Source organism: Lissotriton helveticus, chromosome 5_1 (assembly GCF_964261635.1).
Source record: "Lissotriton helveticus chromosome 5_1, aLisHel1.1, whole genome shotgun sequence".
NCBI lineage: Eukaryota > Metazoa > Chordata > Amphibia > Caudata > Salamandridae > Lissotriton > Lissotriton helveticus.
The window spans coordinates 2,045,819,509-2,045,963,687 of NC_136065.1; the positions used below are offsets into that span (position 1 = coordinate 2,045,819,509).

Sequence of the window (144,179 nt, forward strand, 5' to 3'; positions counted from 1 at the left end):
ATTCCATGCACCGTAAAGCTCCTTTGGGAGGTCCTCGGTGCTCCTGTTGCCAGTCTTCCTGACCTAGACGGCAAGCCAGGGCTGCTGTTGGCCAGAGACATGTTTCTGCCCTCCTGCTGCTGAGCCAAGCATGGGCAATGGAAGGCAGAACACCAGGTATCCTGTCACAGCTCCCAGACAGAATTTAGTGTATTGGGGCAGGGTGAGAGCGCTTGCCACCGCCACATAGTCTGCGTGCAGGGCACACTTGGTGCCCTCCATGCATATTCCAGTTCAAACCACTTCAGGAAGCCGCTGTGTCCTGCTCTAGCACAAAACTGGACAAAAGACAATTGAGTACCCTCCCCCTTGTCCAGCCCCTCCTTTGGGAGGGACCCCTGAATTGTCTCAAACCTTTCCTTAGGGTATATAAGGGCTTACCTGTGGATGGGTCCCTAGTTTCAATGTGGGACGAGATTATTTTCAGACACCACTTCTTCTTCAACTGTCTGGGCACTCTCGACTTCACTCTGGGCATCAAGGCTGCAACTAGGAAGATTTCTGCTGGTCCTGATCTCATTGCCCTACTCGTCTGCTGGAACGTCCGTGCCTGTTCACCATACAGGAACCTTCCAAGGGCTGTCGGCATCCACGACACCTGAAAGAATCTCGCTTGAAGTGAAGGAGTCAATTCCCTGCATCTGCAGGCACCGCAACTAAGCTGACCAGTCTGCTGATCCAGAGCTCCCACAGACTCCAAAACGCTTAGCAACACAGGTGGTTGTTCTTCACACCCCTCGAGGCCTTCCCTGTCCTCTCACCAAATTGGAGGCCAGTAACTGTCGTAGGGGACGCAGGAACCGACCCCCTTGTGCACCGCATCAACTTGCAGTTCCAAAGGCTTGTTGGCTTCCTTCCATCAAGATCTTCGGGCTTCAAGTAGTCCCAACTTCAAGCATCTCCAGTGATCAAGATCTTCGTCCTCACTGCATCACTTGCATTGTGGGTTTGCATCTTTGAAGAGGTGCTCGAGGTCCTCTCGCGATTCCAGTGCCTCCGGCCTTGGGTCCTCTTGAGAGTCATCTTCATATCCTTTGGGCTAACCTGATTGCTCGGGGCCTGCCCTGACTCTCCTGCTTGTCCAGACATTGCACCTTCTTCGGTTTCCATGTTGTTTGCCGCTGCCAAGGCTTTTTGGTGCTCCTGATGTACACAGACTCCTCAACTCTCGACATCCGACGTGGGACAGCTCATGAACGGCTCCTGGTCTTCCGCAGCATCGGCAGGTCCTCACAGCTGCAGCTCCAAGGTCGCTGTCAACTCTCCTGCAGGACCCGACATCGGTAGGCATTTTTCTTCTGTGCCTCCTGGTCACTTCCAATTGGCATATACTCTGACCCCTCTCCTTTCAGGAACTCCACGACCGGACACTTTCTCCTTCTCCTTCTCCAGCAACGGCATCTCCTTGAAGTACTCCATTGGGTTCAACAGCGGTTTCCGACGCAACTTCACACGTCTGACCCGGCTTCCCTGGGGCAGGTATCCTGGTTCCTATGGTATCAATGGGTGGGGTGGCTCTCCAACCTCTGTCTTCCATGGGTTTCTCCAGGGTCCACTGGGAAGGGTCCTACTTTAAAATTGCAACTGCGACTTACCCATTGACTTGCATTGATTCTGCGGTCGTGTTCCTACTCTGCACACGGCTTCCGTGGGGCTCCTAGTTACTTACCTAGGGTGGTTCCTTGGGTCCCTGACACTTTTGCGTGTTCTGGGTATAGTCTTGACTTGAGTCTTGGTTGGCATACCACTATTTTAGTATATGGTTTGGTCCCCCCCTGATGACCACTGTGTATTACGTGCTATTTACCTGATTCAATTGAAAAGTATTGTGTGTATATCTCAGGCTAGGAGATACCTGTATGTGTTAGTGAGTGTTATATAATAAATACATCTATTTATATAAATACAGTGTGTGATTCTTTGTCACTTAATCTATATCAATAAGATTATGTTCTGGTTAACCAAGCTGCTTTACACTCCTTCTGGACTAAGCCTGAATGCTGCTCTCCACAGCTACCACTTAGAGAGCTTTCTAAGGTTGTCTAACACCACTAAAATCACCATAAGGGTTATCTGGATTGGTGCAGGGTGCCCACTTACATAAGTGTATACCAAGCAAGCTTCTCACAGATGCCTTCTAAACAGTGAACAGAAAAAAATGTATATCGGAATCTGTGGGAGTTAGGCGACGCTGGTTGCAGAAGTTATGGCTGCGGAGCGGACTTAAGGGATATCTAGACAAGTAATAGCCCAGGTCACCTGGACCTACAAAAAACGCTGCTTGATACCAAGGAGTATCTGGCAGAGCAGGTTGAGCGCACAGGTGTTATGACTACAAGGACTACATGGTCAGGGCCTAAGCAGAGTGGGACCGAACTGGCACGCTTTTGGCAGGCCAATCCTGCCAGGCGGGGCTCGGTCATAGTAGAACTTGAGACTGAACAGGGGACCATACTATATAGACAGGCTTACATCAACCAATACTTCAGGGCAAACTATGCTGGCCTCTATGCAAGCGCCTCTGAACACACAGGGGAGGCCATCTCTGAATTACTGGTCCTTTTATCTCTACCGGCTCTTACCCCTGGGGAAGCAGAGGGACTAGGGGGAGATATTGCACCACAGGAGATTGAGGGTGGGAGGCTCTAAAGGGAATGGCCAGGAGGCAAACACCCGTAACAGATGGATTCCCTGTTAAGTTCTACAACACATATGCTGTAAGACTTGGCTCTTTTTGCAGGATTATCCCAAAACTTTCTGCTTCTTCCTGACCTATGTTTGTTGGTTTTAGGACTCTGGGCACTTTACCACTGCTAATCAGTGCTAAAGTGCATATGCTCCCTGTGTAAATTGTAATGATGATTGGTTCTCCCTGATTGGCACATATGATTTACTGGTCAGTCCCTAGTACATTGCACTGAATGTGCCAGGGCTGGTAAATCAAATACTACTAGTGGGCCTGCAGCACTGATTGTGCCACCCACATGAGTAGCCCTGAAAAGATGTCTCAGGCCTGCTACTGCAGTGCATGTGCGCAGTTTGCTAACTGCCATGTCGACTTGGCAAGTGCACCCACTTGCCAGGCCCTAACCTTCCCTTTTCTTACATATCAGTCACCCCTAAGGTAGGCCCAAGGTACCCCTGTGGGCAGGGTGCGGTGTATATGAAAGGTAGGACATGTCCAGATGTGTGTTGCATGTCCTGATAGTGAAATATTGCCAATTTAGTTTTTCACAATTGTAAGGCTATCTGTCCCCATAGGAAAGCATGGGAGTTAATTTATAACATCTTATAAATTTAACTTAACATTGGGACCAGATAGGAAAATAACGTTCAGTATGCCTGAACTCAGAATCTAAAGATGCATCTTTTAGGCAAGGGGATTTTTACATTCTGTGTTTCAAAATACCACTTTTAGAAAGCAGGTATTTTCTTGCTTAGCCATCCTGTGTGCTTCTGCTAGGATGTGTATTGACTGTCTGGCTTTGGAGTGACAAGGGGCTGGGGATGTGCAGTGGCTCCAGAGAGTCTGGATGAGTCAGCGCCAGGCTGAATAGGCCTGATCTGCATTTGGAGTGGTGGGAGGAGTAGCACCTGCATCTGAATAGGGCTGCGTCTGCCTTCTAAAATGGTGGCTCCGCCCCCCTGTGGTGTGTCTGGATCCAGGGCTCACACTGACAATGGAGGATGTTGTGCACTTGCAAAGTGCCCCCCAGAACTGGTTTTGACTGGGCACAGGGCACAGGCACAAAGAGAACAAAGACATTTTTTGTATAAATATTAGACCTAAAACCTCTGAACTTTAGACTACTTCTGGAATCAATAGGAACCTTAGTCAATGAGAAGAGCTGGAGAAACGGAGGAGAAGTACTGCCCTTGCTGTGTGTCTGGGGTTGGCCTGCAGTTGCTGTTTCTGCCAAGGAAAGGAGAAGGACTTTGCTGTGTGCTGTGTCCCCTGCGTGAGGAAAGTCTCCAAGGGCTTGAGTAGAGTTTTCCTCCTGTTTTGAAGTCTCAGGAACACAAAGACTTCACCCCCAGCTCCCCTAAACTTCCTCGCTGGGAGTTCTGACCTGCCAGGAGTGCCTGTGGCTGTATGTAGCCTCAGGAGGTTGTTTCTACTACGGGGTTTTGGAAAACAACGCAACACCAAGAAAATCGACGCATCGCTCTTCTTGCGACAGTTTTTCTGATGCAACGCCGTCGTGCTAGAAGAATCTCCCCCACCGCCATGCCGCTGCTGAAACCGATGCAGCGCCTGTTGGGATAGGGCCCAAAGAAATTCACGCAGCGCCACTATACCCAGCCACATCATTCGCCGACGCATCCCGGATTTCCACGCATCGTCCCTGTGCGGCAAGTTTTCCCCGACGCATCACCCGCGGATCGGAGTAGTCTCAAAATTGATGCATCGCTTCCCCCTATAGACCGGACCCGATGCACTGCTTACCTGTGACCAGCGGAACTGTCGCATTGCATCCACGAAGGTCTCAGGAATCGACACATCTCTTTGTTTTTCGACGCTTCCCATCGTTGCTGCTGTTTGGCTTGGTGAATTTTGTTGCAACCACAGGTACTTTGCAAGAAATCATGCAGCCATAGTTTTCTATGGATTCAGTTGCTAAAACTTTTTGAAAGTGATTCTTCTTCCAACTTGTATGTTGGATTTTTGACATTTTGGTGTTAAAGTTTGGAAAAATATACTTTATTTTTTAAACCGGTGTGGTGTCCATTTGTGGTGTTATCACTGTGCTACTGTGAGTGTTGGTACAAATACTTTACACATTGCCTTTGGGTTAAGCCTGTCTGCTCGTGCCAAGCTACCAAGGGGGTGAGCTGGGGTTATCTGAAGTGTGTATCCCCCTTACCCTAACTAGAAGCAAGGATCCCTATTTGGACAAAGGTACCTACCTCTGCAAACTAGAGACCCTCATTTCTAACATATGCGCACATACTGACCCCATAATTGGTAGACCTGTATACGGCTGCTATGGGTTGTTTTGTAGTTTCCAAATTCGTAGCTTATTGCCTTGCGGCGCAGCTTCAGTGGCTCACTCAGTGGTTTGCACTTAGGTCGACCGCAGGGCGCGAGACGTTACAGCTTATCCCTGAGCTTCCACAACAATTTGGGAGCTCCTGAATATTGATGAGCCTCCTGCTGAGGACACTACCTAATTCCACGTACTGCGATGCTGATGGAACAGATGTTCACAGAAAACTTGTGCGCAGGTCCCATACTCGTCAGACATACCCATGGGAATGCTGCAAGTATTTCCATATAGGGGGGGAAATGGCAGGGCCTGGATGATTGGGTGGCCGCAGGCAGGACGCAATTGGGAGTCTTATTCAGAGCAGAGGAACTTTCCCCCTGTGAGGATTTTCGCTTGGATTTTGATTTTCTTCAGGGGCACTTCCTGCTCCAAAGAGCAGTGACAGCAGCGATTAAAAATATTGAGGGACGGACATGTCCGAACCTCCAAACTATAGGCGCTGCCAATATGTAGTCACATCCTCGGGCCCTTTTAAAGTAATCTAGTCTGTCATCACCATCACTGCACTGTCCAATCCGTGCGATAGTAATATCAGTGGTGTTTGTGCCTGAACTTCCACGCAGTTAACATTGAGCAGTTAGCTGATATGGACACAACACCGTGTTAACATCACCGCACAGGGAGCTGCACATTCTATTTTATTTGATTGTGTGTATTCACTGGCAATATGTCTGCCAAGGCATGCCTCACTAAGCATTCACACCGGTTTGCATGTGAATTCAAATACCATACTACGAGCCCATTTGAATCAGAGTGAGTGCCAGCATAAAATATGTTCCGCATTGGAATTTTATATCTTTGTATGTCTTTCTCTTTTTCCGAGCACTAGGTTGGGCGAAGGAACATGGAGTACACGTTCCTACCAGTGCTGAGACGCATCAACACCTGATTATAGGTAACACCGGTATACAGGGTTCCTGTTTTTTCCGTGATCACTCACTCCTCTATATATATTGTTTTCACCTTGTGGTCCTGACGAAGAGCTCCTGGTTCCCTTATGGACCATCACGATGCGCGAAACATATTGACCCCATTCCTTTCCACACACCCACACGGCTACTGAGAGCAACTGAAGTACATTTATCCCTCCCTCCACATTTATTTCCAAGAGGAGCTCCACATCCGACCCATTTTTTTAACCTTATCATCCGGACCCCCAAATAAAACTAGGTTCCGAGTACCGCGTGGTAATTTTAACTCACCCATTCACTCACTAGCCCAGGCCTACACACCCGCATGCACAACTGCGGTGTCTCCTAAAAAGATCTCCGATAAAGAGCCCTCTCACAGACCCATGGGGGACAGCAGCGCCACCCCTACGAGGAGCAACGCCCGATGATGAAGCATGACACTCGCAAGGGTGTGTGAGGGCACTGTATCCAAAAGGAGGAATTCCCCCTTACTCTAGACATCACAACTCTATTAGATATAGACAATTCTTACACCTATGTGCAAACCAGAATTGGTTGCCTTCCCCTCTTTTTTGTCTTCTGGAACAGCTACCCCTCAGTGTATATCACTTTTAAAGTAGTCACATGTTTATATATTGGGCGATAAGGGATTTAAAAAAAAAACATTTTATTGTTTTCTAGCGAAACCAGGTTCTTGATACAACAGTATACCACTTGACATTCAATCTGCCCAAAAAAAACAATTAACTGAGATCACGTACCCCATCCTGAGCAGGTCGCAGGAATACCGGGAAATATCCCATCATTCAATATGGACCCTGCAAGGCTAGAAGCATTTTTATCTCAAACATGGCATCTCCGCTCGCAACAAAGGTTCCCTGGTTAACATGCTGCTGTCCTCTTAAAAAGCAACAGAACCCCCCCACTTCCCCACCCCCCCACCACCGCACCCCTACCCACCACCTCACCCCTCCCCCTCCCCCCCATCCCAGGCGTGCCATGGCTGGGCCTGTTACCCACTGTAAGGGGGAGTTTTAATACTTTTCCCGTTGTGGGGTCAACAAAAGCCCCACAGTGATGTTGCCGCCCCGATCAGGAGGACATCCATGTGCCCTCATATTGGTGATTTTGACTTGCCTGCAGGGCTGGGATCATACCCACAGGTCTAAAGTGTTGCCCAGGAAATCAGGGTGTGTGTGGTGGCCCCTCAAGTGCAGGTGCATCTGGGTGTTTAAGCTCCTCCACTAATGCCTCCCATGCGCTGGCAGCTTTGAGGAATCCCCCAACCAAGTCTTGGAGTCTTCCAGTTCCTGGTGGTCTCCCTTTTGGCAAGGAGAAGCGCCAGGTCCTGGAAATTACTGTCTTGGCAGTATGCAGGAACCAATGGAGGAGACAGTATCCAGGTGTGCAGTGGACCGCTCGTATCACCTCGGTCAAAGTTCCGTCACCAACTTCCAGTAGCCACCCAGCACTGGGCAGCTCCAAAACACATGTAGGAACTCGCCTCCCGGTTCTTCACACCAAGAGCATTTAGCCTCCACCGTCGCAAACTAACAGTTTATCCATCCTAGTGTGAGGTATGCCCTATGAAGTACATAAACCTTGATCAGTTTAAATTGGGCATTGCAAGACATCCTGGGGATGCAAGACAACAGACCCTCCCATTGTTTCCCGTCTATGGGGGACCACAGGTCTTCTTCCCACCACAATCGCAAGCCATCCATTGGTGTCAACCCCTCACCCTGGAGCCACTGATCTAGACAAGTTACCGCCTTGTATGTGCCCGAGCAAAGTACTAGATTGTAGGAGGGTGGATACCTGACTATGGTTACCCCAGATGTTTTGCCTAGTATTTAGCTGGTTTTCGACTTAGTTGGCCTGGGATCCTGCTAATCAGGGTCCCAGGCTATCTGCTCTCTCTTTAAATGGATTCCATGTACCCTAGGTATATCACCAATTTGGTACTGGACACCTTATCAGCCCCTGTACCATGCACTATAGGTGCTCAGGGCATAGGTGCATCCAAGGCCTACCAGGGGCTGCAGCATATCTTTTGCCACCCCTGGCTGGTACCTAAATCGACACAACTGGCTGATCACTCAGCTGGGGCAAGGTGGTGTAATCCCCCCTTGCTTAGATATAGTATACCTATATCTGGACACATATATACCTATAAGTCACTCCTATGGCAGGCCTTAACAATCCCGGAGGCAGAGTGCTTGGTTTTATGTGAGATGGTGCTCTAGCATGAGCTGAGCCTGTCTGCAGAGGTCGGAACCATTTCCGTACTGCTGTTCCAGTGATACTGCCATACCATATACTCTTAAGTGCATTATAATCCTCGCGGTTATTGCTAACTTTGGTTTGGCTTTATCAAAACATGTCGTGTTTGGTGTCATACACTTTGGAATACTACCCCCTCGCCAGTACTGGCGACGGGGGTAGCATTCCACCCTTCTAGAGGGAGAAGACATGTTACTTTACTTAAAACGCGGTTAATCCTAACCAAAGCCTCAGCATCACAAAATGGATGCTGCTGCCCCGACTCAAGTCTGACCTCCTGCTGCTGACCGAAACTTGGCAGGGGAGGCCTGGACAAAGAGTTTCCTGTCACAGGGAGGTGCTACACCTCCCCAAACAGGAGATAGTGGATTGGAGCAGGGTGGGTTGAAAGAAACTAGACACTGCCTGGGGCACACAAGGTGTCCCAAGCAAATTCCAGTCAAACCGGTTCTGGGGCACTCCAGCCCCAGTCCTGGCGCGAAACTGGACAAAGGGAAAGGGGTGTAACCACCCCCTTCCTGGGTCCCACCCATAGGAGGGACCTAGCAGGTAATCCAGCCCCTTGATTTGGAATAAAAGGTAGGAGCTGTACAGATGCACATCAGATTATCCTGACTGAAACTTATGAAACGAAACTCTGGACCCTTCGACATCCTACTCGACATAGAAGACTGAAGAATCTCCCTTGTGGTCAAGGAGTGACCACCCTGTGCAAACAGGCACCATCCAGCACCTCGACGTTTGCTTTGTTGCAGTTCTCGCCGGAACTCGAGCGACAGAGATCGACAAGACCCAGTGTTCCTGCCTTCCAACAGCCCGAACCACAGTCTATGCAAAGCTGAGACCCGTGGAGGCGACCTGAAGCGTGGGGCCGGCCATCTTGGAAAAACTACGAAGCGCTGACCGTGCAGCTCCCGAGGCTCCCTCTAAGCTGTGCATTGGAGTTTGAGAAGCTCCAGCCCCCAGCAGCTTTTGCACCGAAGCTCACCCCTCCACACTCATCGAGTGCTGCATGGGGCCCTTGTGCATTTTCCTGCTCGACGCGTTGGTCCGGTCGCTTGCCCGTTGGCTGGTGGCCCCTGTACCGACGAACTCAAGAATTTACACTGCTGGTCTGGTTGCTCCAGACTGGCCCTCGCTCCCCTGAAAAGGAGCACCCGCTCTGACCTTGCTGGTCCGAGTAAGAAGCGATCTTCGAATCCTGCGTGGGTTGCCCTTGCCAAGGCTTGTTAACTCCGATCTGGAAGCTGACACCGCCGACAGCGAGAGCCTTCGTGGGACAACCCGTGATCCACTCCTGGACATCCTCGGTGCATTAGAGTCCACGTGGCAGCGGAGACAAGCTTCGCGACAAGCACCTGATTGTGCCCGACATCGCCTGGTTCCTTCCTGGTCACTGGCTAGTGACCCAGACTCTGTCCCCTCTGCTTTCAGATACTCTACATCTCCGATCCAACCTTGGATCACACCGGACACTTCTCTTCTGGACGCCTGCAGCATCTTCATCTCCAGGCACCATAGATCTTCGTGACGAAACCTGACACGCTTTTGCACCTGTGCACCCGCTTCCTGTGGGTGAGGTAATTCTTGAACGCCGGTGCTCCTGTAGTGGTTTACACCTCTAGTGTCTAAGTCTACAGTTTTGTCCTTCTAGTCCAGTCGGAAGACTCTTAAAACTGTAACTCGATAACTTTTACGCTCCATTGACTTTCGATTGGTGCATGCGTGTGCTTTTAGCGCTGCACCCGAATCCCGCGGGCTACTCCCGTCCTAACTGCTGTTAGTCCAGTGTAGTCCCAGCGATTCCCAAGGCCCTAGGCCTTACCACTGATCAATTAGTGATACTTATAACACTTTTTTGATATATGGTTTGAGTGGCCATCGGCCCTATCCATAATTGTGCAACTTTCATATGTTATATTGTGCTTTTGTTTAAACGCTTGTGCTTCTTTACTCATAAAGAGTATTGGGGGTTATTCTGAGAATTATTACATATATTTTTATAATATATAACTTGTGTGGTGTCCTTTCATTTGATATTACAGAATTGCATATGGTAAAACAGCTGGCTTCACATGCCCCCTTGAGTTAAGCCTTTAAGGCTGCTTAGTCCATGCTACCCCTAGGATAGCTTGTCTATAAGGTTGACTTACAACCACCACCATAAGGGATTGTTTGGAATGATACAAGGTGCCCACAGAACTGTGGACATCATATACCAGGCCAACTTCTCACATAGATATTGACACCTTTCTGCCAGTGGGGGTTCCGATAGCCCCGACCCCCAGTGTTCCTAAATCGCCACCACGGGCGCCCTATGTAACAGGAAGTAACCTTGCGGTAGATCGCCTCACTCTCTAAAGTCTTCCAATGGCAATTCTCATACAAAACCCCTATCATAGTCGTGCCAGCTGCCACCCAGTCCCTTATCCCATGCCAGTTACCTCCATGTGGAGTTCGAGCAGAAATTCCAGCGTGATATCTGAGGCATAGGGTCACTTAGTTTTTGACCTTTGTAAGCTCCGAGTCCAGCACTTGTTGAACACTCTACATTCAGAATGTTTTTCCAGAGGTTGGCAATCGCAGCACTAAGCGGGACAGCCGGCAAAGATCTGGCACACAGGAGCCCAAATTCTCTGTTTGTTGGACTTTTCCCAGCGCCCACTGCATCAGCCAGTGTAGTTGTGCTGCCAGGTAATAACACTCAGTCTGGAAGGGGTAGGCCACCCTTTGCAAAGGGTCTCAGCTTCGTGGACAGTGCCACTCTACGCCTGCCTGACTGCCCGATAAGGAAAATGCTACTTACCAGTATGCATCTGTTCTTGGCATGTAGAGCTGCAGAGTTGTACACTTAGCATTAGATCGCCACCTGGTGTTGGGCTCGGATGATTGCAGGTTGTTGTTGTCTTGGAAGAAGTCTTTGCAGTCACGAGATAGGTGATTCCTCCCTTGGACAATACTGCACATGGACATCGGCTCCATCCTTAGATTGTTTTTCGCCATGATGGGAAATGATGGAGTTAGTATAAGTAAAGAAAAAAGGATGTCCATGCGTATGCATCGAAGTAAGATGAAACTGGAACGGATACAAGTCCCGGGGAGGCAGGAGGGCGTGTACAACCCTGCAGCTCTACATGCCAAGAACAGATGCACACTGGTAAGTAGCATTTTCCATTCGAGGCATATGAGCTGCAGATTGTACACATAGCATTGATTGTACAGCAGTGTCTCCCCTAGCGGTGGTCGCTTGTATCCGTTGCAGTGGTTTGAAAGAGTTTTAAGGACAGCCTGGCCTACTGCAGCTTGCTGCTTGGCTTGCACATCAACACAATAGTGTTTAGTGAAGGTGTGTGGTGTAGACCATGTTGCTGCCTTGCATATGTCCTCTAGGGGTATGTTTCCTAAGAAGGCCATAGAGGCTACTAGCTTGCGAGTGGAGTGCGCTCTAGGAGGAACTGTTAATGTACGTTTAGCCTTTAGATAGCATATTTGTATACACTTTACAATCCAGCTTGCGATCCCACTTTTAGAGATGGGATTGCCTTTCTGTGGAGGAGAGAAAGATACAAACAGTTGTTTTGTTTTCTAAAAGATTTAGTTCTATCTATATAGTATAGGAGAGCTCTTTTAACATTTAGAGTGTGTAAAGCCCTTTCCACTACAGAGTCTGGGTTTTGGAAAAACACAGGTAACTCTACGGATTGATTCAAGTGAAAAGGAGTGATGACCTTTGGAAGAAATTTTGGATTAGATCTAAGAACCACTTTGTGAGGATGTATTTCAAAAAATGGTTCTTGTATAGTGAAAGCTTGTATCTCACTTACTCTTCTAAGAGAGGTAATAGCAACAGGGAAAGCTGTTTCCCATGTACGGAATTGCAGTTCACATTTATTTAAAGGCTCGAACGGGGGTCCCATGAGTCTTGTAAGGACAATGTTCAGGTTCCACACAGGAGAAAGTGGCAACCTGGGTGGGATTATTCGTTTTAATCCTTCCATGAATGCTTTGATTGCAGGTACTCTGAAGAGAGACAGATGTTGTCTGTTTTGTAAATACGCTGCAATTGCTGCAAGGTGCAGGCGTATGGAAGAATATGCTAAATTAGACCTTTGTAGATGTAAAAGGTAACAAATGATATTCTGGATGGAAGCATCCAGGAGATCAATTTGATTGTTTCTGCAATATATTGCAAATCTTTTCCATTTAGCGGCATAACACACTCTGGTAGTGGGTTTCCTAGCCTCTTTAATGATATTCATACAGTTTGGTGGTAGGTTTAGATAACCAAACTCTAAGACTTCAGGAGCCAGATCGCTCAATTCAGTTGTTTTGGGTCTGGGTGTCTGATTTCTCCATGGTTCTGTGTTAACAGGGAGGGTGTGAGCTGTAACTTTTGATGTGGAACCAGAGAGAGATCCAGCAGTGTGGTCAACCACGGTTGGCATGCCCATGTGGGAGCTACCAGGATCAGTTTGAGAGACTGTTGTCTGAGCTTGTGCACTACTAATGGAATCAGTGGGAGAGGCGGAAAAGCGTATGCAAATATGCCTGACCAGTTCATCCATATCGCATTGCCCTTGGACAATGGGTGTGGAAACCTGGCGGCGAAGATTGGGCATTTTGCATTTTCGTGGGTGTCAAACAGATGTATGTGTGGATGACCCCACCTCTGGAAGAATGGCTGAAGAACTTGTGGATGTAGTTCCCATTCGGAATCTGTTGTGACTGCCGACTTAACAGATCTGCTATCTGATTGTGAACTCCTGGAAGGTGTTCTGCCAGCAGATGTATATTTTGAGGAATGGCCCATCTCCAAATGTTCTGTGCGAGCTGGGACAGTTGAAGAGAGTGTGCCCCCCCCTGTTTTTGTATATAGTACATGGCTGTCATATTGTCCGTCCGGATTAAGACAGCTTTGTTTTGTATTTGTAGTTGAAAAGTTTTGAGTGCTAAGAATATGGCTAGCAACGCTAGATGGTTGATATGAAACAGTTTTTGTTGATTGTTCCATTGACCTTGAGTTGTATGATGTAAGAGATGGGCTCCCCATCCTGTGAGAGATGTGTCTGTTGCGAGCACTAACTGTGGAACAGGTTCGAGGAACGGCCGCCCCTTTGTCAAGTTTTTGGTGTCCCACCATTGCAGAGAGCGAAGCGTGCGGCTGTCCACCAACACCAGGTCTGTTAGTTGACCTTTAGCCTGGTTCCACTGTTGTGCTAGGCACTCTTGTAATGGGCGCATTTGCAATCTTGCGTGTGGTACTATAAAGATGCAAGATGCCATCATGCCTATTAGTCTCATGAACACTCTGGCTTGCAGAGATTGTTACTGTTGGAAGATTGTGACTAAGGCTTGAATGCTCTGTATCCTTGCTAGACTGGGATACACTAGAGCTGTAGATGTGTATATTGTAGCTCCTAGATACTGGTGTACATAAGAAGTCTGCAGGTGCGACTTTGTGTAGTTGATCGTGAACCCCAAGTTGTGCAACGTTTGAATTGTTTGATGTGTGTGTTGGACACATTGATTGAATGACTTGGCTTTTATGAGCCAATCTTCCAGATAAGGGAAGACATGTTCCTGCTGCCTTCTGAGATGTGCTGCTACTACTGCTAAGCACTTTGTGAACTCGCATAGTGCTGTTGTTATCCCAAATGGAAGGACTTTGAACTGATAGTGTTGTCCTTGTATTACAAACCTTAGGTACTTCCTGTGAGCAGGGTGTATAGGAATGTGAAAGTAGGCGTCCTTTAGGTCTAGTGTTGAAAGGAAATCACCTTGTTACAGTAGTGGGAGCACTTGTTGCAGAGTGATCAAATGAAAATGATTGGATTGTATGTACTGATTGAGGGGCCTGAGGTCGAGAATTGGTCTTAGTGTCCCGTCCTTTTTGGGAATGAGAAAATACAGCGAGTAAACCCCTGTTCTTCTAAAGGAACTAATTGAATGCATCCTTTTGTAAAAGTGACAGAACTTCTTGTTGGAGCAGTCAGGTGGTCTGTAGACATTGGACGCTGCCTGGGAGGAATGTGTGGAGGGGTTGCTGTAAGCTCTAGCCAGTAGCCATCTTGGATAATCTGTCTCACCCACTTGTCTGTTGTAATGGAGTTCCAGACAGGCAGGAACTGTGTTAATCTGCCCCCTACAGGAGTGGAATGCTGTTGGGGGAGCAGAGGGAAGTCACTGTTTTGTGGCAGAAGAGGATCGATTGCTGTTGTTACCGCGACCTTTTCCTTTGTTATTATTGCCTCTGTATCCTCCTCTAAAATATCCCTTGTTAGAGGATGCTTGTGTGTGAGATTTGAAAGATGTTGTAGTGTCTGCTCCAGTTTGTTTGGAGGCTCCTCTGTAGAAGGAGCGACAAAAGGAATCTCTAGCTGGTGTGGACTGTAAAGCCCCCATAGATTTGGTGGTGTCCGTATCATTCTTCATCTTTTCGAGTGCAGTGTCCACTTCTGGGCCAAATAATTGGTTCTGATTAAATGGTTGGTTTAAAATGGTAGTTTGCACTTCCTGTTTAAACCCGGAAATGCGCAGCCACGCATGTCTCCTAAGTATGACACTGGTATTCACAGCTCTAGATGCGGTGTCTGCCGCATCTAGTGCACATTTTATTGAGGCATTTGAAATTAACTTGCCTTCCTGTATGAGGTCAGTTGCCTGAGCTTTATACTGATCTGGTAGGTGCTCATGTAGTTTTTCTAATTGATCATAATGAGCCCTATCGTAACAAGAGAGGAGGGCTTGTGTATTAGCTATACGCCCTATGTTACTGGCTTGTGCAGCTATTCTTTTACCTGACGCATCTATTACTTTGGATTCTTTGTCAGGTGGGGGTGCTTCGCCAGAAGTTTGAGAACTTGTCGTTTTCCTAGCATTGGACACAACTAAAGAATCTAATGGTAGGTGTCCTTTAATGTAGACTGGGTCTGTGGGTGCAGGCCTATATTTTTTCTCAATTCTGGGGTTCAAAATGCTCATGCGTACAGGGTCTTTAAATACCTCTGGAGCATGTTTGATGACCCCTTTAATCATGGGAAGAATTTGAACAGACCGTCGAGACTGTTCAAAGGTATCTAAGAGAAAATCCTCCTCAGCCTCATCAGAATGCATAGTGACTTTGTGGTAAGCAGCAGCTCTGTTTAACAAATTACCAAAACCAATGTTATCCTCTGGAGGGGAAGGTTTTGAAGGGTATAACTGCGGGTCAGGAATATCAGGCGCATTTTGTGGGTTTGGCAAGTCCCATATAACGTCATCCACTTGGTATGGAAAAGGCTCATCTATATCATCCCCTCCACCCAGACTATATTCATCAGCATCATGTTGAGGTGAATGTGATGATAAAGGTGGATAATGTGCAGGAGAGATTTGAGGTGATATGTGACGGGGAACAGGAGGAGAAGGAGGAGGAGGTATAGGAAAGGAAAAGTGCATAGGGGATGTTGCACAGTCCTTTTTCTTGGCAGGGACCACAGGTGTGGGCGGTGCATCTGCTGGTCTCTTTTTGTGAGGTGTAGCTTCTACATGGCCTGTTTTTGGGTCGATGTAGATCTTCTTTTGTCGAGGATCTGGCAAGAAAAGTTCCTCCTCATGTACAACCATCTTGGGCGTCGATTTTTTCGGTTCCAGCCGAGGTTGTTTTGTCTCTTTAGCCTTGGGAGGTGTTGAAACCTCCTTTGGCGTAGTTTTCGGTGCCAAAGGTGTTGTTTTCGGCTTGGTAGGCAGGTTCGAGGGCCCGGGCACATCGGAATCAGGCCTTGTGGGCTTCGGCACTGAAGGTGTTTTCGGTGTGGGAGCTGGTGTCGTCGGCTCCGAGGCGTCGGACGATGGCTTCACACTTTTAGGTTTAGAAGTGGACGGCTTCGAAGCCGGTACTTCTTTAGGTTTCGGTGCCAATACTTCTTTAGGCTTTGGTGCCGAGAGGTCTTTCTGTTTCGGTGCAGAGCCATCCTTTGGTTTCGGTGCTAAGCTAGCTTTGAATTTTGGTGCCTATGGAAGAGGTGGAATTGGCACGTGCGGCTTGCTCGGTGCCGAGGCACTAGAAGGTTTATTTGTTTTCTTCGGAGCCGGGCTTTCGAAGCGGGTGTTCGGTCTCGACTGGGCCCAGTGGGTGGAGTGCCTACCTTTGCCTTCGGTTTGGGAACTGAATGTGGTGCAGGGGCAGTAGTACTCACGCGCTGACCCGATGGAATGGAGTCATCTGAGTCGTCTCCCTCTGATACGATCTGGAAATCAGGTGAATCTTCTTCGGAAAGGAGCGGGACCTCTTCATCGAAGATATCTTCTGGTTCCGGAGCTGATCTCCTCATTTCGTGTCGATGGGCCCTCCTATCCCGGATTTTTTTCTTTGATCGGAAGTATGCACAAGCTGTGCAGGTCGATTTGTCGTGTTCTGGCGATAGACAGAGGTTGCAGACCTCGTAGTGATCGCTATGTGGAAACTTTGCTCGACATACCGGGCATCTTTTGAACGGAGTTCTGTCCATGAGGTGTAGGACGCACGGCGTCGATAGGCCCAACGGCCCGCGTCGATGACCGGAATGAAACTGATGGGGTCAAAACTATTGTAGTCGATGTTGAAGGTAGTATTTACAAGTTTGAGGAAGTTTTGCGCTTCGAGGTGCTTGAAAGTGTTTTTCTAGCCGGAGCGGAGAAACTTTCATCCGAACCCAGTGGCAGAAAAAAACAATCTAAGGATGGAGCCGATGCCCATGCGCAGTATTGTCCAAGGGAGGAGTCACCTATCTCGTGACTACAAAGACTTCTTCCAAGACAACAATAACCTGCAATCATCCGAGCCCAACACCAGGTGGCGATCTAATGCTAAGTGCACAATCTGCAGCTCATATGCCTCGAACATACAATTATCAATGAGCCGAGGTCTTGGAATACACCCGCCGAGATCCATACCGGGATGACTAAAAAAAACATAAACCAGTTGTGGTAACACCACCGGTTTCAATAGGGCGACTCTACCGATCATGGGCAAGGGAACTGAAGTCCAAGCGTTCCTTCCTCCCCTTATAGCCATCCCAATATTGCCCTCAAGAAGGTCAGTGGCGCTGTGATACATTTTTACCCACAAATATGGTAGGCATCAGGACTCCCACACAGCGTCCCGTTCAATTACCGGTCTATCCCTGCCAGAGACAGCCAGAAACAAGCACAATTTTCTCCAGTTGACCAGTGAGCCCGAGACCCTCCTAAGATGCAGGTGCTCCTTTGCTCCTACGAAGTGCTCCCTCACAGTAGAGGAAAAGCAGATGATCGTCGGAGTATAATGCGATATGGTGCTGTTCGCCCGATACCGTCACGCCTCTGTAGGGGATTCCCGATCTAGCCTGACAGGCCAGCGGTTCAATGCCACAGCAAACAGGAGGGGGTGATAAAGGGCACCCCTATCTAGTACCCCTTCCGATCCTATAGCTGTCCGAGATCATGCCCCCAGTCTGCATTCTAGCCATCGGGTGCGTATAGAGCAGGCTAGTCCGGGGCACGAACCCAGGTCCCAGAGCAAACCTCCTCATTACCCTATAAAGATAGGGCCATTCCAGACTGCTGAAGGCCTTCTCGAGGTCTATTGCAAATATTGCGGCATCCCCCTTGTCACACGAGTCAGCCTCCAGGACTCGCAGAAGTCTCCAGGCATTAATGACTGTGTTGCGGGTAGGGATAAATCCTGCTTGGTTTCTATGGACAAGTGCCACCATACGTGGTAGGAGAGGCATATCCAGGATCTTACTCAAGATCTTATAATCCAAACTGAGCATTGAGGGAGGTCTATAGGCTGTTTCATCAGAAGCTGGTTTGCCGGGTTTTAAAACAGGCATGACTTGGGTCTTGCGCGCAGTCGCAGGGAGCTTACCTGCTCTTTTTGCAGAGTTGTATAGTTCCACTAACCTGGGGCCTATCTCCTCTACGTACATCAAGTAGAACTCCACTGGCAATTCGTCCATGCCTGGAGTCTTGTTCATGGACATAGATTTATTGGCCGCCCTGACCTCTGGAAGCTCAATATCCCCTCCTAGGGAGTCCGCCACCTGATGAGAAACAGTCGGCAAGCCTACCGGCTGCAAAAAGGTATCAATATCCGCATTTGTGCAGGTCACCCTGCTCTGATATAAATCAGCATAATAATCCTAGAATGCGGATCGATATCCTGTTGCTGATAGAGTGAGGGTGAGTGATCCTCCTTAAGCTCCAAAATTACAGAGCCTCTTTTGGCAGGATTCACCAACCACATCTGGAGCACCCCGGTACGATCTCTCTCCACATGCGCTCGGATCATACAATTCCTGTAATCAACGCATCTGTCTTTCGACCTTTTCGGCCACTTTTTCTTTGGCCTCTAATAGAATCTCCTGTGTCTCCCATTGTTCAGGTCTACGCTGCTCAATGTCCCGCAATAGTGTCCCACAGTAGTGTCTCCCGGATACTTACAGCTTCAGAGATGCATCTGCCCCTGATCACTGCCTTGAATATGTCCCATACTACTTCTGGGCTCGACGCCGTGCTGTCATGCTCCACGAAATACTGCTCAACAGCAGTTCGTATCGTGGCCTGAAAATCAGGGTCCTTGCGGGAATCCGGTTCGAGTCTCCATGTGGGGATTCAAGTGTGTATTTCGCGCACCTCACGCCCGACAACAGAGGATTGTGATCGGAGATTCTCCTGGCTAGATACTCACTGAGAACAACAAGCTTGTGCATATCAGGTGTACAGAGGTTGACATCTAAGCATACATGCAAGTCATGCAATTGTGAAAAGGAATAATCCCTATCGCCAGGGTGAAGTGTCCACCAGGAATCAAGCGCCATTGAGTCTGCCATTCCCTGAAGGCGGTGGTTCCCAAACTGTGCGCCGTGACACCCCGGTGTGCCATTAGGAGTAGCCAGGGGCGCCGCGCTCTATGTGGGAAAGATAGCATGTGGCCGTGTGCTGAGGAAGCTTGGAATCATGTTGGTGTGAGAATGTGGGCCCATAAAAAATTATTCATCTTTTGATCCTACCTTCCAGCCTGAAGGCTGCAAGTGAAGCTTATTCTAGCCGCAGCACTAAACAGGGGGGAGTTACAAATGCCTCCTGCATAATCTGGGAACACGGTTTGGCCGAAGAGCGCACTGCCGCCATACGCGCGTACGTGCTTTCACGTAGCCTCCGCATACGCAGCAATGATTGACGAGCGTTATTGTTGCCCAAGTTCTGCCATGCCTCTGGGGACCCTCTTCACTACAAGTAGGTGAGAGGGATAACACTGCTTGCTCATGGACTCATTTTTTGTCATGTCGAGTTTGAAAGGGACAAAAATAAACGTTTACTGTTTGACAATGTGCAGTGGTCCGCAGTCTCACCGATGAACAGGACACCATCCTTAAGTTAATGAACACGGCGGCTCGCAGAACAAATGACAGGTACATATGTTTGACATTTCTGGTGCAGTAAAGCTTCCTGGGGAACAAGAGTTATGTAGGGGGGGAAACACAGACTTGTGACATTTTTAATCAAGACAAAGATTTTATATACTGCTACATCTTCACACAACACGTTAGTTAAGCTCGTGAATTTATGCTGGCTGTTGTTCCCACACTTTGTTCCTGTGAAAAAAACACGCGCTGGACTTTTATAAACTAGAAATTCCAGTGGGCAAACTCGCTGTGGAAATGGGCCGCATTGCAGCCAGGATTAATTGCTCGGCCCCAGTCTGTCCCTCTGCCATGGCCGGACAGAAAGCATGTAATAAAACTGACATAACATGTTTCCTTTTCAGCCTTAGTAAAAGCCGTTTCTCATTCTTCCCTCTGTATATTTCTCCATGTTAGTGACAATAGGAGACTGTAGTCACAAGCTCCAAAACGAGACTGCTCCTCTGTGCAAATCTTCAGTTAAAGAAAATTATTTTCTATTCCCTTTTCATTGTTTAAGGAAGGCTGAACGTCAAAGCTGTTTACTCTGATTAGCTGCTAGCTGTTGTTCAATAAATTATTCAGAGAGATTGTGCTACTCATGTCAATATATACTTATGATCTTTCTTGTTAGCCAAGCAGCATAAAAAATTAACAAATTGCATTCACATTCATTTATATTAAAATAGTTGCAAAAAGTAGCAGTTCCCTTGTGACAGTCTTATATCTCAACACTTTCTTGGTGCGGGTATGGTGTCCAAGAGGCCTCCCAAATTAAATGAGTATCAGTAACTTATCTGGAACTGGTACTACCCTATTTCGTACACGAGCTGGCTCTTCCTTACTACCTCGGACGAGACATAGCAGCGCTGATATAAGTTCAGCTCAGACTGCAGCAACCTGGGCATCGGAGTGGCTGTTAAATCACCCCAGATCGGGCCACATGTGTTTTATTTCTGGGAAGAGGAGTGCAAAGAGGGATGAGAAATACAGGAAACTGAAAGTGACACCAAGACTTCCAGTCTGAGAAAACAAGGGCAAGCAGCAGGTGGAAGAAGGAATACGCGGGGGTAAAACAAAGTGTGAAAGAATCAAAGGGGAAGAGATGGAAAGCAGGACATAAAGGCACAGAGAGGGGAGCAGAAGAATGTCTGAAGAGGAAAGGCAGCAATAAGAGGTGGAGAAACGAAAAGGAGGAGGAAATCATTAGAAGATTCTTTTAACAGGCTTTTCCATAATTGAAAGTTTCACAAAGCGTCATCAACTGACCATAAAACAGATACAGCAGAGGTTGCAACAATGCAAGCTTCCTTTAATGCACAGAACAGACAAGCATATAGCTGCTCTTTGTTTTAGCTTTTAGTAGTGCATTCTTGGGCTTGTAGTTTCTTTTTTACATACCTTCATCGGCTTGATCCCAATTAATTTCAGGGAGAAAACTGGAAGTACTCCAGAGGTCGGGCTTACATCCCCCACCGGTAAAAAAATGGTGGGGAACCACGGCCAACTGCCAATTAGGTCAAGGGAGCCACAGGTCGAACAAGTTTGGGAACCACTGCCTCAAGGCCATAGCTGACTTCCGTCATGCAGTTATAGTCTCCCCCCAATATAACCGATCCCACCAGATGTGGTGCCATTGCCATTGAGAGGGTCGCTAGACAAGAAACTTGATCTACATTTCGCCCACATAGGCTCCCACGGTGACATCACAGCCATCTGGCCTGACAGAAACCACCACGTAGCACTAGGTGGCCCGTGTGCTGAAATGGTGCTCCAGGTGTAACCCACACCAATACCACTCTAGCAAAGGCAGAGTAATGCGTGTTGTATGCTTGCACGCTCGATCTGCGTTGTAAAGCAGCCCCCTCTTTGGACCTTAAATGTGCTTCCCTAATAGGGCCACTTGCACCCCTCTCCGACCAAGATAGGCATACACTTTGTGTCATTTAGACATGGACTTCATCCCTCTGACATTCCACAATAGGAATTTATATTCTACCGGGGGGGGTGGGTCCCTGTGCGTTTTGTAATATCAATCTCCACTCCCTAGTGGTCCTGGATACCCTACTCTCATGATATCCTCCATCCTCTGTGCCCGAGAGAGGCGGGATGGTTGCAACCAAATTTTTTCTTTTTCTCAGAATGCCCACACCTAATGTCCTACTGGAAGGAAGTCATGGCCATGGACATTACACAGAAAGAGCTCCTTGTCCCCTGCCTGTTAAGCTGGTTCCTGCATACCGCTTAAAAAAAGGTCACTAGTAGGTTCCAAGAATTGGCCTTCATCCCAGCAAAGAGGGAAATCACGAGGAATAGTAAGACTGCTAGAGAACCTTGGGTCACAATTTGGCGTAGGGAAATCCAGAGTTGGGCTAGCTACGAGGACGAAGTCTTGCTTAGAGGCGCCAGGCAAGTGAGTGCGAGGTTCAATGCATATGGCCAGGGCCTTGGAGGCGCTCGTTGATTGTTTGAAAGACCCGGACCCTCTGTCCCAGGTGACATCCCCCGGTGGCTTGAGGGGCCCTACCCTCCAATAGGAACATATGCTAGGACTGGGGGCCTGATTAATGAAAGATTCCCTCTCTTAGAGGGCTTCTTATCTTAGCGTGTCCTGCCGCTGACCCCTTCCTGTACTTTGATACATTGAACAATTTTTGCTGGGAAACCTAAACTTGTAATATCACGGGGAGAGCATGACTCAGTGGGGGGGGAGGGGGGAGGGGGTTGGAGAAAGCTTTGAGCGAGATCTACATGAGGTTGCACATGAATATGTCCTGATTATATCAGGAGGCCTGAAATGCATTGGGTTACAATAAAACTGCTTTTCACGGATTTTGGCTTCAGCACGTGTTTTTGCTAAGAGGTTCGGATGGCCCTGCATTTACATAAGAAACTTGGAAAAAATGCCGTTTCCTGGCATGTGGAAGTAAAGAGTGATGAAAGTGTAATAATGATGAACAGAAATGAATGTGAAATTAAGAAAAATGTGAAGAAGTGAAAAATTGGCTGCATATGCTTTTGAAATAAGCTGTGCCACTGGATGGAGCTTGAAGGTGTTCCATATAGATGCTGATTATATATGTGACAATGCTACTACATGCTTGCATAGACAATCTCAAGACGGGTGCTGCCGGCACCCCGCCCTTTTGTAGGCAGTCAAACTAGCAATCTTGTCTTGTCTCGAGGGAGGAGACCTTTAGCGATTATCTGAAGCATTGATATATGGATATCAAAATTTGATGTTGCTTACCTCTACTCGTCTTTCACTTTCTGTGGATCGTTTTGTGCTTGTACTTTTTTTTTTAATAATACAAGCTATATTGTAATGCTGCACCTAATATAAGTTTTTAAAATATCCCACTGAACCACGGAATTTAGTCTGATGCTTGTCATTTAAGGATGACATATCTAAGATGTTTTTCGACAGTGGTACAAGAGGAGGGCATATTGCTTTACAAAGATCTTATGTCGTGTTTTGTACTTTTACAGGGATTTCTATAGTGCAGCACTGCAAACAGTATAGCCTTTCAACATTATCCACATATTTATTTAGGACTTAATTTCCTTCAGTAGGACAGATCACAGTTAATATTTTCTAACTTCAAAAAGAGCATTTGCCTTTCTAAGCTATTCTTATATTATAATTAATCTGTGAGCCCTCTGCAGAGTGTAGACAAACTATTTAATGGGTTTCAGACCAACAGTAGAATATGGCATTATACCACACACACTGGTTAGAAAGCACACCGTGAAGTTTTCATTAAGCTGCAAGCAGAACTGCTGCCACAGTGGTAAACCTGTAGAAACATCCTGCAAAGGAAGAAATAGCAGCACTGACCAATGCAAAGTAAAAAACAAAAACCTTGCTAAAACGAAAACATTAAATAAAATAACTTTAAACGTCCTTGCTTTAAGGTAAAATGTTGGGGTGTCGATTATCGTATATACCAGCTCTCAAATGAAACGTGCCCTTAGTACTGGTCTAAAATGTTTTATTCACCTGGTTGTAAAAAAAAAAGACACTCATTAACAAATGTAAGTATGGCAGAAAATGGGTACAAAAACTACATTGCGTCCATCTTTGTTTAAGGAAAACAGCTGCCATCCCAAAGACAAATGATTTGAGTAGAAAATAAAACAACTATATTCTGTGTACATTACATGTACTCAAAGATTGGGCTGGTTCATCTCCACTCTATGTACATTACATGCACACGGAGATGGGCCCCCTTCACATACTAGCACCAGGGGATGTTTTGTCACTCTTATGATAAGACAGATGGAGAAAGGGGCAGCTACAGCTGCCCTCGGTATGCAAAACTGGCAGACAAGGAATTGCCTTTCACCAACTTCCGAAAACAAAGAAAAGGCTAGAAAATGGAGCACTGTAAACGATCGAAAAGGCAGTTTTTTGTTAAAAAATACATATTAAATATACATATCTGCACCATAATATTTTGAACTATTGTTAAATAGCAATGCATACTGTAGTCAACAGGCTTTGCAACTATATACAGTAGCGTGGTGAACCTGCGCATCTCAAAGGGGTAATATCATGACATTTCAGTGATGTATTAAAAAAAGCAAAAATTAATCACTTTTTGAAAAATAATTATAAATAATACTAAAAAATAAGCACAACTCATAGTATTTAGCTGAAGGAGTAGGGGGGTTGTAAGATGTAGGCTATCATTTTTTTAAGGATAAATGTTTAATCAACTGTAATTTATTTTGATTTAGTTTCCCCCCTGAACGCCAACATTCCCGTTTAAAAAAAAAAAATTATATTATTATTATTATATCAAAGTCCTGTCCGCAGCTGCACCAACTTAACTGAGAAGAGGAGGGGAATAAAACTTCCATCAAACAAGCACTGGCAAATCCAATTGGTTTCGAACATGCAATACATTGGTTTTGCCATATTTTTTTTTACACATGTTGAACAGCAGTGGGAGCAGCTGTGCAACATGGCTTAAAGGAAATAAAAGGGTTATTACACAGCCAGAGTTGACCACATAATAGTGCTCTTTTCCTCTTAAAGCCATGTTGCAGAGCAGCCAGCGCTGATGTGCAACCTGTGCAAAAACAGCACAGGTGGTGGGTATGAGCGGGACAACACGAGGGAGGAGTGCGGGGTGGGGAAACAATGGACAGTTGGAGGACAGCGGGGTGACACACACGCAGCGGGGGAGTTTAGTAGTGGGTTAAAAGCAAAGGACAGCAGGAGAGGAGTGTGTGGGAGGTTAAAACAAACAACGGATAGTGTGGGGTAAACAAACACCAGGAGGGCAAGCAACATGAGTGTGTTGTGGGGGAGGTGGGAGGGAGAAGTACAGTACAATGCCATGCATTCTTGTAGAGTATATGACCAAAGGTTTTTTAAAACAAGAGTACCTGAGGAGCATGCGCCCATTGAAAGGATACTGGCTGACTACAGGAAACTGTACTTGGTCCATGCTCCAAGGCAGTGACAAAAGTGCTGGGAAGAATGCAGGAGGAGGTGAGCAGCTGGAAGGCAGGAGTCATGACCAGTAAGATGCAAGGAAACAAGAGTGACATGGAAGCCAACCAATAGTAAGTACTGGGCAGGCTCTAACCCAATTTTTAAGCATTTTTTTTTAATTAACAAAAGCTTTCATTAACAGCACATGCACACTGCACTGTAAGCAAAACCTAAAAAGAATTTAAGGGATCCAATAAAACACCCTAAATCCTCTCCCACCGCCACCATCTTTATGCTACAGACTGCTGCTGAAAATGTGTTTGGTAGTGGCTATTCACTACGGAAATTATCACGATTAAGGGAACAAGGAAAATAAATATTTTGAGTTCTACCATTTTGTCTCAAATTTGTGGCGTAATTATAGGGGGCCGGAAGTGGGCCTTTACATAAATTACTTGCTAGAAATTGATTTTTTAAAATAAAATTAGAAACCAACATTATCTAACATAGTTCAGGTGGAATAAACCAACTACACTGGAAGCTTTTATAATCTACTTTACAATGTGTGACCTTTGAAATGCAAACATGTTGAAATCTTTTTGGTATTATAAAATATTTTACAGTGCAATAGCAGGAAACTTTTGCTTACATCAAAAAGTAACAATAAAGATTTGTTTTACTCAAAACTAAAAGTATACTGAAAATGTTTAGTGCTTCTTCGTCCTACCCATTTTACACAGCCCCTTTTTGCTACAAAGAAGTGCAGAAAGCACGCTTATGAAGTTAAGTGCATCCCCTTCTGTACTCCACACTGTCCATTTGACTGTCACAGTTTGGAAGAAACCCAGACACTGGTCATTCGAAACGGTGTGAACTGGTTGGACCATAGAAACCCAGAAGTAGTAAGGTGGTGAGAACAAACTCCGTAATATTGCTGGTGATTGGGTTTGAAAGCCTCTGGATTCTTCCCGATCAAATTGTCCTTTGGTCGAAGATTGCAATGCCACAAATTGGTAAACAGAAAAATAGAAAGCACCCCTCGAAGAGGAAAATAACCCTTCCAGGGGACAGAAGTGCTCAATTATCATGGTTAGCTGCCATTATCTCTTCTCACTGAAGAGTCTGGGATTGTTAAACAGTGGAACTTCTTATCACCATTTATCTTACCCAAAGTCGCACTGCCCAGCAGAGCCTCATTACGTGCCACACGTGGGAAGACAAGGACAAGGATGTATCTCTCATTTCCTGATATGGGTGGAGGCATTACCTGCAGGCTTAGTAGTGATCACATCTCTCCATTCTGTGGCATATAATGACCGTGTTGCAATTCTTTCCTGCAAACATACCTGAGAGCAACCCACCTCCCCATACCACACACAGCGAGTGTGCATACAACCTGGCCACCATACTCGTGAGCTTGTGGTTAGGACCCACCTTGCATTCAGCTGCAGAGAAGCATGCGCATTATTGTCATTTTGTGGCTTAGTATCTTTTCGACATTGAGGGATCTGTTACCAATGTGCTGCAGACCATTCCGAGTTGCTTGCTGGCTGCTGATCTTGGAGACCGTTACACTACGTCAAAGTCCAATGACTAAGCTAGGCACACTCCTTTGCAACTAAATCATCTATGCTGTTACCATTGTGTGAACATTTCAAGACTGGATTCGGCTCTTTTCATCTAATGAATGTCAGCTGTGCAACGTTCTTCATGGACATGCATGTTAGTTCTTAGATTCTTGGGCGCCTAAGTAATTATCCAGGAATGGAAAAATAGTTATGAGGGACATTTAAATAAATCTCTGTCCCTGTAGGTACTGTAAAAAACCGGACATGCCAAGTCAGAACTGGTTAGTCCAAGTAGGTGAATTTTGTGAGGCTTCTTCAGTAAGATGGAACAGGCGGTGAAAATGAAGATTCAGAAAGGCAATTTGACACTTGGGTGAATAGTAACATTGTGCTCTTTTCTGAGTTCGCGAAGAAGGAACGGCCATGATGTCCAATTATCCAACAACAATCCGACACAGAAGCAGTCTAACACACATTGTATGTGTGTTACAATTTACCATGGTTATCGTCAATGGCACCCAGGCAATTTAATCTTTATCAGGCGGACAAGGGCATAATCAACAGTGGTGAGGCAATAACCTCAGATCCTCTTGCTAGGCAAACCTAAAAAAGATAGGGTTATCACAAGCTCTCATTAGATATCAAGAACAAATCAGTGATTGGATAGAGCTGCTACCTTAGGCGATGTGAATCTTAAAATTGGGTTTCTTCACGCTTTAAACTAAAGTACCATGTCATACACAGATCATTTCACCCTACATAAAAGCTATAGCAAAAGCCTTCTATGTCCAGGTGGTTCACATTTACATGTGGAGCCATCACCCAGTCGCTCATACTAAGCTCTTCAGAACTGCCATCTAAAGCACCTCTTCAGGCTGACCAGGTCTTAAAACTTGGGTCTTCCCCCATCTGAGCACTGAACGTCCACACAGGTGCCTTTGCCCGCCTGAGTCCTGTTGCACAGGACCCTTAACTATTGTCTTTTACTGTCACACAACTTCATATGTTCTGTATGCAGTGCGCTTTTCATCCGAGCGAGCTCTAAAAAATGAATACGTAAAATTAATTTTTCAGCTATGGCAGATGTGACATCCAAGCTGCATTATCCTGGTCGGTCACAAAAATTGGGAAAAATATTTCTCGAGGCGCTAGCGAGCCATTGCTTGTCCAGAGCATCTATGTTCTCCAGCTCGTACTGTACAGCCTCGAAAACTGAGCAATGGCAACAGCCGAAGCACGTTCTTCCTCTCAGAGTCAATCTCAATGCTGTTCTTGTGATTGTGCTTATTTTTCTTGTTCGGTCAAGGCGCTCAGGTACCATGGTGGGAGGAAGACATGGTCTGGGTCCTTGTGAATAGTGTATGAGACGTCCCGGCGTGGTTCCCAGGAGAAAAGGTATACCACCCTAGAGGGAAAAAGAGGGCAATGAAAGCAGAATTAAGCTGTCAGGTAGGGTGAGTCCATCCATTACTTAAGCAAGCACTATAGGTTTAAGCATTTTGAGAACAGCATACATACATCTCAATATTTTCTATTGCTGATAAAAGAGGGTGGGTGGTGATGAAACGGTTACCCCTCTACAACATCGCTGAGTCACTACATAGATAGCAAATACAGAGATAACCTCTGAGGCGACTGCCATTACATCAAGTAGGGTAATAGAGTTTAAGAGGGAACAGTTTAATAAATATCCTTTAATAAATAAAAAGCATTACACATTTACTTTACATTAAAGCAAGAGTAATTTAGTTTGATGTACATTTAATGTAAATTATTTATAGGCTGGGTTTATTAGGGCTAGGCTTACTAGATTTAATTTAAGGTAAGTTAAGGGCCAATGTTACGGTTAGGTCAACGGTAATTTAATTAGTTTATTACAATATAAACTAAAGATTACGATTAGGGTTAGCATTAAGGCTAGGTAAAGGGTAATTCCTTAATTCATTTCATGCACATTATTTAAGAGTTTTTTTAGGTTTTGCTTTCATTTAAAATTAAGGATGAGGATTAGCATAGGTTATTAATGATTAATGCAATTTAAATTAATTTAACATGGATTAATATTAAGATTAGGTTTATGATAAATTATTTTTACATCAAAACCAATCTATGGGTTTGTATTAGGATTGTTATATTAAATTAATTTGAATTCTTTTAAATCACAATTAATAAAGGGTTCGTTTTAATGTTTGGATAACGACAATTATTTACAATAAATGTAATGTGATGTGATAAGGTGTCAGGATTAATAGCAGGGTTGCCTTAACAACAAATACATAATTAACAGGATTACCATTAACATTAGGAAAAAATGTGATCAGTTAAATATAACAATAAAACAATTAATGTTTTGGAAAGGACAGGGTAGCTGTAGGGTTACAGTAGAGATAAGATGCATTTTAATCTTACCATAGGAATTTAGTGGCCAGTAATGCAGTTGTACGCCAAGACAGTAGCATAAAATCATGAAGAAAGGATGGTGCGTTGTGTAAATAGTAGTTCCGTAAATAAAAATGCCAAAAAGCTCCAATTATGTATTTATCCACAAAGCAGGTGCATAGTGAATAATGCTGGGGCAGGGTTTTCTACACTTAAACACATCACCGTTGCCTCATAGGGTGCTTTCCCCATCCATCTGTGATGGTGTAAGAAGCTCAGCTTCAGAGTCTAGCAGGCCAGAACTACTCTGCCCAAGGTGCAAACAGACCTGTGAACTGTGCAGACGATCCACTCTGGTTCACAAAAACTTGCTGAGCAGGCCACAGATTAGAACAATCCGCATCAGACTCAAACTAGCCCTTCGCTAACGACAGTCTATCATTATCATAATCTATTCCGTACAGCATAAGCTCTCGTTGCATTAAGGTAGAGCCCACCCCCAGACACGGTCAATCAAGAAGTAATTGTGTAGGAATGTTAGACTGTATAGAAATTTATGAAAAAAATACGTGACTGTAAATACATGGCCAGTGATCGAAAGGAAATTAGTGTCATGCCCCAAAATGAACAGTTTAGAAATAGAGAGTGGGCCCAAAATAAGGGTAGCATTGGAGCCCTTTTGAATTGTAAACAGTGGAGGACTGGTTGCTGGCATTGCTTTCTGTTGGCTAGCTGTTTCATAGTCTCCCAGCCTCTACTTTCGGTAGTAGTAAGTTACAGAACGTGGCATCCATCTGAATGAGAACATGCCCAACATTTTTCTGTGATTAATGTTTTTCTAGCATTACTAAAAATAGATTGTATGCCCCCAAATGTGTTTGCCAATGCTGTTTTATCACTCCGTCATTATATTCTAGTTTATCACTTCATGGGCCTCTACAAGGAAGGTTGTACTTTTTGCTGGGACTTTTACAACCCAGTGAACAATACATTCAGTGGGGGGGGGGGGGAAGGGGGTGTAGGAGAGAGAACTTTTTTAATTTGTTATGAGATCTAGATGCAAGTGGTCCCAGAGGTGAGCTTTGTACGAATGGAATGACCATGAGCGACAGTCATTGTTGGGGCATGAAGGAGGTGCATGATTTTAGTACAGCCTTCTAAAAAATATTTGACTAAAACAGTTTTTGCAGCTTAGGAACTATTATCTTTGTAGCTGCTTGGGATGACAACGCGGAGGACTGAGAACCCACTGCAATGACCTGTGTGTACCCTTCAAGTTAAAGGTTGGAATCTGGGGAGGAGTGGGTGAACACTGTAAATAAATGACAATTCATTTTATAATGTATGTTATATTAACGATAAACATTAATAAACCTAGACTGAACTTAAATGCGCCCTCTAACTGTTGAAGGTTCCCTAGCATCTCAATGTAAGCACAACATAACTGGCCATGCATAGAGGAAACCTAGAAGTGTAGGTTGCAGCGTGGTGGAAAGAGAGAGAAGTGGGTAGACTCACTGTGGGTCATCCTGTGTCACCACCTTCTTCACAAAGGTCAGGAAGGCATTGCAGAAGTTCATGCAGACTGCAGGCTTCCAGCTATTCCACTCACCCTGCAGTGATAGATGGGAGAGAACGGTGAGAGGCAGGAATGGGAGAAACGGGTTACGCCTAAAGCAGCAGTGTCCAGCATAAGTTCACGGGAAAGAATTTGTGGCAGATTTTCAGGACAATCACAGACTATGTTAATAAGCACCATTTAGAATGATATCTAAATGCATTTAAAGTGAATAGTCAGAAACACTGACCAGGCTTCACAGACATAACCTGTGCACCCCTGATGTAGTGTGTGGGGCGAGGAGGCAGAGGGGGAGTGAGCAGAGTAGTTTGATCAAAGAGTGAGGCAGGGAAGACTTGGTTGGAGAGACAGGTAGAAGAGCTATGGGAAGTGGGGGGCACAGCAAAATGAAGCACACAGCTTGGTAAAGGGATAAACAGGTGAGAAGCAGGGTCTGGGGGTGTGACTGTTTAAACCCACGCCCTAAAGAGGGGTGGGAATGACAGACAAAGTAAGATGCAAGATATAGGGCCTGATGTGAGGAGTGTATGAGTGGGGAACAGGGGAGATGTTAAATGCTGAGTGGTGAGGTAATGGAAGACATAAGGTGAGAGAACTGTGTAAAGGGACAGCAGAGACAGGCGAGATACACGGTAACATGAAGAAAGAGACAGGCATAGAGACAGGAGTCATATACAGAAAGCGGGTATAACAGCACAGTGCAAAATCTGCACAAGAAAGGGGTGAGACAGGTGTGAAACCTTAAGAAAGGCCCATGCATAAGCACATGAAACACAAGAACTATAGAGAGCATTCAATAATGGAGCACAAATTAAAGCACAGCGTAGGGGAGTGGATTTAAAGAAGATCCAGAAGGATCCCTAACTTTCTGTGATGTAATGGGTTCAGCCAAGGGAAGGCCCTTCACAATGGATCCAGAGCACAGATACCTAAATATATCCCTAGAGGTCTACAAGACCCTGTGATCTACTTTTCTGGTCTGGTATTTAGTTACTCGCTGGACAGCAGCGCTTGCAATGTGTCTCGCACCACTCTTGCCCAAAGGACTGGCTTTCTGTTACCAGTCACCGCTGCTTCCACATGCACGGTTTGTAAAACCTCTGTACTGCAGTACTGCTTGACACGCCGTACAGAGGTCTATCCAAATATTTCAAAACAGCTACTGCTCTTCTTGGATTCTGATAATTATAAAAGTATTAATACCCTGTGCTCAATTATATTTCATATGTATTTGTCTAGTGTGTTTTCATCAAGTCAGTTCAAGCACACAAAAATGTGATGGAAGGAATGCTTGCAAAAAGCCTACATTTTTGGCAATCACTTTGGTAGCATTCCAATCCATAGCTTTTCACCAGAGGCCCGCAGGATGCGAAGCAGTACTGACCCTGGTCTTAATTAGGTAATCGCAGGCCTAAGAGTACTAAATCACACACCTCAAAGGTCCATGGTGGCATGCTTCTGTGCCTGGAGAACTGTTGATCCCAGGAGATAAACACCAGCGGGTCCAACTCTGAGTGCACAGAGCCCAACTACAAACCCAAGAATTCATTTACTGAGGGGAGGGGGGCCTGCGTGACACTGCAAACTCTTCAATTGCACTTGTGCCCAGTCTTTAGCCAACTCTTAGTGCTGTGATCTGCTTCATTCCCAGGAAGGGACTTCGATCAATGGATTATCCAGAGAACTCAGTTGAAGCGTATGGTTATAATGGGAGAGTAAAACACATAAAACACAATAATGAATCTTCAACATGTGTGTATATGTGCTGAACATCTGTACTTGAGTGCACTTTTAAACAAGCATTGAAAATGCAATAGGACTCGCAATAGAAGAGTTTGACATTTTTCGTTTTGCAAATGGATGAGTGACACCTATAGCATTTGGAATGCAACATGTTTTGTATTTACGTGACTTATATGGCAGCTCTGGTGGTTATGCTACATCTCTAGATAGTTTTATCTTTCGCAAATGTGACACCTATTGTAACACAATATGTGTTGTGAGGGTGAGGGGTTGAGGGTGAGGGGTTGAGGGTGAGTGAGGGTGAGGGGTTGAGTGGTTGAGGGTGAGTGAGGGTGAGGTGTTGAGGGTGAGTGAGGGTGAGGGGTTGAGGGTGAGTGAGGGTGAGTGAGTGTGAGGGGTTGAGTGAGGGTGAGGGTGAGTGAGGGTGAGGGTGAGGGTGAGTGAGGGTGAGGGTGAGTGAGGGTGAGTGAGGGTGAGGGTGAGGGGTTGAGGGTGAGGGGGTGAGGGTGAGGCTGAGGGGTTGAGGGTGAGTGAGGGTGAGTGAGAGTGAGGGTGAGTGAGGGGTTGAGGGTGAAGGGTTGAGGGTGGGTGAGGGGTTGAGGGTGAGTGAGGGGTTGAGGGTGAAGGGTTGAGGGTGGGTGAGGGTGAGGGGTTGAGGGTGAGGGTGAGTGAGGGTGAGTGAGGGTGAGGGTGAGTGTGAGTGAGGGTGGGTGAGGGTGGGTGAGGGTGGGTGAGGGTGAGTGAGGGTGAGTGAGGGTGAGTGAGGGTGAGTGAGGGTGAGTGAGGGTGAGTGAGGGTGAGTGAGGGTGAGTGAGGGTGAGTGAGGGTGAGTGAGGGTGAGGGGTTTAGGGTGAGTGAGGGTGAGTGAGGGTGAGTGAGGGGTTGAGGGTGAGTGAGGGTGAGTGAGGGTGAGTGAGGGGTTGAGGGTGAGTGAGGGTGAGGGTGAGGGGTTGAGGGTGAGGGTGGGTAAGGGGTTGAGGGTGGGTGAGGGGTTGAGGGTGAGTGAGTGAGTGTGAGGGGTTGAGGGTGAGTGAGGGTGAGGGTGAGTGAGGGTGAGGGGGTGAGGGGTTGAGGGAGGGTGAGGGTGGGTGGGGGTGGGTGAGGGTGAGGGGTTGAGGGTGAGTGAGGGTGAGTGAGGGGTTGAGGGTGAAGGGTTGAGGGTGGGTGAGGGTGAGGGGTTGAGGGTGAGTGAGGGTGAGTGTGGGTGAGTGAGTGATGGTGAGGGTGAGTGAGGGTGAGTGAGGGTGAGTGAGGGTGAGTGAGGGTGAGGGTGAGTGAGGGTGAGGGTGAGTGAGGGTGAGTGAGGGTGAGGGTGAGTGAGGGTGAGTGAGAGTGAGGGCGAGTGAGGGTGAGTGAGGGTGAGGGTGAGTGAGGGTGAGTGAGGGGTTTAGGGTGAGTGAGGGTGAGTGAGGGTGAGGGGTTGAGGGTGAGTGAGGGTGAGGGGTTGAGGGTGAGTGAGGGTGAGGGTGAGGGGTTGAGGGTGGGTGAGGGTGGGTGAGGGGTTGAGGGTGAGTGAGGGTGAGGGTGAGTGAGTGTGAGGGGTTGAGGGTGAGTGAGGTTGAGGGTGAGTGAGGGTGAGTGAGGGTGAGGGGTTGAGGGTGAGTGAGGGTGAGTGAGTGAGAGGGTGAGTGAGGGGTTGAGGGTGAAGGGTTGAGGGTGGGTGAGGGGTTGAGGGTGAGTGAGGGTGAGGGGTTGAGGGTGAGTGAGGGTGAGGCGTTGAGGGTGAGTGAGGGTGAGGGTGAGTGTGGGTGAGGGTGCGTTTTAGGGCATTTTTTTTCTACATTTGGTCACACATCGAGTCACTTGAGCAAGACTATTTGCCACAAAGCAAGGAGGAGGCACTTCGTTCATAAAGAATGAATCTGGTTTTGAACCAACTTCGAGGTTTGAACTGTTTTTAGCAATGGAAGTTGCTTGAAGAATGGACCGCAAATGAATTTAACTCATTCCTCTAACGCCCTACATGTATCATTTTAGTCTAAATTCATCGCCCAATCATGAAAAACACATTTGAACATTCTTACTGTTATCAGAATACTAATGCAAGATTTATTAATTTAGTGCACGGTTTAGCATACACTGCTGTGATCGGCCAAGGATTTAGTTAGATTAGGCGACACGGCGGGCAGGGGAGGGGGCGGAGCGGGTAAAAAAAAAAACAAGACGGAGGGAAAGGCAGATAAGGGGAGGGGGAGGAGAAATGCGACATGGCGGAATCTGTAAAGGGAGTTTCGCAAAGATCCACACCATGCTTTTACTGTGGCTTGATAAACGGGTGAATTTGAGAAAAGGCTTCAGGGAAAGGTGGTGTGCGCGCTGTGTAGAAGCATCGGGAACTTATCAGCTGTATTTACTGAATTGTTAACCCCTTCCAACCATTTTCCCATTTCATGCGAGCTATCGCTGTGGTTGTTTGCGGAGACACTGTGTGGAAAAAAAGACAATATTGGCTGTGAATTAAAGCCATTTCTGAGCGCTGTCGCAGCAGCTTCCAGCATGTGGAAAAAAAAGACAGGCGACTCACACGGTCATTTCAAATGTTATTGATTACAGCCTGTCGAAATGGCTGTAATTGGGAGGCTGGCAATGTCAGACAGCCCGGCAACCAAGCACTGAGACGAGCGCTTATAAAAAAGGCCTGCCTTCGCGCATGTATGCAGACTTGACATTTGTCACGGTTTTCACGATGATGACAAAAAGACCTGCAAAAGGAATGTACTCTAAACAGCAATACATTGATCAAATCGTGTGTTCGACTAGTGCATGGTTTATCCACAGGAAAACAGAGCAAATCTTTGTAAATTACCAATGTGATGCACTTCCTATCGGAACATGTTTTTAAGCTAAAGTAGAGTCGCGGGTAAAAAAAACAAGACGGAGGGCATTGCTGTGGGGAGGGGGTGGAGGAGAAATGCACACGGCGGGCAGGGGAGGGGGCGGAGCGGGGAGAGCGGCATGTGGGTGTGAAGAAGCCGGGCCTTTGAAGTGAAGCTAAGCTTCACTTCAAAAGGTGTCGGAGGAATGCGGCTGAGCGAACAGACGGCGATTGCGGCTGAGGGAACTGATGTGCACGCGCTTTTAAGCTCAATGCACATGCGCATTGAGCTTAAAAGTCACGGGCACTGCAAGGAATCGCCACGATTCCTTGCTTCTTAGTTAAAGGTTGTTTAAGCCGCAATAGGCTCGCAAGCTCGATGCGCATGCGCATCGACAGGCGAGACCTAAAAATCACAACAGGGCCGAAAATTAAAAATCTGTGTAATGGAAAATCTATGACAAGTATTGAAAAGAAAGTGTTTTAATGATTTGCAGCCATAGCCCGTCTTCTCTTTCATCCAGTCTATACTGATTTACATCCTAGACTCTGGCCTCTTAGACCTTGTTGACGGCTGTATGTCTGAACTGCTTCCTGAATGTTGTCGTCCTTCTGGAGAGCTTACCTCCATAACTTGACGAAGGTTGACAGACTTCTCCAAGTGCCGCCTTTAGCGCTGGTATCTACTCCAGCACATAGTACTGTAAACGCAGTATTAGGAACACTTCCATGAGAGCTTAAATGCATTACCTCCACATTTGAACCCAATACTCCAGGCTGAGGACTAGTACAGGTCTAGATTCACACCTCTGAGCTCCTCCAGAACCACAACTCTACTCTACATGTGACCTACAAACTGAGCACATTTACTACACAATAATACAGATGAGACCTTCGTAACCAGGCAGACTTCTTAAAGTGTGACATGCTTCCAGGCGTGGTCTTTCGAACTGCTCACAATACCATACAGCAGGTCTCTTCGGGTGTGGAATCTGCGCCTTACCATTTCCTTTTTTCTAAGATCTCTCCCAACACAGGTACAACCTACTGCTATTCCCTGGCACTCTGTGTTGGTTAACCCAGTGGTTCCCAAACTTTTTTGCCCCGTGGCTCCCTTGACCTACTTGGCAGTTGGCCGCGGCTCCCCACCATTTTTTACCGGTGCACGGGATGTAAGCCCGACCTCGGGAGTACTTTCTGTTGTCTTCCTTAAATCCTTAGTACATCTAGCCCTACACTTCAGCTTTAGGAATGGTATGTACTTAATTTGTGCATCTATGCAAAGTAAAGACAATGAAGGGTTCATTAAGTGTAAACTGGAGACAGATTAAAGCGGTTATCAATTCCCTCATTTAAACATTTTAACATTTTTACTGGCAACTTGTGAGAAATTGTTTGTGTTGGACGGTGACAGCGCCTAACTAAGCAAAAACACTCCCACGTAATGCCTGAAAGGCACTTCAGAATTGTATGAGTAACGCCCAAGGAGACGGCACCAAATATGGCAGCCAAATATAATGAAAGCACACAAATGTCCCTAGATGCCCTTTCAAAATATGCTCCGGTGGCAGATATAATACAGCCCCCCCAGAAACTAATCTGACAGTGTGCTCAGGTGCAGTGAACCATCCAAGTATCCTGCCTGAAGAGTCGGGGGTCTCTCAATTTTTTATTCCACGCCCCCCCCCCCCCCCCCCCCCCCGGCCGTCCTTTGTTTTACAAGTGTGAGTTCACACAGCGCTCTGCTCCCCCCCCCCTGCCCCCCCCCCCCCCCAGAGAGCCACACACTGCAGTCGGGACTGCTCCTCCGATGCAGGGCCCTTTTATTTTTGTGCTTGAGGAAACACACAAATAAAAGGCCCCTGCATCGGAGGAGCAGGCGCGCCAGTATAGGGGTGGTAAACAGATAGCAGGGCCGCCGAAGTGTGTATATTTTTAGGACTACACCTACATTCAGTGTTTTATTTTGGTCATTAATTAAACCGAGAAAACTAACACAGATGGGTCTTGGTTTACAACTTTGCAAACAGTTTAATACCCATGGGCCTTTAATGCCTGCAAGGCAAAGGACGGGGTGGTGGCTAAGAGATTTCTCGAGTCGAATTATAAACTTTGCATTCAAAATGCAATTACAATTTCAGTTTCCTGCTACGAACAGACAGGGAGGAGAGATCACAACATGCAGGCAGGGGAAAAGCAGTGATGGACAGGGAACAGATATAACAGCACGGAAACAAATCATCCCAGAAACTTTCACATTTACATGAAAGTGTGCATCGAGGGCACGGCACTACAAGGCTTACAAGCCCTTACTTACAGAGTTCGTTCTGAAGAGGGTTCAACGAGGCGAGGCACGGCACGGCGAGGCGGGCAGGAACAACACTACTGAAACTCCGAGCTGAGCAGAGTAATGGGAAGACTATGCATCAAAATGCACGTGGACGTGTGCGTACGTACGCACGTAAAGCAGTGCGCTCCTGGGCCACACTATTTGGCCAAACCATTTTTTAAGTGCCTTTTCAACCCCCAGACCCCCCTGCAAGTTTATGCAGCTCCAATTTCCCACATTGGTGCATGGTGGCGCGGCGCCCCGGGCTTCTCATCACGGCGCACCGGGGCGCCGCGGCGCACAGTTTGGGAAGCACTGGGTTAACCCCTCGGATTTCATGCAGGCTTCTTCCCTTTCTTTCTAGTTGGCCAAAACTTCTATGGCCCTGATACGGGGCTTTATTTAGCAACCCTGATCCATAGCTGCCATGCGCAATACTCTGCTGATGGAACAACAATATAATAACGTGTATTTGTAAAGCGCACATTCACCCAGAAGGGTATCTTGGCGCTGAATAACAAATGTTTATTGTTAGCCAACTCAAAAGTACTCATTTTTATCGATATCGGAAGGATGGAAGGTTCAGTGGACAAGCTGGGATCTGACCCTGTGACCATGATTTTTAAACAGGCCACTACAGTGGACCAATTAAGCCACCAGACCCAGCAATATCATATCATAATGAACCAACAGCTAACTTCTGCTACGGGTCTCCTAAGCAGGATACTGGTATCCTGGGCAGGAAAGCATGGCAAGTAGGACAACAATGAAGACTTTAGGAGCAGGAAGTATGAGGGTTAGTGGTCCAGGGACCACTGATCTTACAATGGCAGTTTCCTTCTGGATTCCGGCTTTCCTGTCCTTCCAGCAGCCTCCAGGGCTGCACTCAACCCACCTGGGATGTGCAGCCTGTCCTTTCCAACATACACTCCCTTGACAATTTGTTTTCTGCCCTCCCCGCTTGTGTATCAGCCAAGGAAAATAACCACGAAGGAGCACACTGCTTTAATTGGCTGCCCATCTTCTGATCCCATTAAAGTGTTATTACTGGCCACATGACCACACAGCAGCCATGCTTAGTCATGTTAATACTATTCCATTAAAAGTACAGTGGCCCATCTAAGAAGTCTTGATACTGTCCAATTAAAACGTACGTCATCTTGTTTACGTCCCACTGAATTTGAATGGAGAGAGACGATTCCCTGGTTTATTAGACACATCTTATGTTTATACTATAGCAATACGTCCAACTACGAGTTAATGTTACAAGAGAAAATAATATCCAAGACTTGGATCCTCTGCACGACACTGTTAACAAATAAATATTAAAAAATATATATTCCTACACCTGCGGAAAGAAAATTAGTCCCTGCATATGTCTATATTTCCCAAAGTCAATACGTTCATCTGTCAGTGGGATATACATGTGCCTCTGAGAGGTGCCTTATGAAGTCACATTATCACATATACCAACGGAGAGAAGACACACCTCGCAGGTGCCCTTCACCCACCGCCACGGCACACTATACCAACCCTGATCAGGTGAGAGATCTTCATGGTTTCAAAAGTCTGCATTGATACGACCTGGCCATCCTCGTCCCGATAGCCTGCAATGATCCGGGGAATGCCAGGCAGAAAAGACTGCGCCCACCACTTGATCAGTTTGTACCTAGAGCAGGAGCAAAGAGAAGGTGGAGAAAAACACAAATCAAACAGCATCTTTAATTATATCACACTGCAAGCAGGGGTGTGAGGTGGTAGTCTCTAAGCTGCGCATATATTTTACTTTTTATCAATCTACCACCACTACTTCAGTACTCAATCAGCATTCAAAGACACTGTAGAAAGAGCCCAGGGGCCACAACAGGCATGTGGGCTCATGTGTTGAACTCAAGAGCACTCAGGTGCTTTGGATCCATGTGCGGCCCCTACTGTAACACAGACAGAGCCAGAACTAAATGTGCACCACCATGATATCAATTGGTGTTCAATCCCTTGTGGGATTGTGGCCACAGACAAATGATGGAATCCCCTGTGCCTATGTGGAAGCAGAGGCAAAAAAGGCTGAAGGAGGTGCACTGACATTGCACCAAAAATAGGTGGGACACAATCAGTGTACCACAAAATTACAATGAGTAAAGGCACAAGTGAAGGACAGAGGCGGGACCTGTTGAAGCTGCGCTGCTGGTATGGGCTACGGATCTCCTTCGAGGTTTTCAACTCCACATAGCAGCCCGGTGCCTTCTGGTTGGGGTTGGCTGCGTCCTTGCAGTCCACCTCTCCGGAGAAGAGTAGCGAGTGACCATGTAGCTTGGTTTGCACCACCGAGCAAAATGCCTCATTCGTATTCACAACACCGCCAGTGTCAGGAGTGCCTCCAGGTTCGTCTTGACATGGAACAAAAAAATAAAACAGTACTTAAGAAAGCTAAATTAGCCAAACATAGGGAGTAAAAAAAGGCATCAACCATCTTGAACATTCAGGCAGAAACGGACTCCTTGGTGTTTTGTGCTGCCGTCAAGAATCTATGGTAAGGTGGCAATCTTTTCCTACAAAGGTAGCTCTACTCCTAGAGCAGATGTCTGTCTTTTAAGGTTTCAAAAATCAAAAGGGGGAGCTTAAAGGCGTTCCATTCAGCTTCCCTTGCAGTACAACACACAATCAATGAGTGTGGCAGAGAACAATATGAAACTGAGGACCTCCACCTGGGTTTCTTTCTTGTAGGACCCTCAACAGTGATGTTCAGTCAGTGGTAGGCTTTCCACGGAAGTACTTAAGACTCAAAGTGACATTATTTGCTCTTAATACCCAATGATGTCACTTTGAGTCACAAGTACGTCGGTGGGAAACCTACCACTGACTGAACATCACTGTTGAGGGTCTTACAAGAAACCCAGGTGGAGATCTTCCATTTCTTATTGTTCTCTTCCACTCTCCTTCGTTGCCTTTTAAGGCACTCACAAAGGGTCTCAAGAGTACTCCTGGAAATGTACGACAGAAGGCCTTTTTCCAAAGTTCTCTAAAGTATAAGTTACTGGTGGATTTTCCACCGGGCATACATTTCTGCATGCACATATGTGGTGCAACGGTACTTTGGCACATGTAACATTGTTATTAATTCACAATTTAAATGCTTCATTTACTCAGAAATACGTAACGTAAGGGGGCGTTTCGGCCTCACTGCTACCATGGAAACGTATTTACTCTTGCCTTTGTGTATCTAAGATAAGTAACTATCTGCAAGGGGTATATGAACACCCAGAATCAGTATATAGTGCCCGGTGATCTACCTTTCCAAGGTTCCTGACACAGGTGTGCCTACAATCCTGCGGTTTACCCTAAACTTGTAAATAAGGCAATTTTGCCACCAAGGAGAAATTTCAGTTGTTACCACACTCCAGGATGCAAAATTCCACCCATCTGAATTCTGAGGATTGCAATTTACATTTCAAAGTGCAGTTCTGCTTCAGGGCTTGCGCCCCATGGTAGTCCCCATATTCACATCCAGTCTCACCTGCGCAAAGGTACTGTTCAAATTTGTACCCCATGTACATCATCTCATCGTGGTCAGCGGTGCGCTCCTCACGCTGCCTCCGCGCCTGCTCCGTCTCCACCTCGCTGATGTAGAAGGTGCCCTTGAAGAGTGTGACGGCTAGCAGCCAGCCTTCCTGGTTTTCATAAGGAGTGGTCAGCAGCTTGGTCAAGTGTCCTCGCCAGGTGACAAAGTCTCGGTTCAAACAGCTGGAAGGGAAACATTGTCCAGTGTTACTTCTACTTAAAGAGGCTTTAATTTGTCACTCTGCTCTCTGTTTCTTTGGACAGACACTCCCACCAGGCCAACACCTTCTTCTCAATGTGGATCTCAAGTGACCTTAAGTCACTCGGACACATGAGAAATATCCCTGATACTGACTGGCTTGCTTCTGTTTCCTCCAAGAAAAGACCACCTCGTCCTCAAATGTTCCACATCTTGTATGCTGTGCCCTCAGCCTCCGAGCCCAGCTGTCACTGGGCCATGTCGCCAACGCCGGCAGCACGCAAACCTGTTCTCTATGTTATATCCACCCTATGAATATACCTTGGCATGAAAAGTGCCTACAGGCGGGGACACTGTGATTAGATGTTGGGTTGTTCCTGCACACCCATTTTAAGCAGAGTTTCCTATCTAACATTTTTTATATGGTATACTAGTTTCAAAAATCACAGGCGCTTTAGGAGTCAGGCACACAGTTCTTTTAAAGCGACGTTAGCACTTTTTATAGCACAATTAATTAACTGACTTTGCCCATACTCTGTTTTATTGCTCTCCTGTCAAACTGGAACATACAAAAAGGTAGAAAAAGCAGAATTACCAATAATGTGTAACCAATGTTACAACACAAATGGTGCAGTGTTAACATAAGAAAGACACTAAATCTCTTGAAAGCAGCAGCAGCAATGTCTCAAAACACGCTCTTATATCCCCATGTATATTTAGCCTCTAAAACTGTTTGCGAATCTGCGTCTGGCTGTAGCCAGCAACTGTGTGAATAACCAAGGTTTACTCATGGGTTCCTGTAAATGTACGATATGTGCCTGCACGTATGTTTTCCTGAGGGTAGGGGTGTCTGTATTGGTCTTTATGTGCATGGAGTCCTGGAGGGTGTTTCTCTGTATGTGAAAGTGTCCCTGATTCCATGCAACATACAAACCAAACCCACAGGCTGTTAATGCTTGCTCCGCTCTTGCGGATGGTTTGAATCACGTGCACCCGTCTAGAACACTGGGTACTTTTATATTAGTTTTGTGTGTTTACATTAGGAGTCCTGGAGCCTTCGCAATTGAAGCCAAGAATGGTTTTTGGACCGCACACATTAGGATGCCAATCTGCAGAACGAGTATAGGGTTCTTCATATTGTACGTTCTAGAAAAGCAAAGTACACCATAAGCTCATGCACTCCTCGGGGCTTCTTTTAGGGTATAGAGGCCAGATGTGTGCACTAACTGGTCTCAACAAGAGGACGCAGACAGTGCACCAACTGCGTATTTTATTTTGCAAACCAACCTATGTAATAGTTGAACAGTTCACAAAATAAGGCACCACTGGAGGGGACAGAACCTAGCTAATTAATATTCAATAGGCAGGTCGCAATCTGCGCCCCCTGCCGATTTGTTACAATGGTGGTGTGGCGTGCAGAGGACAGCAGAGCACATCTCTGTGACTAAATTCCAAAATGGATAACTCTGCTTTTACGCACAAGGGGCTTCTTTGAAGAGAAAAAAAAGTGTTTCATTTTTTAAAACTTTACTGCAATGAGGCAGCGGGTTCTCTGGACCACTGTACACTCCCCCTGTGGGCGCCAACCTGATTCCCAAGGAGATGCCTCCCCCTTTGCAAGTCGGTTACTACCCCAATTTGGGAGTAAATATCAGATCAATGACAGTCGAAAACCACCAATGCATATCATAGCGACTTGTAATCTAGAAAGAACGTCAATTACACTCCCCCCACCTTCCAAGGTGCCATTCGGTATGGGTCGCAGAATTTTACAAACCGGAAAAAGTTTTCGAAACTGTGAAATGGGTTTTGTACAAATAAATGATTTAACAACAGCAAAGCCTGTAATTTACTAAATCTCAGGGTGTGCACCTACTAAACTGCATAATACACGGTGACCTTCACCCCAATATTTAAGATAAAAAAAATACAAGCACAAATCGCATGCATGCAAATTCTCACAAGGAACCCTCACCTTGAAGCTATAGGTATTCCACGAGCATGTATTTGGCTATGTCACTTTACACATGACTTTGATCTTCAAACACCTCTCATATAGCTGCTAAGCAAACACAGACTTTGTTTGCCCTGCTTTGATATTGTTTGTTAACAAAGCTCGGGTAATGCTTGGGATCAAACAAAGGACAACATAAGAAGGAACACCCCTCATTTGTCACACCATCAATGCATAGATTCGGCACTACAAGCCTCACCTCGATGCCGCCACCTTGGCGTCCTTCCGGGACTGGAGGAGGTGCCGGTTGTGGGTGATCCACCTCAGCAGGTGGTCCAGCCGCTCCTTGACGCCCTCGTCGCGCCGCACATAGCGGTCGTGGTATCCGTCCCGTAGGTCGAAGCCGGGCTTCTTCTCGTTGGCGGGCGGCCGGTAGTAGCGCAGCCTCCGCCCGTCGTTGAAGAAGCGGCGCTCGCCGTCCAGCGAGAAGACCCCGATCTCCACCGGCTGCTGGTAGAAGGGGAAGTTGGCGTCGTACAGGTCTTGGCGGACGCGCAGCACCGGCAGAGACGGGGGCTCCTCGGGGCCGGGGCTCGCGTGAAGGCGCTTGGAGGGGTAGTCATCCAGCTCCCCCACTGCCCTCTTCAGGAAGGCCGGCTGCACGCTCACTTGCTCCTCCATCCTTCAGGAGATTCTAGAAGGAGGCCTGTGGAGAAAGCAAATGGGAACTTGAACCAGTGTTCCATGATCCATTTAATGTTGAAAGGACAAAGTTTCATTTACTTCCAGCCTATGTCTTAACACTTTTGAATCAATATACAATATGTTCTGTTTCGAGGAAGACTCAAGGGGCGTGCAGTCCTATTCTTGGCAGGGTGATTTATCGTCCTTTGTCTCTCTGGCTGGACGGGCGAATGCTCTCTATTCGTACTCCACCTGAGCAATGGATCCCTTCCGAGCTATCCTTCTGGCGGGGCTGCTGCTCCCTCCTCTATCCTGCTAGCAAGTTAATCAGTCACTGCTACTTTCCCTCTTTCTTCTGGGTATTCAATTGCTATCGATCAGTACTCATCAAAGTATGGTTGTTTTCTATTTATCCGTCTTAAATGGATGACTATGTTCCCCGTCTTTTTTTATTCTCCTGACTGTGCGATCCATCACCGCCCATTTATGCGAGTGGCCGGATAGCCAATCATTTCCTCTGACCCACTTTTCTGTATGATCAACTGCTTTATGCTAACCTCCGGAATTATTATTTGTTCCCTGTGCAATTTTCCTGGCATTGTGATCAACGCCACTGATCAGCCTGGATGCATCTATCCTTTCATTGTCATCCTACTGACTGACTGATCATCACTCACTGTTGTCTAAAATGCATGACTGATCAGTCCTTAAAGCAATCTGTTCATCTCTAGCCATGAGACTGATTTGTCCTTGTGTGGCCTCCTGCTTGTGTGATCAATTGTTCCCCTTTAACTGCTTGGTCAATTAAAGGATTACTTCCACTAACCATCTGGATGGGTGATCTATTAGTATTGATCCACCTAGATCAGTGCTTTCCTATTTAGCCTTTTAGCTGCAATCAACTTGGATTTGTGATTGTTTGCTCATTCAACTCTGGATAATTGCAAAAGGGATCCTTCACCCACAAAAGACCTCATAATTCTCCACTGTGTAATCAATAAGTCCTCGTTCATTCTCCTGGTGGTTTGATCAATCACAACCAACGTATCATTCCAGCTAACTGATGGATCTCTCCCTACACCTGATTTTCTCTGTGAAAAAAATCTCACTATTTACCCTACTAGATGGGTGATTCATTGCTCTCGGTTATCCTGGCCTAGTGATTGATCACTATTTATCCTTCTAGAAGGATGACTTTTATACCGTATCTAATCACTCACTTGTTATCTTCCTGTTCAGATATGTCATTATTCCCTACAAACCGTGGCTGGGTAACCCATCACTTCCTATTTACCCTCCTACATGGGTAACTGTTCACCCCATCTATCCTCCTGGGTGGATAACAGATAACTTATGATCCGCCATTTAGCTCTTGCACTACCCTTCATTCTGCAAAAGATTCCCAGATGCATGAAAAAAAGGCACTGACGAATTACGGCCCTAACCAGATGATCAATCACACTCTATAAATCCTCTTGTGTGGATAATCAGTCTTCACCTTATTTATCATTTCTAGACAGGCATCCCGTTTATCCTTCTAGCTGGATAATCAATTGCTCTTCAGCTACCCACATGACTGGATGATCACTTGCTTTTTACAAAGCCCAATCGTTCCTCTTGTATCCTTTATTCCTGCATGATTAATTAACCTCCACCCGGCGAGGTGACTGGTACATTTATTCCCCTGGGTGAGGAACAACGCCCCTTGCCAAGTCTTTAATCGCTCTCTAGAATTCTCCTGATGGGAGGCGCGGTCACCATTTACCTTCATTGCTGCATGAACAAATTGACCTCAATTTATCAACGTGGCTGGGTTATTACTCCTAGCACACTTCCTTCTCTGGAGGATCTATCACTTCCTGTTGAGTATTGCTAGCTCAGTAATTGGTCATTCTCTGTTCGGCAACATGGCTTAGTGACCGATCAAGCCCTATGACTTTTCAAGTTGAGTGATTGAGACCTTCTTGCTGGGAGACAAAGAGACCTCCCACTGGACCCTAAGGTTTCACCAGTTCCAATTGTTATTATCTATGTGTTCACAAAAGCATGCATATCTAATTAAAGCATTATTATGACACTCAGCAGTACATGCTACTAACAATCACTCTCCAAACATTAATTTAATGGGCAACAGGCACACCCACCAACTGACTAACCATGTAAACTATTTGGTACAACCCTAGAGTGTCACCCACAAGCCTCCTGACACACCCACCCTACATGAGACAATTACTTGTGCAAACTGAATCATGCTATGCTTTGCCCTAGAAACCTTGGCACCATTTGAAAGGTCATCCCTGGACTAACAACTGTTTTATATAGGCAGCGTGTGCTCTATACAAATGGCAGTGACATAACAGAATACAGCTGCAAGCTAGACTTTAGGATTAGGGTCCAACCACGACTTTAAACTGCAATATTACTTGAACTCAAGAGCTAAGACATGGGTCAACATATTCTGGAATTTGAAGGACCAGCCACAACCAGTGGAACAGAATTGCCATGTCACTGTTTGAAGCAAAGACCCTTGTTGCCACCTTGGCCTTAGGCTAGGACTGGGCTTATATGAGCCACCCTCGAGAGTCAGACAGTGCAGGTTCAATCAAGATGAAAACAGGGATGAGTCACAGCAGCTTCATACTCATGGCCATGTAGACCAGCTGTGCTGCAGTGATCTTGTGGCTTCATGCATGTCCACCAGTGAGCTGGGACTTGTGCTGATTTCCCAAAAAATCATAGGCACAGTCCAGCTGCTTTTCTTCCACACAGGATCTCAACCTGAGGGAGGACAACCACCAAGGGTTCTTCCCCTTCTAAATGTTTGCTCTACATTGTTTCGCAGAGCTCATTTTATGTCCAAACAAATAATCAACCACGTAACTGAGAGGACCAGTATGTATCCACACTCTGGGGACATAAAGAGGAAGCCTGGGACATCTAAAGTGATGCAGCCTCCAAGTTGGTGAGAACTACCAGATTTAAAAAAACCAGGATAAGTGGCAGAACATTCAGTTCTGCAGCTTCGCGGCTGTGGAACGAACTTCTGACTGATCTCAGACAGATTGAGAGACTTTGTTGGATTTCAGAAAAAAAGCTGAAAACGTGGCTTTTTCCCAGGGGCTAGTGTAACTTAGCTGCAGCTCTAACTACTTTCATCTGGCATGGGTGGACCTGTGCACAGGGGAATGTATGGTAATCACAGCGCCATTATCGAAAAGAAAGTAAGCTGGTCCTTTTGTCCCAGTTTCAGAGGCTGTGGGTGCTGGTAACCACCTCCTGTTGGGCGGACGGATTAAACGTGGGGGTGAACAAAGACCTGTAAAGGTCATGGGGAGAACAATGGCTCCCATGTATTTAGCTGCAAGGTCCTAATGGACTTAAGGCCAATGCTCTCCTCAGAGGCCCTCCAAAATGCTAAATGGCCGCCAGTCGTCACAAACAAACCAAATATGTTTAGATGTGGGGTGAAAGGGGCACTGAGGTAAACACTAAAAGGGAAACTGTCCTCATATTTTAGGCTTCCATCACCAAAATGTCAGTCTGGGGTCTTAGATGGCTTTCTCCACAGTCTCTTAGCCTATTACGAAACCTGACTCTTTGCTTTAATCTCCTAATGAGGTTACATCTCCACATCATGGGGGCACTGATCGCTTTCTCAACCAAGCCTCCTAGTATGGTTTGAGTTTTCTTGTTTTTAGTCAGCTGCAGTTTACTTTTAGCGCCATAGTTTCTCTAGTACCTGTGGAGCAGGCTGGGTTGCTCCAAGTTTCACCACAAAGTTACCCATCTCAAATGCTGCAGTCACCTTTTCCCAGCCACTTTCTTTTCATTTCCACTACACTGTTGGTTGGTGGGACCAGCTCTCTCTGCTGTACGTCCGGACTCTCCGTAAGTATCCTCATAACTTTGATATTATCACTTCTTCCTGCTACCTCCCTTCAAGGTTTCGTTAGTCCTAGATTTCAGCTACTACTCACTATTTCAGCGACTATTCACTAACAATGAGACTTTGTGGCTTTTTTAGACATACAGAAACAATCAGACAAGTTGAAAGCTTCATCTTCCAACTTCAGACCACACAGAACACTTCCGATACAGCGTGGGAAACACACATTCAGAGATCTTACATAGGCTTTCGGAGAAGATAAAGCACACAGCAGTACCTGCTATAGCCACCAAGGGAATCAATATGGACCATGATAATTTTTCAAACAGTCTCATAACTTATAAAACTTAGTGGAGCAGCCACGACCACAGCAGACTACCCTCTTGGCTGCTCTCAATAACATGACTAAACCTTATTTCTGAAACGTGTCTCCTTGCTACCACCAATGCCATAACGAATAGGATCTTCTTGTATTTAAAAGGATCGGGAATCACGTTGACCTCTTATGTACAATCAGCTGCCTCTGTTGCTTCCACCATCTTTGGTACATTTCCAAATGTTTTGACTGCACCACCTACAGTATATGACTTTTGAATGTTTATGCTTTCACAGCCTTCTGTGAGCCATTTTAGGTCTGCTTTGGTTTAAGCCACAAGGTGAGGCGGCGTTTGCTTCTACATCGCGGATTCACCCTCCCCCACGCAGTATGCCATCTAAAGGGAGTACCAAAAATGCCCCCTCCCCCACCCCCGGGTCCTAAGGAACAAATAGTTGTTCCACAGTCCTCATCACCTTAATATGAAATCAGCTGTCGGACCTCTTTAAATCGCATCCACCTTGTCAGTGACCTGGACGCAGCCCCACTGCCTTCATTTGTGAAATATGCTGAAGCGCTCACATGTACATCTTACACGAGGATAGGCAAGGAACCCCAGCAAAGGCAATGATGAAGCAGTCCCTTAACAAGGAGATGCAGAGGTTGGTATCCCCACAAGGAAGCATATGGAAAGCCCTGTACCTCCTTACTGTAATTCTGCTACAACCACCACCAGTAACTTCGTAGCATGGTCTGGGTGGCAGCAGCCTTGCTCACTTCGGTTGTGCTTTCTTTCAAAAGGAATCAAGTATTTTGAAGAATGACAACATTAAATTGTGGAGCAGAGCCCGCTGGTTTGTAGTTTGATGAGCCCACTGAAGGAACAACATAGGGCATATGGCAAGAAAGCTTTTCTAATCCATGCAAAGGACGTTTGTCCCAGTTTGCTCTACTGCACCTTCCTGGATCAAGGATCCATCAATTCCTGTTTGGGGAATCGATCAATTAAACTGGAAGGATAATAGTTCTGGATGGGTGATTATCTCTTCATTTTAACATTCAGCTGGGTGATCAGTGGCAGCAGATTTAACCTGCTGGCCGTGTCAATGCTTTTCTAGTGGGTGAGGGTATCCTAGTGCTAACCCCTCTTGGGTTAGTATCAGACAACTACCAAGCTATATTGCTGGATTGGCACTAGGTAGCTATCCAACTGGCGAAAATAATTGCCATTAATTAATCCTGCGTGATTGATATATCCTTATTTAACCTCATAACTCATAGATCATAAATTGCCCACTTAGCTAGATAATCCACCACTCCCTGTATTACCCTTGGGCTGTCTGACCCACATTACAAATTTTCGATTTTGCCCTATATCATCCTTTGGCCGGTTGACACGTTCCTAATTTTCTACACATTATCGTTTGGCTGGTTGACTCACGTTCTTAGTTCTCTATTTCAATGGCTCGTCGATTCATTAGTAATTAGCCACACACAAGCAGCGTGGAATTTTTTACTGGTTGTTTCTTAAACACTAGTCAGCAGTGGACTGCTAAAATGGCTTTAGGCAATCGCTGCACTTTGATTTCAAAATTGGTGAAAAGGGAAGTTGGATGTTTCAGTATCACACAAGTCTCTAGCCTCCAACATGCTCACTCGTGTCAGTGAAATCGTAAGAACCAACTGGGCATGATGATACTGCCTGCTGGTGTCCCAATAAAGCACCGGACCGGCTTGTAGACCTATGCATTTCCCTGTGCCAACGAATTGTAGTGATGATCAACAGTCGGCTCTCGGTATTACTCTGGTTTTCTGCATACATTGGATTGCAACCAGAAAACTGGCGTTCGTACTGATGTATATTACTTTGCAATTGCGGAACATGTTTTTATGTCACTCAACATGCCCATCTACGGGGCAAAACGTGTTGTATTGTGGGATTTGTGTTAATTGCCAGCGTACTACGCTGCACAATCTAGCGATAGGAACTTTAAACATGCCGTTTCCCAAAACCTCACTATGCAGAGGCAGGTGTTATTTGGAATTTGTAGAATATTCTCTTTTGCCAGCATGCTTCAGTATATAAGCCAGTAACACATCCAGTCCAGTTTTGATGCACCCTGGTACGTGCAGCGCTACATTGGTAAAGTGTTCATACCCAACATACCACGCCACACAAGCTAGCGATAGGAACTTTAATCCTGCGGTTTCCCCAAACCTCTCTATACAGGGACAGGTGTGGTATGGAAGTTATAGACTAGTCTCTTTGCCAGCATGACTCAGTGCAGAAGCCAGTAACTCATCCAGTACAGTTCTGGTAAATCCTGGTACGTGTAGTGCTACATTATTAAAGACATAATCAGGGCTACAAACATAAAAATAAAATACTAAAGACTGGGTGATAAACACTGTTAGTCTAGTTTCCAGCGCTTTGGAGAAGACTACGAATAACCGTTTAGTGAATGCAGGTCAAGTCTCTGCCCTTGTCCTTAGCTGAATTTCTGTGTGTGTGACTTATATAATTCTGGCTGGTAGTACACTGGCACGAATGACGCACCGTGGGGGTTTAATTGTGCCCGTTGTTTACAGTCAGGCATATTGAGCAGGGCCTAAAAATATATTTTAGCCCTGTCTGTTCGGTCCCCGTTGTCAGTGGCTTCGGAGGTGCATAGTGGGACTTGACACCCATGGTCCATTGTGTTCCGGGGCAAAGTCCTGCTTGTCACTTACCTGCATGCCCCTTTAGATCGCCCTCAGTACTCACAGCGGCACAGAGAGGTGCTGGCGCCGTGTTTACTTCAAGAAGCTGCTTCTTCTACGACACTTCCGTTGTGCCACGCCCACTTCCGGTTTGGGATTGCTGCGCTTCTCCTGAGAGTACAGTCAGCAGAACAGACTCGAATAAAGCGAAAACAACCCCCAATCCAACATGGCGGTGCGTTTACCTCGAGTCTTCAGCTCTAAGACCACCCTCGCCATTCTAAGATATTAGCCCCGCATTTTAGAACCGTCTCCTTCACTGAAGAGACTCTGCCGCTGTTTTACGGTCGCATGGTTTAGTTAGAAATTCACCCCGCGGAAAACGTACCGCGCTTATAATGTGCTTCATTAGAACTAAACAATAGGGACAACTAAATCGATCGTTTTGTTTTACTTATTGAGTACTACATGCCACTTTCCACCGCAGCAACCAACGCTGACGGCGTGCACTTGGCGTGCACTTTGCTGGATGGTCACTCACGCCAGGTTTACAGCCAATCACCCATCACGCAACTACACGCTGACGTCATATCCGCTTCGGAATGCTTTTGGTGTAATCACACCAACGTCCAGCCACGCTCAGTCACTCAGCTGGGTAGTAGGAGTCGGTTGACTGCAAACAGCTGCTCGAAGAAAGCCTGGTAGAATTGCCGTGAGGGTGGTCTGGCACTGAAATGCAGGTACTGGCTGAGTTCTCCTTATCGGCGTTTGTATGGAGGGATGAATGTGGAAAGTTTTGACTCAAAATGACTAAACATGAGGGTCAGACCCTTTAAATAGTGTATTTATTTGTGAAATATATGCATAACACCCTACGAGTGTTTACAATATGAAAATGCTTTCAGGTGTTGAACGAGTATAACATTATTCTTTGAAACAATACACGTTTGTGATCTCAGTAGTGGATTTACATTATTTAAACTTAACAGTTGATCCAGCGGGCTATAGAAAATATATCATAAACAACGCTACCCAACTTCATAACCTATAAACAAAATTCTATACTAATTATGGACCCATTTATAAACCTGATATATTTTGGGCCTACTGAATCAGGTGGTCAGAATAAATCTATATACACATTATCTACAAACTATATACATATTTATACATTTGCAAAAAGAATATTGTCATTAGAATAAAACCCAACCATTTAAACGACCACCATAGGCGACGTGATCTAGCTAAAGGTAACCTATACTTCTAAATAACCAAGACCAGCTTGTTTGTCAAAAGTAAGATTTTATTTTCTAAATTATGATATATATGTTGAAAGTTTTATAAATGAAATTTATTAGCAATACAGCAAGCATGATGGTAAGAAATATGAGAAATACAATTTAAGCAATTGAATAAATTTTAAAGAAATTATATAAAGTTTAGCATTTCTAAAACCTATTTCCCTAACTGAGCTAAATAGACAGAAATTAAAGTAAAGATCTTTGAGGATTCTTACGTGCTCCACGCAATGTCCAGCAGCACATCACCCTCATCGGAAAGTCAGAAAGCAGCAGCCAGCCCAACCCTAAGGGCATGACTTTTTATACCTTTCTACGCTAACTAAACTAGCAAAGGAAAGTTTTCAGAATTACTCGACGTCCCATTGGCTGAGAGTGACAAGTGACATGTCACCCGATTCTTAAAAAGTTCCACAAATTCATGTCTTACAAAGACCATTGTCTCTTCCACGTGAAGCCAGAGGCTTCCTGCGATTGCAACTTTGTTTTAAGTCATCCTCGCAGCTTCCATAGTTTTACAGCACGACTTCCGCGGATGCCAAGTTAAGGACTGACAAAAAGTTCACTTTCGACCTTGGCCATGTCCGACAGAATGATGTCAGCTCATCAGTTTTTGCTTTGTGAATGCAGCTTCAATAAACGTTTTAATTCAGAATGGGCGTCTCGTGACTTTCTGCAGAATTACAGATCAGCTTTTATTTTGCGGCTCAAATAGCTAGGCCTCAAAGCAGGCAACTTATGATTTCTAGTATAAAACAAACACAAGAAAAGTATTAATGTAAGAAATAAAGTATTTTCTGTATCCACCCCATGGTTTACTAAATAATTAACCCACCCGATTAATCAAAATGTTACCTAGCCATTGCAAACAAATAAAGCAGCGTTTATATTTACCAGTCTCCGTTTTTCAATGAGACCCATATGCACCTAGAATAGTAGAAATGACATCACACAGACAAGGAAAAGCAAAACAAGCACATGCTTATTTAAGTTTGCAGCAGTTAGTAATGACAAAAACGAAAACAATAAATTATTTTATTATTTTGCACGAATAAAAAGATGCAACAAATATGCACGTTTATGAGCACACATGTTAGTCCCCCCACGTGTAAAGTTTAATCTAGGTTGTATTAGCACGACATAACACAAATCATTAATATTTTTATTCATATTATGGAAATGTGACTTTGCGAGTTTAAACAAAATTTTGTTTTCTATCTCGCTCCATCAACTCCCTCATCTGGTGATTAACAAATCACCACACCAGCACTCAAAATTTTGGTAAATTAAATTTTAAAGAAATCGATTCAAATTCATTTGTATTAGTAAACCTAAAAGTCTGTTTCAGCATAATCTTTGCAATTATCATGACGCTCTCTATGTAACTCCTGCAACTCGATCTCCCTTTCCTCTTCTTTTCTGAGTTTATAGATTCTTTTCTTTTCTCTCAAATGCTTCTTTCTCTTATGCAACAAACAACCTACTTTAGTCAAAATAAAAATGAATATAATTATAATCAAAGGTGCCAGAATCTTGCCAAGAATTGAACTTCCAATATTATGAAACCAGTTTTTAATTGCTTGAAACCTTTTTGAAAGTTTCCCAGTAAATTCATCTTCTTCTAAAGGAATTATTTCTGAATGCATTTGTGTAATATTCTTAATATACATTTCAATATTTTTACTTTCATCCGGTATATATGTACAGCAATGTTGGACATGTAAAATGCCACAGACTCCTCCCTCTTTTGCTAGGAGTATGTCTAAAGCAAGACGATCTTGAATTACCATAGATCTAATTGCAATAACTTCAACATTCACTAATTGAAACCCATCAGCAGTGTCAGTTGATAATCTATCAACTATAGTAGACAATTTTCTGATTCTCCCTGCATTTAAGGTTATACCAACAAAAGGTATTACAGCTTGAAAAATATCTCCCAGAACTTCAGTAAAAGTTTCTCTTTTAGCTCTATTTACATAATTATGAATTTTAAATATTCCTTCTGAATCTCTGTCAACATGAAACACTTTAGGAAAAACAATTCCCACATAACAAGTTCCATACCAATGGTCTGGAAGGTTGTAGTAGGCTTTATCACCACAAACAAAATAAATTCCAGGAAAGATAGGATCTTTTCCACCTTTAAATCCCCAACCTCCCATTATCAGATAAGTATCTTCACAGTTGCTTGCACCTACAAAATAATTATCAAAAAGTGTGTTATCTCTTCTAATGCAAAGCTTTCCACTAACAGGTTTGTCTATGTGAATTGCAATATTTTCAAGCATTTTGCCATTTAGTTTCTCATCCTCTTTTTGCCAGAAGGATGACTTAGTCTGTTTGACTAATTCATTTCTCTTATAAATTGCTCTTCTCTCCTCAACCATATTCAGAAATTTTTTCCCTTCAGCACTTAATTTACATGTTAGATTATTCTTATAAGCATACTCATAAGTGAGTTCGTTAGTAACAAGGAAATATTCTCTTAATTGTTTAGCTTTCTTATGCTTATTTAAAGCATTATCAATCTTGACATTAGCAAAAATCTCATCATAATTTGAATAGTAATATTCTAAACGACCAGTTTGATAAAATAAACTAGTTAATACACTACATGTAACAGCATAAGTGAGAGGAAGCATATTATATGTTACTCCCTCAGAAACGGAAGCGGGTAACTTAACGCATACATAACAATCCTTTGCATCCATTACCTTTACATATTCACTCAAAAGCTTTGTGAATGTATTGCTTGAAAAATCACCTATTGATTTATCTTGATGAATGTTAGGCTGATGCTCAATTACTTTTGCAGATGCACTATGTTTAGTTTGGCTAACCAGAGCTTTGCTTGTTATGTTAACTTTGTGTAATTCTCTATTCATTTCTAAAGGTATAATCACAGCTAGTACCAACCAGAGCAGAACTAAAATGAGCAGACATACCAGAGTCATCTTACAGCATCTTTTAAAAACAGAACATTTTGAAGTGCTCTCCTTAACGTAAGGCATTTTTAGGTTAGTTTTAGCCTCAAAAATAAAAATAAATTTTAAAATTTATATACACCCCCCTTTTAAAATATATTTTTCTTTTATAACCCTAAACAAGATTTCTTCGACCTTATGTCATACATAAGTTTTCTTCTACTAAACAGTTCTTCTTCGACCTTGTGTCAACTAACAGGATTTCTTCAGCCTTTTGCCAATTTAATAATTTTGTACTTCAATCATTGTCACTAATTTCTTGGATTTCGTTTTCTTCTTCACTACTATCATATATGTCAATAACAGGTGGAATTACTAAGTAAGTCCACTCAGGAGACTTGTATTTCTGGTTTGGTCTAATTATTCTCTTCCCTTTTCTCGATATCACCTCTATTTTTCTTCCAACTCCAATTTCTTTTCCTGGACTCTTTTGACTACTGATTTCTTCAACTTGTTCTATTGGCTTTTTAATCAATCTGACTCTCAATCTTCCACCAGGCCAGTAGTCTGCTTTTCTCACGTACTTTTTCTTTGGTTCAGAATTATTTGATTCTGACTTCCAAGTCCTTTTCTTTCCGTTTTCACTTCCACCTTCCACGTCACTTTCTTTGACTCAGGAACTTCTCTATTCGGCAATTTCACTCCTTCAGGAACTTCACTTTGTCTTCCATCACTGGTACTCGGTAATTCGTTCTCCTCCTCTTCCTCAATTACCTCTAGCTTCCCAGATTTCGGATTTTTGTTCCTTACTTCAGAGCTTGTTCTCTGCCTTTCGATACTCTCCTGGTCTGAAACTTCTTTTGGTTCAGCTTCTCTGTCTTCAATATAGACAACCGAATCCTCAGTTATCTTTCCTTTTAGCAGATTCTCTTCACCTTCAGAATCTATTTCGATTATTTCTAAGTCTTTTCTTGTCAGATTTCCATTCACTGGCACAGTTTCCAGATGTCGACTTTCTTGTCGATCTTCAGAATCTGGAATTACTTCACCTTCTGTTCTGTCTTCTGCTTCAGAATCAGAGTCATCTGTGGTATCACTTTCAACATCAGAACTCTCAGGAGTTGGTATTGGAATAGTATGACTTGGATGAATCCAGCGCTTCAATCCTCTGCACTTTACAGCATTAGTAGTGATCAAGATTACCTGCCTAGGTTTCTGCCATCTAGGAGATAGACAATTCCTCCTCCGATGTACTTTCGTTCTGACCCAGTCTCCAGGTCTCAGATCATGTGTCAAAACTTTGTCATTTGATTGAGCTCCAGTTCCCACCTGATTAGACACAGAAGTTACCATATCAGATAACCTTTTACAGTAATCCAAAATTGCACTGTCATTAATGCTCAACAGTTTACCTACAGGTACAAAAGCTTGCCTCATAACTCTTCCCATTAAAATTTCATGAGGACTCAAACCTGTCTTTTTATCTGGTGTACTTCTTAATGACATCAAAACAAGTGGAAGAGCATCAGTCCACTTAACTCCTGTCTCTAGACACATTTTTCCAATTCTGTTTTTGATAGTTCCATTTATTTGTTCAACTACACCTGATGCCTCTGGTCTGTATGCACAGTGTATTTTCTGCTCAATGCTCATAGCTTCACAAATTAACTTCAACAGTTTGTTATCAAAATGGCTTCCTCCATCACTCTCAATAGTGACTGGAAAACCGTACCTTGGGATGATTTCTCTGAGCATTAGTTTTGCCACTGTAATTGAATCACAATGTCGTGTAGGGAAAGCCTCTACCCACCTTGAGAATAAGCATACAATTACAAGTACATATTTCAAACAGTTGTGTAAGGGCATTTCAATGAAATCTATTTGTAACCTGGTAAAGGGACCACCCTCTCGACCAATTATTCCTGTCCCCACCACTGATTTTCTGTTTGGATTCATTTGTTGGCATGACAAACACCTTTGGCAAAAAGATTCTGCAATTGTTCTGAATTTGGTATTGAACCATGTTTCTCTAAAAAGTCTGACCATAGAATCTCTTCCTAAATGTGCAGGACCATGATATAATCTGGCCATGTCAGAAATCAAACAATTTGGTAAAACTACTCTGCCATCTTTGTAAACCCACACTCCATCTTCATCACGTGGTCTACAATCTGATCTTAACCACAGGTCTTTTTCTTCATCATCTGCTTCGTTTTGTAAATCTCTAATTTCATTCCATGTTTCTACAACAGTTGTTAGCATTAATGAATTTGAATCAGTTTCTGTACTTCTATTCCGATTGTAAGAATAATTTTTCCTTGCGCAGTACTTTGCTGTCTCGTCTGCGAAGGCATTTCCCTTGGAAATATAATCAGTTCCTCTAGTGTGTGCTGCACACTTGACTATGGCAATTTCTTTTGGCAATTGTATTGCTTCAATTAATCTTCTAATGAAAACTGCATTTTTAATTGGTGATCCTGTTGATGTCATGTATCCTCTCTGTGACCAGAGTTGTCCATAATCATGCACAACTCCGTACCCATACTGGCTATCAGTAATGATGGTAACTCTTATATCTTTCGATATTTCACATGCACGAATTAAAGCAATCAATTCAGCCACTTGTGCTGAACGAACTCCTTCAAGACATGATGCTTCTTTAATATCTTCAACTGTACAAACTGAGTATGAAGCTTTCAAGACACCACCTTCGGATCTTAAGCATGAGCCATCTACAAAGTAGACAAAATCCGATTCAGGCAAAGGTCTGTCTTTGATGTCTTTTCTTGGTTTAGTGCAGAATTCCATGACATCTAAACATTCATGTTCTGTCTCAATGTCATTAACGATTTCTGAATCAGGCAGTAATGTAGAAGGATTCAGATTCAAACATCTTGAAATCGAAACATTATCTGCTCCCAGTATGATTTTCTCATACTTTGTCAATCTGCTACTTGTTAAATGTTGAGTCTTACCTCTTGTCAGTAATATTTCAACTGAATGAGGCACAAAAACTTTCACAGGAAATCCCATAATGATTCCTTCACTTTGTTCAAGGCTGATACTTGTAGCTGCAACTGCTTTTAAACAACCTGGTAATGCTTTTGCAATTGGATCAAGAACTGCAGAGAAGTATGCAATAGGTTTCTTTAGATTTCCATGTCTCTGTATTAATACAGATAATGCACATCCTTCTCTCTCACTGCAATACAGTTCAAAATCTTTTTCATAATTTGGCATACCCAAAGCAGGAGCTTGGCATAAGCTCTTTTTCAGGTTTTCAAAAGATTCCATCTCAACATCATTGAGAATAATTGGATCTTTTACATCTGATTTGGTCAGTCTTTGTAGTGGTTTCGCAATTACTGAAAATCCACTTATCCATTGTCGACAGTAACCTACCATTCCTAAGAACATTCTGACCTGTCTTTGTGTTCTTGGCGGTAACATTGCTTGAATCATTTTTATTCTCTCTATTGTAACTTGTCTTTTTCCTTTTGCAATTCTGTGACCAAGATATTTCACTTCTTGTTTGCAAAACTGTAGTTTTGCTGGGGACACTTTATGTCCTTCTTCTGCAAGGCGATTTAACAGAATTATTGTGTCTGTTACACAATTTTCTCTTGTCTTTGCAGCTATTAACAAATCATCAATATACTGCACCAGTGTAGACCTACCTGGTAAGTCTAAATCTTCTAATGATCTTTTTAACAGTTCGTTAAAGATTGAAGGACTTTCTGTATAGCCCTGAGGGATTCTTGTCCATCCAAGGGTCTTACCTTGGAATCTGAAAGCAAAGATTTCATAACTGTCTGGGTGTAGAGGAACAGTAAAGAATGCATTGCAAAGGTCAATGACTGTGTACCATTCAGCATCATGTGGAATCTGAAATAGAATTACTGCTGGATTTGGAACCACAGGACAACATGGAATAACAATTTGATTAACCTTTCTCAAATCTTGTACGATCCTAAACGTTCCGTTAGCCTTTTTAACTCCCATAATTGGTGAATTACAAGAGCTACTCTTCATTACTTTTAATACACCTTGCTTGATTAACCTTTCAATTACAGGTGTAACACCTTCAATTGTCTCTGTTTTCATTTTATACTGTGGAGTGTTTGGAAATTCTATTCCCTGTTTCAATGCAATTTTTACAGGATCTACGTTTTTCATCAGACCCATCTCATTCCCAGTAAAATCCCATATTTCAGATTTCACTGTTTCCTTTAGCTCTTCAGGTAAATCTTTTTCTTCAAATGCAGGAAACAATTTTGTTTCTTCTGCTTCCATCATCATCATTGTCATTCTGTACAAACCATCTTCCTCCATTGTTTGTAATTCAATTCCTTCAGGAGAACAATATATTCTGCAATTCATTTTACATAGGATGTCTCTGCCTAATAGATTTACTGGACTACTATTACAAACCACAAATCTGTGTTTGTCTCTGTAATTTCCAATTTCAACTGGTACTGGATCAGTTAAGTCTGTTTTAATTTGCTGATTACTTACTCCGACAACTTGGATGGTATCCCCAGAGAGAGGTAGGTTTTCAATTTCCACTGATCTAACAGTAGAACGGGTAGCACCAGTGTCCACTAGAAAAGTGATGTCTACATCATTAACTTTCCCGTTTACAAAAGGACCAGACTGGTCAACCTCAAGAGTGGCTCCAACAACACACTCTTCCTCCTCTCTCGGGCACCGTCAGCAATAATCATCAGAATCACTGTCTTGGCTTTCTGTTAATAAAAACTGTTGTGAAGCATTTTGCATTTGAACCTTTTGCTGCTTTTGCTGTTTTTGTGGTTTTATTACCTGTTCACATCCCTGAAATCCCACGTTTGGATTATATTTTTGAACTCCCCCACAATTCGGAAAAGGTGGTTGTGGCAATTGGTCTTGACGATTATTCACCTGTTGTTGTTGCTGTTGTTGTAACTGTCGCTGAATATTAAATTCATTTAACCCCTGTTGCATCTGTAGCTGTTGCTGCACGTTAACACCATTCTGCATCTGTGGATTCAATAAGGGATTCTTTAAGTTTCTAGGAGGATGAGGACACTCGTCCCTCCAATGTCCAATTTCGCCACAATTAAAACAAGGTAATCTTTGTTTCAGTTCTTCTATCTTTGGGCTAAATTTCTTTTGGAAATTATTACCTTTAAACTTTCCTTGTATCTGGTTCGTATTTCCAGTTTGAACAAAATTAGTGTTCTTATTTCCCATGCTGGCAATCTGTTGCTCAGCCACCTTTACCTGTGCCCACATGGCTTTCTCCTTCAGCTTCTTCTGTTTTACTTCTAATTCATCGCTACAATATTTTGCTTTTCTCAGAATATCATCTATAGATAGTGCTTGCCATCCGACAATACTAGTTCTGATCATTTCTCCAATTTCGGGTTTTAGTCCATAAACAAATCTATAGATAAAATGACTCATGTCTTTTTCATCTAATTTTTCATAACCACTGTATTGTTTAAAGATTAACAGTAGTCTTTCATAAAAAGAATGAACTGATTCTTTTGTTTCCTGCTCTGTTCTTTCTATTTTAACCCAATCAACTTCTTTGGGTGGAATTTTGTTTTTCATCCAAACAATTACTTTCTCATAAAAATCCATTACAAGTGGATTCGGGGCACCAGTTTCTTTAATTCGCTCAGGTTCTGCTTTTGGCCAACTAATAGATATTTTGCATTCTGTCCAAAGATCAGATGGAACAACAATGTCAAAAAATCCATCTAAATCAATCCACAGAACTTTTGACACTTTGATAAATCTATCGACTTGCCTGTACCACTCAACAGGTTTCTCTCTTAATTTAGGAAAATCATTTGTGAATAACAGAATGTCCTGTCTCGACCATGGGACATGAACATATCCTCCACCTGCAACTTCTCTCATTGGAAATTGTTTTGACAACTTTTCTAATCTTTCATCTTCCTTCTTTTTGGTCCATTTCACTCTCCATTTGTTCAGTTCTCCTAGCTTTTTGATATAGACAATCAAATCTTTAATGTGAACTATTCTTCCCATTGAGTTCAAACTCTCAATGTCGCTTTCTGAAAAATCTAATCTGTAATGCTTTGCAAAATTCTTTTGTTTACTTACATCGATTTCAAGTTCTGCAGCTAGATCCTCTAATTGATCATATTTATTTTTCGTTTTCCACTGAATACTTTTGCAAATGAATAGTAGTTCATCATCCCGATAGTAATTTAAACTATCTGGGCCAATTGTTCCAATTATTAATTCTTCTATATTCGCTTTTAATTTGGCCACATCAAGTTTTGGTGTGGTTACCCTGACTTCAGGACTCCCTACATCTGACATAGCACCCATTGGTGTTTTTGGAGATAAATCCTCATTAAAGGTTAAATCAGGCATTCTCGATCTAGAAGTGTTTAATTCAGTCAAGTCTGAATAAAATTTTTCAGCAGGCTTTTGAATTTCTGTATTTAAAGGAATAGTTAATCCATTTTTGTTTGTATTTCTTTGATCAAATACAGGCTGAACAGGACCTATTGTTACTGGAACTGTGACAGCTTCCATGCTTTTTGTCATTCTTTTAATTAATTCTTCTTTAGACCTTAAATATTCATTATAATCATCATCCTCAACATTTCTTGTTTCTCTTGCATAATCTTTTGGAGGTTCCCTTGCTCTTGGAGTCATTGAAAAATGTCTACCCTCATTTCGAGCATTCTCGAATTCTGGTCTTCTAGGAGTTTCAGTGATTTCACAATTATTTGGATAAAGTTTAGGAGCTTCACTAATTGGAGGTGCACTCGGTGAAGTTTCAGTAGAAACCACCGGAGTAGACCATGATCTAGGAGGTCTCAAAGGCTGATTAGGCTGTTTATTTCTAGCAGTTGTATATATTTCTTCCATAATTGCATCCTCAGATTCGCTTTCCATAGATTTTCCTGTAGGAGAACCCATTACCATTTCATGAATTAAATACAATCCTTCACTCATGTTTCCCTGTCTCCACATCCGCAATCTATCTTCATGAGTTTCTCTTTTCCATGATGGATTTTTAGAAGGTCTTTTAATTCCACTAGCTTCTCTTTGTAACTGATACATCTCATCTTCCCACTCAACTAAAGCTTCAAATTGAGTTGGTCTCGGTTTTGGAACTAGTGCATTCATTTTCTCTCGTAAGTTTCTTAAAACTCTTACATTAAATGAACCATCATCAGGCCAAGCCAAAACACCATCGTTTTTAGTATAGCGTTTCCAACTGTCGAACCATAAGACAGTATGATATCCGTATTCACCTTCCATGTACGCTGCAGGTGTTTTATACTTATGAAGTAGTTTACCACCTCGCGTTTCGATTTTCTTGTCAGGTGAAAATAAATTCTTAAATTTCTGAAATAATGTTGTCTTTTTCTCAGCATATTTAAAATGATAACTCATTTTTAAAAGTTAAATTTAATTCACAAAATCGTTCGTAAAATATTTTCCGGGATGTTCCGCAAAACAACCAATCCGTGCGCGAAACACACCAACAAACCAATGGCAGTTGAGCTACGTCAGTTTCCTGCTCAACCAATAAATTTGGAGAATTTCCTGAACTACCAATCAGCTCACAGGCCGTCAGAGATTCAAGAGCCAATCAGAATACAGCTTGTGACGTAGGTCACCCAATCCCAGCGCGGCTCTGTGACGTACACAGCAGCTGCGGTTTCTTGCTTCTCACTCCTGGCGCTTACCCCTCCTTCACAAAATCTTTTCACAGCGCCATTTTAAGAACACTTTTCAGTGTAAATTAATTCTTAACAATGACTTATAAAGACAACATCTGTTCGTTTCACTAATTAGGATAGTTTACATACATTCAAGTATCCACACTTCGGAATAGACGGCGCTATTCACACTAAGGATAATATTCAATTGTCAGTAGAGTAACCTTACCCCACCCTTCTAACACGTATAATTATGAACTCGCTTTGCTCTGAACCCACCGCGAAGTGAAAGTTCTAAGAGTTCCACTTGAACATAAAATACAATTCAAACTCGCACTTTTACACAGAAAATTCCCTAAATTCAAACACACATGAAATCCGTACAGGACTCTCACCTGTTTATAGAAAACATGCACCGTTAGCAAAATAACGACGTTATCCGTACAGGGCTCTCACCTGTTTATAGATATGAAACATGTACCCGTACAGGACTCTAACCTGTTTATAGATAATCATGCACCGACGTTAAATTTTACCCTTCACTCAAGCTCGGATATATCTAATACTCTCATCACAGTGAGTTTTATGGAAGGCGCTTTGTCCCTATTCTCATGCTGCTTTGATTTCTTAGAAAATCCTCACTATACAAGATTCAGACCTAGCCCTAAAACTGTGCTGCTCGGCGACAACACTATGGTACACGGCGATACCTCTTGTGATACTCGGCGATATCACTACAAACTGAACAGATGGCTTGCGTGACTAATTTCTCGCCACACAATCTATACCGGTATAGCTTACAGATAGGCACGAAAAACGAACTTAACAAGTGTTAAAACATTAATCCTATTTGCATACCATGACGCAATCCTTAGCAACCAACATGTTACCTTGGTTACCCCTTAGCAACCATCAATTTCTGCTACCAGAGAATTTATCCAGCGGGCTATAGAAAATATATCATAAACAACGCTACCCAACTTCATAACCTATAAACAAAATTCTATACTAATTATGGACCCATTTATAAACCTGATATATTTTGGGCCTACTGAATCAGGTGGTCAGAATAAATCTATATACACATTATCTACAAACTATATACATATTTATACATTTGCAAAAAGAATATTGTCATTAGAATAAAACCCAACCATTTAAACGACCACCATAGGCGACGTGATCTAGCTAAAGGTAACCTATACTTCTAAATAACCAAGACCAGCTTGTTTGTCAAAAGTAAGATTTTATTTTCTAAATTATGATATATATGTTGAAAGTTTTATAAATGAAATTTATTAGCAATACAGCAAGCATGATGGTAAGAAATATGAGAAATACAATTTAAGCAATTGAATAAATTTTAAAGAAATTATATAAAGTTTAGCATTTCTAAAACCTATTTCCCTAACTGAGCTAAATAGACAGAAATTAAAGTAAAGATCTTTGAGGATTCTTACGTGCTCCACGCAATGTCCAGCAGCACATCACCCTCATCGGAAAGTCAGAAAGCAGCAGCCAGCCCAACCCTAAGGGCATGACTTTTTATACCTTTCTACGCTAACTAAACTAGCAAAGGAAAGTTTTCAGAATTACTCGACGTCCCATTGGCTGAGAGTGACAAGTGACATGTCACCCGATTCTTAAAAAGTTCCACAAATTCATGTCTTACAAAGACCATTGTCTCTTCCACGTGAAGCCAGAGGCTTCCTGCGATTGCAACTTTGTTTTAAGTCATCCTCGCAGCTTCCATAGTTTTACAGCACGACTTCCGCGGATGCCAAGTTAAGGACTGACAAAAAGTTCACTTTCGACCTTGGCCATGTCCGACAGAATGATGTCAGCTCATCAGTTTTTGCTTTGTGAATGCAGCTTCAATAAACGTTTTAATTCAGAATGGGCGTCTCGTGACTTTCTGCAGAATTACAGATCAGCTTTTATTTTGCGGCTCAAATAGCTAGGCCTCAAAGCAGGCAACTTATGATTTCTAGTATAAAACAAACACAAGAAAAGTATTAATGTAAGAAATAAAGTATTTTCTGTATCCACCCCATGGTTTACTAAATAATTAACCCACCCGATTAATCAAAATGTTACCTAGCCATTGCAAACAAATAAAGCAGCGTTTATATTTACCAGTCTCCGTTTTTCAATGAGACCCATATGCACCTAGAATAGTAGAAATGACATCACACAGACAAGGAAAAGCAAAACAAGCACATGCTTATTTAAGTTTGCAGCAGTTAGTAATGACAAAAACGAAAACAATAAATTATTTTATTATTTTGCACGAATAAAAAGATGCAACAAATATGCACGTTTATGAGCACACATGTTAGTCCCCCCACGTGTAAAGTTTAATCTAGGTTGTATTAGCACGACATAACACAAATCATTAATATTTTTATTCATATTATGGAAATGTGACTTTGCGAGTTTAAACAAAATTTTGTTTTCTATCTCGCTCCATCACAGTGTACCAAAACAGTGTTTAAACACTAATGTACACGTGTCTATGGATAAGCATAACTACCCCGCTTTGTTCGTACTATTTAAGTAGTCAAATGTACTAGTGTATTCGACAGTGTATCGTTATTACAATATATCATAAAACAAAGATACACGGGATATTATTAATTAGTAACTTAAAATACAAATTAATGTTATGAGGCTGATGGACCCTTACGTACACAATCTACACACAGTTAATTACTACCAATGTACCAAAGCGGACACTTCTTGATTAGAAAGTAATTGAAGGGTTAAAAGATATACCGACACAACCATATGTATAGCATACATATTAAACATTGACTTTAAAAACATTTTCTTCATGTTATTAAGGCCAAATAGGCAGTGCTTTAAGGACTCTCGGCCCACCCCACAGATCGAACATATGGACTATTGCCCTGCCAAACTCCTATCACTTTTTCGTCTGTGTAATGGAGATAGTCTCATAGATTCTTATTGTGACCGTTCTACACCAGATGTCAGGTCGTATACCCACCCCCCTGGGCCAATTAAAAACGATATTCTTCAACGTGCAACCACTATGCCTATAATTGTCATATTTGGGTTGATGGGTTATTTACCCACTTGGATGCTAAGGCATGTTCCATGATTTACAGTAAATTTCCATTGAAATCAATGGAAACTCCATGACGAGTTACCCTTGTCATTAGCATCCAAGTGGTTAGAATAGCCTGGTCTTAAATTGCAGTTAGATATGTAATATGAAGCCCATCTGTTAGTTATTTTTGGACTTTCGCCTCACTTGGACTTGTGCAAAGTGCAATGGACTTGAACATGAGTCTCTATTTTACCGATGGTTGCTCTAGTGATTTTTATGGGGTGTTGACGTTGGTTTTGTCTCTACATGTGAACGCACATCATTTTTGCTTGGCCCCACTGTATTTTTTGTTTTGTTTTTGATTTAATGCCGTAGGTGAATCTTCCTAGTTAATTCAGAGCATGGGCACTATCCCAAAAAGTAGATTTTTCTCTTTGTAAAGACTTCGGACGAAACAAGGAAGTTGAAGAGGTAAGTCTTTATTGAAGAAATGCCCTGACACCAGAAGGGCTTGTAGTCTCAGTCGAAGAAGTAAGCCTCAACTGTCTCCCCAACCGTTGTCCATTCCCAAGGTTCCATTCAAGAACCAGTGGACATCATAGAACCTTGGGCATATGCATGCAGCAGGGAAGAGTGCGAGGCACAAAGTACAACACAACACATCTCCTTTTTATCAACAATAAAGTACAATGTACCAGTGCGACAGGTAGAAAATACAAGTAATTAAGCACGGTGAAAATGGTGGCAGGGGTATAATGAGGAGGGGAGAGTGCAGGAAGGGGAAAAACAGTGAAATAACAATATTGGAAATATACAAATAAATCAATGCAACACTTGCTTAAGGAAGAAGGAGAAAAGGCAAGAGGCTATTCACAATCAAAATCTCACAACTTAGCGGATAGTCTGACCTCCCTTCCTCGCCTACTCACAAGGGGCTCTCTCGTGTTTCCTTCCTCCCCGTGAGGGACATTGTCAAAGGAACAGTCTTGTTCAACAGTGTCATCATCCTATTTTTGCATATTTTTATCTCTCCAAGCAACTGGGTCATGCAGTATATATCATCCTCCGTCTCCTCAGTGATGCAGTTATCATAGTTATCGTTCTGTGCAGTGGCACCACTCTGCACTGCCATTCTACTTGAAGGTGCACCTACAGCACCTTCAAGGTAACTATCACTCCTGGTATCATCATCCAAAAGCCAATCATAGTTGAGGTTGGAGAGGGCCTATGGCACACAGAACCAGTTTGCTGTTGTATCACCTTTCCTTCCCCTCTACATAATGACAAGGATGAAAGATGCCAAATCTCGCAATCACTTAAGAGAGCCAAATTGCAGAATATTTTCTCAGGGCTGTGACAAATTACTCTGTCCTCCTTTCTTTCTTCTGTCCTCCTTTCTTCCTTTTTTTTTTTTTTTTACTCTGACATTGTCACCTATACGAATGCTAGGAGCTTTGCACCCATGTTTGGAATCTTAGTATTTCTTACTAGTGATGTGAGAGTGTAGGAGTTTCTTCTTAACCCCCTCTGGAGACCAAGATGCTATCTTAGATGCTAACAACCACCCCACATTATCCTTGGTGATAGGGGTCCTACCTCTCAATAACACGAAGGGGCTTAAACCAGTGGATTTGCCAGGTGTAACCCGGAAAGCCCACAGATTGTTTATCAATTTTTTCCTCCAAGAAAGATTATTGTGGTTGCTGACCTGGACAATACCTATATTGACTCAATTTAATCTTTCTACGGTACCATTACCAGCTGGGTGGTACAGGGAGGTGGTCATGTGAGTGATACCGTTATCCATTTTAAAATTCTTGAACTCATCGGAGACAAATTGGGGACTATTGTCGTTCACTATGCACTTAGGTAATCCTTCTCTCAAAATAGCTTTTGCAAAAAATTGATGATGGTCTTCATATCGGATTTATGTACAATTTTCACCTCTGGCCATTTGGAAAAGTGGTCCGCTAAAACTATCAGGTACAACTGTTCACCATTCTCCCAAATGGGGACAAAAACGTCCATACCCAATCTGGTTCAAGGCATATTGGGGCTGGAAAGAGGTTTCAAAGGTGGTCTAAAAGTGCGTTGGAACTTTTCACATGCAGAACAATCCCTTACCTTTCAATTTCAAGGTCTCACCCTGGCCACCAGTAGAAGTCTTTTTACTGACTTTTTGTCTTACCAATGCCTAAGTGTCCTTCATGGCAAATATCAATATTTTTTTGCCACAGGCAAACTTGGGGTATTACTTTTACGCTTCTTAAAATAGGACGACCTTCTCATGACAATTACTTTCTCAACTCCCAGAAAGTACACAAATGAGTTGGGACATATTTATTAGTGGGCCAACCATCCTTGACATACATTCTTATTTCGCACAAAACTGCAACAGCTTCTTGGGCTAATGACCATTCGGATTCAGAAATGCAGGGAATTTCTTCCAGAATGTTTGCCACACAGAATGACTCGATATCCAAAGCAGATTCACCCACATCAGGTAAGGGAAAACGACTCAAACAGTCAGCCACAATTTTTTTTTATGCCAGGAACAACCACATAATTGAAATCCATCATTCTGACAGGCATGCGTGCAAGACGAGGTGAGGCACTCTGTAGTCCCTTGGTGGTAAGAACTTTGACAAGGGGTTTGTGATCACTTCTAAGAGTGGGGAGCGAGCTTCTTTTATGGCTGACAGTAGCTCTCTTGAGTTTAATGCCATCCTCAAAAATCTCATGCCCTAAGTAAGTGACACTTGTCTCCGCAAATCTGCATTTGCTAATATCTGCAGTGAGACCTTTGTCTGCAAGTATTTCTAAGACTCTTGCTAAACTGGCATCGTGTTCATTTCTGATGGCACCAATGACCACAATGTCATCTTGGAAAATTAAAAGATTAGGTTCATCCTTAAAGATTACCTGCATTCATCTTTGGAACATAGCCACAGTGGAGGCTATCCCAAAGGGTACTCTCTTGAACCTAAAGCAACCGAAGGGTGTCACCAAGGCGGTGAGACACCTGCTGTCGGGGTGGAGTGCAACATGATGGTATGCTGCAGTGAGATATTGATTGTGGAAAACCATTTGATGCCATTGGTGTGTGAAAGCATCTAGCTGATTTTGGGTAAAGGAAACTGATCAATATGAATATTTTTATTAACCCCTCCGCTGCGCCGAACGTTCCGTGCTGGTGCCGAACATTCTATTGCGTGGGCTGGGCCGGAACGTTCAGCGGACGTGCGCAGCACTACAGAGGTAGTGCACACGACGTCCGCTGAACGTGCGCCGCACGGAAGGGGTTAAGGTCGCAGAGGTCCAAACATAGGCAGAGTTTGCCATTAGCTTTTTTAGCATCAACTAAGGGTGCAACCCATTCAGCTGACTCGAATGGTTCAATTATACCAGCTCTTTGTAATTTGCAGAGTTCTACTTCACCTTTAATGAAGAATAGAATGTTTCGGGACTTGTGAATACATGGAACAGCATTTTTTTAGTTGAATTTTGTGTTGGTAACCTTTTGATTTCCCTATGTTTTTCGAGAAAACTCTGGGATACCGTTTAACAATGATGTTGTGATACTCATCTTCAGATTGTAAGGACAGCACAGGATCCGGGCTATTGGGATCTAATATTATGCCCAATTTTCCCTGATCCATCCAACCAAGCATGGAAGGACCAACAGCAGAAACATACAATTTCCCCACGTTTCTCTGCCTTTGAATTGGAAGCACAGTTCCCCGTAACCTAATACATAAATGGGTTCACCAGTGAATGTCTTGGGAGAGATGTCAGGATTCCCTAAATGTTTTCTTACAACAGGTATAAATCTTTCTAACCATACTTTCTTGTTAATAATGGTATAATGTGAACCAGAGTCTTCTACAATGGAGACTTCAACAACGCCAATTTTTAAATCGCACATAGGTTTCCTGCTTTTACCTTGCACATTGAAAATTTGCTCATCGACATGTAAGACAAACAGATTCAGATCATCATCAGAAGAATAAAATTAAACATTTCAATCTTCTGGTTCTACAAATTTCACTTTGGCATTCCATTTCGATTTGCTCTGACACATTAAAAAAAAGACCCCATACTACCACATTTAGAACACTTTTGTTTAAGTGCGGGGCATTTCTTGTCATTCGCTAGGTGAAACTTGCTACCACACCCAAAACATTTTCTGCCCCCCTCTAATTTTAGTTTTGGGAATAAAATCCTTCTTCAGAGAACTAGTTTCAGATGGAAATTAATGAGTAGTGGTTTTAGAGTTTCTGACTTTAGCGACTGTGGAATGCTCCTTGTTGGACCTGCGATGGGCAAGCCCAGCACAAAGGGGGTAGCTTGGCTCAAGTGACAAGGCAAGTGAAGGCTGTAGTGTTAAGCCGGCTCTGACCCAATAATAACTCCTTGTACATCCACACCAAAAAGAAGGACACCACACCACTGCTGTAGAAAAATATGATTCCTTTATATAAAAGTTCCTTGTTGTAAATAGGGTTGTCTGGGAAAGCACATATACATTTCTTTTGGTCATACAGTTCTGGTAATAAATAGTATTAATAAATAGAAGAACTTCAGGAATGCGTATCACAATAAATATCACAATAAATGTCAGAATAAATATCAGAATAAATATTGGTTCATTTAAATAAACAACCACATGTTTCTTCTGGTATCGCTGCCACCAATTAAATACTTTCGAATAATTACATCTGCAATACGTTTCAAATGGGAAAGATAACTTACAGTTTATGCTGTTTTCAATGACCAGGTATACGGCTTCTCTGAGCACAAAATAAGGTTTGGGACTCTTTAATAATCACTCCAGGCGTATGCGCGTATATCTAGAAGGCAAGGAAACACAGTAAATACATCATTTGCACTCGGCGGTCACCGGGATAGGATCTTTGCTTTGCCGGTGAAGTCTATGCGCGCCTACGGGCTTTAGCACCACTTGAGCACAGGCGGCACCAGTTCAAAGTCATTAGACTGACGAACGGGCTGCCGGAGAGGTCACACAACCTTCGCGCACAGTCAAATAAATGCCGGTTCACAGTTCCTTCACAACGCTGCATTCACTATGAGGAAACGGGCCCACCTCACATCGGCTGCAGTCAAGATACGATTCAGTCGGGCACAGCACTCCTCTCGTTAGCGACGGGGCTCTCAGGGGCTCCACGGACCTCCCTCCGACTTCCGCATACAGGGGGGTTCCCGCCCACAGCTACAGCTCCCGGGTCACTGGGGAGTGGCAGAGACGCTAGTCCCGCCCAATGAAGGCCGGCCTTTCCCCGCCCCGGCGCACCACCTCACCTTCAATCTGCACAGGAAGCGCTCTACGCTGGTGGGGCTCGGAGACGTCCGAGCTCCCCTCTAGAGGCACCTGTCGCGAAGGGGGCACAGCTGACGATTGCGGTCGCGGCGAACTTGCTCTCGCCACGCGACTCGATAAATCGATCACAGTTCACCACCGGGGGGGGGGGGGGCGGGGAGGCACACGATTCTGGCCACAGACTTTGGGGGCAATGAGGCACTCGCTGGGCAGGCGCTGTAGGCGCTAGATCACTTCTCACGTAGCTGACTGGAACGCCAGTCAGACACAATGCCAGCAACCCTTTGCTGCTCTGCTGCCTGCGCTACCAGCCACCTCAGGGGTCAACAGGGCAGGTGTCAATCTGGTGTCAAGTCTGGAATCTCTTAATCTCCATCTCATCTCAAATCTCATCTCCATCCTAAAATGGCCGCCAGGGACTGGGCCTTATATAGCCAGTGCCCTGGGGTACTGGCACGAGCCAGAAGGTTCTGTCCTGTCAGAAATGCGCGCCAACCAAAGGGCGCCAAAACCTCAAAAGGCCAGGGTTCATGAAGGCTCCAATGGGAGTCACTTCACATGAGGAAAAAGGGTGTCCGCCATTTTAGGTTCATTTATACAGGTTGACAACCCCAGTTTGTAATGCCACAGGTTTGGGCCAGGCACCTTGTAAATAGGTGCCACAAACCTTGTGAGCAACTGGGCGTCAAGGAACATCTAACCCCATGAGACAACACATAAAAAGACCTGGTAGACAAATAAAAAGCGACAAATTTTGGGAGGTACAGGGGAACAAAAGAAATCATAGTGGTGAGGGGACTCTCAGAAGCAGACGGATCTAACACTCCTCAACACTAGATTTGTTTCTTTCTTATTACAAGACTGCTTTGGCGCATCTTCCAGTCAACTCTGCACTTTTTACAATGTCAATAACTTCTTGGAGGGAAGATTCTTTTTTGGCCCACAATTTCTCTTGTATATTACGATTTGCAGCTCTCATCACAATTTGGTTGCGGATAAACTCATCATGTAGCGTGCCAAAACGACAAGATAAAGCTACATTTTTTTAGTGCAGCTATGAAATCCTCGACGGATTCTTCCACTCCCTGTTTATGATGAAAACATTTAAATCTATGTACTGATACCCAAACAGTAGGTTTGAAATAGTTGGACAGGTCTTCGAGAGCATTGGTGTACACATCACCCTGGTCTGCAGGTCTGGGTTTCTTGTTGATGCAGTTGTACATTTTCATTTCTTGAGCTCTTTAACAATGTTGTAACATTCTTTTTTTCCTTTCTGCAGTTAGATCATCATCGTAGATGGTGGAAATGTAGTTTTCGAAATATTCTTCCCATTCTTCCCACTTGAGTGAGGAATTGCCAGAAGTGGGAATAAATGGTTGTGGAGGGGAGAGATTTCAAACATTCCCTGAGAAGTGTAACACTAATGCCAGTGGTCAAGTAGATTCAAACGTACTGGGGCAGCATAATTGAATGCTGCCCCAGTTTACAAAAGTTGGAGGTTTTTTGTGATCGCAAGCCTAAACGCGGTATCTGAGAATAGCAATACTGACAAGCTCTGAGCCGCTGACCTGGTTTTACGTAGATAATAAGATTGACAATACATTTGATACTGCTTGACCACTGGCATTAGTGCTACACTTCTTGGCCCATTGATTGCGGCATAATATCACGTTGATATACAGGATACATCGAATACTTGCCCTTTGGCCAAAATAAGGGGTCAACAGTTGTAATACTGTTCAGTCCTGAAGACGGTCTCATCTATGAAAAAGTAGAGACCGAAACGTCAACCTAGCTTTTTCTTCTATTATTCTGTTTTAATTTTTTATTAAGAAGAAAAGTGTTGACGACTGTTACATTGAAGGCGTTTAAATCTATACTGTTAGCTTTTTGTCACATTGTTTGTATATTTTAGTACCCTTTTCTGATTTGATAACATATAAAATGAATATTTTTCTATGTACACACCCATAGCTGCCCTAATTTATATGTAGGCTTCTTTCATTTATGATTTTTTGCTCTGCATGATAATTAATGTTCTCTCTTGTGAGTTTGACTCAATACATGAAGAAATTATACAGTGATATTAGTTATTGAAAGCTATTAACGAGAAGAGGCAATCATTTATTTGGCCTGAAAATTCAATTGTAAAAATAATTCAACTAGATTCTAAATTAAATCCCTTAACCGCATGCGTGCGGGCGGAATTCCGCTCGTACGCTGACTTTTTCAAAAGCGCACTTTACGTGACGAGCTCGGCTCGTCATGAGCGTGCGAGGAGGCTACCTCATGACGAGCCCAGCTCGTCATCAGCGTCGAAGGGGTTAAGGTACATTTACCCTATCATTTCATTTACCCGAGCCCTCAAGGGTAGATTGGGTTGGCCATTTCTGTACACTGACACCAGAAGGGCATGTAGTCTCTGTTGAAGAAGTCCGCTTCAATTGTCTCCCCAACCGTTGTCCATGTCCAAGGTTTCATTCCAGAACCAGTGGAAGTCATAGAACCTTGGGCATGTGCACGCGGCAGGGAAGAGCGCGAGGCACAAAGCACAACACTCTTAATGCACTTTTCTTATTCATTCACTAAACTAACCCAAGAAAGAAGGAAAGTTGAGTCCATTTTCAGATATGGTCTCGTCTAGTTCTTTGTAGCATCGACTGTTCATAATGTATTTCATTTTTGAATTGCTATAACAAAAACATCTTTCACGGACGCCCAGTCAAGTAGTACTTGTGGCATAGCTATCTTGCTGGCATTGTCCTTTGTGATAGAGAGATGGTTTTGAGTGCCACTGTATTATACTTCAAAGTGATTTGTGGCTTTAAATCATCTGTTCTGATTGAATTACGCATATATAAGTCTTGTTCTGAAAAGGATTGGTCAGAAAGTAGGGATGGATGAGATTTGCGTTAATTCCTTTTTTTTGTAATTGCAATTTATGTAATTTTTACTGCAATTTATTCTAAACTCAACATTTAGTGCTATATTTTAGTACGAAATGACACAAGAACACATTTTACAAAAAAAATTGCTCCAAAGGCACATGAAGTGAACGTCAGCTGCTCGCATACAGTTTGTTTGCAGTGCAATATGATTTTTACCCGCACATACTTGAAATTACGCAGAATGACAAAATGGTGGAATTCAGGAGTTTTGAGTAACACGTGTAACACAGAAAGCCAGAAATTACACAAAATGGCACTGGCATGAAGTCCAGACGTATCAGATAGTTGATGGCTGTGCAGATAGGACAGTGAACTGCCCGGGTGGTCAGCAACATCCTCATTTGAGTACAATTTTACTGTGTTAAATTTTAAGCAACTTGAGGGTTGCGGGTGGGACCTGTAGGCGAAGACAATAGGATGCCAGCTATATGCACCACATCTCTTCATGACCTGGATTATTTTCCTCTGTCATGATGTCCGTCTTAGTTTTGGTGGATTGATGATGGATCTCCGACAGTATAAGCATGTCCTGTGATAGTGGTGGACTGTTCCGAGCTTAGAAACATTTAATGTAGCCAGCCCTAATTATGGTCACCCGGTGTGATTCATGTGGTTTGACACCATCGTCTTACTGCTTGCCCAGGTTGCTGTCAGCAGATGTAGAGAGGAGTGACTTCTGTGACATTTTGGCACCCTTGTTATCCAGCTTGCACTGATTAAAGCCTGCTAGTACATGACTGATTAAGTTGCTCTATGTCATCCGGGCACTCTTGGGGACAATCCTCATTTAGCTCCACTGTTTACAGCGTGCTGTATTAGTATATGGTTGCTAGGATCCTGCTGCAATCAGTCAAACAGCCAGTCCTTAAGTCCCTGTCTGGGTCCCGTGAGAGAGGATGCTGTTCGGAGGTGGAGAGGAAGGTCGTTCCAGGGCTTGGCGGCGAGGTAGGAGAAGAGCGTCCTCCGCTATAGCTTCATCAAATGCAAGAAGTGAGTGCCACAGAGGGAAGTGTAGGTGTCTGGAGGGTTGTTAGTAGTTTAGATGGTGGTTGATGTATGCTGGTCCTTGGCTGTGGAAGAACTGGTAGGTGTGTATGAGGATCTTGAGTTGGCTTCTTTCCTGTACGGGGAGCCAGTGGAGGTTCTTGAGGTGGGGTGATTGATGTGGATCCGTTGAGGAAAAGTCTGGCAACTGAGTTCTGAATTGTCTGGAGTCTCTAGAATTGGTGATGATTCCTGTGTAGAGCGTGTTGGCTGTAGTCGTGTCAGCTGGTTACTAGGGCTTGATTGATGCTTTTCCTGCTGTTGACGGGAGTCATCTGAAAATCTTTCTGAGCATCTGATGGGTGAGGAAGCAGGAGGAGGAGACTGCGTTGATCTGGTGATTCAGAAGGTCAGCACTTCTGTGTTGAGCTTCAGGCAGTTGGTCTTCATCCAGTCGGCAACGCTCGTCATGCAGTTGTGGAAGTTGCTACTGGTGGTGAAGGGGTCTTCTGAAGTGATAGGATGCGATGGGTGTCTGTGTAGGGAATACTGTTGAGGACATGGGTTCTGATGATGTCGACCAGGGGCGTCATGTTGGTATTGAAAAGGGTTGTGCTGAGGTATGAACTTTTCAGGATGCTCTTGGGTTCCGATGGGAAGGGGGGAAGGCATATTCTCTGGGTTCACCCTGTAAAAACGGAGCAATCTATTTGAGGACGTCTCCTGGTGGAGTCTTTTGAGGAAGGTGTGGTGGGATATGGTGTTGAACGCTGCTTAGAGGTCGAAGTATTAGGGCAGCTGTGTCTTCCTGGTCGAGGAGGGTTCTGATGTCATCTGTGGCAGTGATCCGCGCAGTCTCAGTGCTGTGGTTGGCACAGAAGAAGGTCTGAGAGGTATCCAGCAGGTCGTTGTTCTCCAGGAGTTTGGTGAGTTGTCTCTTGATGGCCTTCTCAAGGACTTTGATGGGGAAGGGGAGCAGAGAGATGGGGCAGTAGTTTTTGAGTTTGCTGGGGTCAGCGGAACATTTCTGGAGGAGGGGTCTGACCTCTGTGGTCCGTTGTTCCAGGAAGGTGGCCGTGGGGATGGATGCTTTGAGGCTGAAGGTGAGTTTGATGCTGATTTTCTTGCTCCTAAGGTTGAAGAAGTTGTGGGGGTAGACGTTTATGGGTGCTCCACAGTGGATGGAGTTCATGATGGCTGTGGTGTTCTGTGTGGTGAGCGGTCACCATGTGGTGAGTTGAGGAGTGTGGGTGGCATCAATTTGCATGAGGAGGCTGTTGGGGTTCGAAGTTACTGTAGATGGTGGATGTCTTGTTGTGGGAGTAGTCCGCCAGGGTTTTGCATAGTTCTGGGATGAGAATACAGTGTTCTTGGTGGTTGTCAGGCAGGAGAACTCTCTGACAATGTTTAAGAGTTCATTGCTGTGGTTGGAGGAAGCTTTGATGCGGTCTGCCTTGTGTCTTTAAGGCGTTGATGGTAATTGTTGAGGGTTGATTTGAAGATAACTTGGTCTGGGGGATTTTTGCTGGTGTGCCATTGTCTTTCTACTCGTTTGTAGTTGTGATTCGTGATCCTGAGGTTAGGTGTGTACCAGTTGGCTTGTATGGTAGACCTGCGGTTTTGGAGACTTCGATAGGGGTGAGTGTCTGCACATTTGGTGATCGAGGCGGAAAATTTCTTGACGGCCTGCTCGATGGTGGTTGCGGGGTCGGGATGGGCGTTGTTGAGGGCATCTGGCCATTGGGCATCTCTCACTATGTTCTAGCTGAAGTGGGAGGAGACAGGGGTCTTGGTGGTGGATGGTGCTCCTGCGATGGTAAAGTGAACACTGGCAAGGTCAGTCCAGGTGAGTTCAGTGATGTGGCTGGATTTGACTCTGTCGCTGGCCGTGATGATTGGGTCGAGTGTGTGTCCTGCGCTGTGTGTGGGGATGGTCACCAGTTGGTTGAAGCTGGTGTTACTCTGACTTTCCAGGAGGCTGGTGGTGGTAGTGTCTTTGAGGTGGGAATCGAGGTCGCCGAGGAAGATTTAGGGATTGGAGTTGATGGCGAGTGGGGCGATGAATTCGGGAATTGCGTGCAGAAGCTGGGTCATGGGCCTTGGGGTCTATGTGCGAGGGTGCCTCTTATGATCGCTCGGCCCTCGGCTTGGAGTTGGAAGTTGAGGTGCACCATGATTGGTGTAGTGTCTTCGAGGTGGTGGTGCTGCAGATGGTTTCTCTGTGGATGATGGCGATATCGCCTAAGTGTTTGTTGATGCAGTTCCAGTGTATAATCTTGAATCCGTGCTGCAGATGGTTTCTCTGTGGATGATGGCGATGTCGCCTCAGTGTTTGTTGATGCAGTTCCAGTGTATAATCTTGTTTCCTTTAGGCGTTGTAGTGGTTTTGTCACGGGTGGGGGAGGGGTTGAGCCAGGTTTCTGTAATAAAGACCGCATCTGGGGCGAGGGTGATGATGGTGTCCCAGATTTGTGTGGCGTGTTAGCAGAGTGATCGGCCGTTGAGCAGGAGGAGGCAGGGGAGTGGTTCTGCACAGTCTGTGAGGAGGGTGTGATGAAGGTTGGGTTCAAAGGCTCAACACTTCTGCAGAGTATCTGTGGGTGGCAGGAGAACCAGTGTTCCTGGTGCTGGGCGCTGTCCAGGCGCGGACGGGTGCAGACAGGCTTGTCTTTGGCACACCAGTGACACGGCCATGCTGCGGCCTCCATTAAGTAGGTCCTGAGAGGGGGTCCTTCTGCTGGGAGGCAGGAAGGAGCAGGCTTTGGATCCAAAATTATGATTAATATAATTCAATTCTTAACACTTGGTGGGGGTTGTCTACAATTTTAGTTTGATTTACGTGAATGAACAACTTCTAAACTAAGCATGCGAAATGTATTTGGGTTCCCTATTTTATTTAACATTTATAATTTGTCAGATAAAGGTTGCACTATTTTTGTAACTAAATGTATTTCTAATTGCATTTGTGTTGGTATAGTTTACATTGGTTTTCAGTTCTTTGTACATAAACTCTACAAACATAGCTCTACAAATTAAGGTTAAACACAGTTAATTCAACCTGCACAATACAAATGTAACAAATAATCAAGGAAGACTTGCAGCGTGTTATTCTTTAGAAAACAAACCAGTGCAGTAGCAAACAACGGAAAATTAATTTCAAACAGCAGTTCAGCTGGTTGAGCCTTGGAATTATGTAATATGTCAGATTACTCATTGAGGATATTATTCCTTAATTAACTTAAATGTTTAGTAATATTATTAATGTTGGGAATCCCAGAGTGTTAATTTAGTTAAGATATAATATTGAATTAAATATGTATGATTGCTTAGGTTTAGTGTAAAGGTGATGGGGTCGAACCAAGGGATATTTTAACATTGGCGACCGTGAAGCACAGTAACAATCATTTTATCATTTGTGAAAGGTTTCTAAGGTCGAACAATGGTATCTGGAAGTAATAACTTATATCCTTACTGATTATATCTTGCATGTGAAAGCAAGTTTTACAGTTGAATATTATATATGTGTATTTTAAATGCCATTTTAGAATTTCAAGTTGCAAGGGCATTTGTTTTCGTACCACGAAAAGGGACAACGGTTAATTATTGGCTAAATAACATTTATTTTAATAACTAAAACTGAACAGTTTCAGTGCTCCAAGTAATGCAAATGAACATTGATTTTTTTTTTTTTTGTACTGTGCATCTTTTTCTAAGCCATGGACAGAAAGCGGCAATTAATCTGTGATACATTTAAAGTGAAGAAACGCAAGGCAGAGCCCATCAACGGCTGCCCAGGAGAAGAGAATGTGGCTCCCACGCTCTTTCCAGGTATACACCATCTTGAGTGCGAGTCGTTCACCCCCTTCCCCTCCCCTCTCAGGTGAGGTACTTTCATCATCCTTCATACTAAAGCCTGTCTCTTCTGTTTCAGCTGGCCTGCAGGATGCAAGGGCTGCCTTGCAGCACCTAGCATCGCTGTTTCCACGCAAGCTCTTTGAGGACTCTCTGCCCCCTGTGGTGATGAAGCACCAGATCTACAGCCTTGTGAAGGATCGCACAGCCGTGGATCGCCAGTTGGTATGGCATTGAGATTCAAAGAGCACTGGCTCAGCATTTTGATACGATAAATGAGTATTGTGTGCGATGGTCATATGTCATCTGGTCCATTTGTAAAATATGGCAAAACCTCAGCATATAGAAAACCACATTGAACATTGCAGAACATCTGCATACAGAACAAGTAGAAGGAACAACGTTTTAGGGACTAAACACACATGATATTGTACAGGTGAGGATAGTGTACATTTATGAGTATTGCAACAGACTTCCATTAAGGAATTGTGTGTGGAATATTATATAAATATATATAATCTCTACGAAGATGAGTCTGATTTGGTCGAGGCTCTCCTTGGATAACTGGGTAGCTACTTTAAATATGTCTCCCCCCCCCCCCCTTTTTTTGTGCTGATCCTATCGGAGCTAATGCGGCTTTCAATAAGTGGCTAGAGACCTCCTTAGATCTTATCCTTCTGATAACTGCAGTCAGTCATCGTACCGGCTCAAATAAACTGCCCTGGTATTCCACGGACTTGAAAAATCTTAAGCGTAGTTGCAAGAGGGCCGAAAGGAAGTGGAGAAGGAAGTTCTCCTGCGAGAATAAAAATGAATATAGACGGGTACTTAGGGAATACAAGAACCAACTAAAAATCGCCCAATCCACTTACTATCAAGGGAAAATCGCTGATGCCGCTAATTCACCCAGGGAATTTTTTTTAATCTTTAAGTCCCTGGTCACCCCCCATGTCCCTCTAATGAAGTAATTGATCCCCAGAAACGTTGTACTGAACTGGCCCATTTCTTTGCCACGAAGGTAGCTGACATATATTTAGCCTTCCGACCTTCTGACACTACCGAGACCACCGTCCCTTTGACTCTACCTGTTCCCCCCCCCCCCATAACACTTGAGTCCTTCCCTGTGTTAGATTTGCCCACGGTGGAAAGACTCCTTGGGAATCTTAAGTCCGGCTCCCCTCCAGACATCGTCCCTCCATCTGTACTTAAACAGGCCTCGGCCACTGTTGCTCCTATTATTAGGGATGTCCTCAATTCCTCCTTGATGGCAGGTGTAGTGCCCCCTCCATGGAAGCAGGCCAGAGTTAAGGCTTTATTAAAAAAAACTAGCCTTGACCCGGAAGACTGGTCTAACTATTGACCCATTTCTCTGCTGCCAGGGCTTAGTAAAATTGCAGAGAAACATGTCAACCTTGCACTATCTTCGTTCATTGAGAACGAGGGAGTCCTGCATTCCACCCAAACAGGCTTCAGAACTAAGCATGGAACAAAGACTGCTCTGGTTGCAGTGGTGGAGGAGACTAGGAACATTTTTGACGCAGGAGGCTGCGCGGCGGTGGTCCTGTTGGACCTCAGCGCAGCCTTCGACACGGTTAACCATCCACTCCTGATTCACCGTTTGCGGGAGGCTGGCATCGCAGGGGTTGTCCTTAAATGGCTCCAGTCCTTTTTGTCGAAGAGAACCTTTTCAGTCTTTGAATATGATGCAGCATCCAAACAACTTCGACTGCATTACAGTGTTCCCCAGGGATCTTCATTGAGCCCGACCATGTTTAACATCTACATGGGGCCTTTGGCTGATGTGGTTCTTCCCTGGGGAATTCAGGTGGTCACCTATGCCGATGACACACAGTTGGTTGTTTCCCTTGCTAGGGCGGATGCTATGGATTCTGGGACTAACAACTTGTCCCCTTGTCTTACCAAGGTTCTCTAATGGATGGATGGATGCCTCTTTTCTAAAGCTCAACGGATCAAAAACCGAGATTATGTTGCTGGGATATAAGACCCCTATTAATCTTGATTTTTGTTGGCCGAGTTGTCTGGGCCCTTCTCCTACCCCGAAGAACCAAATCAAGAGTCTGGGGGTTTGGCTTGACCCCACTCTGGGCTTTCAAGTTCAGGCTCGTAAGGTCGCCTCAACTTGTTATGGCCTTTTGAGGCTCTTAAGGAAGGTGCTGACCCTTCTTCCGTTCGAGGCGAGACGGATCCTTGTCCAGTCCCTGATTCTCTCTCGACTAGACTATGCGAATGCGGTATATCTGGGTGCACCCTTAGGCACTATCAAGATACTTCAGTCCGTCCAGAACTGTGCAGCCCCTATGTTCTTGGAGGTTCCGAGACATGGCTCGTCGAAGGCTGCCGTGCGATCTCTTCATTGGCTACCGGTGCAGGAAAGGATCCGGTTTAAAGCCATGTGTATGGCCCATAAGTCGATAACTAATAACGGTCCGGCCATCCTGCGCCCTCTGTTTTGCCATTATCAATCTTCCAGAGCCTTAAGATCTAACCATCGTAATCTGCTCTCTGTACCGAGGGTCAAGCGCTCTCGTACAGGTGGACGCCGGTTCGCAGTTCACGTAGCTAAAAGCTGGAATCAACTTCCCGATAATTTACGGCTCGAACCCAATCATCTAGCATTTAGAAAACGGCTGAAGACCTTCCTGTTCTGTTGAGTGGTGGTGTTCCGTTATGGGTCTAAAAGCGCTGGGATGCCTCCGGGTAGCCAGCGCTCTACAAATATGTACTCATTCATTCATATTGTACAGGAACGTGGACCAATATACATCCACTTATGGAATATAGCATACAGATATTAAGCATATGTATGCATATGGTCCTCTGGAAAGTACCTACTTTTTTTGAGCATAAGTAAGCATGCTCATAATCCGGTAAATGTAGTTAAAGAATTCTGCATAAGAAAAAAACTAACATTTTAGGAGCTTTATGTATTTAATTGAATATAAATAAGGGGCAACATTTTGGAAAGAGTCAATACATAAATCAAGCATTTGCAATGCAATAGGTCTCGCAATTGCGAGAGTTTGAGCTATTGACATTGTAAATGACATTTCCTTTTATTTGTGTTTTGAAAACCTGGAAGTGGTGAGTAACCACGAACTTTGTAGGCTTTCTTAACACATACATAATAGGCATTGTCATTTACAATGCCATATTGAATTGTTTATGCTTATCGCAGTGTTGTTTATTCTATAAACTATCCCTTCTGTGCCTTCCTTCTCAAGCATTTTTCCGTCATTCTCTCCTTTTCCACCGTTCTTCCCTGAAACTCCCTTCCTGCATTACTTATTCAGTTTAAACAACAATGTAGTTAAAATAAAGCAAATCAGTCCAGCTCTACATATGCTTCTTGGCGTTTGGATCTTTCGCAGAAACAGGCTTCAGCTAGTGAATAAATAATTCACGGTCCGGGAAAGCACTTTTGAGTGTGACATCACAATTATCGTCGAGGATACGCATGTTGAAGTTAGCAGCTGGCTGGGCTGCAGTACATGAAGAGGGAATGTCCTGAAAGAAATGTCTTTAGAAAGGACAAGCCTGCTGATTTCTCAGGCTACATATTGTTCTCATCCGGCGTATTTCAATATAAAAAGTGGTCAAAGCTGGTGAAAGAAGTTCAGGGGCCTGTCTGGAAGTAGCAGTGATTCCCGATACAGCGAGGAGTCCGACAAAATAATTGGCTTACCTCAGCCGACCAGGCCTGCAGGTCCACGGTATGTGAAGAGAAATCCCAGGCCTCCATGGGGCTCAGGGCTCCGATGCTGCGCTCTGTTACCAGCGGCAACACGGCCAGCTAACTGCTGTAACTAAATGGAGATTGGGAAGGTGTTGTATATTGATTCTTCATGTAATATGGCTGACAGTAGTCACTAGCCCTTCCTTAGTGTTCTTACCTCCTCGGCCTCCCAGAATACCTGTGAGTGTTCTAACTTGTACCAGAGTGTTCTACTTGTATCAGTTGATGGTCTGGTCCGCTGGCGAGGTGTGTACTCGGCTGTGTCCTTCAATAAATCTACATGTAATCAACTAGAAGTATCCTGTCCTCTATTTACAACATTTTGGCTACGATTTAGCGGACCAGACCAGAGAGGAAATAATCAAACACAGCCTGAGCTACGCCTCGCAAAGAGAACCCACTGTAGTCCACCAATCTGCTGCCAGTAACATAATCTAGGGTAAAATGAAACCGGATGAATGAGGGAAAAGTCAAAGGAAACTAAACCAAGTAAGGTGTAGAGGAACAAAGCGGTCAAGTAACCAGAAATCTTTGAAGTGCTGTGAAAACTGTAGGACCCAGCCGTAAATGTTTGAAGCGCTTTGAAAAAGTTAAGAAACCAGTCTCAAGTGGCAGCAAAAGTCAAACAAAACTACATCTCAACCAGCTGCAGCTAATACCAAGAAGAAAAGGAACTGCTAATGCTGTGAAATCCTTCTTAAGAATGAAAAGAATCCAGTAACTTTAAGAAATCGGTCCATAGAATTTCTCCTTTGCGGCCAGTAATGTTACAAATGTAGTGTTAGACCTCTCAAACGGAACATTTTAATGTGAAGTACTTTTAACGTTCAAGCCACAGCTGCTGCCATAATTGAGAGAATGACATGAAAAGCGGACACGCATTCTGACAAAAACGAGGGAATCGCAAGCAAAAAACAGACATGCTGCTAAAAAAAAGGAGTGAATTACAGACACAAACGGAGAAAGGAAATGAAGAAACAACATTCAAGTTCTGCTACTGTGAGTCTGTTGCGCAGTGAAATTTCCGTTTGCCTGTGAATATTGTATGACTGCCTCCTTGCTGACCCGCTTTTCACCAAAGCACATTTCTTAATGATGACGTAGTAGTATCTCCGTGGGTCCCAGCGGAGGAGCTGCATGTTCCATTGTGACGTTGTGTGTCCAGCGTCATCTCATAGTAGGGAAGTAATCTTTCCTTGTTGCCAGGCTAGGTGCATTATCACGCAATGTCCTGCAACGTGAAACGTCACTGTGCGACGTCAAGCACCCATTTTGTAGCTTCATTCTCGGTGTCCTTTTGTTCCCATGGAAACGCAGTTTTGGGAACACACTGCCACTCTACCCAAGTGCGGCGTGTAGAGCTGCATCAACTCACACGAGCGCTAAGGATCTTAGAATCACGCCTGTCCTCAACGAGAACAATCACACGCTGACTGACTGATGATCAGATGGTGAGAGAAGTGAAAGGAATGCTCTTGATATTTGTGTTTTGTTTAAGAAGGATGTGTGCCGGAAATCATAAACATGTGAGAGTACGCTACGCTCTTCTTAATGTTAAAGATTAAGTATTGTTAGTTTCACGCTGTATGTAGGAATACCAATTTCACATAATTTTCAACAAAACGCCATTCAAATGTGTATTCCATTCAGAGAATGTGTGACGGAGATCATACACATGTGAGAGTACGCCACGATTTTTGTAGTATTGGTAGTTTCACGCGGTTTGAAGAAGCAATTCAACATAATTTTGAACATAATTTCAACTTAATGTCATCCAAATGTGTATACCAGAACTGTGAAAGGACAAAGCGACTGGAACCAAGACAGAGAAGCACAAACTAATCCAAGAGCTGTTGGCCTGTGAACTCTTTGATAACAGTGCCACCTAGTGGATTTTCGTAATCATAACCGATATCTGGGAATAATCTAGAAATGCGTCAAAGAGCCTAGAACAAACTAAAATAAACTTTGTATTGAGAAAGCAACAATTTTATTTTTCATGATTCCAGCACCTAGTTCCATCGTCATTACTAACATGCCCCTCACAATCACAACTAGTGCCTGTTTGTCATCCTACAACTGAAGTCAGTACTTAACCACGACAAAGAAGCAGAAAGGAGACTTTGGTCCCAGAACCAGTAGAGGGGCAAAGGCACCGGAATTAGGTGGACACTATTCCAACCTAGAAGGGACAAAGGTCCCAGACCAAGAAGAGGACAAAGGTCCCAGACCAATACGAGGACAAAGGTCCCAGACCAATACGAGGACAAAGGTCCCAGACCAATACGAGGACATAGGTCCCAGACCAAGAAGAGGACAAAGGTCCCAGAAACAGGAGTGGACTGAGGTCCCAGAACCCAGGGGGGACAAAGGTCGTTCCAAAACCAAGAATGGACAATGGTCAGCCTAGTGGAGACAAAGGTCATCCCGGAATAAGGAGTGGAATGTCCCAGTACCAAGACTGAGAGCCTGGACAAAAAGTAAAAAAAGGGGGACAATTTATCTAAGACTGTGGTATTTGTAAAGCACAAAGGCGTACGTTGAACTGTCTATCTTCAACTCGGAGCGTAAAGTGTTGATGGACGGAAACAGATTTGAGAGAGTGGACTGTCTCTTCCGGTTCTTGCTGGTCAAGGACAGATTGGAGAGAGTGGACGGTCTTCCTGTTTTTGTCAGTTTAAGGGGAGTAGGTAGTGGTGATGCCTATTGGTTGTTTTGAGTGTTGTCTCACCTTACACTTCACTTTTACACTCTTTGCCCCAAAATGCTCTTTTGCCTTCATGAACTAATATAGTTCAAGTCGTCCTAGACCTCCTATCTGTCTTTAAGATTATTGTTGCTGTCTCCCATACTTTAAGCTGATTCTTCATGTAATATGGCTGACAGTAGTCATTAGCCCTTCCTTAGTGTTCTTACCTTCTCAGCCTCCCAGAATACCTGTGAGTGATCTAACTTCTACCAGAGTGTTCTACTTGTGTCAGTTGATTGTCTGGTCAGCTGGCGAGGTGTGTACTCAGCTGTGTCCTACAACAAATCTACATGTAATCAACTAGAAGTATCCTGTCATCATTTACAACAGAAGGCATGGGGCGGCGGATGAAATACCAGGCCCTCCCGGAGCAGTAGGCTGAGAGGACCGATTGGTGACACGCTGCAGCTTCACAGACCTCGCGGCAGAAGGCACCAGTGCATGCCGCCTGGCCGTGTGTTAACTGCGGCACAATGTGCGATGAAGGGGCAATAATGAAGCACCGAGCTAAATCATTGCGGCCTGCTGACTGAACCCAAGGGGGGCGCAGTGCAGGAAAGCCAATGCTGTTCAGATCCGCTGAGCCAAAACAAAAAAATGCAAGTGAAAAACAAGCCTCACTTTTCTTCTGCTAGAGCCAGGCATGTCAACAGCCAATTAATTAAATAACCAAGCGCAACTCCTAAAGTGAGTGGACCGCGGTTCAAATTAATTAAATAAACAAGCGCGGCCGCAAAAGTGTAAGCGGCCCGCGCTGCAAATTAATTAAATAAACCAGCGCGGCCGCTAAAGTGAAAGCAGACCGAGCTGCAAATAAAAAAAAAAAATAGCAAAATAATGCTATTAACCATGATAAAGCAGACCATGTAGCATGACCAGTAAAAGTTTGAGTCCTTCAAATGGACACAAGGCGGTACCAAGGAGGGACGAAAGTCTATTTACCAATCAGAAGCTAGCATTTAACCTCTTGCATGCTGATGACGAGCTCAGCTCGTCATGCAGCACGGTGGCACTGCGCTGATGACGAGCTGAGCTCATCATGACCTCCGCGGAACGCCCACGCGGGGATAATTACCCCGCTGTGCTGGGTGTTCCATTGAGCGGGCGTGGCCATGACGAGCTCAGCTCGTCATCAGCACAGCGCCACCGTGCTGCATGACGAGCCGAGCTCGTCGTCAGCAACGCGGCGCCGCCCACGGGCCCCCGCGCCGATGGGGTTAAGAAGGACAATGACACAAAGCCAATGACAAATATGGGCAGAGAGTGGACGAGGCTTCCACATCATACCCTACTACAGAATGCCTCGCAGAATGAGCAGCGCAAGTGTGCTGCCGCTAGGCTCGACCTGAAGTACAGGGACACCCTCACGCATGTATGCGTGACACTCGATGGGAAAGACTTAACTAAATTCCCTAGAGATGTGGACAAGTGCAAAAAAGTGGGGACATAAATGCTACATATACATAACATAAATTATCAGGAAATCACCTACATTTAGGAGCACATACATGGAGAATAAAGTCCACCAGCATGTTCACTCCAGGCAAGCTGTACCTATAGAAGGATATTTAGGAAAACATTGCCATTTAGAAGCTTGTACATATTGAGTAAAGTACTTAAACACACTTACTTCAAGGAAGGTGAGTGTGTGTACGGCATTGTGATCGGGTATTCTGATAGTGTTGCAGAGATGGCTATTTTATACAACATTTAGAGGCACTGACATTGCTAGAAACTGGATGCTTGTGTTTGGCATTCTGGGAATTGTCCTTTCTAATGACTGTTCCTCAGAATCATGAAGTACGTTTAACCGTGCCTGGGGGATCACTCGGCTATAACTATATCTTGGTCAGTTTCTTTTCTGGAGGATGGCTGATCATGACAGTAGGGGGCTGGCAAATACAGAGCAAACTGAAATGCAAGAATGAAGGCTACATCTGTGCCCCTGAGTATCAGTAGGGTCAGAAATACTAATGCAGAAGAAAGGCGTCTCAGCCATTCAGGCTCAAGATTTCCCACAGCACTCCAGGAAGCCCAGCCATTCTGCCTAATCTGTCTCGTATCTAGAGAGGAAGAGGATGGTGAACAAGATCCATTCGAGTTTAAAGAGTTAAAGACCACATGAAGCTCCTTCAGAGGGGCGCTATGGCCTGGTTTTTCATGTCTATGAGAAACAAAAATAATGCAGATGTATATGTACAATGAATACTCCTTACTAATACAGTGATATACAGAGCAATGCTATCCTTAATTGATCATTACATGTTGTTCCCAAAGACCCTTCTGATCTCTGCTTAGCTGATCTTTGTTCTCGTGTTGTGAGATGACTTTCTGACTCTTAAGTAGAGATTATTAATGATCTCTCCCTCCATTCTCTCCACAGAGTGACATGAAGGAGCAGGGCGAGATCCGAATGTTCCAGCAAGGCTTCGACACTGACGTCTTTGGTGTGGTTTTCACGGAGGACTATGTTAGCAGAGTGCGAGCGGCTGCAGTGGGCAAGGCTGGGTCGACCACTGTGCACAAGTTCCTTGAGAAGGTGCTTCCTTCATGCCATGATATCAGCTTCAGCAAAGAGAAGATGCTGTCGCAACATGGCTTCCATGACAGTGAGATCTCGTAAGTGCATAGTCTTGCTGCACTACCCGCTTGAGTCCCCCTGCAATCCCCTTTGTAATGTACCCCACAATCTCACAAAGCTGCATTAAGGACCCAGAACTGAGATAATAGGCAGTGATGCAAGTCAGGCCTCAAGTGTAATTGAAGGGCTATATCGGGGTGTCAGTACAAGAATAAAAGATGGTGCGGTGTCCGAGCTGTGCATGGTTCTCAATACTAAGGTAACAAAGGATTTCCAAGGTATGAAAGCCGAAGAGGAGTTTGTGTATGTCCCAGTATTGGACTAATGAGTGGTGCATCCGGCCAGGATTGTAATTCAGACAGAGGTTTGTGCAAGTCCAATTACTAGCATTGTACGCGATGCAGCAGGTGCTTGGCAGAGCTGTGTGGGGTCCAGGTACCAAGATAAGATAGGACACATCCGTCAGGATTGTTGTGCATTGCCAGACCCTGTGTGTGGGCCCTGCCCTGGAATAGAACGCATTGATAGATGTCAAGGTATGCTGCACTCGACACATATGTGTGTGGATGGCCGTACTGGAATAGGTGGTGCAGCAAGGCGGGACTGAGGGGTATGAAATATGTTACTCTGGATCCCCATGCTGCACGTGTCGTTCACCTAGTAGTTGGACTTGAATTTACATCTTCGTTATCTATTGGAATATCATGTACTGGAAGGCAGAACTATACTAGACCTCCGGGCATGAGCCTCATCACTGATTCTAAATTACAAAGATAGAATAAAAACACAAGCTTCTCTTAAACATGCTGTCTACGTTTCTTTGCAGGCAGCTTGTTCACGCCGGTGTGCTGACAGTGAGGGATGCTGGAAGTTGGTGGCTCGCGATACCAAATGCTGGGCGATTCGTGAAATACTTTGTGAATGGTTTGTAGTTTCTATGAAAAAGCTATACACTAACCGTTCACACAAAGTGGAATGGTGGTATTTTACAACGCTTTCACAGAAACGTACCTATAATTCATTATAAACCTGTCAAATTATGTAGCCAAACACCTGAGACCTCCAACATCCTATAAGCACTGCACCTGGCAAAAGATAGTCTCTCTTTATGTGCATGAATGAATTCGCTAGAAGAAAAGAAAATGTTAGCAGTCAGCTGCTGCAAACACAGTAACCTTCGCATGTGGAGGAATTCACAGGTGAAAACCCCAGTTACAGTGACATTGGTTCCAGAGCAAAACCTAGCAGCCAAAATTCGCCAATTATTCGCCAACATGCATAACTCAAGCGGGTGTTGGATACAGGGCTTGGACACTACCGCCCAGGCATCAGTACAGACCCTCCAACCAACCACAAGCCTGATGTATTTCTGAGTAAAGGTTACAGTCATAATAAGATGGGGATACATCCATTCACTCGTTTTTAGGCGAAGCCTACCAGCCAGCACAAGCTGTTTGCGTAAGTCCTTTTGTGGGTTTACCAATGACTTTAAAACCGCTTAAAGCATGCCCATTGCTTGGCTTAATTGGCACTCTCATTTGCTTGCTTCTTGTTTGATGGCTTTCCTTGTCTATTTTGTGTTAGTCCAGGCACTGCAGCATATCCTTTTTACCATCCCCTTGACTCTTTCCACTGCTCGCTTTTTGGAATTATTTTTTTCTTTTGTATAAGTCCATCAGAGTGCATGTGTTGCTCTCCCTTTTCTATTTCTTTCCCCAACATCTCCCCGCTTGACTGTCCTCTCGCAGCTGCACTTTCTCCCATGTGCTTCTTTCCCCGTACAACCACCAAGCCCTCCATCATGTTGTCTCGCTAGTGTGCTTATCCCCTGCCCCCATGTTGCGATCTCTCTTGTTTGTTTTTCCTCCCGCCCCCTACTTGTAGATGTATGCTGCACTCAAATGTATTCTCATCCATGTCATCTTTATTTCCTGTTTTTGGTATAGGCACACAACTGTGAAGAGGTTGACTTGTTGATTGCTATGAGCATAGGCACTATTGGTAGCTTCTTATTACATTAAAGACGTTTTTAATGAGTTCTGCCTAGCTTCGAGATAATTAATGTCTCAAAGAAATGCTTACTTTTAGCACTGTCCATTCTATTATTTCTTAGTTTCCTGCTCTAAACATGCTGGTTGTGCTCAGCTGGCAAGCTCTTTCTTCATTGGCACGGGCCTCCTTTTTTAGGTCTCGCCTGTCGATGCGCATGCGCATCGAGCTTGCGAGCCTATTGCGGCTTAAACAACCTTTAACTAGCAAGCAAGGAATCGTGGCGATTCCTTGCAGTGCCCGTGACTTTTAAGCTCAATGCGCATGTGCATTGAGCTTAAAAGCGCGTGCACATCAGTTCCCTCAGCCGCAATTGCCGTCTGTTCCCTCAGCCGCATTCCTCCGACACCTTTTGAAGTGAAGCTTAGCTTCACTTCAAAGGCCCCGGCTTCTTCACACCCACATGCCGCTCTCCCCGCTCCGCCCCCTCCCCTCCCCTGCCCGCCGTGTGCATTTCTCCTACACCCCCTCCCCACAGCAATGCCCTCCGTCTGTTTTACAATTTGAAGAGGTAATCGGAGTGCCTCCTCACATTTCACTTCACTGCCTTCCAACCTCATGGTTGAAACTTTAGTCACCATCTCCTGTTTGTCGTACCCCAAGCAGCGGTGCCCGCACTACAAATCCTTCTGTTATGCCACATCTCTCAGCTTACAGATTCCTTCGCTCTTTCTTTTACTCCACGTTTCTGCCTCTTTCACTCTCTCTTCCAACTCTCTCCCCCCTCTCCATTTACTTACACAAATCTCGCAGATACCCCAAGCAGCAGTGCCCGCACTACCAATCCTTCTGTTATGCCACATCTCTCAGCTTACAGATTCCTTCGCTCTTTCTTTTACTCTCCACGTTTCTGCCTCTTTCACTCTCTCGTCCAACTCTCTCCCCCCTCTCCATTTACTTACACAAATCTCGCAGATACCCCACGCAGCAGTGCCCGCACTACCAATCCTTCTGTTATGCCACATCTCTCAGCTTACAGATTCGCACTTTCTTTTCCTCTCAACGTTTCTGCCTCTTTCACTCTCTCTTCCAACTCTCTCCCCCTCTCCATTTACTTAAACAAATCTCGCAGATACCCCAAGCAGCAGTGCCGGCACTACCAATCCTTCTGTTATGCCACATCTCTCAGCTTACAGATTCCTTCGCTCTTTCTTTTACTCTCCACGTTTCTGCCTCTTTCACTCTCTCTTCCAACTCTCTCCCCCCTCTCCATTTACTTACACAAATCTCGCAGATACCCCAAGCAGCAGTGCCCGCACTACCAATCCTTCTGTTATGCCACATCTCTCAGCTTACATATTCCTTCGCTCTTTCTTTTACTCTCCACGTTTCTGCCTCTTTCACTCTCTCGTCCAACTCTCTCCCCCCTCTCCATTTACTTACACAAATCTCGCAGATACCCCACGCAGCAGTGCCCGCACTACCAATCCTTCTGTTATGCCACATCTCTCAGCTTACAGATTCGCACTTTCTTTTCCTCTCAACGTTTCTGCCTCTTTCACTCTCTCTTCCAACTCTCTCCCCCTCTCCATTTACTTACACAAATCTCGCAGATACCCCAAGCAGCAGTGCCCGCACTACCAATCCTTCTGTTATGCCACATCTCTCAGCTTACAGATTCCTTCGCTCTTTCTTTTACTCTCCACGTTTCTGCCTCTTTCACTCTCTTCCAACTCTCTCCCCCTCTCCATTTACTTACACAAATCTCGCAGATACCCCAAGCAGCAGTGCCCGCACTACCAATCCTTCTGTTATGCCACATCTCTCAGCTTACATATTCCTTCGCTCTTTCTTTTACTCTCCACGTTTCTGCCTCTTTCACTCTCTCGTCCAACTCTCTCCCCCCTCTCCATTTACTTACACAAATCTCGCAGATACCCCACGCAGCAGTGCCCGCACTACCAATCCTTCTGTTATGCCACATCTCTCAGCTTACAGATTCGCACTTTCTTTTCCTCTCAACGTTTCTGACTCTTTCACTCTCTCTTCCAACTCTCTCCCCCTCTCCATTTACTTACACAAATCTCGCAGATACCCCAAGCAGCAGTGCCCGCACTACCAATCCTTCTGTTATGCCACATCTCTCAGCTTACAGATTCCTTCGCTCTTTCTTTTACTCTCCACGTTTCTGCCTCTTTCACTCTCTCTTCCAACTCTCTCCCCCTCTCCATTTACTTACACAAATCTCGCAGATACCCCAAGCAGCAGTGCCCGCACTACCAATCCTTCTGTTATGCCACATCTCTCAGCTTACAGATTCCTTCGCTCTTTCTTTTACTCTCCACGTTTCTGCCTCTTTCACTCTCTCGTCCAACTCTCTCCCCCCTCTCCATTTACTTACACAAATCTCGCAGATACCCCAAGCAGCAGTGCCCGCACTACCAATCCTTCTGTTATGCCACATCTCTCAGCTTACAGATTCGCACTTTCTTTTCCTCTCAACGTTTCTGCCTCTTTCACTCTCTTACAACTCTCTCCCCCTCTCCATTTACTTACACAAATCTCGCAGATACCCCAAGCAGCAGTGCCTGCAATACCGCACTACCAAGCCTTCTGTTATGCCACATCTCTCAGCTTACATATTCCTTCGCTCTTTCTTTTACTCTCCACGTTTCTGCCTCTTTCACTCTCTTCCAACTCTCTCCCCCTCTCCATTTACTTACACAAATCTCGCAGATACCCCAAGCAGCAGTGCCCGCACTACCAATCCTTCTGTTATGCCACATCTCTCAGCTTACATATTCCTTCGCTCTTTCTTTTACTCTCCAAGTTTCTGCCTCTTTCACTCTCTTCCAACTCTCTCCCCCCTCTCCATTTACTTACACAAATCTCGCAGATACCCCAAGCAGCAGTGCCCGCACTACCAATCCTTCTGTTATGCTACATCTCTCAGCTTACAGATTCCTTCGCTCTTTCTTTTACTCTCCACGTTTCTGCCTCTTTCACTCTCTCTTCCAACTCTCTCCTCCCTCTCCATTTACTTACACAAATCTCGCAGATACCCCAAGCAGCAGTGCCCGCACTACCAAGCCTTCTGTTATGCCACATCTCTCAGCTTACATATTCCTTCGCTCTTTCTTTTACTCTCCACGTTTCTCCCTCTTTCACTCTCTCTTACAACTCTCTCCCCCCTCTCCATTTACTTACACAAATCTCGCAGATACCCCGAGCAGCAGTGCCCGCACTAGCGAGCGTTCTGTTATGCCACATCTCTCAGCTTACAGATTCCTTCGCTCTTTCTTTTACTCTCCACGTTTCTGCCTCTTTCACTCTCTCTTCCAACTCTCTCCCTCCATCTCCATTTAGTTACACAAATCTTGGTGAGGCAGCAACAGTGCAAGCTTCCCTCCCACACAGAGCAGGTACAGCACAGGCAGCAACAGTGCAAGCTTCCATCACACACGGAGCAGGTACAGCACAGGCAACAGCAATGCAAGCTTCCCTCAAACACGGAGCAGGTACAGCACAGGCAGCAACAGTGCAAGCTTCCCTCACACACAGAGCAGGTACAGCACAGGCAACAGCAGTGCAAGCTTCCCTTACACATGGAACAGGTACAGCACCGACAGCAGCAGTGCAAGCTTCCCTCACATACGGAGCTGTTACAGCACAGGCAGCAGCAGTGCAAGCTTCCCTCACACATAGATCAGGTACAGCACAGGCGGCAGCAGTGCAAGCTTCCATCACACATGGAGCATGTACAGCACAGGCATAAGCAATGCAAGCTTCACTCAAACACGGAGCATGTACAGCACAGGCATAAGCAATGCAAGCTTCACTCAAACACGGAGCATGTACAGCACAGGCAGCAACAGTGCAAGCTTCCCTCACACACAGAGCAGGTACAGCACAGGCAGCAACAGTGCAAGCTTCCCTCACACACAGAGCAGGTACAGCACAGGCAGCAACAGTGCAAGCTTCCATCACACACGGAGCAGGTACAGCACAGGCAACAGCAATGCAAGCTTCCCTCAAACACGGAGCATGTACAGCACAGGCAGCAACAGTGCAAGCTTCCCTCACACACAGAGCAGGTACAGCACAGGCAGCAACAGTGCAAGCTTCCCTCACACACAGAGCAGTTACAGCACAGGCAGCAACAGTGCAAGCTTCCATCACACACGGAGCAGGTACAGCACAGGCAACAGCAATGCAAGCTTCCCTCAAACACGGAGCATGTACAGCACAGGCAGCAACAGTGCAAGCTTCCCTCACACACAGAGCAGGTACAGCACAGGCAGCAACAGTGCAAGCTTCCCTCACACACAGAGCAGGTACAGCACAGGCAGCAACAGTGCAAGCTTCCATCACACACGGAGCAGGTACAGCACAGGCAACAGCAATGCAAGCTTCCCTCAAACACGGAGTAGGTACAGCACAGGCAGCTACAGTGCAAGCTTCCCTCACACACGGAGCAGGTACAGCACAGGCAGCAACAGTGCAAGCTTCCCTTACACATGGAACAGGTACAGCACCGACAGCAGCAGTGCAAGCTTCCCTCACACACGGAGCAGGTACAGCACAGGCAGCAGCAGTGCAAGCTTCCCTCACACATAGATCAGGTACAGAACAGGCGGCAGCAGTGCAAGCTTCCCTTACACATGGAACAGGTACAGCACCGACAGCAGCAGTGCAAGCTTCCCTCACACACCGTCACACACCCTCACTCACCCTCACACACACACACACATACAACAACAAAAGGAAGAATAGAAATAAACTATCCTAATCCACACTCTAACTCCAAGATAGAAATCCTGAGTCCTAATTCACCCTAAAAAACTAACAGCCTAATTCACCCTACAAATACACCCTCAAGATACGCAACAGAAAGACATCCTAGAAAATAACAACCAAAGTAAAAATACGCCATCCTAATGCACCAGCCAAATAAACAATCAAATAAAACTAAACAAAACACAATATAAGTAAAGACTCAAATAATAGCCTCCTATTCCACCCTATTCAAAGACATGATTGTGCATTTAACAGATAGATAAGTTTTATGCCATTTTCTGAGACAAAAACAAATTTTTGCACGCAATTAAAAAGTTAAGGGGAGAAAACGTAGTCGTGCATCAGATACGTTACACACAAAATCTACTTCCCAAATGTGAGCTACAGCATGCAATGATGTTTATCAAGCTTCAGGTCACCAAACCAAAAATTATTCGGACAAAATAACACCAACAAAAGAACGAAGAAATATCTGTCAGGATGCGAGGACTAGGATGTACAAACACAAAAGTAAAACAGCCTATTTTTAACTTGGGTAATAAACAAGCACTATTCATCCCGTAAATGGGACGGATTAAACACAATTGTCATGAGTTACACAAAAAACCGTAGGCATATAACAATAGCAGTTCATCACACGGAATTACATCAAATATAAAAAACATATTACGCAACTTGGATTCAGCGCTAACATCATCAATAAACATTACATATGTCTCTTAGCTTCACAAAACAACTCGTAATACAATTAATACTTTTGAAGTGTACAATATTCATGGCGAAAAGAGTACTTAGAAACTCAAAGAACAGCTCTTGTACGTCAAATAACAAACAACTGCTAATAATACATTACATAACACTTTACGAAAATAAATACATTACATATCGAAGAATAAAAACAAGACTTTAATTACATTACATAATATTCATTTCGAAATATTACAAACAAAAAAATACTATGTCAACATTATTAAAATTACACTCCTATTCATTCGTTAACTTAAACATACTATAGGTAGTAAATAAAAACACTTACTTACATATAAATTACATAAATAACTAAAATAATTACAATCGCTAACAAAATATGTCACTTTTTAGGTCTCGGCTAAAGACGCGCGGAAGCGCGTCTCCGCCAAGATCTTATGTTAGGGAGTGTGCTTCCCAGGAGACAGTTTGGGGCGCGCGCATCCCTGGAGCCGATTTGAAACGGGAACGCGCGCTGTGGCCAGGCGCTGTCTCCTGGGAAGCTCAAGCACCACACACGCATGCGCATACACACACACACAAGCGCCCATGCACGCACATACATACATACATACATACATACATACATACATACAGAGACTCCCCCCTGACACATATGCACACACACAAGTGCACCGAGGCCCCCCCTCCCCCGCCGTCACCGTCGCCTCCGCCGTCGCCCCCACACACGCAGACATACAGGCATTCTCTCCCCCCCCCCCCCCCCGCCCCGCTCACCGGTTAAAGGCCCTCCGGACACGCAGACATACAGGCATTCTCTCCCCCCCCCCTGCCCCGCTCCGCTCCGCTCACCGGTCAAAGGCCCTCCGGACTTGTGCAGCCTCCGACCGCGGGGCTCTCCCTCGGTGCTCCTCCAGGCAGTCCGTGGGCGCGGGCTTCACAAAACGGAAGTCCCGCCCCACGATAGGTTTCGTTTTGTCAGTCCCGCCCCACGATAGGTTTCGCATGCAGCTCGTCTGTCTGCTGGGCCGGTGTCGGCTCGGTTTGTATCCTCGTACTAAACACATTTTTTATCATAAATGTTTTACTTACTGCAAAAGGGAAAGCTTGTTTGTTAATAGTGCACCCGTCAGCATTATGGAGCTAAACACATATTTTATCACATATTTTTACTTGCTGAAAAGGAGAATGTGTTTTGCAGTGTATTTATCAGACTCACGTCACGCCGCTTGCTGCGGGTCGGGGGCGCACCGGCTTTTGTTTTCCCAATCACGACCAAACTGGCAGTAATATTACTTTTTTTTTAAAATGGTAAAACAGTTGATTTTAAAAGTTTGTCGAGCGCAGCCATGGCCATTGCAGAGAGTGGAGTGCCGTGCTGGTTTAATGGACCGACAAGCAACACGCAATGCGGCTTTAAACATATATAATAACCACGGGCATATTGGTATCAGAGATTATATTTAGTTAGACTAAAGGGACAGGTGTATATGTAAGCAAATGTATTATTGTTTAAAAATAGAATTAACAAAGGCATCGTGCTCCAAAATGAAGAAACTTATGCAATTTTTTTTTAAAGCACCAGTGCAAACCTCCCGCACTCTGTTGACTTTATAACACCAGTAACCCGATCTTGTTCCAATTCCAAGAAACCTTTTGTGTTCCTGAAATATGGAAGGTGAAACCATGTGTAGAACATACATAGCCAATGGGAAATTTTAATGAACAGTAATTAATAATAAATCACAGCCGATCCTTAGCCTTTCAAATAATAAATAATCGACGAATACATTGATTTTCTTTCCACATAATCACATCTTTTGTAAAGAACACGTATTTCTCCACTTCTACTTGTTATGAAGTGCAGAGAATAGAGTGAGCGATGACTTATTCCACTTATGACAAATACCATCTTCTCCAATTCAACAGTTATGTGTTTTAACCACTCAGTCTACTTTTTTTTATCTGCAATGCCATGGATATCCGCAATCTTGATTGAAGAGATCGGCGACTTCTTAACTTTGGCAAAGGAGTTTTTGTAAACTAAATGGCAAACCCCCAGCTGTTCTCATCGCGCTGCGAAAAAACTGCTTATTATGAAAAAGTGAATCACACAGCCATCGACACACAAGAATCCCGTTTGCACTTCCTGGTGCACTAAATTCCACTCAAGACTCAAGTGAGTGCAGAGTAGTGAGTAGTGAGTGCAGAGTAGTGAGTAGTGAGTGCAGAGTAGTGAGTAGTGAGTGCAGAGTAGTGAGTAGTGAGTGTAGAGTAGTGAGTGTAGAGTAGTGAGTGTAGAGTAGTGAGTGTAGAGTAGTGAGTGTAGAGTAGTGAGTGTAGAGTAGTGAGTGTAGAGTAGTGAGTGTAGAGTAGTGAGTGTAGAGTAGTGAGTGTAGAGTAGTGAGTGTAGAGTAGTGAGTGTAGAGTAGTGAGTGTAGAGTAGTGAGTGTAGAGTAGTGAGTGCAGAGTAGTGAGTGCAGAGTAGTGAGTGCAGAGTAGTGAGTGCAGAGTAGTGAGTGCAGAGTAGTGAGTGCAGAGTAGTGAGTGCAGAGTAGTGAGTGCAGAGTAGTGAGTGCAGAGTAGTGAGTGCAGAGTAGTGAGTGCAGAGTAGTGAGTGCAGAGTAGTGAGTGCAGAGTAGTGAGTGCAGAGTAGTGAGTGCAGAGTAGTGAGTAGTGAGTGCACAGTAGTGAGTAGTGAGTGCACAGTAGTGAGTGCACAGTAGTAAGTAGTGAGTGCACAGTAGTGAGTAGTGAGTGCACAGTAGTGAGTAGTGAGTGCAGAGTAGTGAGTGCAGAGTAGTGAGTGCAGAGTAGTGAGTGCAGAGTAGTGAGTGCAGAGTAGTGAGTGCAGAGTAGTGAGTGCAGAGTGCAGAGTAGTGAGTGCAGAGTGCAGTGAGTAGTGAGTGCAGAGTAGTGCGTAGTGAGTGCAGAGTAGTGCGTAGTGAGTGCAGAGTAGTGAGTGCAGTGTAGTGAGTAGTGAGTGCAGAGTAGTGAGTAGTGAGTGCAGAGTAGTGAGTAGTGAGTGCAGAGTAGTGAGTAGTGAGTGCAGAGTAGTGAGTAGTGAGTAGTGAGTGCAGAGTAGTGAGTAGTGAGTAGTGAGTGCACAGTAGTGAGTAGTGAGTGCAGAGTAGTGAGTAGTGAGTGCAGAGTAGTGAGTAGTGAGTGCACAGTAGTGAGTAGTGAGTGCACAGTAGTGAGTAGTGAGTGCACAGTAGTGAGTAGTGAGTGCACAGTAGTGAGTGCAGAGTAGTGAGTAGTGAGTGCAGAGTAGTGAGTAGTGAGTGCAGAGTAGTGAGTAGTGAGTGCAGAGTAGTGAGTAGTGAGTGCAGAGTAGTGAGTGCAGAGTAGTGAGTGCAGAGTAGTGAGTGCAGAGTAGTGAGTGCAGAGTAGTGAGTGCAGAGTAGTGAGTAGTGAGTGCAGAGTAGTGAGTGCAGAGTAGTGAGTGCAGAGTAGTGAGTGCAGAGTAGTGAGTGCAGAGTAGTGAGTGCAGAGTAGTGAGTGCAGAGTAGTGAGTGCAGAGTAGTGAGTGCAGAGTAGTGAGTGCAGAGTGGTGTGTGCTGTTGAGTGCAGAGTGCTGTGTATTGGCAATGTAAATGACAATGCCATTTATTTATGATTTAAAGAAAAAAAAAGAAATGTCATGAGCAATGCCAATAGCTCTACCTTTAATGATGCCGAGACCATTGCATTGCAAATGCTTGTTATATAAATACACTCATAATTATGAACTAATTTATGCATACTATCAATACTACTTTAAATTAGATTAAAAAAACACGTCGAGGAAATCTCTTACCTATCATACGACGCACCAACAGCACACGGACAGCAACACGCCTTCCGCATCCCGCTATTCTCCATGTTCTGGAGAATTCCACCGATTACGTATGCAAATCGGAACGCAACGTCAAAAACGTAGCGCTCCGATTGGCTAAAAAATATGTCAATCAAAAAAGACGTAACTTTAGGAAATTAAAAAAAAACTACAACGCTAACCTGTTAAATTTAGGTAGCGTTAAGGTGGCGCTTTGCGTCCGACATTTTAATTAAAAAAAAAATTTTCAACCTCAACCCCTCACCCTCAATCACACTCAATCACCCTCAACACATCACCCTCACTCACCTTCACTCACCCTCACTCACCTTCACTCACCCTCAATCACCCTCACTCACCCTCACTCACCCTCACTCACCCTCACCCTCACTCACCCTCAATCACCCTCACTCACCCTCACTCACTCACCCTCACTCACCCTCACTCACCCTCACTCACCCTCACTCACCCTCACTCACCCTCACTCACCCTCACTCACCCTCACTCACCCTCACTCACCCTCACTCACCCTCACTCACCCTCACTCACCCTCACCCACCCTCAACCCCTCAGCCTCCCCCTCACTCACCCTCAACCCCTCACCCTCAACACATCACTCACCCTCACTCTCACTCACCCTCAGTCACCCTCACTCACCCTCAACCCCTCACCCTCACTCACCCTCAATCACCCTCACCCACCCTCACCCTCACTCACCCTCAACACCTCACCCTCAATCACCCTCACCCACACTCAACCCCTCACCCTCACCTTCACCCTCTCACCCTCAACCCCTCACCCACTCTCAACCCCTCAACCCCTCACCCTCACTCACACTCACTCACCCTCACTCACCCCCACCCTCACTCACACTCACTCACACTCACTCACCCTCACTCACCCTCACTCACCCTCACCAACACTCACCAACACTCACCAACACTCACCCTCACCAACACTCACCCTCACCAACACTCACCCTCAATCACCCTCACCCTCACTCACCCTAAACCCCTCACCCACCCTCAACCCCTTACCCTCAATCACCCTCACCCTCACTCAGCCTCAACCCCTCACCCTCAACCCCTCACCCTCACCCTCACTCACCCTCACTCACCCTCACTCACCCTCACTCACCCTCAGCCTCACTCACCCTCAACCCCTCACCCTCACTCACCCTCCCTCAACCCCTCACCCTCACTCACCCTCATCCCCACCCTCACTCACCCCCACCTCACCCAGGAAGAGGTGTGGCGCCGCGGCCAGGGCGACTGACGCTGGAATCTGGGGACCACGGTTCGATCCCCGGCTCCGGCGGCAGGGTAGCCCAGCACCATGTGACTCTGGGCAATAGCTCGCTTAATCTTCCCGACGGCCCCCAGCGCCTAGAGACCCTTACGGGTGATTGTGCGCTTTACAAATGTGGACTTTACTTTACTCACCCTCACTCACCCTCGCCCTCACTCACCCTCGCCCTCACTCACCCTCGCCCTCACTCACCCTCACCCTCACTCACCCCCACCCTCACTCACACTCACTCACCCTCCCTCACCCTCACTCACCCTCACCCACCCTCACCCTCACCCTCACTCACCCTCAACACCTCACCCTCACTCACCCTCAACACCTCACCCTCACTCACCCTCAACCCCTCACCCTCACCCTCACTCACCCTCAACACCTCACCCTCACTCACCCTCAACCCCTCACCCTCACCCTCACTCAGCCTCAACCCCTTACCCTCAATCACCCTCACTCACCCTCAACACCTCACCCTCACTCACCCTCAACACCTCACCCTCACTCACCCTCAACACCTCACCCTCACTCACCCTCAACCCCTCACCCTCACCCTCACTCAGCCTCAACCCCTTACCCTCAATCACCCTCACTCAGCCTCAACCCCTCACCCTCACTCACCCTCAACCCCTCACCCTCACTCAGCCTCACTCTCACTCACTCACTCTCACTCACCCTCCCTCACCCTCACTCACCCTCACTCACCCTCCCTCAACCCCTCACCCACACTCACCCTCACTCACCCTCAATGCCTCACTCACTCTCAACCCCTCACCCTCACTCACCCTCAACACCTCACCCTCACTCACCCTCAACCGTTCACCCTCAACCCCTCACTCACCCTCACTCACCCTCACTTACCCTCAACCGTTCACCCTCAACCCCTCACTCACCCTCACTCACCCTCACTTACCCTCAACCCCTCAGCCTCACCCTCACTCACCCTCACTTACCCTCAACCCCTCAGCCTCACCCTCACTCACCCTCACTCACCCTCAACCCCTCACCCTCACTCACCCTCACCCTCACTCACCCTCAACCCCTCACACTCACTCACCCTCACTCACCCTCAACTCCTCACCCTCACTCACCCTCAACACCTCACCCTCACCCTCCCTCACCCTCCCTCACCCTCCCTCACCCTCACTCACCCTCCCTGACCCTCACTCACCCTCCCTGACCCTCACTCACCCTCCCTCACCCTCACTCACCCTCACCCACCCTCCCTCAACCCTCACCCTCACTCACCCTCATCCCCTCAGCCTCACCCTCACTCGCCCTCACTCACTCACCCTCACTCACCCTCACTCACCCTCACTCACCCTCACTCACCCTCACTCACCGCCACTCACCCTCACCCACCCTCACCCACACTCACCCTCAACACCTCACCCTCACTCACCCTCAACACCTCACCCTCACTCACCCTCAACCCCTCACCCTCACTCACCCTCAACCCCTCACCCTCACTCAGCCTCAACCCCTTACCCTCAATCACCCTCACCCTCACTCACCCTCACTCACCCTCAACCCCTCATCCTCACTCACCCTCAACCCCTCACCCTCACTCACCCTCAACCCCTCACCCTCACTCACCCTCAACCCCTCACACTCACTCACCCTCACTCAGCCTCACCCTCACTCAGCCTCACCCTCACTCAGCCTCACCCTCACTCAGCCTCACCCTCACTCAGCCTACCCTCACTCACCTCCCCTCACTCCTCACTCACCCTCCCTCACTCACCCTCCCTCACTCACCCTCCCTCACTCACCCTCCCTCACTCACCCTCCCTCACTCACCCTCCCTCACTCACCCTCCCTCACTCACCCTCCCTCACTCACCCTCCCTCACTCACCCTCCCTCACTCACCCTCACTCACCCTCACTCACCCTCACTCACACTCACTCACACTCACTCACACTCACCCACACTCACCCACACTCACCCACACTCACCCACCCTCACTCACCCTCAACCCTCACCCTCACTCACTCTCAACCCCTCACCCTCAACACCTCACCCTCACCCTCACTCACCCTCAACCGTTCACCCTCAACCGTTCACCCTCAACTCCTCACTCACCCTCACTCTCACTCACCCTCAACCGTTCACCCTCAACTCCTCACTCACCCTCACTCTCACTCACCCTCACTTACCCTCAACACCTCAGCCTCACCTTCACTCACCCTCACTTACCCTCAACCCCTCAGCCTCACCCTCACTCACCCTCAACCACCCCTCAACCCCTCAGCCTCACCCTCACTCACCGCCACTCACACTCACTCACCCTCACTCACTCACCCTCACTCACTCACCCTCACTCACTCACCCTCACTCACTCACCCTCACTCACTCACCCTCACTCACTCACCCTCACTCACTCTCCCTCACTCACTCACCCTCACTCACCCTCACTCACCCTCACTCACCCTCACTCACCCTCACTCACCCTCACTCACCCTCACTCACCCTCACTCACCCTCACTCACACTCACTCACACTCACTCACACTCACCCACACTCACCCTCACTCACCCTCAACCCCCACCCTCACTCACTCTCAACCCCTCACCCTCAACACCTCACCCTCACCCTCACCCTCACTCACCCTCAACCGTTCACCCTCAACCGTTCACCCTCAACTCCTCACTCACCCTCACTCTCACTCACCCTCAACCGTTCACCCTCAACTCCTCACTCACCCTCACTCTCACTCACCCTCACTTACCCTCAACACCTCAGCCTCACCTTCACTCACCCTCACTTACCCTCAACCCCTCAGCCTCACCCTCACTCACCCTCAACCACCCTCAACCCCTCAGCCTCACCCTCACTCACCGCCACTCACACTCACTCACCCTCACTCACTCACCCTCACTCACTCACCCTCACTCACTCACCCTCACTCACTCACCCTCACTCACTCACCCTCACTCACTCACCCTCACTCCCTCACCCTCCCTCACCCTCACTCACCCTCACCCACCCTCCCTCACCCTCACTCACCCTCACCCACCCTCCCTCACCCTCACTCACCCTCACCCACCCTCACCCACCCTCACTCACCCTCAACACCTCACCCTCAACCCCTCACCCTCACTCACCCTCAACCCCTCACCCTCACTCACCCTCAACCCCTCACCCTCACCCAGCCTCAACCCCTTACCCTCAATCACCCTCACCCAGCCTCAACCCCTCATCCTCACTCACCCTCAACCCCTCATCCTCACTCACCCTCAACCCCTCATCCTCACTCACCCTCAACCCCTCACCCTCACTCACCCTCAACCCCTCACCCTCACTCAGCCTCACCCTCCCTCACCCTCCCTCCCTCACCCTCACTCACTCACCCTCACTCACCCTCACTCACCCTCAACCCCTCACCCTCACTCACCCTCAACCCCTCACCCTCACTCACTCTCAACCCCTCACCCTCACTCACCCTCAACACCTCACCCTCACCCTCACTCACCCTCAACCGTTCACCCTCAACTCCTCACTCACCCTCACTCACTCACCCTCAACCGTTCACCCTCAACTCCTCACTCACCCTCACTCACCCTCACCCTCACTTACCCTCAACCCCTCAGCCTCACCCTCACCCACCCTCAACCCCTCACCCTCACTCATCATCACCCTCACTCACCCTCAACCCCTCACACTCACTCACCCTCACTCACCCTCAACTCCTCACCCTCACTCACCCTCAGCACCTCAGCCTCACCCTCACTCACCCTCAACGCCTCACCCTCACTCACCCTCAACCCCTCACCCTCACCCTCAACCCCTCACCCTCAACCCCTCACCCTCACTCACCCTCACAACACATATTGTGTTACAATAGGTGTCACATTTGCGGAAGATAAAACTATCTAGAGATGTAGCATAACGACCAGAGCTGCCATATAAGTCACGTAAATACTAAACATGTTGCATTCCAAATGCTATAGGTGTCACATTTGCAAACGTTATAACTATTGGCATTGTAAATGACAAAGCCATCAATATAGCAATTTTAACATCGCCAAAAAAAAAAAATTATGTCATTTACAAGACCAATAACTACAACTTTTCTAATGCGATACTTATTGCATTCCAACCACACTCATCCACGCAACGCCACTCACACACGCAACGCCACTCACCCACGCAACGCCACTCACCCACGCAACGCCACTCACCCACGCAACGCCACTCACCCACGCAACGCCACTCACCCACGCAACGCCACTCACCCACGCAACGCCACTCACCCACGCAACGCCACTCACCCACGCAACGCCACTCACCCACGCAACGCCACTCACCCACGCAACGCCACTCACCCACGCAACGCCACTCACCCACGCAACGCCACTCACCCACGCAACGCCACTCATCCACGCAACGCCACTCTTCCATTTGCAAAAAGAAAAATTTCTAACTATTCTATTGCGAGACCTATTGCATTTCCAATGCTTGTTTTAATGGCCAGGATGAACCTCTGCAGTTGTACATTTTTGCACGACTGTATTTAGTTCAGCCAGTTGCACAACACGCATTACTGTTTAGTGTGGCCCCCCTTGCCAGTGTCCACTCAGGCTGGTTTTAAAAGTTGTGACCCTTGCTTGGCATTAATGGCCCAGTTTTTATTACAGGCTCATAAATTCCCAATGAGGCTGTTTTGGCCAATACTGGAAGCCTTTTCTCGCATTAGCGATTGAAGGACTACATGCAAGTCATTGCTATTGGTGGGTGGCACAAGCAGTTCCTGTCGTTTGCAGATCTACTGTGGCTCTGTGATACGATTTGTTAGGGAAGGACTGAGTTTGCCTGATTTAGTGGAGATCAGTATGAGACTCAGCAGTGTCGGGTTGGAAGGGACGGTGCTCTTCGTGGCATGGAGCTGTGCAATCTATTCTGGTGTTAGTGTGCAAGAGAGGGGGCACTTCTGCACCCAACTTTTACAGTAGACTGTGCACATTTCTGATGGTCTTGTAGTATGATAGAGCCCAACACAGTTCTACTACTGTACTGGGTAGGGGGTCAAAGAGTGGGCATTGTGTTAGAAGCACAGCAGCTTAAACAAGGCAGTGGCTTCAGTCTCCTGCTTGAACTATATTTCTGGAAGCATTTACCAGCACAATAGCTAACCTCAACCCAGAACCACTACCACTCCTATTCCTTTCATTATCTAGAGTAAACTACTTGGTGCTCCCACGTAATCCGTAGGTCGCAGCACGCCACGTTCTGTAGTGGAACGGGAGGAACCATATGATGAAGCCAACCCTGGTGGATGGTTAGCATAAAAAACACGGTTGGGCTCTTTTTTTCTGAAAACATACCCGAACAGGAGGGTGAACCCTTCTGGGACATTCCTCCAATCTCCCCCTTTCTTCCTCACAGATGTTACTTGCACCATCCAACATGTCAGAGCCTCGCATACTTTAACCAAAACATTAAAAAGGCTTCTTATGTAAAGTATTCAGAAGAAACGCATCCAAAGAGCTCTTCTGGCATCTCTAAAGCACTAAAGAGGCCTCTTTCACATTGCCTCCTCGCACTGCATAGGCATCTTATAAACCTGGAAGTGCTTTGACTTTTTCTTCCTTTCCTTATTTACTCTCATGTTTTACTTTGTTTTTTTCCTTGATTTTGTTTTTGTTAGGTCGGAAAACCCTCCTGGGTGTAATACGAAAAACCAAATATAAAGAGGTGCTCCTGCAGGACTTCCAGAGCCGGAAAGCGCCACTGAACGTTAAGCTCGGTCTGCAGTACCACATCTACGACCTCATTGGCGCGGAGCTAGTTGACTGGTAATGTAGGACTGCTGTAGAAAGTCCTTGACGAGTGAGTGCTTGCTTCGTTGCATGGCCTAATGTGCCTTGTGCCATGGCTGCAGGTTTGAGGAGGTGTCTGAAAGATGGAGGATTGTAGTGACATTGCTCATCTAGAGAAAGGCAGCCTGGCTGTTCTGAATGGACATACTAAGCGGAAGAATTGGACTGCGATTTGGTGATCCACACAGCAAGAAGTTTAAACCTCCTAGCACCCATCCTTCCTGTCTCATAACACTCAACATGCCATAAAGAAGGGCAGCAACTGCTCTACAGCCTCGTCTCCTTCAACACTGCCTCACCTACTGTGCACCACAGGAAATTCTCCCGCATGTCTCGCCATCACACTCTCTGACCCAACTCTGATGATGCATGTCTGCCCCTACATCCCGTAACCATCAGTGCTGAGACTGGCCATTGGCCACTCGCGGCCTGTCTCACTATTCTTGGGCGAGTAGCAGCCATGCAGGGCTCTCCCTTGCATTCACCTCGGTGTTGTACTCGTTACTGCCCTGATCTCTATGTTGGAAAGGTACCTACAGACCTAGGCAGCACAAACTCAAGGAGTGTGTCACTTTAAAAAATAGACCTTACTGTGAACCACTTATCTGCGTTTGAGCCCCTTTTGTTTACATCCTAATTCTTCATTGCCCCAATATGCTTTTGGCATACATTCCTTGAGGGCATCTATGGACGGGGAACAACACTTACAACGCAACTTTTACAACGCAACATCCATTACAACGCATGCCATTACAACGCAACCATTACAACTCATGTCACTACAACGCATACCACTACAACGAATGTCATTACAACGCAGTCATTACAACGCATACCATTACAACGCATACACATAGTACCCTTACACTATCCAACACTTACCCTACTGTTGCACCCCCTGGAGTTATAATAGTTAATTTTTACCCCTACACTATCCAACACTTACCCTACTGTTGCACCCCCTGGAGTTAGAATAGTAATTTTTACCCCTACACTATCCAACACTTACCCTACTGTTGCACCCCCTGGAGTAAGAATAGTAATTTTTACCCCTACACTATCCAACACTTACCCTACTGTTGCACCCCCTGGAGTTAGAATAGTACATTTTACCCCTACACTATCCAATACTTAACATACATGCAATGTAATGGTATGCGTTGTAAAGGTAGTATGCGTTGTAGTGGAATGCGTTGTAAAGGTAGTTTTTAAAGATGCGTTGTAATGGCATGCCTTGTAATGGCATGCGTTGTAATGGATGTTGCGTTGTAAAGGTATGCGTTGTAAAAGTATGCGTTGTAGTGACATACATCCCTATGGACCAGTGACCTTGTGGTCTGAAACCAGAACTCCCTCTATGGTGTGTTCTTACAAGTCAAGGTTGGAGTGATGGTCTCTTCAGGGTGGTGCTGTGTGGTGTGCACTCACACTGGCGCTGGGTTGCTTATCTGATTGTGGTGGTGGGATGACCCTTACAGACCAGTTCTTTATTGTGTGTCTCTTTAGAGTAATGTGAAGTTCCTGTAAATGCTAGGGTGGAGTACCAGTGTACAGGTCAATGTGGTGTTGGCTTACCAGCTATTACACGATTGTTTGGGCAGGATGTGATGCCGCCTTACACCCGAGGGCTGGGAATGTTTGTCTCTTCAAGGTCGTGACTGCTTGCCTAGAGATCTGTGGAGTTCCTTGCTGGCCAGCAGTCGAGGACTAGTCTAGTCTAGTGCAGTGCTGGGGGTTTGCTGTATAGTTGAGGACTTAACTGCGTTTCCACAGCATGGTTTGAAGAGGGTTTGATGTTTGTGTGTGTGTTGTGTTAAACATGCGACACAGAGCTTCCGTATCACCATCTGTTTTTTAAGGCGGCAGCCATAGCCTCAGTGGAGGCAACCACCACTGCCGGTTGCCCGCCTTGAAAAGGTATCCCCTCAGTTCAAGCAAGCGACAAGCTTCAGCACCAACCTCAAACAGGGAAACACACCTGATCTGCGGACACGGTCTCCAGTCTTGCATTTGACGGGACTCCACACCAACCCAGCCCAAACTGCAGCAGGGAACATCCGGTTACCCAGAACCGCAGTTAAACGAGCACTGCCTTTGAAGCAGAAGGGGGCCGTTTCAGGGGTGGTCAGTGGTTGCCTCCTTCCAAAGCAGATGGGGATACGGAAGCTCTGTGTCGCAGGATGTCCATATATGTGATCTAAGATGGGAGAAGCCAAGCAATGGTGCACAACCCTCCGGGGCAGCAAAGCTTGTGACTAACTTAACCCTTATGCTTCTAAATTCCCTCTGTATTCTCTCCCCTAGCATCCCCACGACATCCGGGACCTTGCTGCGCCTCGCGGACACGTGACCAGCAGCGTGCCTCGCCCAGTGCCACAATCCAAGATGGCCTCCCTCTGCACACAGGTGCTCCGCAGCCAACTGTGCCTTTTCCTGCCATGGCGGATCTCGACTAAGAGTCTGTGACAGGAGTGGAGACCTGCTCTGCTAGTCTTTTGACAGTTTAATTTATTTTGAAGGCGATGCCAGTACTTTCTTTTTGTTGGAATGTTGACTTAACAAAGTGGATTTCTGCACAGATGGTTTACCGCCGCTCCTAGAGAGAAGGGGCTGGGCCTACGTTTTATTTTGATAAACTATCTTGTGATGAAGTGTTTGTTGTAAAACCGCTCGATAAGTTAATGCTTCTGCTGTACAGATGGCTGTAACCCGCAGGTCCAGGTTCAAAGCCAAGCAGCAGATAGATGTGCAACGTCGATAAAATGAGTGCCATTCAGCGGTGTACTCCGAAGTATAAAGCACTACAAAGCTGCAGGGAGGGGAGGGGGTAGGGGGGGGCGGGGGTTTCGAAAGCACTATATGACTGAATTGTGTTTACGTCCATCTTAGAAGAGGCACAGAACAACAATTGAAAAAGTATTTCTTGCCAAGATTTGTTAAAGTCTCATGAATGTGAAGGGTGTTGCTCTTATATGTTTAAGCCCACATAAGGGAGGAATGCTCAGACACCAGCTGGGAAGACCCTAGTACCCTATAGGAACCAGTCCTCGTGAAGTAGGGGAGCCTCACTGACCAAGCTATGCTCGGGAATCCTGGCATACAAGGGGACCTTGGCACATACCAGCTGGTAAAGCGCAGTGCACTATCTCGACTAGCCATTACAAACCTGCATATCTAGGGCAGTCTCAGAATCCTAAGGGACCTAGCTCTCACAAGCCAGTCATGAATGCCCTTGTCCTATGGCAGCTAGCCCGCACAAACAAGCATATCTTAAACCCTCAAAATCCTATGGGACGGGCTCGCTAAGGCCAGCCAGGACGTCCCAGCATCACACGGAACCCGGTCCTCACAAACCAGAATATGTAGGGCAAGCTAAGATTCCCATGGGACCTACATCTCACAAGCCAGTCAAGAAGTGAGAGCATCTTATGGCAACTAGCCTTCACAAACCAGCATATGTCGAAATCTTTACAAACAAGCTATGCACCTCAGCACCCTAGCAGCCACAAGACCAGACCCAGAGGAGTAGCTGATTCACAGTGACCACACATTGGGATGGAGTTTCATATAGAAGTGTTCTTAGCATTTGGGACCTCATTTTTTGACTATCACAGAGCAGCTACACAGGGGCGCTGCTCGGGCCAAATATGGCCAGGTAACCTCACACCCGTGATTAGGCATGGTAAGGAGTCCCAATCCTGTTTGTCTCTAAACGAGTGAAAGTTGAGGTCTTGCACACACAAACTCCCTCCCATTGAAATCAATGGGGGTGTGGGGGGGGGGGATGTCATTGTTCGCTGAGGCAAGTCTCGCTAAGCAAGGACTTGTGTTGACCTGTGTCCTACAGCCGCATTGGGCGCCTCTGCTACTGAGCAGCTATCATAGGTGCCATGGGGTGACACCAAGCCATCTTTACACCTTCTGGACTTGCAGAGTGGGATAGTGAAATCCTAGAGCACTCCTACAAGATCTCCGTACATACTGCAGGGAGATCTCGCAGAAGCCTTTAAAGATGATCCTGATATTCATCCAGTCATGTTCTGTCCCTCCATTTGTTGTGACATTGTCGGAATATGTCATGACTGAAAGTGCCCCCACAGTGAATGAAGGAAATAAGGAACAGTCATAGGCCCTGTTTACGAGTTTAGGTGTTATTGATTGCTTAGGATAAATAACGAAACCAGGGAGTACGTTATTTATCGAGTGCAATAAATAACAGTTGTAAAAAGTTGTTTTGGAATAACGTGGATTTGGGTGTTTAACACACCAAAATCTGCACGATGCAGTAAATATTATATAGTTTTCACCCGCTAAATTTCGGCAAGTTTTACCTGCTGAATTGTAACGAAAGTTGGGTGTTTAACACAGCCGATAATTACTGGATGCGTCAAAACTAAACCGAAACTCGTAATTCCATCCGGTGCATAAACTGAGGTGTACGCACGACACTGAATTTACCAAGCCACTCCCAATTAGGCCGTACTGCCACGGGAACAATGTCGTTGTACAAAGTTGAAGCTAGGACTAGGGTTTTTGTAAGGGTCTGGTTTAAATTAAATGTTACTGCACAAGCCACAAAATAAAGGTGGTTAGGCTTAAAGCCTAGGTAAAGAGTACTGATGGAGCTACACTCTAGGGTGTAAAAAAATATAGCCAGAAAGGTGTGCAGGTGAGGGGAAAAGGACGTCATTTGTGTAGTAGGTTTGTAATGCTATTTTATTGTTATGAATTCTTAATCATGAGGTAGAACACATTATTCTGCAGATCTGTATTTCTCGTAGCTTCTTATAAACTATGCCCTTCACCCATTTGCCAAAACGCCTACGCACTTTGTCTTACTGTGTACGTAATAGTCACAATAAAAGCTGTGAAACTCCTTGTGTCCTGATTTGTTTGAGTGGGGGGGGATTCCGTCTAGGCCCACGCACATGTGTAGGCTGATCCATTCTGTGAAAGTTGCACTGTAGCCTCTCTGCTGCCTAGTATTGCTAAATCTGAGGTGTCTTGGAGGAGGCCTCTGCCATCCCCTCCAGTTTCATGGCCAGTCATGGTGGTCATGTAGCCTGTGTCCATGTAAACTCCTGAGACTGCTCAGGAAGGCTCGCAAGTGAGTCATGTATCTGACTGGCGTGTCTGATCATGAGCAGCCAGGGCTTTCTGATCTCTTAAGCAACCATGAGCACAGGAAACTGGGCTTACATGGGCATCAACAGTGCAGAGAGGTACAGCAAGGGCATCAACAGTGCAGACCTCCTTAGTGTCAAGAGGAACAGTATGGGCAGCAGCGTAAACTTTTAGTGCCAAGAGGGACTGTATGGGCAGCAGCGTAAACTTTATTAGTGCCAAGAGGTACAGCATGAGCAGCATTGCAAGCTTCATTAGTGCCAAGTGGTACAGCATGGGCAGCAGCGTAAACTTCCTTAGTGCCAAGAGGTACAGCATGGGCAACAGAGTAAACTTCATTAGTGCCAAGAGGTACAGCATGGGCAGCAGCGTAAACTTCATTAGTGCCAAGAGGTACAGCATGGGCAGCAGTGCAAGCTTCATTAGTGCCAAGTGGTACAGCATGGGCAGCAGCGTAACTTCATTACTACCAAGAGGTACAGCATGGGCAGCAGTGCAAGCTTCCTACGTGCCAAGTGGTAGAGCATGGGCAGCAGTGTAAACTTCTTTAGTGCCAAGAGGGACAGTATGGGCAGAAGTGTAAGCAACATTAGTGCCAAGAGGGACAATATGAGCAATAATACAACGTGCAGCTACTTTAGTGCCACGAGGTACAGCATGGGCAGCCGTGCAAGCTTCCTTAGTGCCACGAGGTACAGCATGGGCAGCAGTACAAGCTTCATTAGTGCCAAGAGGTGCAGCAGTGCAAGCTTCATTAGTGCCAAGAGGTACAGCATGGGCAGCAGTGCAAGCTTCAGTAGTGCCTAGAGGTACAGCATGGGCAGCAGTGCAAGCTTCAGTAGTGCCTAGAGGTACAGCATGGGCAGCAGTGCAAGCTTCATTAGTGCCTAGAGGTACAGCATGGGCAGCAGTGTACGCTTCATTCGTGCCAAGAGGTACAGTATGGGCAGCAGCGTAAACTTCATTAGTGCCAAGAGGTACAGCATGGGCAGCAGTGCAAGCTTCATTAGTGCCAATTGGTACAGCATGGGCAGCAGTGCAAGCTTCAGTAGTGCCAAGAGGTACAGCATGGGCAGCATTGCAAGCTTCCTTAGTGCCAAGTGGTACAGCATGGGCAGCAGTGTACGCTTCATTCATGCCAAGAGGGACAGTATGGGCAACAATAGAACATGCAGCTACTTTAATGCCAAGAGGTATAGCATGGGCAGCAGTGTAAGCTTCATTGGTGCCAAGAGGGACATTATGGGCAACAATAGAACGTGCAGCTGCTTTAATACCAAGAGGTACAGCATGTGCAGCAGTGCAAGCTTCATTAGTGCCAATTGGTACAGCATGGGCAGCAGTGCAAGCTTCAGTAGTGCCAAGAGGTACAGCATGGGCAGCATTGCAAGCTTCCTTAGTGCCAAGTGGTACAGCATGGGCAGCAGTGTACGCTTCATTCATGCCAAGAGGGACAGTATGGGCAACAATAGAACATGCAGCTACTTTAATGCCAAGAGGTATAGCATGGGCAGCAGTGCAAGCTTCCTTAGTGCCAATAGGGACAGCATGGGCAGAAGGGTAAACTTTATTAGTGCCAAGAGGTACAGCATGGACAGCAGTGCAAGCTTCCTTAGTGCCAATAGGGACAGCATGGGCAGAAGGGTAAACTTTATCAGTGCCAAGAGGTACAGCATGGGCAGCAGTGTAAGCTTCATTGGTGCCAAGAGGGACATTATGGGCAACAATAGAACGTGCAGCTGCTTTAATACCAAGAGGTACAGCATGTGCAGCAGTGCAAGCTTCATTAATGCCAAGAGGGACAGTATGGGCAACAATAGAACGTGCAGCTACTTTAATACCAAGAGGTACAGCATGGCCAGCAGTGCAAGCTTCCTTCGTGCCAATAGGGACAGCATGGGCAGCAGCAGAACGTAACTTCAAATCCACACCACCAGAGTACAGACCACAACAGTGCACAGTTGCCACCACTAAAGTACAAGCCTCTGTTAAAAAGTAGGCACAGCCTGTGATGTAGAACAGAAATAGTAATGCAAGATTCAAGCAGCAGGTATAGCACAGGCAGTTGTGTTGCACAATTAATCACACACTTGTAGCTTGTGCAGTAGCAGTGCAATATTCACGTGCAACAGCTTTAGCACAGGTACCTGTAGAGGAATCTTACCTCAGAAAATATACAGCCTGTGTACCAGAGCTGCAAGACTTACACGCACTATGAATAGTACAGTCGGCTGTAGTGCAAGCTTCCCTCGCCGAGAAAAAATGTAACCTGTGCATCAGTAGTCCAAGAGTCACACACCAAGGATAGTACAGACCACAGATGTGCAAGCTTTCCTAACATACAACAGGGGCAGCAGTAACCACACAACCACATATCTGTATAGCACAGGCATCAATGCTGCAAGATCCCCTCTGCTACCGCTTCAACAGATTTAGTGCTAGTATCAGAGCAGGCTTATATGGCACATCAGGCACAGACCGTATAGCAGCTGTGCAAGATACAGACACACCAGATATAGTAGAGGCAGCTGTAGTGCACACTATTTAGGGGTACCACATGTTCAGTGCAGTGCAAGATTATGCACCAGGTATAGCACAGGTGCAAGCTTCCCTAGTGCACAACAGGGATAGCATGGGCAGGCCCTATTGGTTGGGGGAGGCCATAGGACCCGTAGCAGCTACTGGACCTCTATTCTGAGGTGGTTTGCCTCTGATGTTTCGGGGTCCGTCCTGCTATGGGCCAAGTACACCACCCTCAACGCTTGACTCTCGTAGTGATGTTGAGCAGTCGCAGGCTCTCAGGGAGGTAGTGTATTTTGCTCAGAACTCCACATTCACACAGCACTGCAGTGACTGAATATCCAACCCAGTGTTTGACTTTCAAGAAAGAAAAGTACTTTAATGCACATCAGAATGGAATAGAGCTGTGCCTCTTAACTCGCCGGCCTTCCTAATGTAGATGCCCCCGCCTCCCCTCTTGAGTTCGGATAATAGCCTCATTCTGGCTCAAATGCCGATCATCCCCCATCAATATGCATGCACTCAGTCTCTCACAGTTCAGTTTATTCGGTATCATTTGGTTTGTAATTGTCACTGCTTGCAGTGAAACAGTCCTTTTGGACAGTCGTCTGGCTTCGTCTCACCGTGTGTGATTTTCCTACTTCTGGGAGGGTGTGTGCTAACTGGAACCTGTCTGGGGTCTCATCACTGGCTGTGGGTGCCCGGCAGAGACAATTTGTTCTGCACATTTCTTATATTGACTTGTGGCAGTCAAGCAGACTGGAACAATGATCCCCATGGAAGGCTTGGTCACACCATGAAACAGTTGGTCCCTGTGCTGACAGGCTGTCCGGGATAGTGCAGCCATGCATAAGCCAACCTCCTTCCTGTGGTGTAGCATTGTACCGGCTGATCTTCCAGTGGTGCAGCTACACAGACTGAGCTTCTAAGCAACATGACCGCTTGCAGGCCAATCTCGGAAATGAAACCACATTTAGGCTTATATTTATGTTGGCAACACAGCCATGTGCAGGCCAATTTTCGAGGCAACACAGCCATGCACGAGCTGAACAATTTGTGCACCACCGGCAAATCTTGGACTCTGATCACATCCCTGACTAGGCTTTGGTAATGTCTTCACGGTTGCTGCTAGGAGCTGCTGTGGAGAGACTCTAATCCCGTAGGCACCTGGGTTTTCAGGTCGCTTTCTGCAGTCTTCCTCTTCAGGTGGTTCCTCTAGTACCAGGGATATTATGCAGCTAGATCCTCCTGAACAGTGGCTGCTCCTGCAGGGTTAGCAGACTACTTCCCTCTTTCAGCAGCCACACTGACTTGTAGGTGCTTCAGATTAGGTATACAGCTCTTCTAGTGGTGATGACCCTTCACCTCTAGAAAACAGACTGTCCGGCTGACACCAGCAGTCCTCTGAATACTCTGCTGAGCACTGGTATGGTATGGTATGGTAAAGAGTTTTGTACCGCGCTCGGCCACCGTACGGTTTCATGGCGCTCGTGAATAATGCGGGGAAGCTGGGACATGTGTTATTTACTCAGAAGCAGACTGAAAAAGAGAAGTTTTTAGCAGCTTACGAAAACAACCATAGGTAGGACAATGACGAATGGCCGGTGGAAAAGCGTTCCAGGTTTTGGGGGCGCAGAAAGAAAAACAAGAACCACCATGTTTTTTCCGTTTAGTTTTTGGGATAACTAGTAGATTGTGTCCGGAGGAACGAAGATTTCTGGAAGGAAAGTAGCATTTCAATTTGGAAGTAATGAAGATAGGAGCCAGAACGGATAGGGCTTTAAAGATTGTACAGCCCAATTTGAAAATGCAGCGCTTAGCTACAGGGAGCCAATGAAGGCTCCGTAGTAGAGGCGAGACATGTTGATGGCGGGGTTGGTGAAAAATCAGGCGTGCAGCCTGATTTTGCACGAGTTGCAGTTTGTGAAGGAGGTATGCAGGAGTACCGGCATACAAGGCATTGGCGTAGTCAAGTCTTGACGTGACCAGGGCCATGATGACGAGGATCAGTGCGTCTCTGGTAAGAAATCTACAGATTTTTCGTATCCTGCGTAGTTGGAAAAAGCAGGATGACGTCACCACACTGATCTGGGGCCCCATGGATAGGTCGTTAGAAATGACCACGCCATGGATCTTCAAAGATTTAACAGGACAAGGAGGGAGCCCTAATGAGGGGGGCCAGAAGCTGTCATTCCAAGGATTAGCTGCGCCACCGACCAAAAGAAGCTCAGTCATGGTGGGATTTAATTTGAGTTGACTATGGTACATCCACTCGGAGATCTCGAGCAAGGTGGACTGAAAGGTGGTACAAGAGGAAAGGGAGGTATCTGTTAGAAAAATTAACTGCAAATCGTCCGCATAATTAAAGATGGTAGCGGCGGACTTACGAAGGGAAAAAATCAGGGGTTGCATATATAAATTAAATAATAAAGGGGATAAAGCGGAGCCCTGAGGGACACGGCAAGATAAAGGGGAGTAGGAAGCCGAGAAAGTGGACAAATGCACAGCCTGCGAGCGGTTATCCAGGAAGGACTTGACCCACTCAAGGGCCATACCCCGGATGCCGGCGTTCCCGACACGGTCAATCAATATTGCGTGATCAACCGTGTCGAAAGCCGCCGACAAATCCAGGAGAACAAGGGCCTGAGGGATGTTATTATCAGCGCCCTTTCTAAGGGTGTCCATAACAGCAACAATAACCGACTCGGTGGAATGAAGGGGACGGAATCCAGCTTGTTGGGTCTCCAGAAAGGATGAGGTCTCAATGAAGGCACTCAGGCAGCGGGTGACAGAGGTCTCTAGAATCTTCGCCAAATAAGGGAGAAGGGAAATGGGTCTATAATTGCTCAGGTCCGTTGGATCGGCATTGGTCTTTTTCAGAATTGGAGTCACCACTGCCTGTTTAAAGGAGTCCGGGACCGTCCCTGTCGCCAAAGAATTGTTAAGGAGAGCCAGGGGGGGTTCGGGACAGGCCAGAAAAATGTCCCTAAGAACCGGGAAAGGGCAACAGTCGGTAGGGGAGCCAGAACTCACTTTATGCAGGAGTGACCCAAACTCTGAAAGGGAGATAGGGGGGAAGACATCCAAACTACAAGGGTTTCCAGGGGGTAAGGGAGGGGGGTGAGGGGATGAAGGCGAAGGAATATTGTTCTTGATGTTGATAATTTTTTCGGAAAAGAAAGCATTGAGTGAATCACACAGAAGTTGGGAAGGCTGAGGTTGAAGGGTGACACGGTCTGGTAATGAAAGCTCATTCACAATGGAAAAAATATCCTTTGTTTTAGAGGCGGACTCCGTAATTTTTTGAGAGAAGTAACTAGTTTTGGCTGATAAAATAGATTTTTTATAAGTTCTCAGGCAGTCCATAAACTCAATTTTCAGGTGGTGGTCATAGTTAAGCCTCCAGCGGCGCTCAGCCTGACGTAAAGCCCGTTTATCTGCTTTCAGGTGGTCTGTGAACCAACGTTGGGCGTCATGAGGGCGCCTAGTTTTTATATTTTTTAAAGGGGCGATGGTATTGCAAGCAGAGGATAGCCATTGGTCAAGAAGAAAAGCCTGGTAGGACACCAGGGTCGAGGTCGGAGGAATTGTGGAGGACAGAATGGAGTGAAGTTCCACCAGATTAGCTGTCTTCCAATTTCGGGCAGTAAAGTTAGTCAAAGGCGGAGGGAGGTTAGGAGTGATCAAGTTAACAACAAAGGAAATAAAATGGTGATCGGACCAGGAGCATGGGGTCACCGTGGGGGAGAGGATATCTAAATTGGTTGTCCACACCTGATCCAAGATGTGGCCTTTACAGTGGGTAGGGGTGGTAATATGTTGATTATAGTTCAGGCCTGATAGAAGGTCGGAAAATTCCACCGAGAGGTGACTTTCTGGGGGATCAGAGGGCCAATAGTTAAGGTCCCCAATGATCATAACCTTGGCATTGTTGATAGTCAGCTGTGAGATATAATCAGCAAACTGACGAGGGAATGAAGGCATGGAAACAGGAGGACGATAAATAAGGACAACAACAAAAGAAAACCTAGAGGAAATAAATTTGACAGTGAGACATTCAGTTCTAGGGATTGCAGTACAGGCTAGAGTGGTGAAAACATACCGAGAACGGATAATGGCAGCCACCCCCTCACCGACTTGGCCTGCTGATCGATTTGACCTGCAGGATATAGTACCCGGCAGGGATGGCAGCAAGAATATCGGGGACAGAGTCCTCGGTCAGCCAAGTCTCTGACAGGAGGAGAATATCTACAGCATCATCGTCTAGTAGGTGGAAAATTTCCAACTGGTGTTTCCCCAGTGACCGGGTATTAAGATAGACCACGGGCAGTGGAACAACATCCGGCGGTGGCGAGTAGGAGGGGAGGGATGTCGGCACAGGACAGGAAAGCGAAGTGGCAGGACTGAGGGTAACTGGGGAAACATAAATACCACAATTCAGAGCAGCCTGTGTTGCCTGGGCTGATAAGGAGTAGGAGTAGCGAAACAATAAGAGGTCAGCGGAGGAATAGGAGATAAAATGGGCATTATGAGCGGCCGCGGGCCACAATCGGCCGCGGACGGGCGCAGACGGGCTCGACTTATGCGCGACTTTGGCGCAAAGTCGGCGCTCCCGCTGCGCTCGTCCGCTGCGCTTCTGCCATGTGACCATGATATACCCTGTGTAGAGTAAGCCGCTAGACCGCTGACCTGCACGATGGAAGGCAGGGCGGAAGTGGGGAGGAGGCCAGGAAGTGTTGCTCAATGCTGACCCTCCGCACAAACGGCACAATGCCGGGGCGGAACGGGGTCTAGAGCAAAAGATAGAATACAACAAGCCCGAGCCCAGTGCCCAGCGGAATGCAACAAACAAATGCAGGTAGGCGTTAGGATAACAATTTTTAAAAGCTAGTATTCAGCTAGAAGTATTTAAATATGCTGCAGCGCAATCTCACAGGCGCAGCCTCAGTCGCCGCGTTAATCAACTCTGTGGGATGGCAGCCGTGAAAGATATAGAAAACAGGAAAGCAGCCGCTAGACCGCTGACCTGCATGATGGAAGGCAGAGCGGAAGTGGGGAGGAGGCCAGGAAGTGTTGCTCAATGCTGACCCTCCGCACAAACGGCACAATGCCGGGGCGGAACGGGGTCTAGAGCAAAAGATAGAATACAACAAGCCCGAGCCCAGTGCCCAGCGGAATGCAACAAACAAATGCAGGTAGGCGTTAGGATAACAATTTTTAAAAGCTAGTATTCAGCTAGAAGTATTTAAAATATGCTGCAGCGCAATCTCACAGGGGCAGCCTCAGTCGCCGCGTTAATCAACTCTGTGGGATGGCAGCTGTGAAAGATATAGAAAACAGGAAAGCAGCCGCTAGACCGCTGACCTGCACGATGGAAGGCAGGGCGGAAGTGGGGAGGAGGCCAGGAAGTGTTGCTCAATGCTGACCCTCCGCACAAACGGCACAATGCCGGGGCGGAACGCGGTCTAGAGCAAAAGATAGAATACAACAAGCCCGAGCCCAGTGCCCAGCGGAATGCAACAAACAAATGCAGGTAGGCGTTAGGATAACAATTTTTAAAAGCTAGTATTCAGCTAGAAGTATTTAAAATATGCTGCAGCACAATCTCACAGGCACAGCCTCAGTCGCCGCGTTAATCAACTCCCTTCTTAGCCATAGAGGACTCAGAACTGAAACAAATGGGGTCAATGGCCCCACTTTCATGCAGTAAAAGCAGACAAGCAATGTGTATGAACTTTTTCGAAAACCCGTTTGGGGGGTGTTGCTTCTTTCAAGTGTCCTTTCCAGGCTGCTCTCTAGATGCAGTTTTTGTGAAGAGTGATTCTTCATGCTACAGCTTGTGTCCATCTTGGAGTTCCTACAACAGAAATAGGTGTGGGGATTGTGCATTTGGTTGTAATCAGCCAAAATGTAATAGAGTAAACACAAAAGGCTGGGCCTCTGCTAAATCGTCCCCATCACCTTGCAAACCATAATCTGCTGTCCCACCCTTCACCCCTACCATTTACCAAATGTCAAAGCAGGAAGGCTCATCAGCAACTCATTGCTCTGCAAAAAGCCTAGTTGAATTTCTAAAGCAGTATGTCTCCTCTTCCCTCACCTCGGTGTCTAGATCTCCTCCCTCCAGCTTCAAGAGTGTCAACAATGCACTTCCACTGTCTGGGAAAACAACCTCCCCTCCATCTTGTGTGAAACCAGGCCTGGGTATCTATAATGGATCCTGTAGGCCTCCATAGCTGTAGCTCGCTCACAGTCCCTGTGCATAATGCAAGTAAGACATGTATAGACTGAACAGTATCAGTCTGGTAATCGGCATAAAGAACAAAATAGGAACTTTTTCTAATGCAAAAACAGTTAGTAACCTATGAGCATCAATATATGTACAAGAAGTGATATATATATAGTCATGAAGGTTGGGTTGATCTAATATAAAGATAATCGTGGAACTGGGTGTTGTACTGGTCAGTGCTTATTTGTTTCATTAACAATAAACAGTTGAGTATAAGTGTAAGTTTTGTGGAAGTCTAGGGCTTACCATTACTTTGTATTACATGTATGGAGACTTGCGTTATCTGGTATAGCAGTCTGGTGTTTAAAGGATTATTATACACATATATGTTTTATTCCTTTCTGAGGTAGAGCATCGTGGTGCTACATATCTAGTTTATTCCGAAATTGGGCGCTTGCTAAATACCAGGTCTAATTATTTCAGTGAAATAATGTCTGCTCTCTGACTGTACTAGAGCCATGTCTGAATGGGGATTTTGTTAGGAGTTTTGCAATGACATAATAACGGTATTTAAAAAAAATAATAATCTAGTGTAATGCACGAGTCCAATAATATAATGTCTGGAAAACCGAGATCACTATAATTCCCAAGAGATTGGGCGCCTAGTCAGTTCAGGTAACCATCAGTTTTGGAAGGAGCTAGATGACGGACACTTAGTGCGCTCTCGCCCCCCCCTCCCCCCCCACAAGAATCCTGAGGAATCCTTTGTCCCTGGGGCGACACCTGGCTGTCCTTTTCCGCAGCCTGCTCCCCTGACTGGGAAACATCATTTACTACGAAGCAAATAACACGCATAACGTTTACCACGCGTCACTCACCACGCAAAGGTCTTTCCCACGCGTAAGACTTCAACGACCGTCTTTACCACGCGAGTGGTATTCCTTCCTTTCGTCGTTCTGCAAGTACGATCTGCGTTGGCTTTGGGGGGCTGGGGGGAGGGGGGGATTAAGGGGCTGGGGGGGGGACTGGGGGGAGGCTAGGGGGGGTTGGGGGGGGTTCCCCCCCCCAAAAAAAAAAACCAAGCGGATATTAATAAATAAATAAGAAGAACATTTCAAAAACGTAAAAAAAAACGCTCTACAATGCCTCAAAACGCTGAAGGAAAAGAGCACGTCATAATAGAAGTCCGTTATCAGTTTTGATAGACGTGTTTTGACGCTTGTTTCCGTGGTCGGTGGAAGAAAGGGCTGATGGTGAAAGACGTACAGGGGTAAGATATAAATCAAAACTTTGTAAATTAGGGTATTAATTAAGCGCATTATGAAAAAAATAAAAATATAATGTAAGGGAATCTGTTTATTATTGTTTAAAACATCGATCTTTTCCTTCGTACTGCATGTAGCCTATCAGTATCATTATGTAAATGTAAATGGGACGTCAGATGTTTCGTAACGTTATGATTGCGGAGTAAAAACATGCGTTGTCAAATGCTGCGTGCAAAAGACACATGCGAAGTAAAATTCGCGTGGTAAAGGCATGCGTGGAACTTGAAATCGTTGAATAATCATATATTCCCCCTGACTATGGCTCTCACCGGCCAGAGAGGCAGTGGTACCTGGTCAGCACCCCCCCCCCCCTTCCCGAGATACGCCGTATTGACCGATTGGATTGGGCATGGGTGCTGGCATCTGCCGAGGGGGTAGGTATTTCCTGGTGTTCTGAGGATCAGAGGACCACTTGCTGCAGGCATGGGGGTCATTGCCCGCACCCGTACGGGGGAACCGTGAGGGATTGTTCACCGTGTCACCTGGGTACTCTGCACTGCTTCGCCCCCCATAGTTGAAGGCTGGGGGCCCGTTGCGGCTGGCTGGATCTGTGGGGACCACCTGACGGGCCCGTTCAGAGGGCCTTGTGAACTCCTGCCAGCTGCCTCTCGAGATGCTACATAACCCGTCCCTCCCCCTCCTGTCCGTCAACCCTTGGGTCTACTCACAATGCAGGAGGGATCACAAGCAAGGGTGAACTCACCCGTAAGGGGTCTTGCACTGTCAAAAAAAGAGACCCCCTCAGGCTCCCGAAACCACTTATACAGGGGTACTGATGGGCCCCCCCCAATCACTATAACACTGTGGCCATATTGCAGGTGGATAAGGACTCCCACATGATGCTGGAACAGAAGGTAGCTGCCATAGTGATAGATGTGGGATTCCTTTGGAGGGATCACTGGGAGTTATCACAGAGAGTGGAGGAGAACAAGTCCACCATCGCCCACATGAGACCCGCGGTTGCCCCACTGCAAAAACAGATGGATGATGCCCACATAAATCTAAACCTGTTGCAGTACCAATGTGGAGGATGCGGAAGGTCTTTCACATGCAATAACATTAGGATAGTGGGGATGCCAGATAATGGGGCACAGGGTCCAGACTGATTTGCATATGGCTGGGTTCAAACTGGAATGGTATGGTGAGCAAATAAAACGATGGATTTTGGCCCAGATCTCTGTACTGGGTGAATGTATGACATTGTTCTGCATTCTGTCCATCGACTGTTGTTTTTGCATTTGTCACCCCGAGTGGGACGGGTATGCTCGGACGTGAGTCCCGTGCTCTCCATGCCACTGGAATCAAGCTATCCTGGCTGATGAGGGCTGAAAGCCCGAAACCGGTCCTAAGATGCTGGTTTCCAGTCCAGGGAGGACCTGGCTTGGCAGTTGGGACTGTACTGTTCCCATGGGGCACAGGGTCAAGACTGATTTGCATATGGCTGGGTTCAAACTGAAATGGCATGGTGAGCAAAAAAACGATGGATTTAGGCCCAGATCTCTGTACTGGGGTGAATGTATGACATTGTTCTGCATTCTGTCCATCAACTGTTGTTTTTGAATTTGTCACCCCGAGTGGGACGGGTATGCTCAGACGTGAGTCCGGTGCTCTCCATGCCACTGGAATCAAGCTATCCTGGCTGATGAGGGCTTAAAGACCGAAACCGGTCCTAGGATGCTTATTTTCAGTCCAGGGAGGACCTGGCTTGGCAGTTCTGGCTGGACTGTTCCCAAGGGGCACAGGGTCAAGACTGTTTTGCATATGGCTGGGTTTAAACTGGAATGGCATGGTGAGCAAAAAAACAACGGATTTAGGCCCAGATCTCTGTACTGGGGTGAATGTATGACATTGTTCTGCATTCTGTCCATCAACTGTTGTTTTTGCATTTTAGAATTGTATTGAAGCCAGTTGGCAGAGTTATTCCTAGAGGTTTGGCTGCTCAAGGGGGAGCGCCCTAACCCACAGGCTAAGTTCCTCAAAATGGAAAGGCCCACCGGGTGCCAGCTTGCCCGCTACCCCCCTGGGCTCCTCTCAGGCCGATAGTGGGCAGGTTGTTGAATTATCAGGACCCGGACGACCTACTTCAGCGAACGAGGGCCCGTGGTCCCTGGGAACTCGACCATAAAATTCAACCTTTTCCTGAATATACTGCACAGTTGCATAAGCAACGGATCAACTTCTCTGGACCCAAGCGGATGCTTAGTTACCTGGGTATTGTCTATGGCTTGATATACCCGGCGAAGTTACACGTCACTTCTAACAATAAGACTTTTTTCTTCAACACTCCTGATGATGTGTGGTCGTGGCTGGGGGATCAGGGCCATGATGTGTCACGTGCATGCAGAGTTGAGCCAGAGGTGGCCTGTGGAAGGTATTGTGAATGAAGGTGCCGTCAGCTGTCTCCGGGGGCCCCAGTGAAGGAGCGAGCAGCGTAGGAACAAGTGACTTTGATCTGACATGTGAACACGAAGGGACCATTCCACATCTTTGGAAACTAGTGATGTGGACACTGCTGAAGGCCACTCAGACACAACTGTCCTCTGGGAGATGATTATCCCTGCTATGTTGCTCCCCTGTCACACCCAGGACTGCAGATGACTCCCTTTAAGTGCTATGTGGCCTGTGGAGGAGGAGGGGGCGGTGGTGTTTCCCACAGCACTTGAGCCTTGATCGACCGGGTACCCTAAGAAGCTAGTCCTATTCTAGTGACTGTGGGGAGTTGTATTTCAGCTGGGATTACTCTGGACTTTGCCCCCCTACAGAACCCTGCAAAGGTGCAAGTTTTCAATGATAATGTTTAATTTATTATGTTTTTGTTTCTGTTTAATACTGGTTCGACCGGACATGGTATGTTGCACCGTGACGGGGAGTGGGGGAGGGGTGGGAGGGTACTCTCTCCCATTTCGTTTGCTCTCACTCCTGAGGGATTTCTCTCCGACACACCTGCAGGTAGTTGTCACTGTCTTCCTGCTCCCCCTCCCACATGTCTCGAGCTGTGCTGCCATGTACTGCATCTTACTTCATTGATGGGTATAATTTTTTTTAGGTCGAGCCTAGAGTCAGCGCTGTGCTGTGCTGCTCTGCGAGACTTGTAGTGGAGTATGGAATAGAAGCCCCGCCCACTCTCCTGGCTTGTGTCATTGTCCTTCGTTAATGCTGGCTTCTGATCCGTAAATATTGTTGGCAGTCCCTCCTCAGTACCGCCTTGTCTTCATTAGTAACCTTCCATGGGGACTGGCCCCTTTACTTCGGTTGTTACACAGGATGCTTTATTTAGTCTGTAAGCACTCTTTGTTTTATTGAGTTTCTCTTACTTGCAGGCACGACGTGCTTTGCTACATTCAGCGCACCATGCCCGCTTTCTATTATGTTTGCCCAACCCACCGGATGTATGACATTACAACGCATGCTTTTACCACGCATGCCTTTACAACGCGGTTTTTACATTGCATACCATTACAACGCATAGTGCTTCTGGGTGCTGGATAGTGAATAGTTTAATTTACTATTCCAACTCCAGTCCCCGTGGACACTAGGGAAGGTTATTGGATAGTAAATTAACCTATTCCCTATCCTATAGCGCCCCCCAGAGCAATGCGTTGTAATAGTTTGCTTTGTAATGGTTGCGATGTAATGTTAGTGCGTTGTAAAAGTTTCGTTGTAAGTGATGTTTCCCAACCCACCACTGTTCCTAGATGGCTGCTTTTTTTTATTTTCACTCGCACGCACACCCCTTGTGGGACGCTGTTGTTTCATTTGTATTGCGTTAATTTACATTCATTTATATTTACTCAATTGGATCCATGCCGTGAACACAGCAGCTGTTGGTGTCTTCCCTGCCACGCACCTTTCTTAAGTTCCTCGTTTATTTATTTTTCACTCTCCTGCCGCACACGTTTAAAACGTCCCCTGTTTCCTATTTCTTTATATGCTAAAAGTGGTCTCCCGCCATTTCCTTTAATTTTCATTACTTTTGTTACAATCTCGGCACCGGCAAAAAAGTGCTATTCTATTTCTTTACTTTTGATGCAATCATGGCACTCGTGCCAGTGCCGAGATTGTAACAAAAGTAATGAAAACGAAAGGAAATGGCGGGTGGCCGCTTTCAGCATGTAAAGAAATAGAACAAGTATTTGCGACGCAATAGGTCTTGCATTTACGCGCGTTTAGGCTATTGGCATTGTAAAGGACAATGGCCTTTATTTATGTTTTAAAAACCAAAAAATAAATAAAAGACATTGTTATTTACAGTGCCAATAGCTCAAAGGTGAGTAAATGCGAGACCTATTGCTTTGCAAATGCTTGGCTACTGTTCGTTTCTCTTGAAAGAGGGGGTCCGGGAATGCTAGGAGGGTAAGAAGGAAAGCTTGGGAGTTCTTCGGGCTAGGGCAGGGTTGAAATATGATCAAAAATTGGCCCAGGCACACCAAACAATGAGGCCCACATTTGCGTATTGATTTTCCACAAAACACTGCTTCAGCGAAGTTTATGAAAAGAAAGGGAATGGGGGGCATATTTTTTTAACTTCATTCAGAGAAAAAAAAATGCACAGATTAGTTCACACTGCTGAGCCACACATGAATGCAAGTGAGTCCACTTCTGCTCAGGCACCCCGAATCCGCTCAATCAGCATACATTAATGGGCTGTCCCAGCAAGAGCAAGGGAGTCATACCTCCGCTCATCTGCCTCTAGAAAGGCCACTCAGGCACCCACTGGACCGCTGGCTGCCGCACAGACACAGGCAGCCCAAAAAAGCAGCCCACAGCTCGAACTCTGCTACCGGCCCTTGGGCCATTTCCCAAGTGCCCACCTTACCAATCCAACCCTGGCTTGGGGCCATTGTTTCTTCCTGCTGATTCTCCTGGGGACTTTTATGTCTCTCTAAACACATGCCCACGTCAGGCTGCCTTTTCTACAATTTGTGATGGCTTGTTTTTGAGGGCGGTAGAGTGGTTGACCTCACTACGGTGTTTACCACAGCAAATCCCGCTTTAAGCAGCACTATACCGTCATTGTATTGGCTTCCTGTTTCCCATGCCTCCTATTTTTTAGGTCGAGCCTATCCCGCAGGAATGGATAGGGGAGAATTTTAGTGTTGTATCAGGAAAGCTAAACCAGCCGGCGGATTTCTACAAGTGCATGTGATCGTGAACGCGCATCCGCCTGCTGGTTTAGCTTTCTTGATCAGTCACGTCACAAACAACCATGTGTCTGTGCCTCCCGCCTCCCGTAACACTTCAAAGCTGCCGCTCCCCGCCCCGCAACAGACTTCAAAAGAATGTGCTCCCGCCCCCCCATACCCCCTTCCACACTCTTGAAGCGCGATAGCTTTGCTCTGCATCACGTTTGTCGTTCCATCATATGTTTTACGTTGCAGTGCTCGGTGTTTTACACGTTTCATCATGACCATTGTGCGCCATTCCAAGCAATGCACCCTGACAGAAAATGAGCAGCAAATTCTGCCCGCAATGTGAATATAATAAATGTTAGGGCTCATTCCGTGATCACTAGCCAGGGCAGCAAAGGCACCCCCCATGTTTGCTCCCTGCAACTTTTCTGACACAATGCGATATGCTTTGTGAGGTGTGACAGGCAGCCTCGCTCAGTTGTGGCGGGACCTGAACGCTTGACAAGGAGTACTTTCAAGGTTGAAACAGTAATACAAATGTAACATGCTCTGCTGGGCTTTGATTGTGGACAGAGGCAGAAAGAGCTATTCTTTCTCGTGGATGCCGTATACTGCAGCATTTTTCCAATACTTCCATTTGTTCGTATCAAGCTTGACAGGGCAACAGTTTAAAAGTAGATAAGCATAAAAATAACACACGTGCAAAAGGGAAAAGCGCATTGCCAACTCAGAGGCTTTGCAAATACCATGTTGAACTTACTAATAGGCAAATATGCATGCAATAAATAACTAAAGTCTACAAAAGGGATGAGAAATCTCGATGGAGATCAATGGTGAATTGTTGCACAAAAATGCAAGTTAAGTAAAGAAAAAACACACAAGTTACATGTTCAGTTTTCCAATGAGAAACACTATAATAATAATATTATTAATAACAATAATAAACCTTGTTTTTTAATAAAGGTTGTTCTAAAAACTAGTACCTACAACCATACAATATTCAATCAGCATAAGCCATCTATTCAATCATATATATTATTATATTTTTACCACGACCTTAAAAAATTATCCAGCCACCAACTTCGCAGATTCTGGTTGCAGACCAAACAAAACAAGCATTGAAAATGCAATAAGTCTCGCTTCTGATTAACTTAAAGCTATTTGCTTTGCTAATGGTATTGTAGAGTAAAGCAAATGGCTTTTTCTCTCTCTATCTCTCCTCCCTCTCTCTCACTCTCTCCTTTCTCTCTCATCTGTTGATCGTCCTCCCCCACACAAAACCCCCCAAACACAACCCCACACACACACAACCCCACACACACAACCCCACACACACAACCCCACACACACAATCCCACACACACACCCCCACACACCCCCCACACACCCCCCCACACACACCCCCACACACAACCCCCCACACACACCCCCACACACAGACCCCACACACAGACCACACACAATCCCACACACACACACAACCCCCCCACACAACCCCCCCACACACAACCCCACACACACACACAACCCCACACACACACAACCACACACACAGACACCACCACACCGCCCCAACCCCCCACACCTCCCCACCCCCCACATACCTCCACACCTCCCCACCCCCCCCACACACACCCCACCCCCCCACACCACCACACACCCCCACCCCCACACACCCACCCCCCACACACACAACCACACACACACAACCACACACACAACCCCCCCCACACACACAAACCCCCCCACACACACACAAAACCCACACACACCCCCACACACACAATCCCCCACACACACAGAAACCCCCCCACACACACAACCATCTATCTATCTATCTATCTATCTATTGCCCTCCCTCTATCGCCCTCAGTCTATCTATCAACCTTACTCTGTCTATCTATCTATCTCCCTCACTCTATCTATCCATCACACTCACTCTATCTATCGCATCCTCACAGCATAACTCAGCACCAATCACTCAGGGGCACCACAACATCACTCAGGGGCACCACAACATCACTCAGGGGCGCCACAGCATCACTCAGGGGCGCCACAGCATCACTCCGGGGCAACACCACATCACTATGCGCTACCACAACATCACTGAATGCTACAGCATCACTCGTCGCCACCACAACATCACTCAGCGCCACCACAACATCACTCAGCACCACCACAGCATCAATCTGTGCAACCATTCAACAACAACTGGTTCAAATATGTTCTCTCAATGTTTTAAGCTTTATTACAAATGTCACAAAAAGATGTTAATATTTCACTTCTGTTCTTGGATTTTTGTCACAATAAAATACACTGAACATAATCTTCACAACAGTTATTTACAAAAGTTTAAGCTATTGACATTATAAATTACAAAAACTTTATTTAAGTATTAATTATTTTTTTTTAAAAGCCATTGTTATTTATAATATCAATACATCTAAGTCATGTAAATACAACACATATTGCATTACAAATGCTATAGGTGTCACATTTGCGAAAGTTAAAACTATTGGCATTGTAAACGACAAAGCTATTCATTTAGCTATTTTCAAAACCAACACATTAAAAAAATATTTGTCATTTACAATACCAATAGCTCAAACTTTCCTAATGCGAGACCTATTGCATTGCAAATGCTTGTTTTATAAAGTGTGAGAAACTTTCAAATATCAAAATTCGTGCAACTTCTTGCATGTTAAGGGCCTGTTGTTGTTACACTCTGCTTCTCTGCCAGCAATTATTGTCTTCACATTTGAGAAACGGTCCAGTGAGATTCGAAGGTGCATACATACATATATAACATGCATAATCTTTATCTAAGATACTTCACAGCTATGCTGTACGCCATTCTGTACCCTTCGCAAGTCTGTACCCGTGATACTTCACATCTACTCCCTACCGCTATGCCTTGAGCCTGTCCTCTCTAGGCTCATCTGTACCTGTGATAGGTCAGAAAGGGCTCTCTGCTGTCTTCAATGGCTCATTGAGACAGGTACGGCCAAAATACCACCTGTGAAATAAGCACGTGGGATTTTTGTGGGCATAAGGTACCGGTATATTTGTTGATGAGTTAGAGGGCAGATGGTCGGTCAGGCAAGTTATTCATTTTACCGTAATGGAGGATTTATGAAATACGTTTAAATATGGGGATGTATTGACATCTTTGATTCTTGTTTGTGACTTATATCCCATATGCTGCCTCTCTCTTTAAACCCTTACAGATTTTTTCCAATTAGTGCCAAGAAGCCACATCAGCTTTAAGCGCTACTCTTTACACCACTCTTCCCGAAAAAACAAAACAGGTATGTTTATAGCTTTGTATGGGGTGGGGACTTGTGTCCTGCCAAAGAACCCCCAACCCCCCCTGCCCCTCCCCCCACTCCCAAGCGTTCTCTAGCATCGCATAAAGGGAATTGCTAAAGCCAATAGATCCCTCCACCTTTTTTAGGTCTCGCCCCGAGACTTTATGTCTCCTAGAGTGGGGCTTGAACCCGCCCCTCTTCTCCATTGGCTGGCTTCCTAAACGGAGGCCAGCCATTGGACGAGAGGGGCGTCTGTCTGTTCAAGCCCCGTCTTTTTGGGATGGAGGGGTTTGTTTTTTCGTTTCTTTCTGTTTTCTTTCTCTCCTCTTCCCATTGGCTGGAATTTTACATTCCAGCCAATGGGAAGAGGAGAGAAAGAAAACATGCCCCTCAATCCCAAAAATGACGCTGGTTTCTCCGAGGCATTTCTGCTTCGCCTCAGAGAAACATGGTGGTGCTGCTTGTTGAGTGAGGTATTGGTATTATTCACCATGTACATTGCACCCTTTCTCCAAGATTACATGAGTCAGACAGAAGGAATTCGTGCTGAATGCGTTTTCAAAAGCCTCGTGCTTTGATCCCGTCACTGAGAGGCCCTCCCGCGCTCTGCGCCGCGCGCCTCTTCCTCCGGAGTCTGCAGCCGGACACTTTCCTGCTGTGCTTTGTCGTTCCTTGGCATTTTCTGAGAGAAAATTCGAGCCCCTGTACTCGGGGTGTAGAAATAGATTCTCTCCCGGTCCCTGCCTCCTCTCTGCTCCGGCAGATCCTGACCCCCGTCACTGAAAGGTCTTGGAAGCACCGAGTGAGCTGCACTCTGGAGTGTCCTGACCCCGCGGCAGAGATGGTTTCGGGATCACTGGACAGCTGGTAGCTGACTGGAAGATGGCAGCTCTCTTAACCTTCAGGCACATGTCTGTCCGCAGTGTGGTCTGTAAATAGTCTTGGTTTTCTAGCGGTGTGCGCAGCTCTATGTAAGTACTTTAGTGCCGGGAAATACTTTCCACAAGCTGCGAGAAGACACTTTAAAGAGCACGCCCCGGCAGCAGCAGTCTTTTTGGCTGTTGTATTATGTACATGTGCAATACTGGAATTGTTGTTCATCGCATTACCACGGCAGACCAAGCATTTTGTTTCTGTCATCAGCGCATACAGTGGGTAAGTGGGGTCATTTGTATGCATGCCAGGAAACGTTTAAATGAAACGAGTTCTTCTAAAGTCGGGCAGTGGTCTTGTGGGGGGAGGGGCAAAATGCAGCACCCGTCCACCTCAGGATAAAGTTGTCATCAGTGAGGTTGACAGAACAACAAACCCAATCTCTTCCCTCAAGTTTCCGTCCCCTGACTCCCTTCTCACAAGAGGAGTGGCTGAAGGGTTTGTTCTGGTGTTTTTTTTTTATTTAGTTTTTGTGTCTTTCTGTTCAAGAAATGTGACATGACTTGTTTGTGCGACAACACGGGAGCGCGGAAAGGAGCCGACGGCGCTGAAAGGCTCTCGGACTGGCCTCTGTAAGCGCCCTGGTGGGAAGTCGTCGGACTTTTAGCAGAAAGACTGTCTGTGCACACTGCACCCTCTCTTGCCGCCCCCCGCCCCACCGCGAGCGCCACCGTAGTGTGCTCCAACGTAAAGTTCCTCAGGTGTCTTGATGAAGGAGTCCTTCAACAAGACACCCGAGGAACTTTACATTGCCTAGTACCTTCGGGGCAATAATGCAATCTCTCACTTAACAACCCAGTGTAGTCTGGGAGTTGTAGTACTGCCTCTCCTTAATTGAATTCATTGGAATTTTTTATGGAACGTGGTGTCCCAGGTGACACGAAGTCTTCTTGTAAACTTTCCCAGGCGTAACCTATCAGTTGGCCAAGTGTGCTTAGTTCATATTTTAGCCGCTCACAGTTTGTAGTAACTACTGTTCTGCATTCTGGGGCTAATAGGCCTTCACTAGTAAAGCAAAGTTGAAACTACAAGCTCCAAAATACAAAGTACCAGTAGTTTAAAAATAATTACTGTTCGAGCTAAAGTAGGAGTGGGTTGGCAAGATGTCCCAGCAACTGTGGCCTCACCAAGAACAGTCACAAGTTCCATTCTCAGCAGGGCCACTGCTTGGGTAACTTTTTAAGTGGCATCCCCTAGTCTGCTCCTAGTCTGCCGCTGTTAGAACTGAGCCAAGAGAGTTCACTTGGGTTTCTGTGCACACTCATACCCGTGTGGTTTGTACTGACCCCAGGGGTGACACCTTGCTCATTTGAATTAAGTTACCGTATTTTGAGTCCTGGCCTTTATATGACAGCCCCGGGCCCAGTTATTTTGTGTCTGTGTCTATGGCTCGAGACTCAAGCTCAGCTGATCGTGCACCTGACCAGCCTCTTTAGTGACAGGAGTGCAGACATGGTGTCCCGACACACGCAGTTAAGTATAAACACTGCAACACTTAGAGATCTGGGGTGCATTCCTAGTGAGAGGCAGAGACTTTATAAGGCATGGGAAAAATGGGCTCTGGCCCAGCGCCCCAGCATTGCGCCTCAGGTTGTGGGTGTGTGTAGGGCTCTGTGGGTGTGCGTAGGGCTCTGTGGGTGTGTGTGTGGGTGTCTGTGTGTGTGGGTCTGTGTGTTTGTGTGTGTGGGTCTGTGTGTTTGTGGGTCTGTGTGTTTGTGTGTGGGGGTCTGTGTGTTTGTTACTACGGAACTTGATAAGTCGCCTCGAGCCCATCAATTGACCAATCGGAAGCAGCGCCCATCGGAGGTGCCTCGCATTCATTTTCCTGAGCATTGAGGTCGTCTGAGCATGGAGGGCACCCGTTTAAGCACCTTGTTTGTCCTCTCTCCCGAGACTCCCCAGTGCCCGGCGGGCCACAAAAAAATGCCGAACTTCCAGGCTGTCGGGTCTGAGGCGTGCCGGCTTCGACGGGCTCCGAGAGGTGACGGGATGGATGGCCCCAGCACTTCTCCCGGACGCCCTGGGGCATGGTTCCGCTCTCTGGCCCGGCTTTTTCGGCCGTTACCCGCCTTACTGCTGCGGTTGTTGCTTGTTCTGCCCGCTCGCTGGTTGCAGCTAGTCGCCCTAGCCTGGGGGGCCTTGCTGGGCAGGGACCGGTTGCTGCTGCATGCTGAGGAGGAGGAGAACGAGTTGATGCACCGTCACCTGAAGATGATTGGGGCCGATGAGGGTCCGCTGCAGATCCAGACCTTCCCCCGGTTTTGCGGTGGGATGCACGGACACAAGTTTTAAGCTGGGTACCACCGGCCTCCAATCATGTGGTTTATTGCCCTTTCAAGTGCAGCCTAATGAACTCATTGGTGTCGGTCTTGGCGACCCTGCAAATTCCGACCCCATCTGTGGAGTAAGCCGCAAGAAAACAAAGCAAAAACAAGCATTGGAAATGCAATAGGTCTCGCATTAGGAAAGTTTGAGCTATTGGTCTTATAAATTACATTTTTTTTATTTATGTGTTGTTTTTTAAAATAGCTAAATTAATAGCTTTGTCATTTACAATGCCAATAGTTATAACTTTCGCAAATGTGACACCTATAGCATTTGTAATGCAACATGTTTTGTATTTACGTGACTTAGATGTATTGATATAAAGGGCTGTTTTACATCAAAGTTCTCTGAAACGCATTAGGTCAACCTGGCCAGCTAGTGGCTCTAATATCTAATGTGGACCCCGTACTATCGAAATGAATACCACATGCTGTGTGCGTGCTTACATAAAATGCATTATACCGCCCACATATATCGTCATTATTTCCAGAGCGATGACAAACTGGTGTAAACTACAAGGCACGCGAAATGCGTCTGGGACTGGATGCTGTACAGAAACAGGCTATCGCGGTTCAAGCTCTAAGTGTGTTTTTCACACCCGTTGATAGTAACAAAGCCGTCGAGTGTGTATTTAGATTGCCCAAACTCCGCCGGGCAGAGTGCCTAAGTGCATTTTTTAGGTTACAAAATATGATTACATGTTGCATCTGTCAGCTGTATAAGTTATGTGCACTTGTGGGGGACACGTTTTTTAAACCAAAAGGCGCATTTAAAGTGTGCTGGTTTACAATGCCTCCCAGGCCTTTCCTACCGAGCTTGTACTAACTAGAAGCGTCACATGGCACATGAAAAGCGTCACACGGTACTTGTAAGGAGAGCGAGCTGTGATCCGTGTGTTTCTTGGAAGAACTGAGTTTCAGTAAATTGAAGGGAAATAAACATGGAAATATAGGATAGAAAATATACATGTAGTCTTATTAGCAGCGGTCTAGAGATTCGATGGGGCCTCGTTTACTGTCTTCCTGGCTCGATGCTGTTTGGGAGGTGGGAGGAGGGAGTGATAGGGATGTTAGCGCTAGGGGCACGTGGGAGGAAAAGTAGGAGAGTGGTGCAGGCGGGGGGCGGGGAGCGGAGCCTTTGAAGAGACAAATGGTGGTTTGTGACGTAGGAGGCTAAGCTGGGATGACTTGCGGTATCTGTTGATTACGATAGGTAATTAACAGCAAAGTTTCAGACTTTTTTATTTTAACTATGAGGAACGTACATGAGCCAGCATCCAAAGCCTGTATGCCACAACTGGATGTCAGAGACCCTTTGTAACTGGCGAACTGGGCATGTACTTACTTGGGTTAGCGTCATAAGCCTGGTGTGTTTTGGAGCTAACAGCCTGGTGCCTCGAACTCCCCCTAAGTGGTGTTAATTAACTCCCACCATGAAATGTGTGAGGTGCTGCTCGATTTTTTTTTTTTTTAAAAGACCCGACTGGAAACGAATTCTGAAGTGTTGGGAGGGCTGTCGACTTTGAAACAGATGAACAAGCCTGGAGTTTAGGCGCCGGCTCAACATTCGGCAATTCTGGGGAAACCACTTAATCTCCCGTGCCTAAATATGAATGTGACTTGTGTAATGTAACTGATGCTCATGTAAAGGCTCCAATACCTCCGGGTCGAGTTCGCGCTATATAAAACTGGGAAAGAAAGTTATTTTGTCATTTCGGTCTAAATGTGCACACAGTTGCAGTAACTCTCATTATGTCAACCCAACATCCTACATTTACTATTCGCGACATTTAAGAATAACAATATAGCAGGGAGAGAGAGGGTCAAGTCAAGTCAAGTCAAAGAATTTATATAGCGCACTACATACCCAGAGGGTCTCAAGGCGCTTAGGGAGGGGAGGAGGGTTACTTGTCAAATATCCACGTTTTAAGTTGCTTTCTGAATGCTAGGTGGTTTTGGGTAAGGCGAAGGTAAGTGGGGAGTGAGTTCCATGTTTTAGCAGCCAGGTATGAGAAGGATCTGCCTCCCATGGTGGTCTTGTTGATACGAGGTACAGTGGCGAGTGCTTGGCTGGAAGAACGTAGTTGGCGGGAGGGGGTGTAGAAGGACAGTCATGAGTTGAGGCATTCTGGTCCGATGTCGTAGAGTGATTTGTGTGCGTGGGTTAGCAGTCGGAAAGTGATCCTCTTATTGACGGGTAGCCAGTGGAGGTCTTTCAGGTGACCAGAGATGTGTTCGTTGCGCGGGATGTTTAATATGATCCTAGCTGAGGCGTTTTGGATTCGTTGGAGTTTCTTCTGGAGTTTAGCGGTAGTGCCTGCGTAGAGGGTGTTTCCGTAGTCCAGTCGGCTCGTGACCAGAGCATGGGTGACTGTTTTTCTGGTTTCGGTGGGGATCCAGCGAAATGTTTTTTTGAGCATGCGAAGAATGTTGAAGCAGGATGAGGATACGGCGCTGACTTGTCTGTTCATTGAGAGTGAAGAATCCAGGATAACGCCTAGGTTCCGTGCGTGGTCTGTCGGGATGGGTGCTATTCCAAGGGCTTCCGGCCACCAAGAGTCGTCCCATGCCGAGGGGGAAGTGCCTAAGATGAGGACTTCTGTTTTATCTGAGTTCAGTTTCAGACGGCTGTGTTTCATCCATTCGGCGACTTCTTTCATTCCTTCGTGTAGGTTAGTTTTGGCGGTGCTGGGGTCATTGGTGAGAGAAAGGATCAGTTGAGTGTCATCTGCGTAAGAGATGATGTTGAGGTTGTGTTGGCGGGCGATGGCCGCGAGGGGGCTCATGTATACGTTGAAGAGGGTGGGACTGAGTGAAGATCCTTGTGGTACGCCACAGATGACTTCAGTGGCCTCGGACTTGAATGGTGGAATGCGGACTCTCTGGGTTCTTCCGGTGAGGAACGAGGTGATCCATTCAAGTGCTTTTCCTTGTATTCCGATGTTTTTGAGACGATGTAAAAGGGTGCTGTGGCAGACTGTGTCGAAGGCTGCAGAGAGGTCGAGGAGGATGAGGGCGACTGTGTCTCCATTGTCCAGTAGAGTTCGAATGTCGTCTGTTGCTGCGATGAGGGCGGTCTCAGTGCTGTGTTTTGCTCGGAAGCCAGATTGTGAGGAGTCGAGGGATTTGTTGGCTTCGAGGAAAGCGGCGAGCTGGTTGTTGACAGCTTTCTCGATTACTTTGGCAGGGAATGGAAGGAGCGAAATGGGGCGGTAATTTTTGAGTTCGGTGGGGTCCGCTGTGGGTTTTTTCAGAAGGGCGGTGAGTTCAGCGTGTTTCCAGCTTTCCGGGAAGGTGGCGGAGTTGAAGGAGCAGTTGATGACGTCTCGGAGGTGCGGTGCTATGACGGAGTCTGCTTTGTTGAAGATGTGGTGAGGACATGGGTCTGTGGGGGATCCTGAGTGGATGGAGTTCATCAGGCGGATGGTGTCCTCAGTGGAGATTGGGTTCCAGTCTTTGAGGGTGTTTGAGGGGGGTGAAGGTCCAGCAGATGGTTGGGTGGGTTGGTCTCCGGGTTGGTTGTTGAAGCTGTTGTGGATGTCTGCAATTTTGTTGTGGAAGAATGAGGCTAGGGAGTCGCAGAGGGCTTGAGAGGGGGTGATGTCGTTGGAGTTGGCCGAGGGATTGGTAAATTCCTTGACGATGTTGAAAAGTTCCTTGCTGTTGTGGGCGTTGTTGTCAAGTCGATCCTTGAATGCTGTTTTCTTGGCCTTTCGGATTAGTTGGTGGTGTGTGCGGGTGGCGTTTTTGAGGGCGTCCTTGGTGCTAGTGGTTGGGTCTTTTTTCCAGGCCTTTACAAGGGAGCGGCAGAGTTTCTTGGATTTCTTAAGATCATCGTTGAACCATGGGGCCCTCTTGCAGCCAGGTTTGCTTTGACGTTTTTTCAGTGGTGCTAAGGTGTCGGCGGTGTTGGATAACCATAGGGTGAAGTTGGCGGCGGCTTGGTCTGGGTTGGAAGAGTGGGCTGGGGTGTTTAGAAGGAGCGATGAGGAGATCTGGTCGATGGTGGTTTTGTTCCAGTTTCTTTGCAGAGTTGGTTGGAGGTGGTTGATGGGTTTTGGATTGTTGTAGGTGAAGTGAACGCAGCTGTGATCAGTCCAGAGGAGATCCGTAGTGTGGCTGAAGGAGACATGATTGCTGGAGGTGAAGATGGGGTCGAGTGTGTGACCTGCGATGTGGGTGGGGGAAGTGACCAGTTGTTTAAGTCCGAGGTTGGCGAGGTTGTCCAAGAGGGTGGTGGTGTTGCGGTCGTTGATCTTTTCAAGGTGAAAGTTGAGGTCTCCCAGAAGGATGTAGTCTTTGGAGGGGAGCGCGTGTGGAGTGATGAAGTCCGTGATGTCTTCACTGAATTTTGCGCGGGGTCCTGGTGGTCTGTAGAGGAGGGTGCCCCTGAGTGTGGTCTTGGGGTCGATGTGGATCTGGAAGTGGAGGTGTTCGGAGTTGGCGAGGTTGGCGTCAGAGCTGGTTGAGATGCGGATTGATTTTTTATGGACGATAGCGATTCCTCCTCCTGTGTGGCCGGTACGGTCCTTGCGTGTGATCTTATAATCTTCAGGGATGGCAATGGTGATGTCTGGGGCGGAGGAAGCGTTCATCCATGTTTCTGTTAGGAAGGCGACGTCTGGAGAGATGGTGTCTAGTAGATTCCATAGGTCGATGGCGTGCCTGTGGACCGATCGGGTGTTGAGAAGGATGCATTGTAGGTGATTGGGGACAGGAATCTGTGGTGTGGTCGTAGCGGAGATGTTGTCGGTGCCGATGAATTTGCAGGAGTAGCAAGAGAAAGGTCCATGGGTGTGTCCAGGAGCGGCTTGGACGCAGTTGGGGGCGCGACCGGGGTTAAGGGCTAGGAGGGTGGCGGCATCGTAGGTAATGCGGGAGGGCTGGGCAGTGCGAGGGGCAGGGGGTCTGGCGCTGGGCGCGGTCCTGGCGCGGACGGGCGTAGACGGGCTTACCTTTGGCGCACCTTCGGCGTGTACGTAGCGCGTGGACGCTGCGCGTGGGACCATCTGACATTAATGGACAGAGGAGGGGGCGGAGCGTGGGAGGGTGAGCTGGGAGGCGTTAGCGAAGGGGGAGGGACGGTCTGCAGGCACAACAAAATGGTGGGCTTACAATCAAACAACAGGACGCTATGCGAGGGCAAGCTAAATACAAATGCAAGGTTTAAAAGTAGCAGCGCTATACATACAGGTCAGCAACAATTAATAACAAGCCTGAAAGGGACAGCTGCAGATACAGCGCAATGAACGTAGGATACAATTACTGTAAATTACTACGCAAATGCGGAGCGCTACGCAGGGAGCTGGGCGCTTGTCAGGAATGACTGAAAATGGCTAAATTAAAGAAAATGCAATTCGATATTCAGCGCTACGATACCACAGTGGCGCTTGAAGAGTGGGAGGTGGGCAGGAGCAACCGCTTCACGAGGAGTTCAGCTGGTCACAGCTGAACTCCTAGGGGAGGTGCTGGCAACTGGGGAGGGGGAGGAGAAATGCGAGTAAGGCTGTGTGCGGGGAGAGAGAGGGGAGGTGCTGGCGGCACCAAGCTGGGGAACAGATGGCGATGGCTGGAGATTTGATGCTGTGCACGTGCATTTAAACTCATTGCGCTTGCGGATTGAGCTAAAAGCGCACATGCACTGCATCAAATCGCCAGTCTGGTTAAACTCTGTTTAACCCCTATAGTCTTGCTCCGCTCAATGCGCATGCGCATTGACAGGCGAGACCTAAAAAGGTATATTTCACACTTTCTGCTGTCTGTGATAGCCATTAACCAAACTGTGTTTACCGCGGTGTGGTGTGAATTTATGTTTTTAGGGACAGGGTGGGTGCTTCGCTGTGCCACTGCCACAGTCTATTCCTGGAGGGTCCGAAAACCTTTCCAACCAGTGTGTCAGTGCTCTCCTACAAATGTTGGCACGTAGTTTCGCATCACCTCAGAGAGTAACCCTCCATACGTAGAATATTTATTTTTAAGTCCTGACTGAGTGACCATGGAGGAAGGTGAGGCACGAATGGCTACATTATATGAAAGTCTTTGTTATGAGATATTGTCCCACCAGCCCCGCTCAACAGTTTGTAACAGATTAAGGAGAATATAGTGAAATATTTTATCTTTAGAATATGATTTGCATGGATTTTGCTCTCATTGCCTACTGACCCATATTAATCAGTGCCCTCATAAAGATTTTTGGGACCCCAGACAAGACCGATTTTTGGACCTTTGTGAGGAATAATTGTGAAATGATTACCCTTTTCAAACTCCTTCAAGCCCTCATGATGGCACACACTATTGAATTATAAGCTTTCGGAACCAGGGGCATTCAAAAACAGCTAAAAGCCCAGGCTACCCATCATCTTCCAGACAAGTAGTACCAAAAGAAAGCTTGGGCAAGCATAATACGTCCGTTTCTTTTGATACTTGGGTGTAAATTGTCTTGTAGCAACAATATTTTAGATGGAATTCAGTGTCAAACAAGCCTCTTCATCTATGAAAGACCCAGTAAAGCTGCCGTAATAGGCGATTAGTGGACTTACACATATTATAAGAAGCACTGGCTCTGTCTGTGTGTGTGTGGCTCTGTGTGTGTGTGGCTGTGTGTGTGTGTGTGTGTGTGTGTGTGTGTGTGGCTCTGTGTCCGCTAATACTCTCTACTACTCTCTAATGCTCACCTATTGCCATTGTACATGACAATACCATTTATTTATGTTTAAAAAAAATAAATGAAAATGCAATGCCAATAGCTCTAACTTTAACAAAGCCGAGACCATTGCATTGTAAATGCTTGTTTTTTTAATCTCTTGCTTTCTTAGTTTTGACCTCTTCCTTCTCCTACCTTTTCTGTCTTAAAGATCTACTTCCGCCTTTAAGTGCTCTCCCCCCTCCATCTCACTGCTTCGCTAGGTATCTTTTTCTCCACTTGCTTGTCTTTCATCTTCTTTCCCTCCTACTCCCCCCTCTTGTCATCCTTTTTTTTGGTCCACTCATCTGTTTTTTTTTGCCCCTCTCACTGCTTCTTTTTTCTATCTTCACCACTTTCTCCTCTCTTAGTCGCCAACTCATGCTCAATAAAGGAAACCCCTTCACTCCAGATTCCACCCACTGACGTCTGTAGGCTTGTGTGGCAGAAAAACGACGCAGTGAGATGTCATGGCAAATAACTTTCTTTTTTTCTGTAATTTGCACGTTTGTCGCAGAGTCAGTTTTTGTGGGAGGGATATAGTACTAAAAGATGAATGTTAGTTAGGTGATGGGGCTTAACTGTTTTGGGTCATAATTGGGAAACTCTCTGAAACTAGAAGTGTGTGTGTGTGTGTGTATGTCAGTGTATGTGTGTGTTTCAGTGTGTGTAGGTGTGTGTGTGTGTGTCAGTACATTTCTGCAAACTAATGTATGCCCTAGGCAGACTTTGTAGTGGCTTGAGTTCATCTTGGGCTGCATTTACAGTTTTTGCCTGAAGGACCGGTTATTAGCATCTTAACACTTCTACAGGGTGTGAACTTCAGAGTGTGGGTCCCCATTTAAGACTTTTGGAAACATGAGATACAGCGTTTCCACCTCCCACAATGTTTCTAATCCCGGGTGTTCATTTGATGACCTAATTTATTCTAGGTGTTTTAGTTTTGGTTTCACTAATTGTACAGATGCATCTGCTAGCTATGATATGTAGCACAGTCCCCGACTGAATTGTGGAGCCCCAGTTCGAAAGTCAACATCATCGACCAATAGGCCACATCCCATGCCTGCCACACTACCCTCTCTCTACATTCCTCCTCTGGTCCATGTGTAGTAAGTGAGGAGTATTTGAGAGAGGGGCGGGAGCCACATTTCATTCAGACATCACAGGTACTCATTTGAAGTGGAGACAGTGTAATGCAGTTAAATTAGTTATAAAACCGCAAAACAATGCAGTGAAGGGTGTCAGTCCATGAACCTATCACTACTGGTCTGATGCTACAGAGACAGCCTGAACTCACATATTAACAGGTAAATGTGCCTACAGTAGAACTGCTGCATTATTGCAACAACAGATGTTCAAGCTCTATGTAGGATCTGTTATACAAATGGTTGCTAGGTGTCAGATTACGTCTGAAGCATTGATAATTATATCTATTTTTCCTCACAGTTTGAAATAGCTCTTCAATAGCTCGTTCTCGTTGTAATTAACCAGGAAGATTTTACCTACAAAAGAGATTCAGTCATGCTTAGACCTTCCCTAAGGATTGGTTAAAAGTAAGTTATTGCCACTGATTGCTACTCACCACATGTTTTTAAATCTTCATAATTTTCTTCCTCTGGCTGGTGTTTCACTCTAGAGTAATCTGGAAAAACTAGGGGCCCCTTGTTATGTCGGATTGTACCCAAACAAGGAAAATGACTATATTGGAAAAAGGAATTTGCACTGGGCAAAAGTGCTACTTATATCTACGTGCTGCAGCTATATCATAGATATGTGGGTAAATCATTTGCTAATTCACACAAGTATATTATGAAAAATATATCTATTTTTTTATTATTTTTCTTTAGACAATATTTGAGGTTTTACCACATGATATACAAATAATTTGAAATAGTAATAAAAAAGCGACTGGTCTATACACAAAATCGATATCGTATGTCCGTTTTATAGTTCATGAATCATTCACCATATTAATATGACCACTCTGGAGGACATACGATATCGATTTTGTGTATAGACCAGTCGCTTTTCTATTACTATTTCAAAATATTTGTATATCGTGGTAAAACCTCAAATATTGTCTAAAGAAAAATAATAAAAAATAGGTATATTTTTTGATAATATACTTGTTTGAATTAGCAAATTATTTTACCCAAATATCTATGATATAGCTGCAGCACGTAGATATAAGTAGCACTTTTGCCCAGTGCAAATTCCTTTTTCCAATATAGTTTCACTCTAGAGTGCCTTTTGAAAGTAGCGGTTTGAACCGTGTTTACCGTTCCTTTTCTGAGTCGGTGCTCTCATCCTTCAGCATCTTCTTAAGGGCGTGGTTTTAATTTCACTGCCCATTTTAGATTAATCCCTCACAGGGTGACGCACTGATTCTTTCTTCTTTTTCTTTGTGCACAGGTGTCACTTTCTTCCTTAGTCTCAACTTTTAATGATGCATATATTGATTGAATATTTCGTCAATACAGGGGTCTACAACAGTTCAGTTGATTGTCCTGAAGATGGTCAAACGGATGCAAACACCAACAAGACTGAAACGTCGACAACTGCATTTATTTCCTTTTAGATTGGTTTTCTTTAGAAAGTGTTTTTCTGTTTTGTTCAGACTCCCTGTTCTACTGATATATTTATGTTTGGAATAGATGGTCACATTAAAGATTTTGACGTGTTAACAGTACAGAATCCCTTTGTAAACCTCAGTCATTTGTGTGCGGTTCTAATTCTTTGTACCCTTATTAATTACATCACATAAATGTGTTCTTTGAAGAGTTCACACCTGTTTCACTAGTATCTTTTATAGATCCTTTAGGAAGTAATTAACAATTGAATTGTAGATTGCCAGTTGGGACCTTGATACATTACCCTTTGAACTGCTTAACTAAGTGTGCCTAAACAATTCTCTTGTAGACACATTTACCTGTTAATAGTTTACTTTCACAAGCCTCCAAGGGTTAATTGGGTTTCCCACTTTCCTTTGCATGAACTCAAATACAGCAAGATTCATATACTACTCAAACAACTGGACTTTTGTAGAGTCAGTGCATAGTTTACTGCAGGAGATGTGTGAAATCTGTCATCTTATTGTGCTAAGCATAACTTTTCAACTTGCTGCACAGCAGCCACACTGCTCTACAACATAGCTTAAAGACATTGTCAAAGCAAATAGTTGTGGCTAAACACTTTGGTTCCAAAGGCGAGACCTACTGGCTATGCCAATGCTTGCAACACAGCACTATCTCAGCATCAGTGCAGCACCACCACCTCAGCACCAGCACAGCATCACCCAGCACCATCTCAGCACCAGCATCTCAGCATCACTCAACACTACCACAGCACCACCTCAGCATCACTCTGCACCACCTGAGCACCATCACATCATTACCGAAGCACCACAAAGCATCACTCAGCACCACCTCAGCATCACTGAACAACACCTCAGTATCACTTAGCGCCACCTGAGAACCACCTCTCCACAAGCAAACCACTAACTTAGCATTACGTCAGTTTAACTCTGCATGAGCTGAGCATCCGCGCAGCAACACCTCTGTACAAGTGCAACATCACCTCACAACCAGTGCAGCACTACCTCAGCATCAGTGCGCAGCACTACCACAGTTTCAGTGCAGCACCACCACCTCCGCATCAGCACAGCACCACAACCTCAGCATCAGCACAGCACCACAACCTCAGCATCAGCATAGAACCATCACAGCATCACTCCGCTCCATTACACAGCACAAAACCTCCACAGTATCACTCAAAACCACCACACAGCACCACCTCTGTATCAGCACAGCACCACCTCCGCATCAGTGCACCACCACCAGCAAAGCACCAACTCGGCACCAGTGCTGTCCCATCACAGCATCAGCACAGCACCACTTCAGCATTAGCGCTGCACCAGCACAGCACCAACTCAGCATCACTCAGCACCATCTCCGCATCACTGAGCACCACCTCCGCACAAGCACACCACCACCTCAGCACCATGTCAGTATAACTCCGCATCACCTGAGCATCATCATAGCATCACCTCCGCATCAGGACAGACATACTGGAACACATTGTATATGTTAATTCTTTTTTAATAAGGTCGTTCATTTGTACATCATTTTTACTTGGTTAT

At 45.8% G+C, this 144,179-nt stretch overlaps 2 protein-coding genes across 3 annotated transcripts; one reads left to right on the top strand and one right to left on the bottom strand.

Annotated features, from left to right (window-relative positions):
- Nucleotides 1-23,661: 23,661 nt before the first annotated feature.
- Nucleotides 23,662-51,004, bottom strand: DXO (decapping exoribonuclease). The gene is made up of 7 exons (XM_078645890.1): nucleotides 50,870-51,004; nucleotides 43,513-43,959; nucleotides 41,057-41,283; nucleotides 39,710-39,929; nucleotides 39,076-39,211; nucleotides 30,595-30,689; nucleotides 23,662-28,102 (listed from the first exon to the last, which is right to left on the bottom strand). Exons 2-7 carry the CDS (start codon nucleotides 43,932-43,934, stop codon nucleotides 27,982-27,984), a joined length of 1,221 nt encoding a protein of 406 aa, XP_078502016.1. The 5' UTR covers nucleotides 43,935-43,959; nucleotides 50,870-51,004; the 3' UTR covers nucleotides 23,662-27,981.
- A 438-nt stretch (nucleotides 51,005-51,442) lies between these two features.
- Nucleotides 51,443-111,343, top strand: WHR1 (winged helix repair factor 1). 2 transcript variants are annotated; one of them, XM_078645891.1, is made up of 7 exons: nucleotides 51,443-51,579; nucleotides 78,816-78,929; nucleotides 79,033-79,178; nucleotides 87,840-88,075; nucleotides 88,864-88,961; nucleotides 106,296-106,443; nucleotides 108,772-111,343. In XM_078645891.1, exons 2-7 carry the CDS (start codon nucleotides 78,818-78,820, stop codon nucleotides 108,815-108,817), a joined length of 786 nt encoding a protein of 261 aa, XP_078502017.1. In that variant the 5' UTR covers nucleotides 51,443-51,579; nucleotides 78,816-78,817; the 3' UTR covers nucleotides 108,818-111,343. The 2 variants fall into 2 exon arrangements, with proteins under 2 accessions (XP_078502017.1, XP_078502018.1); XM_078645892.1 differs by lacking the exon at nucleotides 106,296-106,443.
- Nucleotides 111,344-144,179: the final 32,836 nt, after the last annotated feature.

Bases quoted from the DNA above. Each gene is read 5' to 3' on its own strand.
- DXO (XM_078645890.1), bottom strand. From the start codon at position 43,934: ATGGAGGAGCAAGTGAGCGTGCAGCCGGCCTTCCTGAAGAGGGCAGTG. The intron at 39,930-41,056 runs GTGAGACTGGAT...TTCCATGTCAAG, and splicing joins TGAACAGTACCTTTGCGCAG to ACGAACCTGGAGGCACTCCT. The intron at 39,212-39,709 runs GTCCCGCCTCTG...CTCCTGCTCTAG, and splicing joins CAGCAGCGCAGCTTCAACAG to GTACAAACTGATCAAGTGGT.
- WHR1 (XM_078645891.1), top strand. From the start codon at position 78,818: ATGGACAGAAAGCGGCAATTAATCTGTGATACATTTAAAGTGAAGAAA. The intron at 88,076-88,863 runs GTAAGTGCATAG...GTTTCTTTGCAG, and splicing joins TTCCATGACAGTGAGATCTC to GCAGCTTGTTCACGCCGGTG. The intron at 106,444-108,771 runs GTAATGTAGGAC...TCTCTCCCCTAG, and splicing joins GGCGCGGAGCTAGTTGACTG to CATCCCCACGACATCCGGGA.